Source organism: Xenopus tropicalis, chromosome 4, assembly GCF_000004195.4.
Source record: "Xenopus tropicalis strain Nigerian chromosome 4, UCB_Xtro_10.0, whole genome shotgun sequence".
NCBI classification, from domain to species: Eukaryota; Metazoa; Chordata; class Amphibia; order Anura; family Pipidae; genus Xenopus; species Xenopus tropicalis.
The window spans coordinates 12,160,252-12,296,778 of NC_030680.2; the positions used below are offsets into that span (position 1 = coordinate 12,160,252).

General features: G+C 46.3%; 3 protein-coding genes and 4 long non-coding RNA genes across 9 annotated transcripts; 4 read left to right on the forward strand and 3 right to left on the reverse strand.

The window, feature by feature from the left end:
* Nucleotides 1–9,296: 9,296 nt before the first annotated feature.
* LOC108644859 (synaptotagmin-13-like) lies at nucleotides 9,297–20,813 on the reverse strand. Of its 2 annotated transcripts, none has more exons than XR_004222209.1 (5): nucleotides 16,987–17,233; nucleotides 16,496–16,810; nucleotides 15,633–15,751; nucleotides 10,714–10,829; nucleotides 9,297–9,534 (listed from the first exon to the last, which is right to left on the reverse strand). XR_004222209.1 is itself a non-coding variant. In XM_031900467.1 (5 exons), the coding sequence occupies exons 1-3, from the start codon at nucleotides 20,658–20,660 to the stop codon at nucleotides 16,509–16,511; spliced, it is 474 nt and encodes a 157-aa protein (XP_031756327.1). In that variant the 5' UTR covers nucleotides 20,661–20,813; the 3' UTR covers nucleotides 10,773–10,829; nucleotides 15,633–15,751; nucleotides 16,496–16,508. The 2 variants fall into 2 exon arrangements, 1 of the variants encoding a protein (XP_031756327.1); XM_031900467.1 differs by lacking the exon at nucleotides 9,297–9,534 and adding an exon at nucleotides 20,646–20,813 and having other exon boundaries at nucleotides 10,773–10,829; nucleotides 16,987–17,143.
* LOC116410264 lies at nucleotides 9,495–10,492 on the forward strand. Its single transcript, XR_004222218.1, has 3 exons — nucleotides 9,495–9,693; nucleotides 10,201–10,236; nucleotides 10,391–10,492. It is a non-coding gene; the product is annotated as an uncharacterized LOC116410264 (long non-coding RNA).
* On the forward strand, nucleotides 11,420–12,276 carry LOC116410258. Its single transcript, XR_004222212.1, has 3 exons — nucleotides 11,420–11,461; nucleotides 11,549–11,627; nucleotides 12,165–12,276. It is a non-coding gene; the product is annotated as an uncharacterized LOC116410258 (long non-coding RNA).
* A 2,842-nt stretch (nucleotides 20,814–23,655) lies between the features above and the next one.
* LOC116410372 (synaptotagmin-13-like) lies at nucleotides 23,656–27,924 on the reverse strand. The gene is made up of 3 exons (XM_031900727.1): nucleotides 27,753–27,924; nucleotides 24,092–24,248; nucleotides 23,656–23,915 (listed from the first exon to the last, which is right to left on the reverse strand). Exons 1-3 carry the CDS (start codon nucleotides 27,765–27,767, stop codon nucleotides 23,656–23,658), a joined length of 432 nt encoding a protein of 143 aa, XP_031756587.1. The 5' UTR covers nucleotides 27,768–27,924.
* An 8,995-nt stretch (nucleotides 27,925–36,919) lies between these two features.
* LOC116410269 lies at nucleotides 36,920–38,528 on the forward strand. Its single transcript, XR_004222223.1, has 3 exons — nucleotides 36,920–37,512; nucleotides 38,183–38,218; nucleotides 38,355–38,528. It is a non-coding gene; the product is annotated as an uncharacterized LOC116410269 (long non-coding RNA).
* A 2,886-nt stretch (nucleotides 38,529–41,414) lies between these two features.
* LOC116410261 lies at nucleotides 41,415–42,200 on the forward strand. The gene is made up of 3 exons (XR_004222215.1): nucleotides 41,415–41,456; nucleotides 41,544–41,622; nucleotides 42,164–42,200. It is a non-coding gene; the product is annotated as an uncharacterized LOC116410261 (long non-coding RNA).
* Nucleotides 42,201–45,188: 2,988 nt separating this feature from the next.
* Nucleotides 45,189–78,110, reverse strand: LOC100496293 (embryonic protein UVS.2-like). Of its 2 annotated transcripts, XM_031900462.1 has the most exons (14): nucleotides 78,021–78,110; nucleotides 61,265–61,466; nucleotides 60,966–61,103; nucleotides 55,829–55,888; nucleotides 55,408–55,539; nucleotides 53,400–53,517; nucleotides 49,343–49,521; nucleotides 48,517–48,598; nucleotides 48,170–48,297; nucleotides 47,958–48,073; nucleotides 47,269–47,494; nucleotides 46,345–46,463; nucleotides 45,727–45,949; nucleotides 45,189–45,624 (listed from the first exon to the last, which is right to left on the reverse strand). In XM_031900462.1, the coding sequence occupies exons 2-14, from the start codon at nucleotides 61,464–61,466 to the stop codon at nucleotides 45,611–45,613; spliced, it is 1,737 nt and encodes a 578-aa protein (XP_031756322.1). In that variant the 5' UTR covers nucleotides 78,021–78,110; the 3' UTR covers nucleotides 45,189–45,610. The 2 variants fall into 2 exon arrangements, with proteins under 2 accessions (XP_031756322.1, XP_031756323.1); XM_031900463.1 differs by lacking the exons at nucleotides 60,966–61,103; nucleotides 61,265–61,466; nucleotides 78,021–78,110 and adding exons at nucleotides 57,211–57,238; nucleotides 58,240–58,967.
* Between the last annotated feature and the right edge of the window lie 58,417 nt (nucleotides 78,111–136,527).

Below are 136,527 nucleotides of genomic sequence, written 5' to 3' on the forward strand. Positions count from 1 at the left end.
CTCCTCACACGAAGAGAGGACCAAAACCTAATAAAACAAAACATAAACAAATAGTTTAAAAACAATAAATCAGAAGAGGTAGGAGCACAATACCTATGGCTCGCACATAAAGCGACCCTGAGAGGGGAATTTATAGCTATGGCTAAAGGAAACGTAGGGAAACTGAAAAACAACCAATCACTTTAGAACAAGAAATAAAACACCTAGAAATGCAATTCCACGATAACCCCACTAACAACTAGCCCAGGATATTCAAAACACTAAGAGAGAACTAAACCAAGCTCTACTGAATAAAACAGAAAACCGATTAAAGCTTCTAAAACAAACTTATTATACTAAAAGCAACAAGGCAGACAAACTACTAGCCCCACAGCTGAGAAACAAACAGGCCCTAACCAGGATCCCCTATATTGCAGAACAAAACAATAGCAGATCTTTTCGCAGCACTACTACACCCCCTTATATAATCTAACGTCAAATAACACCGAACCAAAACCTACAGCAGAAACTATTTCACAGTACCTTACATCAATGAATCTTCCACAACCCACACAAAACCAAAAAGAAACCCTTAACTCACCAATCACAATAGAGGAGGCACAACAAGCAATAAAACAACTCAAAATTGGGAAAGCCCCAGGTCCAGATGGATATACAAATATCTATTACAAAACATTTGCCAAAGAATTAGCCCCACGGCTTTTACAGTTATTTACAGACATCACGGACACAGGTGAAATTGTTCCAGAATTCCTACAGGCGCACATATCAACTATACCTTAACCAGGGAAACCAGCAGATATGTGTCAGCATTTTAGGCCAATAGCCTTATTAAACACTGACCTAAAGCTTTATTCTAAAATACTCGCACATAGACTTAATAAAATGTTACCCTCCTTGACAAACACAGACCAGGTCGGATTTGTGATGGAACGTCAGGCCCCAGATAACACTAGAAAGCTCCACACACTACTGCAAATAATAAAACAATGTAAAACACCAGCGTTATTGCTATCTCTAGATGCAGAAAAGGCCTTCGACAGGATCCACTGGGAATATATGGAACAAACTCAAAAAATGTAACCTAGGAACTCATTTCATAAAGGCAGTAATGACTCTTTACTCATTACCATCAGCTAGGGTAAACGCAGCAGGGATCCTGTCGGAGACTTTCTGCTTCACGAATGGCACGCGACAAGGCTGCCCCCTGTCCCCTTTAATATTTGCCCTAATGGTAGAACCAATAGCATGCAAAATAAGAGCGAACATCAACATCACAGGAACACAAACACAGGCTGCCCCCAGACCACAGGCCGCTTTGCAGAAGACATAATACTCTCACTCAGCAACCCTCACATATCAATCCCTAACTTACTGAAGGAACTAGAACAATTATATCAAATATCAGGGTATAAGATAAACGCAAGTAAGACACAAGCTCTCCCGATAAACATCCCAACATCAGAAATACAACTTATGAAAGAAAACTTGAATGGCGGAAGCACTCTATAAAATATTTAGGAGTAAAACTCTCAAAAGACCCTGAACTACTGTTTCAAGCTTACTACAAAGCACTACAAAAAGCCATTCAGAATGACTACCAGAAATGGAAAGCACAGTGTATCTCATGGCTAGGCAGAATAGTGGCCATTAAAATGAACGCCCTACCAAGAATTCTATACTTTTTCAGAACAATTCAGATACAACTCCCCCTACCATACCTTCAGACTCTGCAGTCACATATTAACAATTTTATATGGGCCAATAAAAAGCCAAGAATTGCAACTCAAATTCTTCAGTACTCAGTAACAAATGGCGGATTAGGGGTTCCCAGCCTGTTGCACTACTACAGGGCTACAATACCGGGCACAGCAGCCCAAATGCACAGCCCTCGACACAACAAAAAATGGCTTGACATTGAAAATATAGTTTCCTGCCCAATATGACAATACCCCAACTACTACGGATCCCAAAAACCCAGAGACCGGAAACACCACAGATATCACCAACCATCAGAATTGGACTTTCAAATTGGCACAACCAAAACAAGGGGAACTGGGAGAATTCCCCTCCCCAATAACACCAATAGCAGCTTTGGGCCCCTGACCCACAATCTCCCCGACTTGGACGGACAAAGGTATCAACAGAATAGCAGACTTATATCTAATTAACACCTACAGGACATTCAAAGAACTCCAGGAAAAATCCCAAATAAGGAGTATTATAAATACATGGGAATCACGCACCTATTAAGCACGAATATGCCCTCATATAAAACATTAAGACACAAAACCAGAATGAAACAATTATGTGCTTTAGAGGGGAGGAGAAAAGGATCCCTCTCAGAATGTTACCAATTCTTATTAGCAATCCCACAAGATCATAAACACCCACACATGACAAAATGGGAACAGGACCTAAAAATAACAATCAAACAGGAACAATGGCAAGAAATAATCAGCACAACTACAGGAGCAACGAGATGCACCAACCACATTGAAGCATATAAAAAGCTCCTACTCAGATGGCATATGGCACCAGAGAAATGAGAGCGAATAACAGGCACATACCCTGTAACGTGCTGGAGAAGATGCAATCAGAAAGGCACATTATTCCACATGTGGTGGGAATGCCGGCAAATAAAGGAACTGTGGGAACAAGTCTTTCATTGGATCAATACAGAGATAAACATCACAAAAACTCCTGAAACAGCATTACTACTATACTTCCCAAAACAAACATAACAGAAAACTTCTACTTCATGTGTTTAACGCCACAACTACGGAAATAGCAAGGCACTGGGAAACAGGCGGACAAAGCAGCTTACAACAAATCATACAAGCGATCGGTAGGAGAGCAACAATGGGAAAAATGTCGGCGAGAAAAGATAACAGACTCACCAACTACAAAAAGATATGGTCCCCGTGGAATGCATACAGTACTAACCCCCCCAAACAGGACTGCAGAACTTTCATAGTCCTATCAAACAAGTGCATTCAGACTGGGAACCAATAGCAAGCAGCACAAGGACAGACCCGGTGAGGTAGTTACTACTTATCGGTTATAAGCCGACAATGTTACACTATTTTCTAATACTGAGTTAATCTAATAGACACTGAATTGCTAAAAACCATTAAGGGAAAGGTAAAAATAACGCTACACCTTCTCTCCTGAGTTGAAGGAAAGAGGAGGCACTAGATGTGAATATTAACATGACTGGAACCTTTCTATGTCAACTCATAATAAAGAAGTTACAGAATCAGCAGGTTCCGGGGAGCGTATAGTTCTTGTTACAGGGGTTACAGGGTAGATGCGGGTTCTGATGCTGGGGTTGCCTCCCAGGAGCTGGAAGGCTGAAGAGGTGAGCGATTACAATGGGTCCAGTTAATGGCGCCCGTGAAATGTAACCATGACAGTGACGGGAGCAGCGCTTACCTGGGTCATCTCTGCAAAAAAGTCAGATTCTTTCTTCTCTGCCGGCTGAACGAGAGCGCAGTTCATCCCATCGATCCAGAGCTGGCAAGAGACAGAGGTTCCTCTTATAAACACTTCTCATGTGGCACAAGTACACTGGCTCATTCATCTGGGCCCCTGGTTGGAGGGCCCTGCCAACAAGTAAAATGGGGCCCCAATGAAAAAAAGGCCCCTTGCTTACACCCTAATCTACCCTGACCAAATCCTATGTCAAAACCCACACTTTCCCCACAAGTCCAACCCTTTCCTGACCCACTAACTGCGCCTTTCCAGCTCTTGCCCTCCCTCTGTCACGGAGCCCCTGACTGCAGTGCCCCTGATGGTGACCGTGCCCATTTATATACCAGGCAGGCCCAAACTAATGCTGTGATCAGCATCCAATAGGGTGAGGTGATGCACTGACAAATCTCGGTGACTGAGGGCTGCACCGGGCCATGGATACGGTACCAAGAGCACCAATACAAACACACAATGATATCCATCTTTGCCATTTGTGGGCACTGTTACCCAATGGCCTCCCTCGCTCACTCACATCAGTGCCAGGCTTAGACATGGCAGCATTCGCCAGCTGTCTGACCTTCTCCCGGTACATCTGGGCGCTGCGGCTGTTGTACTTTACTTTGGTGTCGCTGGTGGGGGCGCCGTGCTGATGGAAAAACCCATTCTAGTTAGAGACAAGAGGGAAGGTCCATTAGAAGCCAAGCAGGAAGGTGTTAGTGCTCACACAGAGATTTCAGCCCTCGCACACAGCCACACTAACACCGGGGACAATGGGGGCAGGAAAGACTTGGCACAGGCCGCTTAAGAGACCTGAGTGACAGGCGGCACCAATACAGACAAGCGGCTGCGACTCTCCAAACTTCTCACTGGCCAACGCAATTGGTCAGTGGGGTTCTCCCTGCAGTTCTGCTCAGGAAGCCCATTAACCCTTTAATACAATGGCCTCAGTGCCTTCCCTGCACAGAGAATACCCCTAGCTGAGGAGTGCATAGGGCTCAGTGCAACAAGACAACCCTGCCCCTATATACAACCCCCCTCCCATGTATCTGGGTCCCAGGGGCCTGATGAATGGAACTGCCCAATCTGGCCCATCAGTTACTATTGTATTACACACTTGTGTTTAAATTAGCATTAGAAAGGGAAAAGTGGAATCTATGCCTTATTCCCCAAACACTGTACTGCCCAGTCTGTGACCAATCAGGTCAGCGGCACAGTTTCTGTATCATTGGAGCTGCCCCCAGTGGTATATCCTGCACAATAATGTACCCGGGGGTACAAAGCAAAGCATGCTGGGAATCCCAGGCTTAGTTACCTGCCCAGTCTGTACCCTCTCATATAATAGCCCCATATGCCCCCAGTGGTATATCCTGCACAATAATGTATCCAGAGGTACAAAGCAAAGCATGCTGGGAATCCCAGGCTTATTTACCTGCCCAGTCTGTACTCTCTCATATAATAGCCCCATATGCCCCCAGTGGTATATCCTGCACAATAAAGTAAGTGGGGGTACAAAGCAAAGCCGAATAAGCCGCACAGATTGACACCTCATTCATGGGTCTACGACAAACGGTGGTTAATTGCCCCCTGCTGGGGAAATTAACCGCCCACCCCTCAGAAAAGTCATACCACCCCATTCAAGAATAAGCCGCACAGTTTGACACCTCATTCATGGGTCTACGACAAACGGTGGTTAATTGCCCCCTGCTGGGGCAATTAACCGCCCACCCCTCAGAAAAGTCATAGCACCCCATTCCCCAATAAGCCGCACGGTTTGACACCTCATTCATGGGTCTATGACTAACGGTGGTTAATTGCCCCCTGCTGGGGCAATTAACCCCCCACCCCTCAGAAAAGTCATAGCACCCCATTCCCGAATAAGCCGCACGGTTTGAAACCTCATTCATGGGTCTATGACAAACGGTGGTTAATTGCCCCCTGCTGGGGCAATTAACCCCCAACCCCTCAGAAAAGTCATAGCACCCCATTCCCGAATAAGCCGCACGGTTTGACACCTCATTCATGGGTCTATGACAAACGGTGGTTAATTGCCCCCTGCTGGGGCAATTAACCCCCCACCCCTCAGAAAAGTCATAGCACCCCAACCCGAATAAGCCGCACGGTTTGACACCTCATTCATGGGTCTACAACAAACGGTGGTTAATTGCCCCCTGCTGGGGCAATTAACCCCCCACCTCTCAGAAAAGTCATAGCACCCCATTCCCGAATAAGCCGCACGGTTTGACACCTCATTCATGGGTCTACGACAAACGGTGGTTAATTGCCCCCTGCTGGGGCAATTAACTGCCCACCCCTCAGAAAAGTCATACCACCCCATTCCTGAATAAGCCGCCCGGTTTGACACCTCATTCATGGGTCTACGACAAGCGGTGGTTAATTGCCCCCTGCTGGGGCAATTAACCCCCCACCCCTCAGAAAAGTCAAAGCACCCCATTCCTGAATAAGCCGCCCGGTTTGACACCTCATTCATGGGTCTACGACAAACGGTGGTTAATTGCCCCCTGCTGGGGCAATTAACTGCCCACCCCTCAGAAAAGTCATAGCACCCCATTCCCGAATAAGCAACACGGTTTGACACCTCATTCATGGGTCTACGACAAACGGTGGTTAATTGCCCCCTGCTGGGGCAATTAACAGCCCACCCCTCAGAAAAGTCATACCACCCCATTCCTGAATAAGCCGCCCGGTTTGACGCCTCATTCATGGGTCTACAACAAACAGTGGTTAATTGCCCCCTGCTGGGGCAATTAACTGCCAACCTCTCAGAAATGTCATAGCACCCCATTCCCGAATAAGCCGCACGGTTTGACACCTCATTCATGGGTCTACAACAAACGTGGTTAATTGCCCCCTGCTGGGGCAATTAACCTCCCACCCTCTAGAAAAGTCATAGCACCCCATTCCCGAATAAGCCGTGCGGTTTGACACCTCATTCATGGGTCTACGACAAACTTTGCGGTACTCAGTCAAAGTTGGTCTCAATGTTAAGTCTATGGGTGGAGAATTGCCCCCTGCTGGGGCTATTAACTGCCCACTCTTAAGAAATGTCATAGCACCCCATTCCCTGAATAAGCCGCACGGTTTGACACCTCATTCATGGGTCTACGACAAACTAGTTATTTGCCACAATCCCCATTATAAGTCAATGGGGCTAATTTGGGGACCACTCTTGCCCCAGGGGTAAAACTTATACCCTTGTGCGGGGTATCTTCTGACACAGGTTGCAAACCTCTTCAAATGTGGTAAATTTCACGTTTCTAACCAATTCCCTCTCTGCGCTACAATCCCTCACAGTCGGCCTCAATGTTAAGTCAATGGGATTTATTATACAGACATTAACCCATCGCTGCCTGTGCAGGAATACAGATCTGCCATTTCAACTGCCATCTGTAACATGACACCCATTCCCAGCTGGGGCTGGTCACGTGACATTGTTATTCCAACCCTATGTAACTATATGTGTGTAACCCACATTCCCAGGCCCCAGTTGCACGTGTGATGTCACAATGGTTTGAACCTCAGAAAGGTTGGAGTCAATGTAATTAGAGTTTGTTGTGAGTGATGTCGTTGTGATGTCACAATGTCACAGTCAAAGTGCCCAAGCAGCGGCCAAACTGGCTCATTCTTGATCAGGCGACTGAGGTAGGTGGAGCTCTAGGGGTGTTGGTGCCAACGTTAGCAGGAATAAGAGATAATAATAACGAATCAGTTTAATACTGGCGCTGTGGGGGCTTTGGTGTATTGTTTTTTCGAAATGGCACAAAAATTCGGAAACAATTTGTCAAAAAAAATTGACGGACATGAAAAGAAATGTTGCGCGTCGTGTTTCTGACCCACACAGCAATTTTTTTGACAGTTTCACTCATTTTTCACTCACTAATTACTGTAACTAAAGGGATATTTCTGTTTGTCTCCATAGAGAGAAAGTGAGAGAAAATGTTTCGGCGTTTACTTTCGTTTTTGCCTTGTGTGCCGAGGGTAAGTACTTTATTCTTTTTACTCTAATATCACTCATATAGTGCTATTCATAGCCTTGCTATATACAGGTATAGGACCCGTTATCCAGAATGCTCGGGACCTGAGGCTTTCCGGATAAGGAGTCTTTCCGTAATTGGGATCTCCACACCTTAAGTCTACTAAAAAGTTATTTAAACATCATTTAAACCCAATAGGGCTGTTCTGCCCCAATAAGGGGTAATTATTTCTTAGTTGGGATCAAGTACAGGTACTGTTTTATTATTACAGAGAAAAGGGAATCATTTAACCATTAAATAAACCCAATAGGGCTGTTCTGCCCCCAATAAGGGGTAATTATATCTTAGTTGGGATCAAGTACAGGTACTGTTTTATTATTAAAGAGAAAAGGGAATCATTTAACCATTAAATAAACCCAATAGGGCTGTTCTGCCCCAATAAGGGGTAATTATTTCTTAGTTGGGATCAAGTACAGGTACTGTTTCTTTCTGGATAACGGGTTTTCGTATAAGGGATCCTATACATATATATATATATATATTATTGTAGGGAGACCAGATCACTTGAAAATTCAGGGACACGTCTAATAAATCCATGTTGCAGGGCGGCACTGATTGCAGTTTCAGACGTGTCCCTGAATTCCCAAGGGATCTGCTCGCCCTATTGTATTGCTGAATTCATTCTACTTTGCCTATTTGCTCATTTCCTTTGATAATAAAACCTTTTTTTATTCATCACTAGAAAAAACGGAATAAACCCCCGAGAGAATTTCTTGCGGTAAGCAGAGAATAACTGGTTAACCCAATATAAAATTCCCACGTTACTGACTATTTGCCCTATTCCAGCCATTGCATTTACAATGTGTTTGCCTTTTTCTCATTAATTTTTGTAATAAAATGTGTTTTTATTCTTCCTAGATTGAAAAAGATGAAGCCGATGTGGTCGTCGTGGTAAGCAGGGAGGAACTGGTTAACACAATATAATGATCACACTTTGCTCACTATTTGTGCTTTTCCAGCCATTTCATTTACTATTATTTTTGGCCATTTTTGCTCGTTTATTCTTGTAATAAAACATGATTTTATCCTTCCTAGAACCACCAAGACGAACCCGCCGGCGACATCATTGTGGTAAGCAGCAATTTGGCCAAATGTAAAAAACACAACTTTCCTGGTTATTTGTGTTACTGAAACCTTATTATTTACTGACCTATAGATTTATATGTGACTTTGTCACAGGCCCTTAATAACGCTGAGAATTTACTGGTATATTCACTACTGACCCCATTCCCCCATCATTTCTACTTTCCCACTTTTATATCTAAATCTACAAAATCATTCATTACCACAAACCATATCTGGCACATTCTATAACATATCAATATATATAATAGATTATTATTGGCTGAAACCCTTTTCAATATGTTTGGTTCCCTGGCAAGAGACAGCCCCTTCCCCTTTGAATTCATATCAGAATAAATTCATGTACAGACTGCATTTATTTATACACATGAATGATATCTTCTCAAAAGCACTTTTTCCCCCAGTACTAAACATATCTTTAGTCATTTTGTGCCTTATATAGATCTTGATAGATGATAGGCCGTTAATTCTATAAAATAACATCACTTTGTTTATCTCATTCCCAGGCTCTTCCGGAGACCACCACCTGCCTGGTAAGCAGAAAAGGAGTTGACACCCTACATTATTGTTTGTTTTTATGAATCGCACCTTTTTAGCCCTAAAAATTGAGTATTTTACTAATTACACAATATTTCTGTGATTTACCAAGTGTAAAGACCCTAATAGAAAATGACGCAATCTAAAAGCTGTCAGTGGGAGCCGCGCTGGGCAAATTGTAGCCTTTATTGAATATTTGGCTCAAGGGGTTTCCATGATTTGTATTGTTTGTAAGCACATGGAAATTCTTGTGAAAATGATGATTGAGGTTTTTGGTGAAAAATCCAGAAATGTGTGAATCTGATTTATTTTCCTCTCTTAATCAGGTTCCGTCGGTTGGATGTGGCGTTGACATCTGCCCAGAGCCGCCGACCCCTGAGACCAACATCTGCCAGGTAAGTAGTAAAGGAACTATTTTATTTGCTGAAACTGAGTTAATTAATGATAATGAGCTACAGAACTATAGTAAGTTGATCCCATAACTAATCGTATCGCTCTTCATCAGGAGGAACCAGAGCAGATTGCTGAGCCTGGCGAGGAGATTGAGGTAAGCATAAAGGTGCCCATACACTATAAGATCCGCTCGCTTGGCGATGTCGCCAAGCAAGTGGATCTTCACCCGGTATCCCCACCTATGGGTGGGCGATGTCGGGTAGCAAGGAACTTAAAAAAAAATAATCCGATCGTTTGGCCCTGGGGCCAAACGATCAGATTACATTTGTGGTTATGGGGCAGTCGGTTCGGGGACCGCATCAACGAGCCGATACGGTCCCCGATCCGACTGGATTTTCTAACCTGGCCGATCGAGATCTGGCCAATTTCAGGCCAGATATCGGTCAGGCTGGCCGCTCTGTTCTGCCCATACACGGGCCGATTAGCTGCCAAATCAGTCCAAGGGACCCATATCGGCAACTATAGTCGGCCCGTGTATGGGGACCTTTAGGCTAATAGAGAGGGATAAGTACAAATCAAAGTCACTTATCAGCCAATCGGCTTATTTACAACAGAAATCATACAACCTCGCTCATCTTTTTCATTTCCCTTTCTTACCCAGGAGCGCCCAGAAACACCCGGGGCTCAGACTCGCCAGGTAAGAAGGAATAATTGTTTCTGCTCTCTTACACTTTAGCAGCCATATTAATGTCATTCCTACCGTGTCCCTTTGTCATATTTATACCCTGTCTCAAAATCCTCATTACTACATTGAATTGATCTGATCTGGGCCTTTTCTATTTCTTAACCAGGAGGAACCAGCTGAGACTCCCACTGACACTAACACCTGTCAGGTAAGTAAAAGGGAAGGGAGACATATTGTGAAAATGGCGCCACTCAGTATTATATTACTTTCCTTTATACAAGTTTTATCTTTTTTTCCCCAAAACTAGGAGGGAGCAGGCGACGCTCTGCCACAGGTAAGCAGCAATGGGCACAATATGTTATGTTTATATGTTGTGTTGCGCTGCAATAAGGAGTTTAACTGAACTGAGTTTAATCCCCTTTTTCTGTATTCCCATTAGGACTGTCAGGAGCCTGAAAAGAGCCAAGATGACGTAAGCAGAAAAAATACCTTTTACAAACTTTGCGTTCAGTTGCGCTGTGAAATATTTGTTTCTGATCTTCTCTCTGTTTTATCCAGGAAGAACATCATCATTCGTCGTCATTCCCCTTCCACCATTGCTATCACTGCAAGGTAAGCAGAAAATAATCAATGAACGGAAAAGTGCAATTAAAGACATTGTAAAGATTTGTTTTATCATATTCTGTACTGATCTGAGTTTTCTTATCTTAACCAGGAGAATCGAAGGGGCATGCCTCCGTGTCAGCCCATCAAACTCTTTGGGGTAAGCAGCAAAGACAATTATATTACAATTTCAATCCCGGCATCAGATCGCCCTACAGAACATTCACTTTAGCATCTTCTCTAGGGAACTGAGTTAATGTAGTTCTGTGGGGCTGAATTAATGGGAATAGTTTTATAGGTTGGGTTAGACTGCAAAACGCAGACTGTCGTCTAAAGATTGTAACTGACTTTATTTTTAATCCCCTTTTCCTGTCTTTTCAACAGCCAACATCATCGGAGGAATCCAGTGACAGTGACCATTCCTGTCACTGTGAGGTAAGCAGAAAATAATCAATGAACGGATGAAAGTGCAATTAATGAAATGTTAAAGATTTGTTTTATCATATTCTGTACTGATCGGAGTTGATCTCATAAAATAATGTTTTCTTATCTTAACCAGGAGAACCGAAGGGACATGCCCCCATTCGAGCCCTATTTTGATTCTGGGGAGTCATCAGGGGAGAGCAGTGACAGTGTAAGCAGAAAAAGAAAACTGTTACAAACTTTGTATTCATTTGCCCTGTGAAATATTCATTTTTCATCTTCTCTCTTTTATAACCAGGATGAACAACTGAGCGAGGAGGGAGCCCCCTCCGAGCTAATCTGGATGAGCTCTCTGAGCTCACTGTTCTTTGTGTGAGGTAGGGATAATATTACCTACTGTACCCATTATATATATTACTGGCTCATTTGTTGGGGAATTGGTTAGTTCTTCTACATTGAATAAACTCACATATCAAATTCTCTTCTTATTTATTAATATGGAAAACTCTTTCACATAAAAAAAACTCAAATACCTCGAATTAACTAATTTGTAAAAAATATGGCACGACTTTGCCCAGGGCAACTCCCATTTACTTCTATATAAACTCACTCGCATTTAGATGGTGAAGTTTTACATTGGAGTTTTAAGGTTTTTTGCACTTAATAACAGACATTTGAGTTTTCGAAGCATAATTCCAATTTGAGGTTCTTTGAGCGCAAAATATCTTAAATTGTGAAAAAAAAATCAAACTCGAACTATTTATAAATTCCCCATATATGTGAGAACCCGACTAAAATGTTACCTAAGATAATGGTACCCCAACAATGAATTATTCCTTGTCCTTTATATATTTATTTCAACATTTTATCTAATACACTGAATTCATATGATAAATCCTTTTTCTCTTCCTCAGGTGGCGCAAAAACATCTGCCGAGCTGTAACACCTGCTCTATCTAGTAGAATTAGGTCTGAAGCAACTGGACTTTTCCCAGTTCATCTTGGAAACGTTTCCCCAACACATCCGCGCGGCTTCTTCAGTTCAGATGGCAGGTAGGGAATTCCCCGGCACTTGAACCCTTGAGGGTAGTACACTCACAGACATCCAATCACAATGGTTCTATTGAACGTATTCAGTTAGGGGTTGGCTGAAACTGACAGGGGTAAGAAGGTGAGATCCAGTCACAGTGGTACCATGATTCTTATTGATGAGGGTGTTAATCCTTCAAAGTACATGCCTGGAGGTGTGAAATGCTGTGAAACCGCCGGGGTAAGGGTGTCAAAGCGCCATTGTATGTTGGTGACAAACAGAGTGAGGAAACGGCTGAAACAAGGCACCACCCTTCACAGCAGAACAAAGATAAATCCAGAACAAGTTTGTTCCTTACTGGGCCTGTGTCTCAATACCACCTACTTCAAGCACAATGGAGTTTTCTATGGACAAAAACATGGTGGTGTTATGGGTTTGCCGGTGTCTCCAGTTCTACTGAACTGGTTCATGGAAAAAGTGGAAAAGAAAGCCCTGGGCACCTTCAAGGGAACTGAAAGAGCAGTACTTGCTTTTTGATTCCCACCGCCCTTTGGAACATACAACTTGGCGTTATTAGGACTTGACACTATTGGGCTGATACAGCAGAACAAAGCTGAATCCAGAACAAGTTTGTTCCTTACTGGGCCTGTGTCTCAATACCACCTACTTCAAGCACAATGGAGTTTTCTATGGACAAAAACATGGTGGTGTTATGGGTTTGCCTGTGTCTCCAGTTCTACTGAACTGGTTCATGGAAAAAGTGGAAAAGAAAGCCCTGGGCACCTTCAAGGGAACTGAAAGAGCAGTACTTGCTTTTTGATTCCCACCGCCCTTTGGAACATACAACTTGGCGTTATTAGGACTTGACACCATTGGGCTGATACTGTGGCACGCAATGCTGAAGAGAAGGAATACAAACCTCTAAAAGGAGCTCTGAGAACTTGTGGGTCCCCAGACTGGGCCTTTATGGAAACTAAATGAGAGACAGGTAGCGATGAGCAAGTTTTGTCGGCAGGCATGGATTCACAGCCATTGGCTCATCAATAAAGACAGGCAAAGAGACCAGGCCAACACACTCCTAACCGAATAAGTTCAATGGAATCGCCGTGATTGGAAGTCTGTGACTGTTCTGTTCCAGTCGTACTTTGAAGGATTAAAACCCGCATCAATGGGAATCATGGTACCACTTTGACTGGATCTTACCTTCTTACCCCTGTCAGTTTCAGCCAACCCCTAACTGGATACGTTTAATGGAATCATTGGGATTGGATGTCTGTGACTGTTCTACCCTCAAGGGTTTAAGTGCCGGGGAATTCCCTACCTGCCATCTGAACTGAAGAAGCCGCTCGGATGAGTTGGGGAAACGTTTCCAAGATAGACTCGGAAAAATACAGTTGTTTTACACTTAATTCTGCTACAAGGCAGCCATTGGGGGGTGGGGTAGGGGCACAGGGGCCCATTTGTCATCGGGCCCCACAATAACATCTTAATAACATCTGGTCCCCGATGGCTAGCCTCCTCTGCAGCAAAGGAAAGAAATATGGAATTCAGAAAACACTTGCAAGCGTTTGTAAGTGCATCTGATGCTAAATCAAATAGAAGTCGCCCTTCAAACAGAAGGCTGACAACAATATTAAATCTTTTCTCTTTTTGTAAAGAGACAGATTTATACAATAAACCTTCCATTGTTGTGTGACATTGAGCGGCTCTGTTTGCTTATTAGAGAGACAGGGAAAGGTTGGGGGAACAGGGAGGGGGGACTGGAGTTTTGCTTTGCTGAGACACCCGAGAAACTATGGGGGGGGCATTTACTAACCGGTGTTTTTAGAAACTCACATAAACTCCTGAAAGTTATTTGATTAAAAAAACAAACAATCAATGATTTATTAAGAATCCTTAGTATTAATATCTAAGGAATAGCAGCAGTTTAAATGTAAACCAAATGAAAGTCTATAGGTGAAATCTGATTGGCTGTTGTTGGCTCTGCCCACTTTTCTAAACTTGGGACGCAGTCACCCAGTGACAAAATGTGCAAAGTTTGGGAACCCTGGCATTTCAATAGGTGAAATCTGATTGGCTGTTAGTGGCTCCACCCACTTTTTCAAAACTAAAACTGCAGTCCCCTAGTGACCAACTGTGAAAAGTTTGGGGACCCTGGGGTTAATACTGTGAGAATGGCAGCAGGTTGAATTTCCCCATTGAAAGTCATTAGGTAAAATCTGATTGGTTGTTCACAGCTCTGCCCACTTTTGGGCATCCAACAATCATCATATTTTTAATCAGACGGACCCCATGACTATGTGCTTCAAGTTTGGGGGGTGCAGCGTCAAAGCTGTAAGTGTGGCAGCAGTTTGAAATTCTTCCCTGTCAATGTCAATGGGATAATTGGGGGGTTCGGAGAGGCTCCCCAAGAAGACGGGGGGCGGGATCCCTTAGAAACACACAAGCAACCTGCTCCGCTATAGGGCGAAGAAGTGTGGGGAGTTTGAGTGTTGTACCCCTAAAACTGTAGGAGGAGTAGCGTTTAGAAAATGGGGGGTGCTAAGAATAAGAATCAGTGGAACAGTATTTGGGGGTTCCCAACCCAACACAATAAAAGGTACAGGAGACAGGAGTTGGGGGACTGAGTTTACTATTGGCCCAAACATGGAATTAAATGGGGATATTGGGAAATGGAACTCATCGGGCTGATATTATTGCTATGGGCCTTTGTATTCAGTTTCCCGGCCGACCCCCCATCTCAGAACTTCCCTCCTTCCAGTAGGGGGAGTAACGTTACACAGCCAGTAGGGGGAGTAACGTTACACAGCCAGTAGGGGGAGTAACGTTACACAGCCAGTAGGGGGAGTACCGTTACACAGCCAGTAGGGGGAGTAACGTTACACAGTCAGTAGGGGGAGTAACGTTACACAGTCAGTAGGGGGAGTAACGTTACACAGTCAGTAGGGGGAGTAACGTTACACAGTCAGTAGGGGGAGTAACGTTACACAGTCAGTAGGGGGAGTAACGTTACACAGTCAGTAGGGGGAGTAACGTTACACAGTTAGTAGGGGGAGTAACGTTACACAGTCAGTAGGGGGAGTAACGTTACACAGTCAGTAGGGGGAGTAACGTTACACAGTCAGTAGGGGGAGTAACGTTACACAGTCAGTAGGGGGAGTAATGTTACACAGTCAGTAGGGGGAGTAACGTTACACAGTCAGTAGGGGGGATTCCTGTTGGATCAAACCAAAGCAATACTGACGTAGATTATTGATCTACGTAATATTATTACCCCATTTATATACCCCAGTAAGTAGAGTAATGACCCCCACATACAGCTGCCAATATATATATCCATTAAGCTCCCCCACCTTGTACCCCACCGGGGCAATCATAGTCCAGGTACAGTCACTGAAAGGAGGGTAAGGCTTCTGTGTATCCGGGGCTGGAGAAATTCCCACCGGCACGGTCAGAGTTCCGCCGCAGCTCACTGATTGCAAAGAGGGGTTTGAGGGAAACATAAAATATTAATATTGGCATAAATATCAAAGCTTGGAACTATATAACTAATATAGTGCTCCTAGCTACAGGCTGAGTTATACAGGGAACTCTGAGTATCACTCATGTATTATAAGGGATAATGTACCCCCTACTGTAAATGATAAGGATATTAGCAGTCACTGAGGGGTTCTGTGCCCATATAAAGGCACAAGGCTGCAGGCTGAGTTATACAGGGAACTCTGAGTATCACTCATGTATTATAAGGGATAATGTACCCCCTACTGTAAATGATAAGGATATTAGCAGTCACTGAGGGGTTCTGTGCCCATATAAAGGCACAAGGCTGCAGGCTGAGTTATACAGGGAACTCTGAGTATCACTCATGTATTATAAGGGATAATGTACCCCCTACTGTAAATGATAAGGATATTAGCAGTCACTGAGGGGTTCTGTGCCCATATAAAGGCACAAGGCTGCAGGCTGAGTTATACAGGGAACTCTGAGTATCACTCATGTATTATAAGGGATAATGTACCCCCTACTGTAAATGATAAGGATATTAGCAGTCACTGAGGGGTTCTGTGACTAAAGCTTGACAAGGATTAGGCTGCACATATTTTTGAGCTTCTATACCAGCCCTTTAGTAGGGAATATCTGTGCCCCTGAAGATGCCCTTGCAGCTCCCCTTCTGCTTTTCTATTAGTTTACACCACATACACTGGGCAGTACTTACCTTCTCAGGAGGCCTAAAGTCCCACCCACCGAGCTGCTCCAAAGGGAACCCCTAGATTAGCCAGACTCAGGGTGATTTCCCCGGCTACCTGGTGCCTGGAGTAGCGGTCACAGTGCCTCAAGGTGAGTGTTAGCTCAGCCTCTACTCGTTCCTCCTCTGATAAGGGGAACAGCAGAGCCTCGTCCCAAACTGTATGTGGGGTCCTATTCATCAGCGAGGTCTGGGCTTCTGTTTGCCCACCATTGCTGGTGAGAGTGCCCCCAATGTAGCGGTGACTCCCAGGCTCCTCCTCCTTGGTAAGTGGGCAACCAACAGCTGAAGAACAACACAAACAGGGCGACTGAACATGATGTATCTGCTGCTGACCCACCAGAAGAGGACAGCCCGGACCTGGCAGGGCATCATTATGAGGAGAAGGGGCTTGAGGGAGATCTGCTGTACCTACTGACTCATAAAGCTGCCCTACCCTGAGACCCTCCTCACCAACCTACCTTCTAGGAGAGACACACACAGTTCTCTCTTCTGGTGGTCGTACCCCAGGGAGTAGCGCAGCTTTGGGATGTGGTTGAGGCTTTGGCTGAACTTCTCCACATATTCATTCTCAGGGGCCAGAGGGTGAACCAGCTCAGTGCGCTTGTATATACTCATCTGTTGGGGAGAGAAGAGCGGCCAAGAGCCCGTCAGAATCTAATCCCCCCCATTGTAAGCAGCAGTCCTGCCCTGCTTTATGGCTGAGATTCTAGCTATCTGTATAACAGAGCATTCTGTCACAGTGGCACAGATCCTATCTGATCGCCCCCATTGTAAGCAGCAGTCCTGCCCTGCTTTATGGCTGAGATTCTAGCTATCTGTATAACAGAGCATTCTGTCACAGTGGCACAGATCCTATCTGATCCCCCCATTGTAAGCAGCAGTCCTGCCCTGCTTTATGGCTGAGATTCTAGCTATCTGTATAACAGAGCATTCTGTCACAGTGGCACAGATCCTATCTGATCGCCCCCATTGTAAGCAGCAGTCCTGCCCTGCTTTATGGCTGAGATTCTAGCTATCTGTATAACAGAGCATTCTGTCACAGTGGCACAGATCCTATCTGATCCCCCCATTGTAAGCAGCAGTCCTGCCCTGCTTTATGGCTGAGATTCTAGCTATCTGTATAACAGATCATTCTGTCACAGTAGCACAGATCCTATCTGACCCCCCCCCCCCCCCCCCCCCCATTGTAAGCAGCAGTCCTGCCCTGCTTTATGGCTGAGATTCTAGCTATCTGTATAACAGAGCATTCTGTCACAGTGGCACAGATCCTATCTGATCCCCCCATTGTAAACAGCAGTCCTGCCCTGCTTTATGGCTGAGATTCTAGCTATCTGTATAACAGAGCATTCTGTCACAGTGGCACAGATCCTATCTGATCCCCCCCATTGTAAGCAGCAGTCCTGCCCTGCTTTATGGCTGAGATTCTAGCTATATGTATAACAGAGCATTCTGTCACAGTGGCACAGATCCTATCTGATCCCCCCCCCCCCCCCCCATTGTAAGCAGCAGTCCTGCCCTGCTTTATGGCTGAGATTCTGTCTGTGACATGCAAACACTGTAATGGGCACAAGTGCCCAACATTCTGCCCCACCTTTCACCGGGTGCAAATGACACTGGAATTATAGACAGAAAGTTCCACCGATCTCCCTATCTATGTCTCAGGAATGCTAATGCAAATGGGTGAGCAGTGAAAGGGTTAAAAAATGGCTGATCCAATGCTGAGGCTGAATGCCCAATGATCACAAGGACACTGTGTATGTGTTGACTATAGTACAGGAATGGGATCTATTTTCTGGAAACCCAGTTTCCACAAAGCTCCACATTTTAGGAAGGTTAATCTACAACAATTTGCATTTGGTCTTCATTTTTTATTATTTGTGGTTTTTGAATTATTTAGCACTTCTGCGCAGCGGCTCTCCAGTTGGCAATTTCAGGAGCTATCTAGTTGCTAGGGTCCATATAACCTTAGCAACCACGCATTGGTTTGAATGAGAGACTGACAAATGAATAGGAGAGGGGCCTGAATAGAATAGAAAGATAAGGAATATAAAGTAACAGTAACAAAAAAACTGGAGCCTCACAGAGCAATAGGCTTTTGCTGCCGGGGTCAGTGACCCCCATTTGAAGAGGCAGAAGGCGGCAAATGATTCCAAACCTATAAAAGTTTTAAATAGATACAATTGTGCATGTAGAACTTGGTTCTGTAGTCTCTCCCCCCCCCCCATTGAGTCTGCAGGGCAAATCTAAATTAACAGAACCCTTTACCCTCTATTTGCGCTTGAAAAACAAGAAGAAAACATCGCAAACCTATTTCAGCAGGATCGGCCTGAGCCTCAGCTTCTAATCCTATGGCAAGGAGTTGGGGTTCACTCCCAGAAGCCCTTTCTGAATCCATGTCCCCCGGTATCTTAATTGTATACCTTTAACATAAACTGCCCCCCTATATAGCTCAGCCATTGCACCCCCAAGCTCCCCGGTGTTGGCATCCTAAAATGGGTTAATTCCATAATGAGGGGAGCTACACGGAGGGTTTCACCATTCACGGAACATGTTGCTTGGAAACTGTTCTGTCTGAAGGGCCCGCAGTCTGATCGCCTTTTGAAGTGATGTTCTGGGGCCCCCGATTGCCAGCGGAGCTCAAGGGGCTTCTGGGTTTGCAAAAAAAGACCAATTGCAAATTGTCTTAGACTGTCACTGGCTACATCATAGGAGTTCATTTAAAGTGAACTATTCCGTAAAGTCATTTCAAAGGTCAAATGAGATTTTTGGCTAATTAGGCCACAGGGGCAACGGGTTTAATTGGGGGGATTCAATCACTTGGCTTCCAGGCCAAAAGCCCAGGAATAACAGGGGCCAATGAAGGATGATGATGGAAATGTCTATGGTGAGAGTCCCTAGCCAATGGGATTTAATAGAAATATCTCTGATCCCTGGCCAGATATGGTTGGGTAGGGTCTTTTGGAAATATCCACGGGGCAATAATCTACCTACTTGGACTGGAGTGGCTAATGTGGGCCCCTATATGGCCACTACCTGCCATTAGTGATGAGCGAATCTGTCCCGTTTCACGCGAAATGCGACTACTGCACAACAGAGCCACCAAGGTAAGACGTCTCCTTTCATTGGATAATTAATAAGGGATTTGCCAATTAAAGGTCAGATACTCCCAGGAGAATTCTAATCAATATACCCAAGTGCAGAAGAGATTCCTATAAGCCTTAGCGCAAAGCTATAGCTTCCTAGTATCTCTGTATAACGACTGGGAACACTAATTGCCCCGTTACATGTGTGCCAGGGGCGTGTCTCTCCATATAGACAAACCTATTAGCCTTTATTTCCCCAGCGTAGGGGCAGATTCTCAGCCTGTGTTTATCTATAAGCCTTAGAGACTCTCCCCCCCCATATGTATAGTCACAATTCTATCTGTACATAATAAGCTGTACCCCCATACTGTACTGTCTAAGGGAAACACTATGGCACCTCCTACCCATATGTATAAATACAAATATACAGAGAAGGAATGTTCTGGGAACACAATAAGCTGTACCCCCATACTGTACTGTCTAAGGGAAACACTATGGCACCTCCTACCCATATGTATAAATACAAATATACAGAGAAGGAATGTTCTGGGCACACAATAAGCTGTACCCCCATACTGTACTGTCTAAGGGAAACACTATGGCACCTCCTACCCATATGTATAAATACAAATATACAGAGAAGGAATGTTCTGGGCACACAATAAGCTGTACCCCCATACTGTACTGTCTAAGGGAAACACTATGGCACCTCCTACCCATATGTATAAATACAAATATACAGAGAAGGAATGTTCTGGGCACACAATAAGCTGTACCCCCATACTGTACTGTCTAAGGGAAACACTATGGCACCTCCTACCCATATGTATAAATACAAATATACAGAGAAGGAATGTTCTGGGCACACAATAAGCTGTACCCCCATACTGTACTGTCTAAGGGAAACACTATGGCACCTCCTACCCATATGTATAAATACAAATATACAGAGAAGGAATGTTCTGGGCACACAATAAGCTGTACCCCCATACTGAGAGGAGGTGTGTGAGCTCCAGACTGTGAGGAGAAAGTACCGGTACGGGCAGCATTCCATCTGTAATCGAGGTCCCCGAGCGAGTGAACACCCTGGATGACCAAGCCGAAGTTGCTGCAAAGAGTTACAGTTCTGCTGTGGAAAATGGCAGTTCTGTTGCTGGGAGCTGCAGTTCAGAGGCAAGCCAGGAAGCTGCTGCAAGGCACGCTGGGACCCAGGAAGGAAGTGCTGCAAGGCATGCTGGGACCCAGGAAGGAAGTGCTGCAAGGCACGCTGGGACCCAGGAAGGAAGCTGCTGCAAGGCACGCTGGGACCCAGGAAGGAAGCTGCTGCAAGGCACGCTGGGACCCAGGAAGGAAGCGCTGCAAGGCACGCTGGGACCCAGGAAGGAAGCGCTGCAAGGCACGCTGGGACCCAGGAAGGAAGCGCTGCAAGGCACGCTGGGACCCAGGAAGGAAGCGCTGCAAGGCACGCTGGGACCCAGGAAGGAAGTGCTGCAAGGCATGCTGGGACCCAGGAAGGAAGTGCTGCAAGGCACGCTGGGACCCAGGAAGGAAGTGCTGCAAGGCACGCTGGGACCCAGGAAGGAAGCGCTGCAAGGCACGCTGGGACCCAGGAAGGAAGTGCTGCAAGGCATGCTGGGACCCAGGAAGGAAGCGCTGCAAGGCACGCTGGGACCCAGGAAGGAAATGCTGCAAGGCACGCTGGGACCCAGGAAGGAAGTGCTGCAAGGCATGCTGGGACCCAGGAAGGAAGTGCTGCAGGCTGTGTTGCTATGGAGGAGGCTGAGGAGGCGCTGAGACTGCTGCAATGGCCCAGGTAGGAGCAATGCCCCTGTGTGATGGGGGAGAGACAGCTGCCAGCAATGGCGCTGGGAAGCCAGAGACTGTGGGCTCAGCTGGGCCCAATCAGAACCAGATAATCAGGGCCCTGAGAGACATTAATATTCTGGAGGAGAAAAGGAACATTTTGGAGGGGAGTATTGATAACATGGCGGCTGGACTGGGGGCCTTAGGGGGCACAGAGAGCTAAAGCAGTTCATAAACGTGATTATATGAGTAAGGACTTGGGGGACAGTGACAGTAACATTACCAGGGTTCTGGCAGTTATAGAGCCCCGGGGAGAGGGTTTTGATAATCACAAGTGATTCCAGGAAATGGAGAAAAGTGACCTGAGAAAGTGGTTCAAACGCTCTGCTTTTCCTAAAGGGACTGTGATTCCTGTGGGTGGGAATGTAGGTCCTTCATGTGCAGATTCCCGGGATCCATTAACTGTTTCATTGCCAGACACTAATGGCAACATCAATACTTTGTGTCGGGTGTGAGTGCAGTGTGGCAAGCCTGCTGGGAGTACTGACGTGGCTGCTGGGAGTACCGACGTGGCTGCTGGGAGTACCGACGTGGCTGCTGGGAGTACTGACGTGGCTGCGGGGAGTACTGGCGTGGCTGCGGGGAGTACTGGCGTGGCTGCTGGGAGTACCGACGTGGCTGCTGGGAGTACCGACGTGGCTGCGGGCAGTACTGGCGTGGCTGCGGGGAGTACTGGCGTGGCTGCTGGGAGTACTGACGTGGCTGCGGGCAGTACTGACATGGCTGCGGGGAGTACTGGCATGGCTGCGGGGAGTACTGGCATGGCTGCGGGCAGTACTGACATGGCTGCGGGCAGTACTGGCATGGCTGCGGGGAGTGCTGAAATGGCTGCAGGGAGTACTGACATGGCTGCGGGAGTACTGACATGGCTGCTGGGAGTACTGACATGGCTGCGGGGAGTACTGGCATGGCTGCGGGGAGTACTGGCATGGCTGCGGGAGTACTGAAGGCTGCGGGAGTACTGACATGGCTGCGGGGAGTACTGACATGGCTGCGGGGAGTACTGACATGGCTGCGGGGAGTACTGGCATGGCTGCGGGGAGTACTGACATGGCTGCTGGGAGTACTGACATGGCTGCGGGGAGTACTGGCATGGCTGCGGGGAGTACTGGCATGGCTGCGGGGAGTACTGACATGGCTGCTGGGAGTACTGGCATGGCTGCTGGGAGTACTGACATGGCTGCGGGGAGTACTGGCATGGCTGCGGGAGTCTGGCATGGCTGGGGGAGTACTGACATGGCTGCGGGGAGTACTGACATGGCTGCGGGGAGTACTGACATGGCTGCGGGGAGTACTGACATGGCTGCGGGGAGTACTGGCATGGCTGCGGGGAGTACTGACATGGCTGCTGGGAGTACTCCGCTTCAATTTGTTCTTAAAGTTAGGCCCCGCCCACAACTCTTACCCCGACGCCTAGCACAATATGGTTGCGGAATGTTCTTTGGAAGGACAGGAAGAAGAGAGAGAGAAAAGAGAGTGGGGAGGAGAGTCAGGGGGAGTCCCCAGGGGAGGAGGTGGTGGTTGACCTGGAGGGGGCAGAGAGTACCCCAAAAGAAGGGGTGACACAGGGGGTGGGGCAGAAGCAGAATAGGCTCTAAAGATGCGCAGTGGTGCGTGAGTGTGCGGCGCAGTAAATATGGCAGCTCTGTATATTGTTATGTCTGTCATGTGATTTTATTCTGGTGCTTTTTATTGGTTAATAATGTGATGCTTTTTTGCCCATATAAAGGCACAAGGCTGCAGGCTGAGTTATACAGGGAACTCTGAGTATCACTCATGTATTATAAGGGATAATGTACCCCCTACTGTAAATGATAAGGATATTAGCAGTCACTGAGGGGTTCTGTGCCCATATAAAGGCACAAGGCTGCAGGCTGAGTTATACAGGGAACTCTGAGTATCACTCATGTATTATAAGGGATAATGTACCCCCTACTGTAAATGATAAGGATATTAGCAGTCACTGAGGGGTTCTGTGACTAAAGCTTGACAAGGATTAGGCTGCACATATTTTTGAGCTTCTATACCAGCCCTTTAGTAGGAATATCTGTGCCCTGAAGATGCCCTTGCAGCTCCCCTTCTGCTTTTTCTATTAGTTACACCACATTACACTGGGCAGTACTTACCTTCTCAGGAGGCCTAAAGTCCCACCCACCGAGCTGCTCCAAAGGGAACCCTAGATTAGCCAGACTCAGGGTGATTTCCCCGGCTACCTGGTGCCTGGAGTAGCGGGTCACAGTGCCTCAAGGTGAGTGTTAGCTCAGCCTCTACTCGTTCCTCCTCTGATAAGGGGAACAGCAGAGCCTCGTCCCAAACTGTATGTGGGGTCCTATTCATCAGCGAGGTCTGGGCTTCTGTTTGCCCACCATTGCTGGTGAGAGTGCCCCCAATGTAGCGGTGACTCCCAGGCTCCTCCTCCTTGGTAAGTGGGCAACCAACAGCTGAAGAACAACACAAACAGGGCGACTGAACATGATGTATCTGCTGCTGACCCACCAGAAGAGGACAGCCCGGACCTGGCAGGGCATCATTATGAGGAGAAGGGGCTTGAGGGAGATCTGCTGTACCTACTGACTCATAAAGCTGCCCTACCCTGAGACCCTCCTCACCAACCTACCTTCTAGGAGAGACACACACAGTTCTCTCTTCTGGTGGTCGTACCCCAGGGAGTAGCGCAGCTTTGGGATGTGGTTGAGGCTTTGGCTGAACTTCTCCACATATTCATTCTCAGGGGCCAGAGGGTGAACCAGCTCAGTGCGCTTGTATATACTCATCTGTTGGGGAGAGAAGAGCGGCCAAGAGCCCGTCAGAATCTAATCCCCCCATTGTAAGCAGCAGTCCTGCCCTGCTTTATGGCTGAGATTCTAGCTATCTGTATAACAGAGCATTCTGTCACAGTGGCACAGATCCTATCTGATCGCCCCCATTGTAAGCAGCAGTCCTGCCCTGCTTTATGGCTGAGATTCTAGCTATCTGTATAACAGAGCATTCTGTCACAGTGGCACAGATCCTATCTGATCCCCCCATTGTAAGCAGCAGTCCTGCCCTGCTTTATGGCTGAGATTCTAGCTATCTGTATAACAGAGCATTCTGTCACAGTGGCACAGATCCTATCTGATCGCCCCCATTGTAAGCAGCAGTCCTGCCCCTGCTTTATGGCTGAGATTCTAGCTATCTGTATAACAGAGCATTCTGTCACAGTGGCACAGATCCTATCTGATCCCCCCATTGTAAGCAGCAGTCCTGCCCTGCTTTATGGCTGAGATTCTAGCTATCTGTATAACAGATCATTCTGTCACAGTAGCACAGATCCTATCTGACCCCCCCCCCCCCCCCCCCCCCCATTGTAAGCAGCAGTCCTGCCCTGCTTTATGGCTGAGATTCTAGCTATCTGTATAACAGAGCATTCTGTCACAGTGGCACAGATCCTATCTGATCCCCCCATTGTAAACAGCAGTCCTGCCCTGCTTTATGGCTGAGATTCTAGCTATCTGTATAACAGAGCATTCTGTCACAGTGGCACAGATCCTATCTGATCCCCCCCATTGTAAGCAGCAGTCCTGCCCTGCTTTATGGCTGAGATTCTAGCTATATGTATAACAGAGCATTCTGTCACAGTGGCACAGATCCTATCTGATCCCCCCCCCCCCCCCCCCATTGTAAGCAGCAGTCCTGCCCTGCTTTATGGCTGAGATTCTGTCTGTGACATGCAAACACTGTAATGGGCACAAGTGCCCAACATTCTGCCCCACCTTTCACCGGGTGCAAATGACACTGGAATTATAGACAGAAAGTTCCACCGATCTCCCTATCTATGTCTCAGGAATGCTAATGCAAATGGGTGAGCAGTGAAAGGGTTAAAAAATGGCTGATCCAATGCTGAGGCTGAATGCCCAATGATCACAAGGACACTGTGTATGTGTTGACTATAGTACAGGAATGGGATCTATTTTCTGGAAACCCAGTTTCCACAAAGCTCCACATTTTAGGAAGGTTAATCTACAACAATTTGCATTTGGTCTTCATTTTTTATTATTTGTGGTTTTTGAATTATTTAGCACTTCTGCGCAGCGGCTCTCCAGTTGGCAATTTCAGGAGCTATCTAGTTGCTAGGGTCCATATAACCTTAGCAACCACGCATTGGTTTGAATGAGAGACTGACAAATGAATAGGAGAGGGGCCTGAATAGAATAGAAAGATAAGGAATATAAAGTAACAGTAACAAAAAAACTGGAGCCTCACAGAGCAATAGGCTTTTGCTGCCGGGGTCAGTGACCCCCATTTGAAGAGGCAGAAGGCGGCAAATGATTCCAAACCTATAAAAGTTTTAAATAGATACAATTGTGCATGTAGAACTTGGTTCTGTAGTCTCTCCCCCCCCCCCATTGAGTCTGCAGGGCAAATCTAAATTAACAGAACCCTTTACCCTCTATTTGCGCTTGAAAAACAAGAAGAAAACATCGCAAACCTATTTCAGCAGGATCGGCCTGAGCCTCAGCTTCTAATCCTATGGCAAGGAGTTGGGGTTCACTCCCAGAAGCCCTTTCTGAATCCATGTCCCCCGGTATCTTAATTGTATACCTTTAACATAAACTGCCCCCCTATATAGCTCAGCCATTGCACCCCCAAGCTCCCCGGTGTTGGCATCCTAAAATGGGTTAATTCCATAATGAGGGGAGCTACACGGAGGGTTTCACCATTCACGGAACATGTTGCTTGGAAACTGTTCTGTCTGAAGGGCCCGCAGTCTGATCGCCTTTTGAAGTGATGTTCTGGGGCCCCCGATTGCCAGCGGAGCTCAAGGGGCTTCTGGGTTTGCAAAAAAAGACCAATTGCAAATTGTCTTAGACTGTCACTGGCTACATCATAGGAGTTCATTTAAAGTGAACTATTCCGTAAAGTCATTTCAAAGGTCAAATGAGATTTTTGGCTAATTAGGCCACAGGGGCAACGGGTTTAATTGGGGGGATTCAATCACTTGGCTTCCAGGCCAAAAGCCCAGGAATAACAGGGGCCAATGAAGGATGATGATGGAAATGTCTATGGTGAGAGTCCCTAGCCAATGGGATTTAATAGAAATATCTCTGATCCCTGGCCAGATATGGTTGGGTAGGGTCTTTTGGAAATATCCACGGGGCAATAATCTACCTACTTGGACTGGAGTGGCTAATGTGGGCCCCTATATGGCCACTACCTGCCATTAGTGATGAGCGAATCTGTCCCGTTTCACGCGAAATGCGACTACTGCACAACAGAGCCACCAAGGTAAGACGTCTCCTTTCATTGGATAATTAATAAGGGATTTGCCAATTAAAGGTCAGATACTCCCAGGAGAATTCTAATCAATATACCCAAGTGCAGAAGAGATTCCTATAAGCCTTAGCGCAAAGCTATAGCTTCCTAGTATCTCTGTATAACGACTGGGAACACTAATTGCCCCGTTACATGTGTGCCAGGGGCGTGTCTCTCCATATAGACAAACCTATTAGCCTTTATTTCCCCAGCGTAGGGGCAGATTCTCAGCCTGTGTTTATCTATAAGCCTTAGAGACTCTCCCCCCCCATATGTATAGTCACAATTCTATCTGTACATAATAAGCTGTACCCCCATACTGTACTGTCTAAGGGAAACACTATGGCACCTCCTACCCATATGTATAAATACAAATATACAGAGAAGGAATGTTCTGGGAACACAATAAGCTGTACCCCCATACTGTACTGTCTAAGGGAAACACTATGGCACCTCCTACCCATATGTATAAATACAAATATACAGAGAAGGAATGTTCTGGGCACACAATAAGCTGTACCCCCATACTGTACTGTCTAAGGGAAACACTATGGCACCTCCTACCCATATGTATAAATACAAATATACAGAGAAGGAATGTTCTGGGCACACAATAAGCTGTACCCCCATACTGTACTGTCTAAGGGAAACACTATGGCACCTCCTACCCATATGTATAAATACAAATATACAGAGAAGGAATGTTCTGGGCACACAATAAGCTGTACCCCCATACTGTACTGTCTAAGGGAAACACTATGGCACCTCCTACCCATATGTATAAATACAAATATACAGAGAAGGAATGTTCTGGGCACACAATAAGCTGTACCCCCATACTGTACTGTCTAAGGGAAACACTATGGCACCTCCTACCCATATGTATAAATACAAATATACAGAGAAGGAATGTTCTGGGCACACAATAAGCTGTACCCCCATACTGAGAGGAGGTGTGTGAGCTCCAGACTGTGAGGAGAAAGTACCGGTACGGGCAGCATTCCATCTGTAATCGAGGTCCCCGAGCGAGTGAACACCCTGGATGACCAAGCCGAAGTTGCTGCAAAGAGTTACAGTTCTGCTGTGGAAAATGGCAGTTCTGTTGCTGGGAGCTGCAGTTCAGAGGCAAGCCAGGAAGCTGCTGCAAGGCACGCTGGGACCCAGGAAGGAAGTGCTGCAAGGCATGCTGGGACCCAGGAAGGAAGTGCTGCAAGGCACGCTGGGACCCAGGAAGGAAGCTGCTGCAAGGCACGCTGGGACCCAGGAAGGAAGCTGCTGCAAGGCACGCTGGGACCCAGGAAGGAAGCGCTGCAAGGCACGCTGGGACCCAGGAAGGAAGCGCTGCAAGGCACGCTGGGACCCAGGAAGGAAGCGCTGCAAGGCACGCTGGGACCCAGGAAGGAAGCGCTGCAAGGCACGCTGGGACCCAGGAAGGAAGTGCTGCAAGGCATGCTGGGACCCAGGAAGGAAGTGCTGCAAGGCACGCTGGGACCCAGGAAGGAAGTGCTGCAAGGCACGCTGGGACCCAGGAAGGAAGCGCTGCAAGGCACGCTGGGACCCAGGAAGGAAGTGCTGCAAGGCATGCTGGGACCCAGGAAGGAAGCGCTGCAAGGCACGCTGGGACCCAGGAAGGAAATGCTGCAAGGCACGCTGGGACCCAGGAAGGAAGTGCTGCAAGGCATGCTGGGACCCAGGAAGGAAGTGCTGCAGGCTGTGTTGCTATGGAGGAGGCTGAGGAGGCGCTGAGACTGCTGCAATGGCCCAGGTAGGAGCAATGCCCCTGTGTGATGGGGGAGAGACAGCTGCCAGCAATGGCGCTGGGAAGCCAGAGACTGTGGGCTCAGCTGGGCCCAATCAGAACCAGATAATCAGGGCCCTGAGAGACATTAATATTCTGGAGGAGAAAAGGAACATTTTGGAGGGGAGTATTGATAACATGGCGGCTGGACTGGGGGCCTTAGGGGGCACAGAGAGCTAAAGCAGTTCATAAACGTGATTATATGAGTAAGGACTTGGGGGACAGTGACAGTAACATTACCAGGGTTCTGGCAGTTATAGAGCCCCGGGGAGAGGGTTTTGATAATCACAAGTGATTCCAGGAAATGGAGAAAAGTGACCTGAGAAAGTGGTTCAAACGCTCTGCTTTTCCTAAAGGGACTGTGATTCCTGTGGGTGGGAATGTAGGTCCTTCATGTGCAGATTCCCGGGATCCATTAACTGTTTCATTGCCAGACACTAATGGCAACATCAATACTTTGTGTCGGGTGTGAGTGCAGTGTGGCAAGCCTGCTGGGAGTACTGACGTGGCTGCTGGGAGTACCGACGTGGCTGCTGGGAGTACCGACGTGGCTGCTGGGAGTACTGACGTGGCTGCGGGGAGTACTGGCGTGGCTGCGGGGAGTACTGGCGTGGCTGCTGGGAGTACCGACGTGGCTGCTGGGAGTACCGACGTGGCTGCGGGCAGTACTGGCGTGGCTGCGGGGAGTACTGGCGTGGCTGCTGGGAGTACTGACGTGGCTGCGGGCAGTACTGACATGGCTGCGGGGAGTACTGGCATGGCTGCGGGGAGTACTGGCATGGCTGCGGGCAGTACTGACATGGCTGCGGGCAGTACTGGCATGGCTGCGGGGAGTGCTGAAATGGCTGCAGGGAGTACTGACATGGCTGCGGGGAGTACTGACATGGCTGCTGGGAGTACTGACATGGCTGCGGGGAGTACTGGCATGGCTGCGGGGAGTACTGGCATGGCTGCGGGGAGTACTGACATGGCTGCGGGGAGTACTGACATGGCTGCGGGGAGTACTGACATGGCTGCGGGGAGTACTGACATGGCTGCGGGGAGTACTGGCATGGCTGCGGGGAGTACTGACATGGCTGCTGGGAGTACTGACATGGCTGCGGGGAGTACTGGCATGGCTGCGGGGAGTACTGGCATGGCTGCGGGGAGTACTGACATGGCTGCTGGGAGTACTGGCATGGCTGCTGGGAGTACTGACATGGCTGCGGGGAGTACTGGCATGGCTGCGGGGAGTACTGACATGGCTGCGGGGAGTACTGACATGGCTGCGGGGAGTACTGACATGGCTGCGGGGAGTACTGACATGGCTGCGGGGAGTACTGGCATGGCTGCGGGGAGTACTGACATGGCTGCTGGGAGTACTCCGCTTCAATTTGTTCTTAAAGTTAGGCCCCGCCCACAACTCTTACCCCGACGCCTAGCACAATATGGTTGCGGAATGTTCTTTGGAAGGACAGGAAGAAGAGAGAGAGAAAAGAGAGTGGGGAGGAGAGTCAGGGGGAGTCCCCAGGGGAGGAGGTGGTGGTTGACCTGGAGGGGGCAGAGAGTACCCCAAAAGAAGGGGTGACACAGGGGGTGGGGGCAGAAGCAGAATAGGCTCTAAAGATGCGCAGTGGTGCGTGAGTGTGCGGCGCAGTAAATATGGCAGCTCTGTATATTGTTATGTCTGTCATGTGATTTTATTCTGGTGCTTTTTATTGGTTAATAATGTGATGCTTTTTTGCTTCTGAAATGTTTATGATTTGTAAAGTTTATACATGCAATAAAATACCTACCCATATGTATAAATACAAATATACAGAGAAGGAATGTTCTGGGCACACAATAAGCTGTACCCCCATACTGTACTGTCAAAGGGAAACACTATGGCACCTCCTACCCATATGTATAAATACAAATATACAGAGAAGGAATGTTCTGGGCACACAATAAGCTGTACCCCCATACTGTACTGTCTAAGGGAAACACTATGGCACCTCCTACCCATATGTATAAATACAAATATACAGAGAAGGAATGTTCTGGGCACACAATAAGCCATACTCTCAGACTGTACTTGTATTTATACATACAGGAGGGAGTTGCCATAGTGTTTTCATGAGACGGGACAGTATGAAGATAGAGCTTTTTATGCCCATAATATTCCTCTTCTGTATGTTTCTTTATATACATATGGTAGGTGGGAGCTGCCACCAATATTTAGAAATAATATCATATAAATGTTAAGTTTCCTCTGAACCCAACAGAGGGCAGACTGAATGGGCAGGGGTTTGTTTATACAGCAGATAAAAGACAAACAGCAGGGGGGGTAATTACAGGACGCAAATAAATGTGCTGCAGATTTAAGTGAATAATTCCCATTCTCTTCCAGTCTGTTTAAGATTTCCCATTCCCAGGAAAGAGATGTTACCCCCCAATACCCAGGGACACAAGCTGCACATACCGTCGATTTGCCATTGTCACCGGAGTGCCATCCCCACCTGCCCAGGTGTATTTCTTCCCCTTCAGGCAGCTGTATAGGAAAACCGAACTGCACAGAGCCAAGAAAATCCCAAGAACGGTCCCCACGGCTATTATGGGCAGCATTATAGGGGGGGGCAACAAAGTGCCAGGAACTTTATATTATTGCCCTAGTGTCTGTGCCAAGGTTCCAGGTAAGGTGCCCACTGCCCATGGCTGTACCTGCTCAGGTAGCCTGTCGGTTCCAATGGGAGATGCCAGATTCCTGGAATGCCAAGCCAGCCGGGCACAGATAGGCAAGGGAAGCTTATGTCTCGTCTGTACAGCGGCTTTCAGTGAATTGGGCTCTTGCTCCTTGCTCTTGGCTTCCACCCTCATACTCCGGGCTCCTTAGCGAATCCCAGCGGGACTGGAAATTCTGCTTCATTAGTCGGATCTGGAACGTCAGGGAGAAATGAATGATCCCTTACCCTATGGGATCTGTGCTGCACGGCTGCTCCCACTGTAGGGACATATTTATTCCATCGGAGATTCTGTAACAACATAAACATAAAGGGGAACTTTACACGATATGGGTCCCTTGGACCGATTCGGCAGCTAATCGGCCCGTGTATGGGCAGAACAGAGTGGCCTGGCCGACCGATATCTGGCCTGAAATTGGCCAGATCTCGATCGGCCAGGTTAGAAAATCCAGTCGGATCGGGGACCACATCGGCTCGTTGATGCGGTCCCCGAACCGACTGCCCCATTGCCGCCTTCATAATCCGGTCGTTTGGCCCCAGGGCCAAACAATCGGATTACTTTTTTTTTTTTAACTAAAAGCTCCCCGATATCGCCCACCCGTAGGTGGGGATATCGGGGGAAGATCCGCTCGCTTGGCGATCTCGCCAAGCGAGCGGATCTTACAGTGTATGGGGACCTTAAGCACCGTCCTAATATAAATGGCTTTAACGGTCTGTGTAATTGCCATTGAAGGCATTATCTGTGTTTGTCCATATCTTTCTTCTAGATCTGACTCTTGAAACAAAATAGCAGATGGCCGTTATCTTCCAGGTCTGTTAATCAGCTGGGGTCTGCTACATGTGTTTAGGAGTCAGAACCAGAAGTGAAGGGAATATAAAAGGGACCTAGATCTTCAAGAGTTGTATAGTTCCAATCAGAAATTGATGGACTGCAGCTTGCAATAAACGCCTATGCAGGTATGGGATCCCTTATCCGGAAACATGTTATCCAGAAAGCTCGGAATTATGGAAAGCCTGTCTCCCATAGACTCCATTTTAAAATCAGTTTTTAAATCACTTAAAACTTATTCCCTTTACTCTATAATAATAAGATATAATTACCCCTTATTGGGGGCAGAACAGCCCTATTGGGTTTATTTAATGGTTAAATGATTCCCTTTTCTCTGTAATAATAAAACAGTACCTGTACTTGATCCCAACTAAGATATAATTACCCCTTATTGGGGGCAGAACAATCCTATTACGTTTAATTAATGTTTTATTGATTTTTTTAGTAGAGATCCAAATTACGGAAAGATCCCTTATCCAGAATACTCTTGGTCCCAAGCATTCTGGATAATGGGTCCTATACCTGTATATTGAGGGCTGCTATTATAACAATGGGCCCTTGTCTACAGGGACCCCAGTCAGCTGGATGTTAAGTAGAACAATAAAAAAAAATTGCTGCACCCTGACAGTAATCCCCCTGATTCGCCCAAGAAATACCCCCAATTTTGAGTCTCCTTTGATCCCTCCTCTGCCATGGGGCCTCTGATTGGAGCACCTACTTAATGGTGTCCTGTGCATGCTGGGAACTGTAGTCTAGGAATATCAGGGGCAGTGAAAATCCTAACGCAATATCATCCAACAACACTATTTTTTCCCCAGCCTGCCCTATGGGCAATTGACTGTCTGCTCTTTGATCACGTGATCAGGCCTGGGGGGCATTTAGCCTTCTATCCACCCATATAATATTTGTTAACGTTTATGGCTCAACAAACAAATATGTCAAAGTATTGCCATTGCTTTATTGCAACAGAGAGATGACAGACTCTCTCATTGGAGAATTCTCTTGCATATTTAAGTTTGGGGGGCACACATGGGAGAGTATTAGGGAGGGTTTACATCCCCTTTAGTAATGCTGTATATATACCTGCACTCACAAATATCTATCCCACATACTAACTTATTCCACTGTACAAGCACCGTCTATAGCAGTGCTGCCCTGCTGGGGCAATTAACCTCCCACCCCTTAGAAAGGTCATAGCACCCCATTCCCAAATAAGCCGCACGGTTTGACACCTCATTCATGTGTCTACGACAAACGGTGGTTAATTGCCCCCTGCTGGGGTAATTAACCACCCACCCCTCAGGAAAGTCATAGCACCCCATTCCCCAATAAGCTGCACGGTTTGACACCTCATTAATGGGTCTTCTTCAAACGGTGGTTAATTGCCCCCCTGCTGGGGCAATTAACTGTCCACCCCTCAGAAAAGTCATAGCACTGCATTCCCGAATAAGCCGCACAGTTTGACACCTCATTCATGGGTCTACAACAAACGGTGGTTAATTGCCCCCTGCTGGGGCAATTAACCACCCACCCCTCGGAAAAGTCATAGCACCCCATTCCCGAATAAGCCCCACCCCTCAGAAAAGTCATAGCACCCCATTCCCGAATAAGCCGCACGGTTTGACACCTCATTCATGGGTCTACGACAAACGGTGCTTAATTGCCCCCTGCTGGGGCAATTATCCGCCCACCCCTCAAGCAAGTCATAGCACCCCATTCGCGAATAAGCTGCACGGTTTGACACCTCATTGATGGGTCTACGACAAACAGTGCTTAATTGCCCCCTGCTGGGGCAATTAACCGCCCACCCCTCAGAAAAGTCATAGCACCCCATTCCCGAATAAGCCCCACCCCTCAGAAAAGTCATAGCACCCCATTCGCGAATAAGCTGCATGGTTTGACACCTCATTCATGGGTCTACAACAAACGGTGGTTAATTGCCCCCTGCTGGGGCAATTAACCGCCCACCCCTAAGAAATGTCATAACACCCCATTCCCAAATAAGCCAACACGGTTTGACACCTCATTCATGGGTCTTCAACAAACGGTGGTTAATTGCCCCCCTGCAGGGGCAATTAACCGTCCACCCCTCAGAAAGGTCATAGCACCCCATTCCCGAATAAGCCACACGGTTTGACACCTCATTCATGGGTCTATGACAAACGGTGGTTAATTGCCCCCTGCTGGGGCAATTAACCGCCCACCCCTAAGAAATGTCATAACACCCCATTCCCAAATAAGCCAACACGGTTTGACACCTCATTCATGGGTCTTCAACAAACGGTGGTTAATTGCCCCCCTGCAGGGGCAATTAACCGTCCACCCCTCAGAAAGGTCATAGCACCCCATTCCCGAATAAGCCACACGGTTTGACACCTCATTCATGGGTCTATGACAAACGGTGGTTAATTGCCCCCTGCTGGGGCAATTAACCGCCCACCCCTAAGAAATGTCATAACACCCCATTCCCAAATAAGCCAACACGGTTTGACACCTCATTCATGGGTCTTCAACAAACGGTGGTTAATTGCCCCCCTGCAGGGGCAATTAACCGTCCACCCCTCAGAAAGGTCATAGCACCCCATTCCCGAATAAGCCACACGGTTTGACACCTCATTCATGGGTCTATGACAAACGGTGGTTAATTGCCCCCTGCTGGGGCAATTAACCGCCCACCCCTAAGAAATGTCATAACACCCCATTCCCAAATAAGCCAACATGGTTTGACACCTCATTCATGGGTCTTCAACAAACGGTGGTTAATTGCCCCCCTGCAGGGGCAATTAACCGTCCACCCCTCAGAAAGGTCATAGCACCCCATTCCCGAATAAGCCACACGGTTTGACACCTCATTCATGGGTCTTCAACAAACGGTGGTTAATTGCCCCCTGCTGGGGCAATTAACCGCCCACCCCTAAGAAATGTCATAACACCCCATTCCCAAATAAGCCAACACGGTTTGACACCTCATTCATGGGTCTTCAACAAACGGTGGTTAATTGCCCCCCTGCAGGGGCAATTAACCGTCCACCCCTCAGAAAGGTCATAGCACCCCATTCCCGAATAAGCCACACGGTTTGACACCTCATTCATGGGTCTATGACAAACGGTGGTTAATTGCCCCCTGCTGGGGAAATTAACCGCCCACCCCTAAGAAATGTCATAACACCCCATTCCCAAATAAGCCAACACGGTTTGACACCTCATTCATGGGTCTTCAACAAACGGTGGTTAATTGCCCCCCTGCAGGGGCAATTAACCGTCCACCCCTCAGAAATGTCATAGCACCCCATTCCTGAATAAGCCACACGGTTTGACACCTCATTCATGGGTCTATGACAAACGGTGGTTAATTGCCCCCTGCTGGGGCAATTAACCGCCCACCCCTCAGAAAAGTCATAGCACCCCATACCCGAATAAGCCGCATGGTTTGACACCTCATTCATGGGTCTACGACAAACGGTGCTTAATTGCCCCCTGCTGGGGCAATTAACAGCCCACCCCTCAGGAAAGTCATCGCACCCCATTCCCGAATAAGCCGCACGGTTTGACACCTCATACATGGGTCTACTTCAAACGGTGGTTAATTGCCCCCTGCAGGGGATATTAACCGTCCACCCCTCAGAAAAGTCATAGCACCCCATTCCTGAATAAGCCGCACGGTTTGACACCTAATTCATGGGTCTACAACAAACGGTGGTTAATTGCCCCCTGCTGGGGCAATTAACCGCCAACCTCTCAGAAATGTCATAGCACCCCATTCCCGAATAAGCCGCAAGGTTTGACACCTCATTCATGGGTCTACAACAAACAGTGGTTAATTGCCCCCTGCTGGGGCAATTAACCTCCCACCCTCTAGAAAAGTCATAGCACCCCATTCCCAAATAAGCCGTGCGGTTTGACACCTCATTCATGGGTCTACGACAAACTTTGCGGTACTCAGTCAAAGTTGGTCTCAATCTTAAGTCTATGGGTGGAGAATTGCCTCCTGCTGGGGCTATTAACCGCCCACCCTTCAGAAATGTCATAGCACCCCATTCCCGAATAAGCCGCACGGTTTGACACCTCATTCATGGGTCTACGACAAACGGTGGTTAATTGCCCCCTGCTGGGGCAATTAACCTCCCTCCCCTTAGAAAAGTCATAACACCCCATTCCCGAATAAGCCGCACGGTTTGACACCTCATTCATGGGTCTACGACAAACGGTGGTTAATTGCCCCCTGCTGGGGCAATTAACCTCCCTCCCCTTAGAAAAGTCATAACACCCCATTCCCAAATAAGCCGCACGGTTTGACACCTCATTCATGGGTCTACGACAAACGGTGGTTAATTGCCCCCTGCTGGGGCAATTAACCTCCCTCCCCTTAGAAAAGTCATAACACCCCATTCCCAAATAAGCCGCACGGTTTGACACCTCATTCATGGGTCTACGACAAACGGTGGTTAATTGCCCCCTGCTGGGGCAATTACCTCCCCTCAGAAATGTCATAGCACCCCATTCCCAAATAAGCCGCACGGTTTGACACCTCATTCATGGGTCTACAACAAACTAGTTATTTGCCACAATCCCCATTATAAGTCAATGGGGCTAATTTGGGGACCACTCTTGCCCCGGGGGTAAAACTTATACCCTTGTGCGGGGTATCTTCTGACACAGGTTGCAAACCTCTTCAAATGTGGTAAATTTCACGTTTCTAACCAATTCCCTCTCTGCGCTACAATCCCTCACAGTCGGCCTCAATGTTAAGTCAATGGGATTTATTATACAGACATTAACCCATCGCTGCCTGTGCAGGAATACAGATCTGCCATTTCAACTGCCATCTGTAACATGACACCCATTCCCAGCTGGGGCTGGTCACGTGACATTGTTATTCCAACCCTATGTAACTATATGTGTGTAACCCACATTCCCAGGCCCCAGTTGCACGTGTGATGTCACAATGGTTTGAACCTCAGAAAGGTTGGAGTCAATGTAATTAGAGTTTGTTGTGAGTGATGTCGTTGTGATGTCACAATGTCACAGTCAAAGTGCCCAAGCAGCGGCCAAACTGGCTCATTCTTGATCAGGTGACTGAGGTAGGTGGAGCTCTAGGGGTGTTGGTGCCAACGTTAGCAGGAATAAGAGATAATAATAACGAATCAGTTTAATACTGGCGCTGTGGGGGCTTTGGTGTATTGTTTTTTCGAAATGGCACAAAAATTCGGAAACAATTTGTCAAAAAAAATTGACGGACATGAAAAGAAATGTTGCGCGTCGTGTTTCTGACCCACACAGCAATTTTTTTGACAGTTTCACTCATTTTTCACTCACTAATTACTGTAACTAAAGGGATATTTCTGTTTGTCTCCATAGAGAGAAAGTGAGAGAAAATGTTTCGGCGTTTACTTTCGTTTTTGCCTTGCGTGCCGAGGGTAAGTACTTTATTCTTTTTACTCTAATATCACTCATATAGTGCTATTCATAGCCTTGCTATATACAGGTATAGGACCCGTTATCCAGAATGCTCGGGACCTGAGGCTTTAACCATGAAATAAACCCAATAGGGCTGTTCTGCCCCAATAAGGGGTAATTATATCTTACTTGGGATCAAGTACAGGTACTGTTTTATTATTACAGAGAAAAGGGAATCATTTAACCATGAAATAAACCCAATAGGGCTGTTCTGCCCCAATAAGGGGTAATTATTTCTTAGTTGGGATCAAGTACAGGTACTGTTTTATTATTACAGAGAAAAGGGAATCATTTAACCATTAAATAAACCCAATAGGGCTGTTCTGCCCCCAATAAGGGGTAATTATTTCTTAGTTGGGATCAAGTACAGGTACTGTTTCTTTCTGGATAACGGGTTTTCGTATAAGGGATCCTATACATATATATATATTATTGTAGGGAGACCAGATCACTTGAAAATTCAGGGACACGTCTAATAAATCCATGTTGCAGGGCGGCACTGATTGCAGTTTCAGACGTGTCCCTGAATTCCCAAGGGATCTGCTCGCCCTATTGTATTGCTGAATTCATTCTACTTTGCCTATTTGCTCATTTCCTTTGATAATAAAACCTTTTTTTATTCATCACTAGAAAAAACGGAATAAGCCCCCGAGAGAATTTCTTGCGGTAAGCAGAGAATAACTGGTTAACCCAATATAAAATTCCCACGTTACTATTTGCCCTATTCCAGCCATTGCATTTACAATCTGTTTGCCTTTTTCTCATTAATTTTTGTAATAAAATGTGTTTTTATTCTTCCTAGATTGAAAAAGATGAAGCCGATGTGGTCGTCGTGGTAAGCAGGGAGGAACTGGTTAACACAATATAATGATCACACTTTGCTCACTATTTGTGCTTTTCCAGCCATTTCATTTACTATTATTTTTGGCCATTTTTGCTCGTTTATTCTTGTAATAAAACATGATTTTATCCTTCCTAGAACCACCAAGACGAACCCGCCGGCGACATCATTGTGGTAAGCAGCAATTTGGCCAAATGTAAAAAACACAACTTTCCTGGTTATTTGTGTTACTGAAACCTTATTATTTACTGACCTATAGATTTATATGTGACTTTGTCACAGGCCCTTAATAACGCTGAGAATTTACTGGTATATTCACTACTGACCCCATTCCCCCATCATTTCTACTTTCCCACTTTTATATCTAAATCTACAAAATCATTCATTACCACAAACCATATCTGGCACATTCTATAACATATCAATATATATAATAGATTATTATTGGCTGAAACCCTTTTCAATATGTTTGGTTCCCTGGCAAGAGACAGCCCCTTCCCCTTTGAATTCATATCAGAATAAATTCATGTACAGACTGCATTTATTTATACACATGAATGATATCTTCTCAAAAGCACTTTTTCCCCCAGTACTAAACATATCTTTAGTCATTTTGTGCCTTATATAGATCTTGATAGATGATAGGCCGTTAATTCTATAAAATAACATCACTTTGTTTATCTCATTCCCAGGCTCTTCCGGAGACCACCACCTGCCTGGTAAGCAGAAAAGGAGTTGACACCCTACATTATTGTTTGTTTTTATGAATCGCACCTTTTTAGCCCTAAAAATTGAGTATTTTACTAATTACACAATATTTCTGTGATTTACCAAGTGTAAAGACCCTAATAGAAAATGACGCAATCTAAAAGCTGTCAGTGGGAGCCGCGCTGGGCAAATTGTAGCCTTTATTGAATATTTGGCTCAAGGGGTTTCCATGATTTGTATTGTTTGTAAGCACATGGAAATTCTTGTGAAAATGAGGATTGAGGTTTTTGGTGAAAAATCCAGAAATGTGTGAATCTGATTTATTTTCCTCTCTTAATCAGGTTCCGTCGGTTGGATGTGGCATTGACATCTGCCCAGAGCCGCCGACCCCTGAGACCAACATCTGCCAGGTAAGTAGTAAAGGAACTATTTTATTTGCTGAAACTGAGTTAATTAATGATAATGAGCTACAGAACTATAGTAAGTTGATCCCATAACTAATCGTATCGCTCTTCATCAGGAGGAACCAGAGCAGATTGCTGAGCCTGGCGAGGAGATTGAGGTAAGCATAAAGGTGCCCATACACTATAAGATCCGCTCGCTTGGCGATGTCGCCAAGCAAGTGGATCTTCACCCGGTATCCCCACCTATGGGTGGGCAATATCGGGTAGCAAGGAACTTAAAAAAAAATAATCCGATCCAAACGATCAGATTACATTTGTGGTTATGGGGCAGTCGGTTCGGGGACCGCATCAACGAGCCGATACGGTCCCCGATCCGACTGGATTTTCTAACCTGGCCGATCGAGATCTGGCCAATTTCAGGCCAGATATCGGTCAGGCTGGCCGCTCTGTTCTGCCCATACACGGGCCGATTAGCTGCCGAATCAGTCCAAGGGACCCATATCGGCAACTATAGTCGGCCCGTGTATGGGGACCTTTAGGCTAATAGAGAGGGATAAGTACAAATCAAAGTCACTTATCAGCCAATCGGCTTATTTACAACAGAAATCATACAACCTCGCTCATCTTTTTCATTTCCCTTTCTTACCCAGGAGCGCCCAGAAACACCCGGGGCTCAGACTCGCCAGGTAAGAAGGAATAATTGTTTCTGCTCTCTTACACTTTAGCAGCCATATTAATGTCATTCCTACCGTGTCCCTTTGTCATATTTATACCCTGTCTCAAAATCCTCATTACTACATTGAATTGATCTGATCTGGGCCTTTTCTATTTCTTAACCAGGAGGAACCAGCTGAGACTCCCACTGACATTAACACCTGTCAGGTAAGTAAAAGGGAAGGGAGACATATTGTGAAAATGGCGCCACTCAGTATTATATTACTTTCCTTTATACAAGTTTTATCTCAGAATGATTTATGGGGCTAAATTAACACAATATTATTCTTTTTTTCGCCAAAACTAGGAGGGAGCAGGCGACGCTCTGCCGCAGGTAAGCAGCAATGGGCACAATATGTTACGTTTATATGTTGTGTTGCGCTGCAATAAGGAGTTTAACTGAACTGAGTTTAATCCCCTTTTTCTGTATTCCCATTAGGACTGTCAGGAGCCTGAAAAGAGCCAAGATGACGTAAGCAGAAAAAATACCTTTTACAAACTTTGCGTTCAGTTGCGCTGTGAAATATTTGTTTCTGATCTTCTCTCTGTTTTATCCAGGAAGAACACCATCATTCGTCAACATTCCCCTTCCACCATTGCTATCACTGCAAGGTAAGCAGAAAATAATCAATGAACGGAAAAGTGCAATTAAAGACATTGTAAAGATTTGTTTTATCATATTCTGTACTGATCTGAGTTTTCTTATCTTAACCAGGAGAATCGAAGGGGCATGCCTCCGTGTCAGCCCATCAGACTCTTTGGGGTAAGCAGCAAAGACAATTATATTACAATTTCAATCCCGGCATCAGATCGCCCTACAGAACATTCACTTTAGCATCTTCTCTAGGGAACTGAGTTAATGTAGTTCTGTGGGGCTGAATTAATGGGAATAGTTTTATAGGTTGGGTTAGACTGCAACACGCAGACTGTCGTCTAAAGATTGTAACTGACTTTATTTTTAATCCCCTTTTCCTGTCTTTTCAACAGCCAACATCATCGGAGGAATCCAGTGACAGTGACCATTCCTGTCACTGTGAGGTAAGCAGAAAATAATCAATGAACGGATGAAAGTGCAATGAAAGAAATGTTAAAGATTTGTTTTATCATATTCTGTACTGATCGGAGTTGATCTCATAAAATAATGTTTTCTTATCTTAACCAGGAGAACCGAAGGGACATGCCCCCATTCGAGCCCTATTTTGATTCTGGGGAGTCATCAGGGGAGAGCAGTGACAGTGTAAGCAGAAAAAGAAAACTGTTACAAACTTTGTATTCATTTGCCCTGTGAAATATTCATTTTTCATCTTCTCTCTTTTATAACCAGGATGAACAACTGAGCGAGGAGGGAGCCCCCTCCGAGCTAATCTGGATGAGCTCTCTGAGCTCACTGTTCTTTGTGTGAGGTAGGGATAATATTACCTACTGTACCCATTATATATATTACTGGCTCATTTGTTGGGGAATTGGTTAGTTCTTCTACATTGAATAAACTCACATATCAAATTATCTTCTTATTTATTAATATGGAAAACTCTTTCACATAAAAAAAACTCAAATACCTCAAATTAACTAATTTGTAAAAAATATGGCACGACTTTGCCCAGGGCAACTCCCATTTACTTCTATATAAACTCACTCGCATTTAGATGGTGAAGTTTTACATTGGAGTTTTCAGGTTTTTTGCACTTAAATAACAGACATTTGAGTTTTCGAGGCATAATTCCAATTTGAGGTTCTTTGAGCGCAAAATATCTTAAATTGTGAAAAAAAAAAAATCAAACTCGAACTATTTATAAATTCCCCATATATGTGAGAACCCGACTAAAATGTTACCTAAGATAATGGTACCCCAACAATGAATTATTCCTTGTCCTTTATATATTTATTTCAACATTTTACCTAATACACTGAATTCATATGATAAATCCTTTTTCTCTTCCTCAGGTGGCGCAAAAACATCTGCCGAGCTGTAACACCTGCTCTATATAGTAGAATTAGGTCTGAAGCAACTGGACTTTTCCCAGTTCATCTTGGAAACATTTCCCCAACTCATCCGAGCGGCTTCTTCAGTTCAGATGGCAGGTAGGGAATTCCCCGGCACTTGAACCCTTGAGGGTAGTACACTCACAGACATCCAATCACAATGGTTCCACTGAACTTGTTCAGTTAGGGGTTGGCTGAAACTGACAGGGGTAAGAAGGTGAGATCCAGTCACAGTGGTACCATGATTCTTATTGATGAGGGTGTTAATCCTTCAAAGTACATGACTGGAAGTGTGAACTGCTGTGAAACTGCTGCATACCGCCCTGATGACTGATCCGCAAGCCAGAGGGAAAGAAAGAGGCAGCAGGAATCAACATCAGTGAAACTTGTAGAAATCAGTAAGAAGGTCCGAGCGGGACATAAAAAGAGACAGAGAGACAAATGGCTAACTAGCAAGTAACCTCTACCTTGGCTGCAGGGGAGAGAGAGGCATTGCAGGACATTCAAGTAACTGCCCGGGACAGCTGGCTGTGCTATAGAAAGCGGCACTGTAAAGCGCCATTGTATGTTGATGATAAGCAGAGTGAGGAAACGGCTGAAAAAAGACACCGCCCTCAACAGCAGAACAAAGCTGAATCCAGAACAAGTTTGTTCCTTACTGGGCCTGTGTCTCAATACCACCTACTTCAAGCACAATGGAGTTTTCTATGGACAAAAACATGGTGGTGTTATGGGTTTGCCTGTGTCTCCAGTTCTACTGAACTGGTTCATGGAAAAAGTGGAAAAGAAAGCCCTGGGCACCTTCAAGGGAACTGAAAGAGCAGTACTTGCTTTTTGATTCCCACCGCCCTTTGGAACATACAACTTGGCGTCATTAGGACTTGACACTATTGGGCTGATACAGCAGAACAAAGCTGAATCCAGAACAAGTTTGTTCCTTACTGGGCCTGTGTCTCAATACCACCTACTTCAAGCACAATGGAGTTTTCTATGGACAAAAACATGGTGGTGTTATGGGTTTTCCTGTGTCTCCAGTTCTACTGAACTGTTACATGGAAGAAGTGGAAAAGAAAGCCCTGGGCACCTTCAAGGGAACTGAAAGAGCAGTACTTGCTGTTTGGTTCCCACCGCCCTTTGGAACATAAACTTGGCGTTATTTGGACTTTATACCATTGGGCCGAAACTGTGGCACCCAATGCAGAGGCTGAAGAGAAGGAATACAAACCTCTAAAAGGAGCTCTGAGAACTTGTGGGTCCCCAGACTGGGCCTTTATGGAAACTGAATCAAAGACAAGTAGTGATGAGCAATGTTGTTCGGCAGACATGGATTTGCAGTGAATTTGTGCATTTCGCAATTACCAAATTGTTTTGCCACGGAAAAATTGGTCGCCTGGTAAAAAAAGTTGTGGTCGTGTCAAATTGGGCGCAGTCCCAGCGATTTCACAACAGTTCACACTTCCAGGCATGTACTTCGAAGGATTAACACCCGCATCAATGGGAATCATGGTACCACTGTGACTGGATGTCACCTTCTTACCCCTGTCAGTTTCAGCCAACCCCTAACTGGATACGTTTAATGGAATCATTGGGATTGGATGTCTGTGACTGTTCTACCCTCAAGGGTTTAAGTGCCGGGGAATTCCCTACCTGCCATCTGAACTGAAGAAGCCGCTCGGATGAGTTGGGGAAACGTTTCCAAGATAGACTCCGAAAAATACAGTTGTTTTACACTTAATTCTGCTACAAGGCAGCCATCGGGGGGTGGGGTAGGGGCACAGGGGCCCATTTGTCATCCTCGGGCCCCACAATAACATCTTAATAACATCTGGTCCCCGATGGCTAGCCTCCTCTGCAGCAAAGGAAAGAAATATGGAATTCAGAAAACACTTGCAAGCGTTGGTAAGTGCATCTGATGCTAAATCAAATAGAAGTCGCCCTTCAAACAGAAGGCTGACAACAATATTAAATCTTTTCTCTTTTTGTAAAGAGACAGATTTATACAATAAACGTTCCATTGTTGTGTGACATTGAGCGGCTCTGTTTGCTTATTAGAGAGACAGGGAAAGGTTGGGGGAACAGGGAGGGGGGACTGGAGTTTTGCTTTGCTGAGACACCTGAGAAACTATGGGGGGGGCATTTACTAACCGGCTTTTTGGGGTCAGACGCAAAAATGTCTCAAACCCATTAAAAGTTGTGGGGAAAAAGTTGCAACTTTGTTTTCAACGTTTTTCCGATTTGACTATGTAATTTCACTGCAGGATTCTGCTGGAGAAGCTCTATAAGAACTTTTACTTAATGTAACATTATGCACTCTAATAACCAAAAAAAACTATTTTATATTTGGTGTTAGTGTCCCTTGATCCAAAAAAAAGACCTTGGGTCTCACATTTTACTAACCATTTTCAGTTGTGTAGCAGCCCCCTATTGTTTAAATGGCCAAAATATGTTTGTGTGTTTTAATTGGGCACAAATCTAAGCACATAATCAGTTTAGTGGCAAAACGAGGTTTATTCACACAATTAAATAAAAACAATGTATATTATATAAAAAGAATGTGTACTGCTTTGTACTTATATTTATAACACATTTACTTACTGGCACAGATCCTATCTGATCCCCCCATTGTAAGCAGCAGTCCTGCCCTGCTTTATGGCTGAGATTCTAGCTATCTGTATAACAGAGCATTCTGTCACAGTGGCACAGATCCTATCTGATCCCCCCCCATTGTAAGCAGCAGTCCTGCCCTGCTTTATGGCTGAGATTCTAGCTATCTGTATAACAGAGCATTCTGTCACAGTGGCACAGATCCTATCTGATCCCCATTGTAAGCAGCAGTCCTGCCCTGCTTTATGGCTGAGATTCTAGCTATCTGTATAACAGAGCATTCTGTCACAGTGGCACAGATCCTATCTGATCCCCCCATTGTAAGCAGCAGTCCTGCCCTGCTTTATGGCTGAGATTCTAGCTATCTGTATAACAGAGCATTCTGTCACAGTGGCACAGATCCTATCTGATCCCCCCCATTGTAAGCAGCAGTCCTGCCCTGCTTTATGGCTGAGATTCTAGCTATATGTATAACAGAGCATTCTGTCACAGTGGCACAGATCCTATCTGATCCCCCCATTATAAGCAGCAGTCCTGCCCTGCTTTATGGCTGAGATTCTAGCTATCTGTATAACAGAGCATTCTGTCACAGTGGCACAGATCTGATCCCCATTGTAAGCAGCAGTCCTGCCCTTATATTTCTAAAGAGAAATAAGACATTCTGAACACATATTTCAAAATTGCTATGTTCTACTCGACCATCTAAGGACATAAATGCTTGCTAAGATATCCAAGATGTTTAGGATTCAATATGAATGACATCTGAATCACCAGGGGAATTGGATCCATATTCTAAGTTGCATTTCAGGATATAGGCACTGCAAATAGAAAATACATGATTGGGTGATGATCAGTAAAGTGGCAGAATGTTACATGGAGTTGGCCAGAGACTTATCATAACGTTGCTACTCAATACCCACCAAAACTGTATGTCAGCACAAAGCCAGGCGCTTGCTCTGTTTGATCACTGATGAACCTGAGGAACATGTTCTGACCAGTGGAGGTGGCCGAAAGGGTGAACAGGGGTCCACAGAATGTTTTCAGGAGGGGTGCGTTAGTGGAAGTCCCATCATACACAGACAGGTAATCATTGCTACATGTGTGGCTATTTTGTGTATAGAAACTGATCTTGCTCAGTGAGACCTAGAAGACAGAAGGAACAGTAGAAGTCTGAGCAGAGGCTGGTGCTTTTACATTCTGTAAACAGGTAGAGACCTGAAGGGATTTGTCCCTGGAGCAGTGCAACTTACACTATTGGTTTTTTTTTAGATTTCATGATATAAGCACTATTAAAAAATATGAATGTGTTTCAAGGGCGCCCCCTGCTGTTCCAGCCTCCATGAAGGCCAGGCAGAATGGCTAAAGCTTAATTCACTGAAACAGGATCCATCTTCTTATGTTTCCCTGCTCAGTTATACACTCCTGTAACCACAAAGCTGGGCCCTACTGGGATCTTGCCCTCCCTCTCCTGGCAGGATCATTGCATGTCTATCAAATCAGAGAATTAATTTATATATTGGATGAGAGTATCTCCTTACCTTATGGGAAGCCGGAGCAGTGATGATATAGGAACAGTTGCTATTAGGGGGGTAATTCTTGGGGTATCCAGGAGAAGTGATGTTCCTTGATGGGGTGTAATAAGTGCCTCCACATTTCACTGGTAGAAACAGAAAGAAAGCGCATTAACAGGATCCCTCATTTATCAGCTTCTCATCTAATATATATGGATTAGGGGACTCGAAGACGATTGACCAATAACAGAAATTCTAGCAAGTCAGTCGGACCCAGAAACCCATTTCCAGAACAGAGTTTCAGGCAATGGGCTTCTAACAGAGTTTCACATTGCAGCCAATAGAAAGGGGTCCTACGAAGCAATGAGAGAAGGCTTTTGTCGTTGGCTTTACTGGTGCCCCATATTTGATGCTTTAGGTGCCATTACTTTATTACGTGCTCCCTACTGAGCCAGTTTCCTTGTGTAACATACAATGAAATAACAACTATACTGTACCTTATTTCCCTTTTGTGTGTATCTACTCCCTAGATTCTATGAAGGTCTTCCTGCAGTTTCAGTCTTTCTTGCAATCCATTAGCCATTATTCACCTCCTATCACCTGCTTGTAGAGTTATAACACTCTAACAGAAAGCTGAAAAGTGATGCCTGGGGGGTGGCCGCGGATGTGGCACCACTTTGGTCAACTTAGGGTGGCAAATGGGCCTAAACCTCTCTGATTGTGGTTCTATGGCCCAAGAGTCGTGCAATATTGGGTTTGAGAACATGAATGGAATGCTACATTTATAGTATTATCAGGAACGAGTATGTTCATTGGTTGTACAGAGTAATACTATTGGCAGCATAGTTCAGTGGGGTGTAGTGGCCCTTTAAGAACCACCAGAGTATATATTTCCCCCCAGTATGATATGTATCTAATACAACGGCGGCACTGTAGCCAACCCATACTCACCTGTACTGTACGAGGCACTGAAACCAGTCGCTTTAAGGTTTTTACTACCGACAAACTCCACTAACATCATACTTGATGAGGCGATCAGTGCAGGAACGCGTTTAGACCCACAGGTTCTGTCCAGTAGAAGCGGGGAAGTTCTGGTGCGCCCATCATAAACTCTAATGTAGTCAGAGGCACAGTTTGGGGCAGATTGGAGATTAAAGGCAGCGAACGTCAGGGTTACCTGCAGGGGCAACGTTAATGTCAGCGTGTGTTAAAGGGAAACTATACCTTCCTGTATTTAATAATAGACTTACATATTTAATCCATTTTATATACTATGAAGTAAGCAATACTGATGGATGTTTTTGCCTTCCAATTTTGCCTTTTTCAAATGGGAGTCACGGACCCTGGCTAAGAAAAAGCTGTGGCCCTTTGAGGCTGTAGTTTGGTCATTTGTCTCTTGTTATTGTTCCTGTCTAATTCCTCTCCCATTCATTTTCCATTCTCTCATTCAAACCCCTGTGTGCTTGCTAGGGTAGGTTTGATCCTAACCTGATGTTCTTGGGGTGTCACTTTGTTTTGCCTCAATATAAGGAGCCCCTCACATATAGTATGCCTAGAATAAACAGTGATTTAGATTAAGCAACCCTGAACCAAGATAGAAATAGAAGAAAATGAAGTATATGAAGTAATAGATTGATCACCAAATCGGACGGTGCCTGGATGACCCACACACACTTGGCATTATTTGGGTAAGGAGATGGATAATTGGCTGAGGTGACAGTTCCCTTGGCATCAGTAAGGAGAGAACTACAGACATCTGAAAGGGAAAATATGTATTAGGAATCATTAGAATGGTCCATAAAATACAGAGATGGGTGTAAGCCATTTACTGAGCACTTGGCTCGGTGCTTACCACACTCATAGAGCCGGTTTATCTTTATAATATCCAAGCTGGTCATTGTGCTTCCCGCTCCAATTATTATATTGGGGTTAAGCTTGGCCACTATAGTGTTTTTTCCAGTTGTGTTGCTGAAAGCCCACCTACAATAAAGGCAAGAAGTAAGTCATATAGCCACAAGGCAGCAGGAGAGGTTGTATTATCTCCACAATATATATATATTCATGTGTGGATGCATTTTCCCCACCCCAAGCTTTTGTATAGTTATTATTAGATTTGAGGCATCATCTCAAACTTTCATTATTATCTCCCGTAACCCTTCTATACTCATATACTGTATATGTATATAATGATATACTCACGCTGGGTAATGCATGATAGAGCGGTAGTCATATATTGTGTTGAGGTTGTTGGTATTCATTATCTCAAAGTTGACGATGTCACCTATCATAAACAGCAGGTCAGAAGGGCTGGGGCGTCTTTGCACCTTTTATATAAAATCAGCAACTTCCATCAAGGGGTTGGTGAGCAACATGTTGCCCTGAGCCACTGGTTGATCATCACTGTTATAGAGCATAAGGGCCCTTTAGTTTCTGGTGGAGATGGTGGGGAAAAAACCCGGTGGGCCCCGGTGGCCCAGATCCGACCCTTGCCGGCGCTCCCCTGGCCGACTGTTCCTCCCCTGACGCATTAAACGCTCATGGGAAGGACGTCGGGTGCGGGACCCTGCAGGGGGCTAAGGGAGGCTCAGCGGGGGCCCCTGTGGGGGGAGTTAGGGGGTGCGGGTGACTCAGCCAGCGGGGGCCCAGTGGGCCCTGCACCCCCCAGTCCAACCCTGGGCATTTATGCACCTTTTATATGAATTCAACAACCTCCATCAATGAAACAATACAAAGCACTCTCACCCTTCTGAAAAAAGATCCATAATACAGATGCAGGAGCATAAATACAATATATTGTCTCATAGTCTATATAGAAACAGGTACATGTTCATTATACAGGTTCAGCATAGGAATTCCCATATACTAATCATTACACTGCAGGAACAGCCCCCCTGTGCCTATACAAAGACATACTATGAAACCAGGGCACCTTATGTATCCCCTGTACTAAGTACATCTCAGCTGGAACATTATAGAGCATGGGGGCCCTTTAGTTTCTGGTGGAGATGTTACTAACCCCACATACCTGGTGAGATGTACTGATACATTATATTAACATAGTTATCCCGGTCGCTCCTGGAGTGCTCATGTACAAAGCCCAGGGCATGGTTGAGTTCGTGCATGGTTGTCCCCTCGGAAGTACAGTAACCTTTCTCTACGGACACCACTTGGGCACCTCCTTGACGCCCCATGTAGGACCAACAGCTGGAATAAAACATAGGAAAGTTATTGACAAACTGGGTTAATAAACAGATCTTCAAACCACTTTTCACACCGATATATACAGTAGTTGCTGCAGTTGCCATTTGGCTGTACTTATTTTTGAAGTGTGAATCTTATATTGATCTGTATGGATGCAGGTTGGACTATCACTGTAAATATCTAAATACTTTGGCCTATTGCTGTAAGCATTCTAACGCAGGTTGGTCAACAACTGGGCGCATTCTAATGTCTGGTTAGCTATAGGCTGAAGCTACCACATGATCCTATTGGTTAGAGAATGGTCTATCACAGTTAGTATTCTAATGCTCCAGTTGGTTCCAGGTTGATCTAGCACTGTAAACATTCTAATGCTCTGATTGACGACAGATTGATCTAGCACTGTGATAATTTAATGCTCTGATTGGCTACAGGTTAGTCTACAACTCTAAAGGTGGCCATACACGGGCCGATTGTAGCTGCTGATATCAGTCCCTTGGACAGATTCAGCAGCTTATTGGCCCCTGTAGGGGAAACAATTACTGGCCTGCCCGACCGATATCTGGCCTGAAATCGTCCAGATATCGATGGGGCAGGTTAAAAAATTCAGTCAGATCAGGGAGCTGATGCGGTCCCCAAACCGATTGCGCCTATTTCAGTCATTATAATTCGATCGTTTGGCCCCAGGGCAGCCTACTATAGGGGCCCCACACACAGTGCCCCCAATTGCCCCCATAGACAATGCCCCATAGTAAGTGCCCCCAATAGCCCCCATAGATTGATTGAACTATCCGGGACAGCGGGATGCGCTATAAAAACCGGCGGGACAGTGTTGGGGGGTATGTTATAATATATAAAAATGTTTTTTTGGAGCAGCTGGGATGGTGCCCCCCTGGGAGTTGGTGCCCTATGCAGACTGAGTACTCTGCTTATAGGGAGCGGCGGCCCTGCCCCAGGGCCATACAACGGAATTAGCCTAAGTTCTCCCAATAACGCCCACCCGTAGGTGGGGATATCGGGAGAAGATCCCCTCGCTTGGCGACTTCGCCAGGTGAGCGGATCTTTACGTGTAGGGCCACCTTAAGCATTCTTACACTCCAATTGGCTGCAGGTTGGTTTACAACTAGGTGTATTCTAATGTTCTAGCTAACTACAGGCTGATGATCTATCACTGTAACTATTCTAATGCTCCTACTGGCTACAGGTTGATCTACCCCTGTAAGCATTCTAATACCCTAATTAGCCACAGTTACTATTTGGCTGTGCTAATTTTTGAAGTCTAAATGCTGTATTGATCCATATGGAAGCAAGTTGGTCTATCACTGTGATTATATCATTACTTTGGCTACACATTGATCCACCATTGTAAGTATATAATGCTTCAATTGGTTACAGGTTGGTCTATCACTGTCAGTATTCTAATGCTTCAATTGGTTACAGGTTGGTCTATCACTGTCAGTATTCTAATGCTCTAATTGGTTACAGGTTGGTCTATCACTGTCAGTATTCTAATGCTCTAATTGGTTACAGGTGGGTCTATCACTGTCAGTATTCTAATGCTCTAATTGGTTACAGGTTGGTCTATCACTGTCAGTATTCTAATGCTTCAATTGGTTACAGGTTGGTCTATCACTGTCAGTATTCTAATGCTTCAATTGGTTACAGGTTGGTCTATCACTGTCAGTATTCTAATGCTTCAATTGGTTACAGGTTGGTCTATCACTGTCAGTATTCTAATGCTCTAATTGGTTACAGGTTGGTCTATCACTGTCAGTATTCTAATGCTCTAATTGGTTACAGGTTGGTCTATCACTGTCAGTATTCTAATGCTCTAATTGGTTACAGGTTGGTCTATCACTGTCAGTATTCTAATGCCCTAATTGGTTACAGGTTGGTCTATCACTGTCAGTATTCTAATGCTCTAATTGGTTACAGGTTGGTCTATCACTGTCAGTATTCTAATGCTCTAATTGGTTACAGGTTGGTCTATCACTGTCAGTATTCTAATGCCCTAATTGGTTACAGGTTGGTCTATCACTGTCAGTATTCTAATGCTCTAATTGGTTACAGGTTGGTCTATCACTGTCAGTATTCTAATGCTCTAATTGGTTACAGGTTGGTCTATCACTGTCAGTATTCTAATGCTTCAATTGGTTACAGGTTGGTCTATCACTGTCAGTATTCTAATGCCCTAATTGGTTACAGGTTGGTCTATCACTGTCAGTATTCTAATGCCCTAATTGGTTACAGGTTGGTCTATCACTGTCAGTATTCTAATGCCCTAATTGGTTACAGGTTGGTCTATCACTGTCAGTATTCTAATGCCCTAATTGGTTACAGGTTGGTCTATCACTGTCAGTATTCTAATGCTTCAATTGGTTACAGGTTGGTCTATCACTGTCAGTATTCTAATGCCCTAATTGGTTACAGGTTGGTCTATCACTGTCAGTATTCTAATGCCCTAATTGGTTACAGGTTGGTCTATCACTGTCAGTATTCTAATGCCCTAATTGGTTACAGGTTGGTCTATCACTGTCAGTATTCTAATGCCCTAATTGGTTACAGGTTGGTCTATCACTGTCAGTATTCTAATGCCCTAATTGGTTACAGGTTGGTCTATCACTGTCAGTATTCTAATGCCCTAATTGGTTACAGGTTGGTCTATCACTGTCAGTATTCTAATGCTCTAATTGGTTACAGGTTGGTCTATCACTGTCAGTATTCTAATGCTTCAATTGGTTACAGGTTGGTCTATCACTGTCAGTATTCTAATGCTCTAATTGGTTACAGGTTGGTCTATCACTGTCAGTATTCTAATGCTCTAATTGGTTACAGGTTGGTCTATCACTGTCAGTATTCTAATGCCCTAATTGGTTACAGGTTGGTCTATCACTGTCAGTATTCTAATGCTCTAATTGGTTACAGGTTGGTCTATCACTGTCAGTATTCTAATACTCTAATTGGTTACAGGTTGGTCTATCACTGTCAGTATTCTAATGCTTCAATTGGTTACAGGTTGGTCTATCACTGTCAGTATTCTAATGCTTCAATTGGTTACAGGTTGGTCTATCACTGTCAGTATTCTAATGCTCTAATTGGTTACAGGTTGGTCTATCACTGTTAGTATTATAATGCTTCAATTGGATACAGGTTGGTCAACCACTGTGAGCATTTAATGCTTTGATTGGCTACCAGTTGGTCATAAGATTAAAATCATTTCTATAGTGTAAGTGAAGTTTATTTTGCCTGACAAACACAATAGAAAACAATTTGGAATTATTTCTTAGGGTGAAAGGGACCCTTTACCCGCCAGGCAATGGAACTCTTTATAGGCCCACCAGCCCCTTGTCTGATGTCACAAAGGGGCGGAGGCATGCACCTATAAATAGAGACTTCTGTTTTCTTGTGATATTTTTCATAATTTCCCCCCCCAAAATATATAAAATACTATGTGGTTGGTAGGGTAATTGGGAAAAGCCATAAAAAGTACAATTTCCCCAAGAGTTATATCTACTAATTATATCTATTGTGGCTCTTCCAGGACACACCCGATGTAAGTTTCCGTAAAGGTGGCCATACACGGGCCGATTCTAGCTGCTGAAATGGGTCCCTTAGACCGATTCACCAGCTTATCGGCCCATGTAGGGGCACAAACGACAGGCCTTCCTGACCGATATCTGACCTCGGGCAGGTTAAAAAATCTAGTCGGATCGGGGACCGCATCGGCTTGTTGGACCGACTTTGCCTCTACCCGTCGTTACAATTCGATCGTTTGGTCCCAGGGCCAAACGACCGAATTAGCCTGGATTCTCCCAATATCGCCCACCCGTAGGTGGGGGATATCGGGAGAAGATCTGTTCACTTGTTGGCGCTCGTAAACGTACCCATCGCCAGATGTTATATTGACATAATCATCTTCATCAGTGTAAGGGACAAACTGCACGCAGGTCAGGGTGGCGTACACTTCCATGGCCGACGTCATTGTGTTAACTTCACTGTTACCTGTGAGAAGCAAGAGGAAAAAAAAACGTGAATTTCTGTTTATTGCACATAAGGGTGTCTGTGCATTCCATTTTAAAGGGGAAGTAAGGCATCATTAAAATAAAAACAGAGGGCTTACAGATTCTCTAAAACGAAAGATTTTTTCATTTATCGTCGGACCAAGCTTATCCTGAAACAATCATTTAAAAGTACGATTTGTCCATCAACGAAAACGACCATTTCAAGCTATATCGTCTAGTTGAAGCTGGAAACTACCTGCTTTGTCCTGCAAACAACTAGACAATGGGCAAATGTAATTGTTAATGAGATAAAAATCTTAACCTGTATGGCCATCTTGATTCTTTTGCACAACATAGTTTTCCCTATCAGCCATCTTGGTGGTATCTAACATAGGGAGATTGATAAGCAATCAAACTAAAGCAGAGATACAGTGGCAATGAGGGTATAAAACCAAGAAGAGACAGTCAAGTCATTGGCATTTATTGGGCCACCAAAAAATGTTTTATTGTGCAGTGTTGCTTTAAGACTCAAACTCCCATCATCCTTTGCTACTTGTTGAGCATTGGGTGTCCCACTATCTCTTGTATGTCCTCTTTAAAGTAAATATGCAGAAGTGCCTACCATATTCCACACCATTCTGCAGAGCCCAGTGTGGTCACCTGACCTACTAGGGCCTAGTGGGTCTACTCGGGCTCCCCAGAAAACTTGACACCCTGGACCTACTATCACAGCCAACAGTTATATAGGTAGTATAGGCCCACAGTTAAAATAAGCAATGGCTGATGGGAATTCTCCTAGGCTGCAGCCCAGTAGGTCTTGGGTACAAGGGGTGAAGGTAGGCCAGTCCAACCCTCCACCTGAGGCACCCTTAAGGTCCCCATACACAGGCCGATTCTAGCTGCCGATATAGGTCCCTTAGACCGATTCGGCAGCTAATTGGCCCATGTATGGGCACTACCGACGGGTCTGCCCGACCGATATCTGGCCTGAAATCGGGCAGGTATCGATCGGGCAGGTTAAAAAATCTAGTCAGATTGGGGACCGCATCAGCTCGTTGATGCGGTCCCCGGACCGACTTTGCCTATACACGCCGTAATAATTAGATCCCCGGACCGACTTTGCCTATACATGCCGTAATAATTAGATCCCCGGACCGACTTTGCCTATACACGCCGTAATAATTAAATCGTTTGGCCTGGATTCTCCCAATATTACCCACCCATAGGTGGGGGATATCGGGAGAAGATCCGCTCACTTGGTGACATCGCCAAGCGAGCGGATCTTAAGGTGTATGGGCACCTTTACACAGGAGACTTCAGATTGGAAAGGTCGCCTACACAGTGAATTGACCCCATTGGCTCCCTGTAAGAGCTGGCAATAAAAACAGACCTTTCAGCATGACCATCATCAGAAATCATGGAGCCCTATGCAATTTACCTAACAGGGCCCACCCCAACCCACCATGCCCCTCATGCCCAGAAATTGCCCATTATCTACTTAAACCCTGTGGATCTTTACTTCTCTGGGGTCCTCTTTGGCATGATGTAGATTGACCTAGCTATTTGATTTTTCAAATGAACATACTAAGAGCAGGACTGCCATTGGTACCACTGTGACTGGATCTCACCTTCTTACACCTGTCAGTTTCAGCCAACCCCTAACTGAATACGATCAATGGAAGCATTGTGATTGGATGTCTGTAACTGTTCTACCCTCATGGGTTTAAATGCCGGGGAATTCCCTTCCAGTCATTTGAACTGAAGAAGCCGCTCGGATGAGTTGGGGAAACGTTTTCAAGAAAAACTCTTTTAGAATGAATTCTACTAGATACTGTATATCATGACCTGGATGAATGAGAATCTTCATAGAAATGTTGTTGGAAGAACTTACTGTATTTACTATCCAGTGTGTACGGCACATACACTGTCTCATTTGTTTTCTGCCATAAGCATTCTGTGGAGGTGATGGCACTACGTGAGACCCCAACAGCAATGTCTTCTTGAACCCGTGGGACTCCATTTCCTGATTCAAAAATAAACATAAAATGATGGCACTTGCCTTTCTTTGGAAGGACAACAGTCCTGTTCTGCTTTATGGCTATTTTTTACAATAAAGCACTGAGTCATAGATTTACATCTGAAAGACTTGGTCACTCCTAGGGTTGCTACTGGTTACCATCAGGGTTGCAACCCCAAGGATATTTTTACATGGGGCATTTGTTGACGATGTAAAATCACCTTTTGATCAGGAGACATTACCTTTCCATTGAAGGACATGGGAATCTCTGTGTGTACTCATTGCCCCAGTTTACCTTGGTTGGCTTTTAAGATCCTGCTGAAGACATCGCCCTGGCCGAAGGGATCACTTTTTCCTAGGGTGGGGGAAAAACAAATTTTGCTTTAATCTGAACATGATTGTGAGTCCATGAAAGCTCTATAGTGATATGGACATATTAAGTCATATATATTCAGGGCCGCCATCAGAAATCACAGGGCCCCTCACAACAAAATTTTCTGGGCCCCCCTCCTCCCACACCCCCAATAGCCCCTCCCCCAGTGACCCCTCCCATCAATACAAAGGACATACAGACATTGGTAGCCAGGGCCCCCTAAAACTTTGGTAGCCAGGGCCCCCTTAAAACATTGGTGGCCAGGGGTTACATTTTGCATTGGTGCCAGGGCAGGGACCCCTTAAAACATTGCTAGCCAGCCCAGGGCCCCCTAAAACATTGGTGGTCCTCCCCCAAATTACTCATACTATGGCCCGCTCCTTGCTGCTTCCTTCCGCATCCTTCAGCTCCCTACCCCCAGCATCCTCTGGCTCCCCCCCAGCATCCTCCTGTTTCTTCCCGGGCCACCCAAGAATCCTCCGGCTCTCCCCCCAGCATCCTCCTGCTTCCCCCAGGATCCTGCTGCTTCCCCCAGGGCCCCCCCAGCATCCTCCTGCTTCCCCCAGGGCCCCCCACAAGCATCCTCCAGATCCCCCTTCCCTCCCCCCAGTGGACTCCTGCTTCGTCTGGCTCCGCCTGCTTCCTCCGGCTCCGGTGGTGTCCTCCACTATGTCCCGCGGCTCCCCGCTACTTCTGTGCTTTTATAAGGTTGCGTCCTGTGCGCGTGATGTCAGTAAGCACGGGCGCAACCTTTTAAACGCGCTGATGTAGCGGGGAGCCGCGGGACATAGTGGAGGACACAACTAATGACAGGGCCTGGAGTTGATTAAAGGGGGCCCGAGCTAAGGAAACATGGCCGGGCCCCCTTTAAAGTTAAAAACGCCCGGGCCCGGGACGATTATCCCCCTGTGCCTCCCTGATGGCGGCCCTGTATATATATATATAGTATACATTGCATTGAAACAAATGGCTGGCATCATCTATTGGTGGCTGGCAGCACGAGTGCTCTACTGCCATCAGCCTATGTTGTATATCAATCCAAGCTGTCACCCTTTCCATTCCATTTCCCCGGCACTGTATTCCACTTCCATGCTGCACCCTATTCCCAGAACAGAGCTATAAAAGGCAACTTGTAAATAAATTTGTAAATAAATCTACAGCAAACCTGAACTCTGTAATTACCAGCTAAGCAAGTGATCTGGCATTCATCCTTACATTATTATTGTATACTGCAATAAGCAAGGGGCCACTTTTTAAGTTTCTGACTTATAGCAGTACATGAAATAATTAAGCAAAGCACTTACCAGTACTATTATTGGGTGACAAGGTGGCCTGAAATTAGACAAACAGCTTTAAGCATTCTGAGAATCCTCAGTAAGCAAAGCATGGGTATGGGGCAAAGGTAAGGGGCAAAGGTAAGAAGCAAAGCATGGGTATGGGGCAAAGGGAATGGTAAGAAGCAAAGCATGGGTATGGGGCAAAGGGAATGGTAAGAAGCAAAGCATGGGTATGGGGCAAAGGGAATGGAATGAAGCAAAGCATGGGTATGGGGCAAAGGTAAGAAGCAAAGCATGGGTATGGGGCAAAGGGAATGGAATGAAGCAAAGCATGGGTATGGGGCAAAGGGAATGGTAAGAAGCAAAGCATGGGTATGGGGCAAAGGGAATAATAAGAAGCAAAGCATGGGTATGGGGCAAAGGAAATGGTAAGAAGCAAAGCATGGGTATGGGGCAAAGGGAATGGTAAGAAGCAAAGCATGGGTATGGGGAAAAGGGAATGGTAAGAAGCAAAGCATGGGTATGGGGCAAAGGGAATGGTAAGAAGCAAAGCATGGGTATGGGGCAAAGGGAATAGAATGAAGAAAAGCATGGGTATGGGGCAAAGGGAATGGAATGAAGCAAAGCATGGGTATGGGGCAAAGGGAATGGTAAGAAGCAAAGCATGGGTATGGGGCAAAGGGAATGGTAAGAAGCAAAGCATGGGTATGGGGCAAAGGGAATGGGAAGAAGCAAAGCATGGGTATGGGGCAAAGGGAATGGTAAGAAGCAAAGCATGGGTATGGGGCAAAGGGAATGGAATGAAGCAAAGCATGGGTATGGGGCAAAGGGAACGGTAAGAAGCAAAGCATGGGTATGGGGCAAAGGGAATGGTAAGAAGCAAAGCATGGGTATGGGGCAAAGGGAATGGGAAGAAGCAAAGCATGGGTATGGGGCAAAGGGAACGGTAAGAAGCAAAGCATGGGTATGGGGCAAAGGGAATGGTAAGAAGCAAAGCGTGGGTATGGGGCAAAGGGAATAGCCAGAAGTGTTGGCAAAAGAGTCCATTTTACTTACCTGATACTTACTCAATGCTTGGCCAAAAAGACAGGAGATAAGGATGGCACAAATGGAGCAGACCATATTGTATTGTGCAAGCTGAGGAATTCTCCTGAACTCTCATACTGTAATTCCCAAGCCCTTATATTTAGAGCCCAGTAGCAGTGGATTGGGAGGGAAGGCAGCCGATTGGCCTCCAAGTTATACCATGTAAAAGTGCCCTCTTGTCTACAATCATAACAAATATTAATAATGGCAGCCCCCTTGGCTGAGCTGCTCTCCCTTCTCTTTGGTCGGAAACTCCTCGTCCTTGGTTATATAATATAATTTTTGTAGTTGGAGAATGATAAGTAGGTTTATCAAGGCCACAGGCCCAAACATGTAGTGTGTTATGGCTGCTCTAATAGATGACGTATAAATGCCTGCCTTGAGCTGCCTGGCTACTATTATTCCCTCGATAAAATACCAGGCACCTTCAACCAACGGCTTGAAAAAAAATGTCTTTAAATGGAATAGCCGAGACTTGGGTTCTCTTTTATTCTGGGCCTTTACATAATGCTTTCTGTTAGTCCTTCCAACCCTATTCCAACATTCTGATCCAACAGATAAATAAGGTACAAAGGAGAGGTAAATACCATTGCTTTATTACCCAGCACTTTACTTCTCACATATATTGGTGTATAGGCACCATCCCAGTGCATTGTGCCTGAGTCCGAGCTTTCAGCCAGCGCTACACATTAGAACTGCTTTCAGCTAACCTATTGTTTCTCCTACTCCCATGTAACAGGAGGAGTCCCAAGCCGGACTTGGATTTCTTACTATTGAGTGCAATTCTGATACCTACTGGGAGCTGCTATCTTGCCCCCTTCCCATTGTTCTGCTGATTGGCTGCTGGGGGTGAGGGGGTGGATATCACTCCAACTTGCAGTGCAGCAGTAAAGTGTGACTGAAGTTTATCAGAGCATACTCTATAGTTATATAACTACAGAATAGACTATGCAGACCCGCTGAGGTCACTGTGCAAAGTGCAGTAGAACTTTTAACACCCCTCCCATACCAAGCAATGGACCAGTCCCAGCACCCATGTGTATACTGGTAAATAGAACAGTGTATTTCATGGTCTAGGGCAGTTCTCTTTCCATGGGGCAGATGTGGGAGCTTGGGGACTTAGCCAGTTCATTAATTTCAAAATGTTTAATGGGCAAGAGTTCCAATTAAAAGCCACAGGGCCGCCATCAGAAATCACGGGGCTCCTTACAACAAAATTTTCAACAAAATTATACAGGGAACTCTGAGTATCACTCATGTATTATAAGGGATAATGTACCCCCTACTGTAAATGATAAGGATATTAGCAGTCACTGAGGGGTTCTGTGCCCATATAAAGGCACAAGGCTGCAGGGAGTTATACAGGGAACTCTGAGTATCACTCATGTATTATAAGGGATAATGTACCCCCTACTGTAAATGATAAGGATATTAGAAGTCACTGAGGGGTTCTGTGCCCATATAAAGGCACAAGGCTGCAGGGAGTTATACAGGGAACTCTGAGTATCACTCATGTATTATAAGGGATACTGTACCCCCTACTGTAAATGATAAGGATATTAGCAGTCACTGAGGGGTTCTGTGCCCATATAAAGGCACAAGGCTGCAGGCTGAGTTATACAGGGAACTCTGAGTATTACTCATGTATTATAAGGGATAATGTACCCCCTACTGTAAATGATAAGGATATTAGCAGTCACTGAGGGGTTCTGTGCCCATATAAAGGCACAAGGCTGCAGGCTGAGTTATACAGGGAACTCTGAGTATCACTCATGTATTATAAGGGATAATGTACCCCCTACTGTAAATGATAAGGATATTAGCAGTCACTGAGGGGTTCTGTGACTAAAGCTTGACAAGGATTAGGCTGCACATATTTTTGAGCTTCTATACCAGCCCTTTAGTAGGGAATATCTGTGCCCCTGAAGATGCCTTTGCAGCTCCCCTTCTGCCTTTCTATTAGTTTACACCACATACACTGGGCAGTTGTCATTTGAAAGTATTTACTTCCCCTTTATCCTTTCCTGTCTCTTCCACTGTGGCACTTAATCCCAGAATTCCATGACTCCCTTGGCTTGAGCCCCACATCAGCCCAACAGACAGTGACTGTGGCATCTTACAGAAGCCCTGGCCCATAACTTACTCCGTGCAAAAGTGACCCCTAAATAGCAATGATCCAGTGGTTAATTAAAAGGGGAATAAAACCAATGTACTGACCTTCTCAGGAGGCCTGAGGTCCCACCCACCGAGCTGCTCCAAAGGGAACCCCTAGATTAGCCAGACTCAGGGTGATTTCCCCGGCTACCTGGTGCCTGGAGTAGCGGTCACAGTGCCTCAAGCCTCTACTCGTTCCTCCTCTGATAAGGGGAACAGCAGAGCCTCGTCCCAAACTGTATGTGGGGTCCTATTCATCAGCGAGGTCTGGGCTTCTGTTTGCCCACCATTGCTGGTGAGAGTGCCCCCAATGTAGCTGTGACTCCCAGGCTCCTCCTCCTTGGTAAGTGGGCAACCAACAGCTGAAGAACAACACAAACAGGGCTACTGAACATGATGTATCTGCTGCTGACCCACCAGAAGAGGACAGCCCGGACCTGGAAGGGCATCAGTATGAAGAGAAGAGGCTTGAGGGAGTTGGATCTGCTGTACCTACTGACCCATAAAGCTGCCCTACCCTGAGACCCTCCTCACCAACCTACCTTCTAGGAAAGAAACACACAGTTCTCTCTTCTGGTGGTCGTACCCCAGGGAGTAGCGCAGCTTTGGGATGTGGTTGAGGCATTGGCTGAACTTCTCCACATATTCATTCTCAGGAGCCAGAGATTCCTCGTTCTTCTCTACAACAAATATACAGACACAAAAAGGCTTATGCAATGGTTACATGCCCCCCAGGCACCTCCCATAGGGGCTGCCCCCTCTATGGTTATGCCATATGAGATGCCAACCCTGGAGGCCTCAGATTAAGGGTTGGTTTGGGGATCATCTTATTATGTGATACCTGAATTTATCTTCTCTGAAATGGTTTCCACCTTTCCCTGTGGTTCCGTCTCCCCTGACTTTTCATCCTTGTTTTCCTTCGATGTTTCTTCTTTATCGCCCCCCCGCCCTATCTTGGGGCAGGGCTCCTTGCTTCTGTAGGTGTAGGGAAAGCGCAGTTTGGCTTGAGGGTGAACCAGCTCAGTGCGCTTGTATATACTCATCTGTAGGGGAGAGAAGAGCAGCAAAGAGCCCGTCAGAATCTGATCCCCCCATTGTAAGCAGCAGTCCTGCACTGCTTTATGGCTGAGATTCTAGCTATCTGTATAACAGAGCATTCTGTCACAGTGGCACAGATCCTATCTGATCCCCCCCATTGTAAGCAGCAGTCCTGCCCTGCTTTATGGCTGAGATTCTAGCTATCTGTATAACAGAGCATTCTGTCATAGTGGCACAGATCCTATCTGACCCCCCCCCCCCCATTGTAAGCAGCAGTCCTGCCCTGCTTTATGGCTGAGATTCTAGCTATCTGTATAACAGAGCATTCTGTCACAGTGGCACAGATCCTATCTGATCCCCCCATTGTAAGCAGCAGTCCTGCCCTGCTTTATGGCTGAGATTCTAGCTATCTGTATAACAGAGCATTCTGTCACAGTGGCACAGATCCTATCTGATCCCCCCATTGTAAGCAGCAGTCCTGCCCTGCTTTATGGCTGAGATTCTAGCTATCTGTATAACAGAGCATTCTGTCACAGTGGCACAGATCCTATCTGATCCCCCCCCATTGTAAGCAGCAGTCCTGCCCTGCTTTATGGCTGAGATTCTAGCTATCTGTATAACAGAGCATTCTGTCACAGTGGCACAGATCCTATCTGATCCCCCCATTGTAAGCAGCAGTCCTGCCCTGCTTTATGGCTGAGATTCTAGCTATCTGTATAACAGAGCATTCTGTCACAGTGGCACAGATCCTATCTGATCCCCCCCATTGTAAGCAGCAGTCCTGCCCTGCTTTATGGCTGAGATTCTAGCTATCTGTATAACAGAGCATTCTGTCACAGTGGCACAGATCCTATCTGATCCCCCCATTTTAAGCAGCAGTCCTGCCCTGCTTTATGGCTGAGATTCTAGCTATCTGTATAACAGAGCATTCTGTCACAGTGGCACAGATCCTATCTGATCCCCCCCCCCATTGTAAGCAGCAGTCCTGCCCTGCTTTATGGCTGAGATTCTAGCTATCTGTATAACAGAGCATTCTGTCACAGTGGCACAGATCCTATCTGATCCCCCCATTGTAAGCAGCAGTCCTGCCCTGCTTTATGGCTGAGATTCTAGCTATCTGTATAACAGAGCATTCTGTCACAGTGGCACAGATCCTATCTGATCCCCCCCATTGTAAGCAGCAGTCCTGCCCTGCTTTATGGCTGAGATTCTAGGAAAACAATATAGCAACTCCTACATTAAAATACAAATATAGAGAGAAGGCAGTCAGTTATAAGTGAGTTATAAATATGTACCAGTTTTGCCCCCCCATACACAGTACCCCCATACACAGTAGCCCCCCCACACACAGGGACATTCATGGAACTATCCAGGACAGCGGGATGCGCCATAAAAATCGGGACTGTCCCGCGAAAAGCGGGACAGTTGGGGGGTATGTTCTGGGCACACAATAAGCTGTACCCCCATACTGTACTCTCTATGGTAAACACTATGGCACCTCCTACCCATATGTATAAATACAAATATACAGAGAAGGAATGTTCTGGGCACACAGTAAGCTGTACCCCCATACTGTACTCTCTATGGTAAACACTATGGCACCTCCTACCCATATGTATATTCCTTTGGCTCCCAGGGACTGTAGGACGTCTGTGCTTGAGGAGAGCCTGCGCTATCTAAATAGTAAGAGAATGCCCAAGAAATTTTGGGATAATGCCTGGTTGGCCCTTCAAGGGAGGCTTTTTGTGAGAGGAAATTTAAAATATCTCAATATAGTTGATAGACACTGCCCATGGGGATGTAAAAAGGAGGAATCACAAGAACACTTTTTAGTTGATTGCCCCGTGTCTCGAAATCTGAGAAAATCTCTAGCTGTTTCTTTAAACTTGAAAGTTCTTGAAAATCTTAATTTTTCTGAGTTTTCTTATGGGATTGTAGGTGAGAGGGGAGTGCAAAATGTTAAGAGGGAATCCTTGTATATAGTCATCTCTGTGTTACGGTACCACCTCTGGCAGATGCGCTGTAAAATGACTCTGGGGCAAATAAGTGACTCTATTGAACGGGTTGTTAATGTGATTTTAAGAGAGATTTTTCTTATTAAAACAAGTGAAATGAGGAAATCAAATACAAATGAAACTTTTTGGCAAAATGTAACAGTTTCTTTTTGATTTTAAAGTTTTTCGTGTTGTTTGATGTTATTGTAATATGAAGTTATTTTTGCTTTTGTAATGTTTTTATTCTTCAATAAAATCCCTACCCATATGTATAAATACAAATATACAGAGAAAGAATGTTCTGGGCACACAATAAGCTGTACCCCCATACTGTACTGTCTAAGGGAAACACTATGGCACCTCCTACCCATATGTATAAATACAAATATACAGAGAAGGAATGTTCTGGGCACACAATAAGCTGTACCCCCATACTGTACTGTCTAAGGGAAACACTATGGCACCCCCTACCCATATGTATAAATACAAATATACAGAGAGGGAATGTTCTGGGCACACAATAAGCTGTACCCCCATACTGTACTGTCTAAGGGAAACACTATGGCACCTCCCTCCCATATGTATAAATACAAATATACAGAGAAGGAATGTTCTGGGTACACAATAAGCTGTACCCCCATACTGTACTGTCTAAGGGAAACACTATGGCACCTCCTACCCATATGTATAAATACAAATATACAGAGAGGGAATGTTCTGGGCACACAATAAGCTGTACCCCCATACTGTACTGTCTAAGGGAAACACTATGGCACCTCCCTCCCATATGTATAAATACAAATATACAGAGAAGGAATGTTCTGGGCACACAATAAGCTGTACCCCCATACTGAGAGGAGGTGTGTGAGCTCCAGACTGTGAGGAGAAAGTACCGGTACGGGCAGCATTCCATCTGTAATCGAGGTCCCCGAGCGAGCGAACACCCTGGACGACCAAGCCGAAGTTGCTGCAAAGAGTTACAGTTCTGCTGTGGAAAACGGCACTTCTGTTGCTGGGAGCTGCAGTTCAGAGGCAAGCCAGGAACCTGCTGCAAGGCACGCTGGGACCCAGGAAGGAAGCGCTGCAAGGCACGCTGGGACCCAGGAAGGAAGTGCTGCAAGGCACGCTGGGACCCAGGAAGGAAGCGCTGCAAGGCACGCTGGGACCCAGGAAGGAAGTGCTGCAAGGCATGCTGGGACCCAGGAAGGAAGTGCTGCAAGGCATGCTGGGACCCAGGAAGGAAGCGCTGCAAGGCACGCTGGGACACAGGAAGGAAGTGCTGCAAGGCATGCTGGGACCCAGGAAGGAAGTGCTGCAAGGCATGCTGGGACCCAGGAAGGAAGTGCTGCAAGGCATGCTGGGACCCAGGAAGGAAGTGCTGCAAGGCATGCTGGGACCCAGGAAAGAAGTGCTGCAAGGCATGCTGGGACCCAGGAAGGAAGTGCTGCAAGGCATGCTGGGACCCAGGAAAGAAGTGCTGCAAGGCATGCTGGGACCCAGGAAGGAAGTGCTGCAAGGCATGCTGGGACCCAGGAAAGAAGTGCTGCAAGGCATGCTGGGACCCAGGAAGGAAGTGCTGCAAGGCATGCTGGGACCCAGGAAAGAAGTGCTGCAAGGCACGCTGGGACCCAGGAAGGAAGTGCTGCAAGGCACGCTGGGACCCAGGAAGGAAGTGCCGCAAGGCACGCTGGGACCCAGGAAGGAAGTGCCGCAAGGCACGCTGGGACCAAGGAAGGAGGTGCCGCAAGGCACGCTGGGACCCAGGAAGGAAGTGCCGCAAGGCATGCTGGGACCCAGGAAGGAAGTGCCGCAAGGCACGCTGGGACCCAGGAAGGAAGTGCCGCAAGGCACGCTGGGACCCAGGAAGGAAGTGCCGCAAGGCACGCTGGGACCCAGGAAGGAAGTGCTGCAAGGCATGCTGGGACCAAGGAAGGAAGTGCTGCAGGCTGAGTGGCTATGGAGGTGGCTGAGGAGGCGCTGAGAGAGAGCCCTGAGGCTGATGCCACACGTGGCGTTTTTACGCTGCGTATTTTCGGCGGCTGAAAAACGCCTGATATCATCATCCATAGAAATAGCTTGAAAAGACGCGAAGCAAACCACACAAAGCGGAAATACGCTAGAAAACGCCTAAGCATGGATTTTTCAAGCGTAGGCCGAAATACGCCAGCACTTGCAAAGCAAGCTATTCCTTTGTGTACGCAAAGGCAGCTGGCAGACCTAGCGGAAATACGCGGCGTTTTTTGCTATTTTGCACTATTAGCACCATGGCAACAGGATTTGCTTACGTCACCAGTTCTAGGCTGAAAAACGCCATGTGTGGCTTGTGCGGTGTTTTTCGGCTGAGAAAAAACGCAGCGTAAAAACGCCACGTGTGGCATCAGCCTGAGACTGCTGCAATGGCCCAGGTAGGAGCAATGCCCCTGTGTGATGGGGGAGAGACAGCTGCCAGCAATGGCGCTGGGAAGCCAGAGACTGTGGGCTCAGCTGGGCCCAATCAGAACCAGATAATCAGGGCCCTGAGAGACATTAATATTCTGGAGGAGAAAAGGAACATTTTGGAGGGGAGTATTGATAACATGGCGGCTGGACTGGGGGCCTTAGGGGGCACAGAGAGCTAAAGCAGTTCATAAACGTGATTATATGAGTAAGGACTTGGGGGACAGTGACAGTAACATTACCAGGGTTCTGGCAGTTATAGAGCCCCGGGGAGAGGGTTTTGATAATCACAAGTGATTCCAGGAAATGGAGAAAAGTTACCTGAGAAAGTGGTTCAAACGCTCTGCTTTTCCTAAAGGGACTGTGATTCCTGCGGGTGGGAATGTGGGTCCTTCCTGTGCAGATTCCCGGGATCCATTAACTGTTTCATTGCCAGGCACTAATGTTAATATCAATACTTTGAGTGTGTCGGGTGTGAGTGCAGTGTGGCAAGCCTGCTGGGAGTACTGACATGGCTGCGGGCAGTACTGACATGGCTGCTGGGAGTACTGGCATGGCTGCTGGGAGTACTGACATGGCTGCTGGGAGTACTGACATGGCTGCGGGGAGTACTGGCATGGCTGCTGGGAGTACTGGCATGGCTGCGGGGAGTACTGGCATGGCTGCTGGGAGTACTGGCATGGCTGCGGGGAGTACTGGCATGGCTGCTGGGAGTACTGGCATGGCTGCTGGGAGTACTGACATGGCTGCGGGGAGTACTGGCATGGCTGCTGGGAGTACTGACATGGCTGCTGGGAGTACTGGCATGGCTGCGGGGAGTACTGGCATGGCTGCTGGGAGTACTGGCATGGCTGCGGGGATTACTGACATGACTGCTGGGAGTACTGGCATGGCTGCTGGGAGTACCGACATGGCTGCTGGGAGTACTGACATGACTGCTGGGAGTACCGACATGGCTGCTGGGAGTACTGACATGGCTGCACTGCTGACTGATAAAACTGTATGTGATGCTGCAGTAAGAGGGGGGGAAAGTGGTGCCACAGAGGGTGCAGGGAATCCCCCTGTAAATACCGAGAGTGAAGGGGCACAAGGGAGAAGAGGTGCTTGGGACGGTAAGAGACTGTTTGGGCAGAATGTCTCTATGGCGGGTGAGAGTGCTGCCAGTAGGAGGAAGAATGCAGTGATGATCAAGTGGGTGAAGGAGAGGGGTGAGTTCCCGGGGCAGGTTTGTAGCCAGGAATCAAACAACCCCTGGGTTTTACCCCTGCAGACGTGTTTGGGCTGATAAGTGTCACAGACACTGAGTTTGATCTCAGCTTCAAACTGTCTCAGGGGTTGGATGATTTCTGGCGCAGGTATGAGGGTAAGAGAGGCGCCCCAGAGTGGGAGGGGTTTAGGGTGACCCCAGTCTCCAGGCTGATCTGGCTAAAGAGACACCGTTCTGCCCCCCTTTACCCCACTGTATGATGGGGAGGATTTCTGGGTGGGGGGTTGGAAGGTGCAGGTCAAACTGCACAGGAATTTCCCCAAGCTCCTCCCTAATTCCTTCTTTATTGGGAAGGGGCGTTTGCTTCTACCCCGGCCAAGCCAGGGTGTGTTTCAAGTGCGGCTCAAACAGGCACTTTGCAGTTAAATGCCCAGTTGTAAAGTGCGCCCTCTGTGGTGAGACTGGGCACCCCAGTACGGAATGCCAGAAACTCCGCTGCAATTTGTGCTTAAAGTTAGGCCCCGCCCACAACTCTTTCCCCGATGCCTGGCACAATATGGTTGCGGAATGTTCTTTGGAAGGACAGGAAGAGAGAGAGAGAGAGAGAAAAGAGAGCGGGGAGGAGAGTCAGGGGGAGTCCCCAGGGGAGGAGGTGATGGTTGCCCTGGAGGGGGCAGAGAGTACCCCAAAAGAAGGAGTGATGCAGGGGGTGGGGGCAGAAGCAGAATAGGCTCTAAAGATGCGCAGTGGTGCGGCAGCTCTGTATATTGTTATATCTGTCATGTGATTTTATTCTGGTGCTTTTTATTGGTTAATAATGTGATGCTTTTTTGCTTCTGAAATGTTTATGATTTGCTTGTAATGTTTATACATTCAATAAAATACCTACCCATATGTATAAATACAAATAAATAAATACACAATAAGCTGTACCCCCATACTGTACTGTCTATGGTAAACACTATGGCACCTCCTACCCATATGTATAAATACAAATATACAGAGAAGGAATGTTCTGGGCACACAATAAGCTGTACCCCCATACTGTACTGTCTAAGGGAAACACTATGGCACCTCCTACCCATATGTATAAATACAAATATACAGAGAAGGAATGTTCTGGGCACACAATAAGCTGTACCCCCATACTGTACTGTCTAAGGGAAACACTATGGCACCCCCTACCCATATGTATAAATACAAATATACAGAGAAGGAATGTTCTGGGCACACAATAAGCTGTACCCCCATACTGTACTGTCTAAGGGAAACACTATGGCACCTCCTACCCATATGTATAAATACAAATATACAGAGAAGGAATGTTCTGGGCACACAATAAGCTGTACCCCCATACTGTACTGTCTAAGGGAAACACTATGGCACCTCCTACCCATATGTATAAATACAAATATACAGAGAAAGAATGTTCTGGGCACACAATAAGCTGTACCCCCATACTGTACTGTCTAAGGGAAACACTATGGCACCTCCTACCCATATGTATAAATACAAATATACAGAGAAGGAATGCTCTGGGCACACAATAAGCTGTACCCCCATACTGTACTGTCTAAGGGAAACACTATGGCACCTCCTACCCATATGTATAAATACAAATATACAGAGAAGGAATGTTCTGGGCACACAATAAGCTGTACCCCCATACTGTACTGTCTAAGGGAAACACTATGGCACCTCCTACCCATATGTATAAATACAAATATACAGAGAAAGAATGTTCTGGGCACACAATAAGCTGTACCCCCATACTGTACTGTCTAAGGGAAACACTATGGCACCTCCTACCCATATGTATAAATACAAATATACAGAGAAGGAATGTTCTGGGCACACAATAAGCTGTACCCCCATACTGTACTGTCTAAGGGAAACACTATGGCACCTCCTACCCATATGTATAAATACAAATATACAGAGAAAGAATGTTCTGGGCACACAATAAGCTGTACCCCCATACTGTACTGTCTAAGGGAAACACTATGGCACCTCCTACCCATATGTATAAATACAAATATACAGAGAAGGAATGTTCTGGGCACACAATAAGCTGTACCCCCATACTGTACTGTCTAAGGGAAACACTATGGCACCTCCTACCCATATGTACAGGCCCGGATTTGTGGCGAGGCCACAAAGGCCCGGGCCTAGGGCGGCACAAACTTAGGGGCGGCATGCCGGGGATTGGGGATCTCTCCCCAATGCTCCGTATGGGACCTTTACTGTTCACGCATGCATGCTCGGCAGCGAGGGGGTTTGCGCATGCGCGCGCGTGCGAGGGGGGTTGGGGGCCGAAGAATTGGGGAGTTTATCACTATTTGAAATGTTTACTATTTTTATAGTATAAGTAAACATTTTGTTTTAGTTTTTTTTGTCATACCATCTCAAGTTTAATGTTCATAGAAGGTTACAATTGTTTGGATCAGCTCCAGACGAAATAATGGAGATTAAGGAGCTGACTATTCAGTAGACGTGTGTTTGGGCTTGAGGGGAAGGGGTGGATCTATACATACGGGTGGTATCTGGAGTGATTGTCTAATTATTTTTAATTCTTCCCTATCAGCTATCAGTGGGTGAAATAACCCACTAATGAATGCTGCCATGGATAGCCAGGAAAAGAAAATTCCGGTAAGTTGGTATTGAATTTTCCCTTTTACCGGTCTGTGTAATTGCCACTGAAGGCAGTATCCGTGTTTGTCCTTATCTTTCCTCTAGATCTGACTCTTGACACAAAGTAGCAGGTGTCCGTTACCTTCCAGGTCAGCTGGTATCTGCTACATGTTTTTAGGAGTCAGAACTAGAAGTGCAGAGAATATAAAAGGGACCTAGATCTTCTAGAGCAGGATGGTTCCAATCAGAAATTGATGGGCTACAGCCTGCATTAAACACCGATATACTGAGGGCTGCTGTTATAATCATGGGCCCTCGCCTACAGGCGCCACAGTCAGCTGGATGTTAAGTAGACCAATGAAAAAAAAAATGTCTGCACCCTGATAGTTATCCCCCTGATTCGCCCCAGGAATACCCCCAATTTTGAGTCTCCGTTGACCCCTCCTCTGCCTTGGGGCCCCTGACTGGAGCACCTACTTAATGGTGTCCTGTGCATGCTGGGAACTGTAGTCTAGCATTATCAGGGGCAGAGATAATCCAAAAGCAATATCATCCAACAACATCATTTTTCCCCAGCCTGCCCTATGAGCTATTGACTCCCTGCTCTTTGATCACGTGATCAGCCCCGGGGGGAATTTAGCTTTATATCCACCCATATAATATTTGATAACATTTATGGTTCAACAAACAATCGTCTAAAGCAGTGCTGCCCAGTCTGAAGTCAACTGTTGCAACTACAACTCCCAGCAGACTTAGTAGTGTGCAGTGTTTTAGCAATATCTGTAAGGCCGCAGGCTGTAGAGCTACAAGATATTATTGCCAGAACTGGAAAAGAAAATTGCAGACTACTGAGTGTAGCAAATGATAGAAGCCATGCAGCGCCATCAGGTGGCTGAAAAGGGGTATTGCCACAGAGGCAGATAGGATGTGAGTCTTCCAGTAAAGGGGATATAAACCCAGCCATGATGCTGTCCCACTGTGCCCCCTAGTTTTACTTTACCCCTTTAAAGGGTTTTATATCCCCTTTAAATATATTTAGTTACAATACTGACCTACACAGGGCATTGCAGGGAATTATTCTCAAAATGTGACCTTGTCTGATGTGAGAGCAGCGCTCCCGTGTGGTTATCCTCTGTACAACAGCTCAGCCCTGCACAGCTGATCCACCCAAGAAACTTTTTATTCACATTTCCCCCAACATATGATGCCAATAGAATAAAAATATGCAATATTAAAGTATAAATAAGTACATTTGTCTGGAAGCCTATATTTGCTGGGGGTTGCAGGGAGTTGTTATTCAAGAGCTGCTGAATGGAGGGGCGTGCAGGTTGGACACCCTGGAATATATATTTATAAATACTGGGCAAATTTGCACCTGGGTAGTTACCCATGGCAACCAATCAGATGTTTGATTTCATTGTTCTACTTCCAGCTGGTTCAAAAAAGCGAATCACTGATTGGTTGCTATGGCTTACTGCCCAGGTGGAAATTTGCCCAGTGTTTATAAATGATCTGTTGTTGGCTCCGCCAACTTTTCTAAATTTGGGACACTATAGGGCGAAGAAATGTGGAGAGTTTGGGTGTTGTACCCCTACTGTAGGAGGAGTAGCGTTTAGAAAATGGGGGCGCTAAGAATAATAATAATAATAATAACTAGAGAGGTACATTTCCTTAAGAAAATGTGAGTGGTGCTTGCCGTGGCAAAACTCGTGCCCCAATATTACAATGTTTCACACTTCACAATGTTTCACACTTCAGTGTTGCTGAAACATTAAAATCATCATTGCCCCTGCAGGGGCAATTAACCGCCCACCCCTCAGAAAATTCATAACACCCTATTCCTGAATAAGCCGCACGGTTTGACACCTCATTCATGGGTCTACGACAAATGGTGGTTAATTGCCCCCTGCTGGGGCAATTAACCGCCCACCCCTCAGAAATGTCAGAGCACCGCATTCCCGAATAAGCCGCACGGTTTGACACCTCATTCATGGGTCTATGACAAACGGTGGTTAATTGCCCCTGCTGGGGCAATTAACCGCCCACCCCTCAGAAAAGTCATAACACCCTATTCCCGAATAAGCCGCACGGTTTGACACCTCATTCATGGGTCTATGACAAACGGTGGTTAATTGCCCCTGCTGGGGCAATTAACCGCCCACCCCTCAGAAAAGTTATAACACCCTATTCCCGAATAAGCCGCACGGTTTGACACCTCATTCATGGGTCTACGACAAATGGTGGTTAATTGCCCCCTGCTGGGGCAATTAACCGCCCACCCCTCAGAAAAGTCATAGCACCCCATTCCCGAATAAGCCGCACAGTTTGACACCTCATTCATGGGTCTATGACAAACGGTGGTTAATTGCCCCTGCTGGGGCAATTAACCGCCCACCCCTTAGAAAAGTCATAGCACCCCATTCCCGAATAAGCCGCACGGTTTGACACCTCATTCATGGGTCTACGACAAACGGTGGTTAATTGCCCCCTGCTGGGGCAATTAACCGCCCACCCCTCAGAAAAGTCAGAGCACCGCATTCCCGAATAAGCCGCACGGTTTGACACCTCATTCATGGGTCTACGACAAACGGTGGTTAATTGCCCCCTGCTGGAGCAATTAACCGCCCACCCCTCAGAAAAGTCATATCACCCCATTCCCGAATAAGCAGCACGGTTTGACACCTTATTCATGGGTCTACGACAAACGGTGGTTAATTGCCCCCTGCTGGGGGCAATTAACCAACCACCCCTTAGAAAAGTCATATCACCCCATTCCCGAATAAGCCGCACGGTTTGACACCCTATTCATGGGTCTACAACAAACGGTGGTTAATTGCCCCCTGCTGGGGCAATTAACCGCCCACCCCTCAGAAAAGTCAAAACACCCCATTCCCGAATAAGCCGCACAGTTTGACACCTCATTCATGGGTCTACGACAAACGGTGGTTAATTGCCCCCTGCTGGGGCAATTAACCACCTACCCCTCAGAAAAGTCAAAACACCCCATTCCCGAATAAGCCGCACGGTTTGACACCTCATTCATGGGTCTACGACAAACGGTGGTTAATTGCCCCCTGCTGGGGCAATTAACCGCCCACCCCTCAGAAAAGTCAAAACACCCCATTCCCGAATAAGCCGCATGGTTTGACACCTCATTCATGGGTCTACGAGAAACGGTAGTTAATTGCCCCCTGCTGGGGCAATTAACCGCCAACCCCTCAGAAAAGTCATAGCACCCCATTCCCGAATAAGCCGCATGGTTTGACACCTCATTCATGGGTCTACGACAAACGGTGGTTAATTGCCCCCTGCCGGGGCAATTAACTGCCCACCCCTCAGAAAAGTCATATCACCCCATTCCCGAATAAGCCGCACGGTTTGACACCTCACCCTGCTGGGGCAATTAACCGCCCACCCCTCAGAAAAGTCAGAGCACCGCATTCCCGAATAAGCCGCATGGTTTGACACCTCATTCATTGGTCTATGACAAACGGTGGTTAATTGCCCCTGCTGGGGCAATTAACCGCCCACCCCTCAGAAAAGTCATAACAACCAATTCCCGAATAAGCCGCATGGTTTGACACCTCATTCATGGGTCTACGACAAACGGTGGTTAATTGCCCCCTGCTGGGGCAATTAAACCGCCCACCCCTCAGAAAAGTCAGAGCACCGCATTCCCGAATAAGCCGCACGGTTTGACACCTCATTCATGGGTCTACGACAAACGGTGGTTAACTGCCCCCTGCTGGGGCAATTAACTGCCCACCCCTCAGAAAAGTCATAGCACCCCATCCCCGAGTAAGCCGCACGGTTTGACACCTCATTCATGGGTCTACGACAAACGGTGGTTAATTGCCCCCTGCTGGGCCAATTAACCTCCCACCCCTCAGAAAAGTCATATCACCCCATTCCCGAATAAGCCGCACGGTTTGACACCTCATTCATGGGTTACGACAAACTAGTTATTCGCCAAAATCCCCATTATAAGTCAATGGGGCAAATTTGGGGACCACTCTTGCCCCGGGGGTAAAACTTATACCCTTGTGCGGGGTATCTTCTGACACAGGTTGCAAACCTCTTCAAATGTGGTAAATTTCACGTTTCTAACCAATTCCCTCTCTGCGCTACAATCCCTCACAGTCGGCCTCAATGTTAAGTCAATGGGATTTATTATACAGACATTAACCCATCGCTGCCTGTGCAGGAATACAGATCTGCCATTTCAACTGCCATCTGTAACATGACACCCATTCCCAGCTGGGGCTGGTCACGTGACATTGTTATTCCAACCCTATGTAACTATATGTGTGTAACCCACATTCCCAGGCCCCAGTTGCACGTGTGATGTCACAATGGTTTGAACCTCAGAAAGGTTGGAGTCAATGTAATTAGTGTTTGTTGTGAGTGATGTCGTTGTGATGTCACAATGTCACAGTCAAAGTGCCCAAGCAGCGGCCAAACTGGCTCATTCTTGATCAGGTGACTGAGGTAGGTGGAGCTCTAGGGGTGTTGGTGCCAACGTTAGCAGGAATAAGAGATAATAATAACGAATCAGTTTAATACTGGCGCTGTGGGGGCTTTGGTGTATTTTATTTTCACAATGGCACAAAAGTTTGGCAACAATTTGTCAAAAAACTTGATGCACCTGTGAAAAGTAATGTTGCGCGTCGTGTTTCTGTGCGTCTTTTTTCATGTTTTGAAGATTTTTCGCTGTTTCACTTTTTTTGACAGTTTCACTCATTTATCTCTCACTAATTACTGTAACTAAAGGGATGTTTCTGTTTGTCTCCATAGAGAGAAATTGGTGCGAAAATGTTCCGAAGGTTGATTTCGTGGTTGCCTTGTGTGCCGAGGGTAACAACTGTATTCTTTTTACTCTAATATCCCACATTTAGTGCTATTCATAGCCTTGCTATATACAGGTATAGGATCTGTTATCCAGAATGGTCGGGATCTGGCGCTTTCCGGATAAGGGATCCTTCCGTAATTTGTATCTCCATACCTTAAGTCTACTAAAAAATTATTTAAACCCAATAGGGCTGTTCTGCCCCAATAAGGGGTAATTATATCTTAGTTGGGATCAAGTACAGGTACTGTATTATTATTACAGAGAAAAGGGAATCATTTAACCATTAAATAAACCCAATAGGGCTGTTCTGCCCCAATAAGGGGTAATTATATCTTAGTTGGGATCAAGTACAGGTACTGTTTTATTATTACAGAGAAAAGGGAGTCATTTTTAAAAATTAGAATTATTTGCTTATAATGGAGTCTATGGGAGATGGGCTTTCTGTCATTTGGAACGTTCTGGATAACGGGTTTCTGGATAAGGGATCCTATACCTGGAATATAATAAAGTATAACAGCAGCTCCACTGAAAACATAATAGGTTGTGTGCTTCTATGGCACGGCCTATTGAAAATTAATTTGATGCGACTGGGAAACAATTCGCCAATGGCAAAATGCAAAAATTCACTGCGAATCCATGCCTGGCGCAAAAAATTCGCTCATCATTAATCTATATATTTGGACATTTTATTTTAACTGAGGTCAGTTTGATCGTTATTGTAGGGAGACCAGATCACTTGAAAGTTCAGGGACACGTCTAATAAATACATGTTGCAGGGCAGCACTGATTGCGGTTTCAGACGTGAATTCCCAAGGGATCTGCTCGCCCTATTGTATTGCTGAATTCATTCTACTTTGCCCATTTGCTCATTTCTTTTTTTATTATTCTTTACTAGAAACGACGGAATAAACCAGCGAGCGAATTCGTTGCGGTAAGCAGAGAATAACCAATTCACTCAGTATAAAATTCCCACGTTACTGACTATTTGCCCTATTCCAGCCATTGCATTTACAATCTGTTTGCCTTTTTCTCATTTATTTTTGTAATAAAACGTGTTTTTATTCTTCCTAGATTGAAAAAGATGAAGCCGATGTGGTCGTCGTGGTAAGCAGGGAGGAACTGGTTAACACAATATAATGATCACACTTTGCTCACTATTTGTGCTTTTCCAGCCATTTCATTTACTATTATTTTTGGCCATTTTTGCTCGTTTATTCTTGTAATAAAACATGATTTTATCCTTCCTAGAACCACCAAGACGAACCCGCCGGCGACATCATTGTGGTAAGCAGCAATTTGGCCAAATGTAAAAAACACAACTTTCCGGGGTTATTTGTGTTATTGAAACCTTATTATTTACTGACCTATAGATTTATATGTGACTTTGTCACAGGCCCTTAATAACGCTGAGAATTTACTGGTATATTCACTACTGACCCCATTCCCCCATCATTTCTACTTTCCCACTTTTATATCTAAATCTACAAAATCATTCATTACCACAAACCATATCTGGCACATTCTATAACATATCAATATATATAATAGATTATTATTGGCTGAAACCCTTTTCAATATGTTTGGTTCCCTGGCAAGAGACAGCCCCTTCCCCTTTGAATTCATATCAGAATAAATTCATGTACAGACTGCATTTATTTATACACATGAATGATATCTTCTCAAAAGCACTTTTTCCCCCAGTACTAAACATATCTTTAGTCATTTTGTGCCTTATATAGATCTTGATAGATGATAGGCCGTTAATTCTATAAAATAACATCACTTTGTTTATCTCATTCCCAGGCTCTTCCGGAGACCACCACCTGCCTGGTAAGCAGAAAAGGAGTTGACACCCTACATTATTGTTTGTTTTTATGAATCGCACCTTTTTAGACCTAAAAATAGAGTATTTTACTAATTACACAATATTTCTGTAATTTACCAAGTGTAAAAACCCTAATAGAAAATGACGCAATCTAAAAGCTGTCAGTGGGAGCCGCGCTGGGCAAATTGTAGCCTTTATTGAATATTTGGCTCAAGGGGTTTCCATGATTTGTATTGTTTGTAAGCACATGGAAATTCTTGTGAAAATGAGGTTTGAAGTTTTTGGTGAAAAATCCAGAAATGTGTGAATCTGATTTATTTTCCTCTCTTAATCAGGTTCCGTCGGTTGGATGTGGCATTGACATCTGCCCAGAGCCGCCGACCCCTGAGACCAACATCTGCCAGGTAAGTAGTAGAGGAACTATTTTATTTGCTGAAACTGAGTTAATTAATGATAATGAGCTACAGAACTATAGTAAGTTGATCCCATAACTAATCGTATCGCTCTTCATCAGGAGGAACCAGAGCAGATTGCTGAGCCTGGCGAGGAGATTGAGGTAAGCATAAAGGTGCCCATACACTATAAGATCCGCTCGCTTGGCGATGTCGCCAAGCAAGTGGATCTTCACCCGGTATCCCCACCTACGGGTGGGCGATATCGGGTAGCAAGAAACTTAAAAAAAAAATAATCCGATCGTTTGGCCCTGGGGCCAAACGATCAGATTACATTTGTGGTTATGGGGCAGTCGGTTCGGGGACCGCATCAACGAGCCGATACGGTCCCCGATCCGACTGGATTTTCTAACCTGGCCGATCGAGATCTGGCCAATTTCAGGCCAGATATCGGTCAGGCAGGCCGCTCTGTTCTGCCCATACACGGGCCGATTAGCTGCCGAATCGGTCCAAGGGACCCATATCGGCAGCTATAGTTGGCCCGTGTATGGGGACCTTTAGGCTAATAGAGAGGGATAAATACAAATCAAAGTCCCTTATCAGCCAATCGGCTTATTTACAACAGAAATCATACAACCTCGCTCATCTCTTTCATTTCCCTTTCTTACCCAGGAGCGCCCAGAAACACCCGGGGCTCAGACTCGCCGGGTAAGAAGGAATAATTGTTTCTGCTCTCTTACACTTTAGCAGCCATATTAATGTCATTCCTACCGTGTCCCTTTGTGATATTTATACCCTGTCTTAGAATCCTCATTACTACATTGAATTGATCTGATCTGGGCCTTTTCTATTTCTTAACCAGGAGGAACCAGCAGACAATCCCACTGACAATAACACCTGTCAGGTAAGTAAAGGGAAGGGAGACATATTGTGAAAATGGCGCCACTCAGTATTGTATTACTTTCCTTTATACAAGTTTTATCTCAGAATGATTTATGGGGCTAAATTAATACAATATTATTCTTTCTTTCCCCCAAAACTAGGAGGGAGCAGGCGACGCTCTGCCGCAGGTAAGCAGCAATGGGCACAATATGTTACGTTTATATGTTGTGTTGCGCTGCAATAAGGAGTTTAACTGAACTGAGTTTAATCCCCTTTTTCTGTATTCCCATTAGGACTGTCAGGAGCCTGAAAAGAGCATTGGCGACGTAAGCAGAAAAAATACCTTTTACAAACTTTGCGTTCAGTTGCGCTGTGAAATAGTTGTTTCTGATCTTCTTTCTTTTTTATCCAGGAAGAACACCATCATTCGTCGTCATTCCCCTTCCACCATTGCTATCACTGCAAGGTAAGCAGAAAATAATCAATGAATGGAAAAGTGCAATTAAAGACATTGTAAAGATTTGTTTTATCATATTCTGTACTGATCTGAGTTTTCTTATCTTAACCAGGAGAATCGAAGGGGCATGCCTCCGTGTCAGCCCATCAGACTCTTTGGGGTAAGCAGCAAAGACAATTATATTACAATTTCAATCCCGGCATCAGATCGCCCTACAGAACATTCACTTTAGCATCTTCTCTAGGGAACTGAGTTAATGTAGTTCTGTGGGGCTGAATTAATGGGAATAGTTTTATAGGTTGGGTTAGACTGCAACACGCAGACTGTCGTCTAAAGATTGTAACTGACTTTATTTTTAATCCCCTTTTCCTGTCTTTTCAACAGCCAACATCATCGGAGGAATCCAGTGACAGTGACCATTCCTGTCACTGTGAGGTAAGCAGAAAATAATCAATGAACGGATGAAAGTGCAATTAATGAAATGTTAAAGATTTGTTTTATCATATTCTGTACTGATCGGAGTTGATCTCATAAAATAATGTTTTCTTATCTTAACCAGGAGAACCGAAGGGACATGCCCCCATTCGAGCCCTATTTTGATTCTGGGGAGTCATCAGGGGAGAGCAGTGACAGTGTAAGCAGAAAAAGAAAACTGTTACAAACTTTGTATTCATTTGCCCTGTGAAATATTCATTTTTCATCTTCTCTCTTTTATAACCAGGATGAACAACTGAGCGAGGAGGGAGCCCCCTCCGAGCTAATCTGGATGAGCTCTCTGAGCTCCTTGTTCTTTGTGTGAGGTAGGGATAATATTACCTACTGTACCCATTATATATATTACTGGCTCATTTGTTGGGGAATTGGTTAGTTCTTCTACATTGAATAAACTCACATATCAAATTCTCTTCTTATTTATTAATATGGAAAACTCTTTCACATAAAAAAAACTCAAATACCTCGAATTAACTAATTTGTAAAAAATATGGCACGACTTTGCCCAGGGCAACTCCCATTTACTTCTATATAAACTCACTCGCATTTAGATGGTGAAGTTTTACATTGGAGTTTTAAGGTTTTTTGCACTTAATAACAGACATTTGAGTTTTCGAAGCATAATTCCAATTTGAGGTTCTTTGAGCGCAAAATATCTTAAATTGTGAAAAAAAAATCAAACTCGAACTATTTATAAATTCCCCATATATGTGAGAACCCGACTAAAATGTTACCTAAGATAATGGTACCCCAACAATGAATTATTCCTTGTCCTTTATATATTTATTTCAACATTTTATCTAATACACTGAATTCATATGATAAATCCTTTTTCTCTTCCTCAGGTGGCGCAAAAACATCTGCCGAGCTGTAACACCTGCTCTATCTAGTAGAATTAGGTCTGAAGCAACTGGACTTTTCCCAGTTCATCTTGGAAACGTTTCCCCAACACATCCGCGCGGCTTCTTCAGTTCAGATGGCAGGTAGGGAATTCCCCGGCACTTGAACCCTTGAGGGTAGTACACTCACAGACATCCAATCACAATGGTTCTATTGAACGTATTCAGTTAGGGGTTGGCTGAAACTGACAGGGGTAAGAAGGTGAGATCCAGTCACAGTGGTACCATGATTCTTATTGATGAGGGTGTTAATCCTTCAAAGTACATGCCTGGAGGTGTGAAATGCTGTGAAACCGCCGGGGTAAGGGTGTCAAAGCGCCATTGTATGTTGGTGACAAACAGAGTGAGGAAACGGCTGAAACAAGGCACCACCCTTCACAGCAGAACAAAGATAAATCCAGAACAAGTTTGTTCCTTACTGGGCCTGTGTCTCAATACCACCTACTTCAAGCACAATGGAGTTTTCTATGGACAAAAACATGGTGGTGTTATGGGTTTGCCGGTGTCTCCAGTTCTACTGAACTGGTTCATGGAAAAAGTGGAAAAGAAAGCCCTGGGCACCTTCAAGGAACTGAAAGAGCAGTACTTGCTTTTTGATTCCCACCGCCCTTTGGAATATAAAACTTGGCGTTATTAGGACTTGACACTATTGGGCTGATACAGCAGAACAAAGCTGAATCCAGAACAAGTTTGTTCCTTACTGGGCCTGTGTCTCAATACCACCTACTTCAAGCACAATGGAGTTTTCTATGGACAAAAACATGGTGGTGTTATGGGTTTGCCTGTGTCTCCAGTTCTACTGAACTGGTTCATGGAAAAAGTGGAAAAGAAAGCCCTGGGCACCTTCAAGGGAACTGAAAGAGCAGTACTTGCTTTTTGATTCCCACCGCCCTTTGGAACATAAAACTTGGCGTTATTAGGACTTGACACTATTGGGCTGATACAGCAGAACAAAGCTGAATCCAGAACAAGTTTGTTCCTTACTGGGCCTGTGTCTCAATACCACCTACTTCAAGCACAATGGAGTTTTCTATGGACAAAAACATGGTGGTGTTATGGGTTTGCCGGTGTCTCCAGTTCTACTGAACTGGTTCATGGAAAAAGTGGAAAAGAAAGCCCTGGGCACCTTCAAGGGAACTGAAAGAGCAGTACTTGCTTTTTGATTCCCACTGCCCTTTGGAACATACAACTTGGCGTTATTAGGACTTGACACTATTGGGCTGATACAGCAGAACAAAGCTGAATCCAGAACAAGTTTGTTCCTTACTGGGCCTGTGTCTCAATACCACCTACTTCAAGCACAATGGAGTTTTCTATGGACAAAAACATGGTGGTGTTATGGGTTTGCCTGTGTCTTCAGTTCTACTGAACTGTTACATGGAAAAAGTGGAAAAGAAAGCCCTGGGCACCTTCAAGGGAACTGAAAGAGCAGTACTTGCTGTTTGATTCCCACCGCCCTTTGGAACATACAACTTGGCGTTATTAGGACTTGACACCATTGGGCTGATACTGTGGCACGCAATGCTGAAGAGAAGGAATACAAACCTCTAAAAGGAGCTCTGAGAACTTGTGGGTCCCCAGACTGGGCCTTTATGGAAACTAAATGAGAGACAGGTAGCGATGAGCAAGTTTTGTCGGCAGGCATGGATTCACAGCCATTGGCTCATCAATAAAGACAGGCAAAGAGACCAGGCCAACACACTCCTAACCGAATAAGTTCAATGGAATCGCCGTGATTGGAAGTCTGTGACTGTTCTGTTCCAGTCGTACTTTGAAGGATGAAAACCCGCATCAATGGGAATCATGGTACCACTTTGACTGGATCTTACCTTCTTACCCCTGTCAGTTTCAGCCAACCCCTAACTGGATACGTTTAATGGAATCATTGGGATTGGATGTCTGTGACTGTTCTACCCTCAAGGGTTTAAGTGCCGGGGAATTCCCTACCTGCCATCTGAACTGAAGAAGCCGCTCGGATGAGTTGGGGAAACGTTTCCAAGATAGACTCGGAAAAGTACAGTTGTTTTACACTTAATTCTGCTACAAGGCAGCCATCGGGGGGTGGGGTAGGGGCACAGGGGCCCATTTGTCATCCTCGGGCCCCACAATAACATCTTAATAACATCTGGTCCCCGATGGCTAGCCTCCTCTGCAGCAAAGGAAAGAAATATGGAATTCAGAAAACACTTGCAAGCGTTGGTAAGTGCATCTGATGCTAAATCAAATAGAAGTCGCCCTTCAAACAGAAGGCTGACAACAATATTAAATCTTTTCTCTTTTTGTAAAGAGACAGATTTATACAATAAACGTTCCATTGTTGTGTGACATTGAGCGGCTCTGTTTGCTTATTAGAGAGACAGGGAAAGGTTGGGGGAACAGGGAGGGGGGACTGGAGTTTTGCTTTGCTGAGACACCCGAGAAACTATGGGGGGGGCATTTACTAACCGGTGGTTTTAGAAACTCACATAAACTCCTGAAAGTTATTTGATTAAAAAAACAAACAATCAATGATTTATTAAGAATCCTTAGTATTAATATCTAAGGAATAGCAGCAGTTTAAATGTAAACCAAATGAAAGTCTATAAGTGAAATCTGATTGGCTGTTGTTGGCTCTGCCCACTTTTCTAAACTTGGGACGCAGTCACCCAGTGACAAAATGTGCAAAGTTTGGGAACCCTGGCATTTCAATAGGTGAAATCTGATTGGCTGTTAGTGGCCCCACCCACTTTTTCAAAACTAAAAGTGCAGTCCCCTAGTGACCAACTGTGAAAAGTTTGGGGACCCTGGGGTTAATACTGTGAGAATGGCAGCAGGTTGAATTTCCCCATTGAAAGTCATTAGGTAAAATCTGATTGGTTGTTCACAGCTCTGCCCACTTTTGGGCATCCAACAATCATCATATTTTTAATCAGACGGACCCCATGACTATGTGCTTCAAGTTTGGGGGGTGCAGCGTCAAAGCTGTAAGTGTGGCAGCAGTTTGAAATTCTTCCCTGTCAATGTCAATGGGATAATTGGGGGGTTCGGAGAGGCTCCCCAAGAAGACGGGGGGCGGGATCCCTTAGAAACACACAAACAACCAGCTCCGCTATATTGCGAAGAAGTGTGGGGAGTTTGAGTGTTGTACCCCTAAAACTGTAAGAGGAGTAGCGTTTAGAAAATGGGGGGCGCTAAGAATAAGTGGAACAGTATTTGGGGGTTCCCAACCCAACACAATAAAAGGTACAGGAGACAGGAGTTGGGGGACTGAGTTTACTATTGGCCCAAACATGGAATTAAATGAGGATATTGGGAAATGGAACTCATCGGGCTGATATTATTGCTATGGGCCTTTGTATTCAGTTTCCCGGCCGACCCCCCATCTCAGAACTTCCCTCCTTCCAGTAGGGGGAGTAACGTTACACAGTCAGTAGGGGGAGTAACGTTACACAGTCAGTAGGGGGAGTAACGTTACACAGTCAGTAGGGGGAGTAACATTACACAGTCAGTAGGGGGAGTAACGTTACACAGTCAGTAGGGGGAGTAACATTACACAGTCAGTAGGGGGAGTAACGTTACACAGTCAGTAGGGGAAGTAACGTTACACAGTCAGTAGGGGGAGTAACGTTACACAGTCAGTAGGGGGGAGTAACGTTACACAGTCAGTAGGGGGAGTAACGTTACACAGTCAGTAGGGGGAGTAACGTTACACAGTCAGTAGGGGGGATTCCTGCTGGATCAAACCAAAGCAATACTGACGTAGATTATTGATCCAGGTAATATTATTACCCCATTTATATACCCCAGTAAGTAGAGTAATAACCCCCACATACAGCTGCCAATATATATATCCATTAAGCTCCCCCACCTTGTACCCCACTGGGGCAATCATAGTCCAGGTACAGTCACTGAAAGGAGGGTAAGGCTTCTGTGTATCCGGGGCTGGAGAAATTCCCACCGGCACGGTCAGAGTTCCGCCGCAGCTCACTGATTGCAAAGAGGGGTTTGAGGGAAACATAAAATATTAATATTGGCATAAATATCAAAGCTTGGAACTAAATAACTAATATAGTGCTCCTAGCTACAGGCTGAGTTATACAGGGAACTCTGAGTATCACTCATGTATTATAAGGGATAATGTACCCCCTACTGTAAATGATAAGGATATTAGCAGTCACTGAGGGGTTCAGTAACCATATCAAGGCACAAGGCTGCAGGCTGAGTTATACAGGGAACTGTGAGTATCACTCATGTATTATAAGGGATAATGTACCCCCTACTGTAAATGATAAGGATATTAGCAGTCACTGAGGGGTTCTGTGCCCATATAAAGGCACAAGGCTGCAGGCTGAGTTATACAGGGAACTCTGAGTATCACTCATGTATTATAAGGGATAATGTACCCCCTACTGTAAATGATAAGGATATTAGCAGTCACTGAGGGGTTCAGTAACCATATCAAGGCACAAGGCTGCAGGCTGAGTTATACAGGGAACTGTGAGTATCACTCATGTATTATAAGGGATAATGTACCCCCTACTGTAAATGATAAGGATATTAGCAGTCACTGAGGGGTTCTGTGCCCATATAAAGGCACAAGGCTGCAGGCTGAGTTATACAGGGAACTCTGAGTATCACTCATGTATTATAAGGGATAATGTACCCCCTACTGTAAATGATAAGGATATTAGCAGTCACTGAGGGGTTCTGTGACCATATAAAGGCACAAGGCTGCAGGCTGAGTTATACAGGGAACTCTGAGTATCACCCATGTATTATAAGGGATAATGTACCCCCTACTGTAAATGATAAGGATATTAGCAGTCACTGAGGGGTTCTGTGCCCATATAAAGGCACAAGGCTGCAGGCTGAGTTATACAGGTCCCAGAACTGCGAGTTGACTTCTAATATCCTCACATTTTACTTCAGGGGTACACTATTTATTAAAATACGCATGTTTCAGTGAGTCATGTGACATTACATCACTAAGCACAATTTATAAGTATACAATTTAATATAAATTATATTTAATATATATACCGTATATACTCGAGTATAAGCCGAGTTTTCCAGCACTCAAAATGTGCTTAAAAAGGAATCCTCGGCTTATACTCGAGGCAAGCAGTAAGGGCACTTACATGTCAGCAGCGGCCGCTGAGCACCGAGCACAGAGCGATGAGGATGAACACACAGCCCGTCTCGCGCGCACCCCCGCCATTTGTTCCCATTCTCTAGGCAAGCGCTGATGGTGGCAGGCAGACTGTCTCAGACAACGGTGCAGCTCTCTCCCAAACACCCCGACTGTCTTCCCTAAGTAGCAGCTGCACTCCCTAGCCGTGGGGGCTTCTTGCTCGGGGGCCCCAGACAGTCCTACTGGGTGAGCCAGCTGTGTGTGACTGCCAGTTGGTCCAGTGGGGACGGTTTAGCTGAGACCCCCCCCATCGCACAGACGCCTCAGCGACGCGCCAATATGTGCCACGCCGAGCGTGCACACCGCGCACCCCACCCCCTTCCTCCTGGTCTGTGCACACCATCATGGTTCGACTGCACTGGTAATGGCCTGGCAGAGCTCGTCACTGACACAAACTTTAACAGGTAGGGGGGAGAAGTGCCATGTTATTTAAAGTTTATTGGATATGAAAATAGCTCGATAAATGTATGCTGTATTGCCCCCTTCATTTCCCAAAATGGTTGGTCCCTAGAAAGGTACCTCTGCTGTCTGCCCCCATTTGCAGCCATACATAATCAGCTAGCTGGCAGCACTGCCAGGTGGGCACAGGCCAGAGTCCCATACCTGAACATCAGTAGTTTGGACTACAATAGAGTATTGTTAGGTTGTTAGAGGATGCTGGTTGTAGTTCAGTAATGGCTGTAGGAAGGATAAAGGATTGCAAACACAGCCCTGATCTGCTGTATGGGGTGTGGGCAGGTCAGGTGGCAGTTCTGTCAGCGAGTAGATGTGAAATTCCTAATGTGAGATTTTATGGGCAGCAATCAAAGTACAAGGCACACAGTCATTAGCAGCAGCGGAAACAGCCCCCACCCGCTTTTTACTGCTAAAAGTGATTTCTAAAGTAACAGAAGCAGTGGACTTTGCCAACTAACAAGTATGGAGACCCTTTTAAAACAAATTGCTCATCTATATAGATCACTTGACCACCCCTCTTTTTTGTCTACATCTGTCCAGGTGATGATAGCCCCTGTGGCTCCATAAAGTAGAGTTAGTCCTGTACCAACTGGTCAGAGTTACATTAGCAGCTTAATGCTGTTAGATGGCCAGAAAATGTATCCATGTAACAAGCGCTGGTTTAGTGCTAGGCTTATACTCGAGTCAATAAGTTTTTCCAGTTTTCTTAGGTAAAATTAGGTACCTCGGCTTATATTCGGATCGGCTTATACTCGAGTATATACGGTAGTCTAATTATTATAATATATAATGTATATTATAATATTATTATAAATATATTAAATATTAGAAATCACCCAAGAGTTTCATGACCATGTAAAGGCACAAGGCAGAAGGATGAGTACTTACCGTATTTTTCACCGTATAAGACGCACTTTTTCTTCCCCAAAACTGGGGGGGGAAAGTTGGTGCGTCTTATACGGCAAATACACACAATACACAAGGGAAACACTATGGCACCTCCTACCCATATGTATAAATACAAATATACAGAGAAGGAATGTTCTGGGCACACAATAAGCTGTACCCCCATACTGTACTGTCTAAGGGAAACACTATGGCACCTCCTACCCATATGTATAAATACAAATATACAGAGAAGGAATGTTCTGGGCACACAATAAGCTGTACCCCCATACTGTACTGTCTAAGGGAAACACTATGGCACCTCCTACCTAGAGCTGGGCGGTATGACCAAAAATTTATATCACGGTATTTTTCAAAATTATATCGGTATCACGGTATTTGACGGTATATAAATAAAAAATAAATAATAAATATTGGTGGCCCCCAACAACCCCAGCGCCCCCCCAACAACCCCAACACCAACCCCAGTGCCCCCCAACCCCCCCAGCCACAACCCCAGCCCCCCCAACCCCAACCACAACCCCCCCAGCCCCAGCCACAACCCCCCCAACCCCAGCCACAACCCCCCCAGCCCCAGTCACAACCCCCCCAGCCCCAGCCCCAGCCACAACCCCCCCAGCCCCAGCCACAACCCCCCCAGCCCCAGCCACAACCCTCCCAACCCCAGCCACAACCCCCCCAACCCCAGCACCAGCCACAACCCCCCCAACCCCAGCACCAGCCACAACCCCCCCAGCCCAACTTACCCAACTTGTGGTTCCTCCAGCTCCAGCGATGCGTCCTAGCGACGTCGCGTGCGCGATGACGTCACATGCGCGCCGACGTCACATACGCACGGGCGCAATTCGGATGTAATTGGAGAAAGACTGCAGGAGGCGCGCATACCGGTATAGCGGTATGTTAAAAAATCATATCGTTTTTTTTTCAAAAACCGGTATACCGGTTAAACCGGTATACCGCCCAGCACTACTCCTACCCATATGTATAAATACAAATATACAGAAAAGGAATGTTCTGGGCACACAATAAGCTGTACCCCCATACTGTACTGTCTAAGGGAAACACTATGGCACCTCCTACCCATATGTATAAATACAAATATACAGAGAAGGAATGTTCTGGGCACACAATAAGCTGTACCCCCATACTGTACTGTCTAAGGGAAACACTATGGCACCTCCTACCTAGAGCTGGGCGGTATGACCAAAAATTTATATCACGGTATTTTTCAAAATTATATCGGTATCACGGTATTTGACGGTATATAAATAAAAAATAAATAATAAATATTGGTGGCCCCCAACAACCCCAGCGCCCCCCCAACAACCCCAACACCAACCCCAGTGCCCCCCAACCCCCCCAGCCACAACCCCCCCAACCCCAACCCCCCCAGCCACAACCCCAGCCCCCCCAACCCCAACCACAACCCCCCCAGCCCCAGCCACAACCCCCCCAACCCCAGCCACAACCCCCCAGCCCCAGTCACAACCCCCCCAGCCCCAGCCCCAGCCACAACCCCCCCAGCCCCAGCCACAACCCCCCCAGCCCCAGCCACAACCCTCCCAACCCCAGCCACAACCCCCCCAACCCCAGCACCAGCCACAACCCCCCCAGCCCAACTTACCCAACTTGTGGTTCCTCCAGCTCCAGCGATGCGTCCTAGCGACGTCGCGTGCGCGATGACGTCACATGCGCGCCAACGTCACATACGCACGGGCGCAATTCGGATGTAATTGGAGAAAGACTGCAGGAGGCGCGCATACCGGTATAGCGGTATGTTAAAAAATCATATCGTTTTTTTTTCAAAAACCGGTATACCGGTTAAACCGGTATACCGCCCAGCACTACTCCTACCCATATGTATAAATACAAATATACAGAGAAGGAATGTTCTGGGCACACAATAAGCTGTACCCCCATACTGTACTGTCTAAGGGAAACACTATGGCACCTCCTACCCATATGTATAAATACAAATATACAGAGAAGGAATGTTCTGGGCACACAATAAGCTGTACCCCCATACTGTACTGTCTAAGGGAAACACTATGGCACCTCCTACCTAGAGCTGGGCGGTATGACCAAAAATTTATATCACGGTATTTTTCAAAATTATATCGGTATCACGGTATTTGACGGTATATAAATAAAAAATAAATAATAAATATTGGTGGCCCCCCCCACCCCACCCCAACCCCCCAACAACCCCAGCGCCCCCCCAACAACCCCAACACCAACCCCAATGCCCCCCAACCCCCCCAGCCACAACCCCCCCAACCCCAACCCCCCAGCCACAACCCCAGCCCCCCCAACCCCAAGCACAACCCCCCCAGCCCCAGCCACAACCCCCCCAACCCCAGCCACAACCCCCCCAGCCCCAGTCACAACCCCCCCAGCCCCAGCCCCAGCCACAACCCCCCCAGCCCCAGCCCAACTTACCCAACTTGTGGTTCCTCCAGCTCCAGCGATGCGTCCTAGCGACGTCGCGTGCGCGATGACGTCACATGCGCGCCGACGTCACATACGCACAGGCGCAATTCGGATGTAATTGGAGAAAGACTGCAGGAGGCGCGCATACCGGTATAGCGGTATGTTAAAAAATCATATCGTTTTTTTTTCAAAAACCGGTATACCGGTTAAACCGGTATACCGCCCAGCACTACTCCTACCCATATGTATAAATACAAATATACAGAGAAGGAATGTTCTGGGCACACAATAAGCTGTACCCCCATACTGTACTGTCTAAGGGAAACACTATGGCACCTCCTACCCATATGTATAAATACAAATATACAGAGAAGGAATGTTCTGGGCACACAATAAGCTGTACCCCCATACTGTACTGTCTAAGGGAAACACTATGGAACCCCCTACCCATATGTATAAATACAAATATACAGAGAAGGAATGTTCTGGGCACACAATAAGCTGTACCCCCATACTGTACTGTCTAAGGAAAACACTATGGCACCTCCTACCCATATGTATAAATACAAATATACAGAGAAGGAATGTTCTGGGCACACAATAAGCTGTACCCCCATACTGTACTGTCTAAGGGAAACACTATGGCACCTCCTACCCATATGTATAAATACAAATATACAGAGAAGGAATGTTCTGGGCACACAATAAGCTGTACCCCCATACTGTACTGTCTAAGGGAAACACTATGGCACCTCCTACCCATATGTATAAATACAAATATACAGAGAAGGAATGTTCTGGGCACACAATAAGCTGTACCCCCATACTGTACTGTCTAAGGGAAACACTATGGCACCTCCTACCTAGAGCTGGGCGGTATGACCAAAAATTTATATCACGGTATTTTTCAAAATTATATCGGTATCACGGTATTTGACGGTATATAAATAAAAAATAAATAATAAATATTGGTGGCCCCCCCCACCCCACCCCCCCAACAACCCCAGCGCCCCCCCAACAACCCCAACACCAACCCCAGTGCCCCCCAACCCCCCCAGCCACAACCCCCCCAACCCCCCCAGCCACAACCCCAGCCCCCCCAACCCCAGCCACAACCCCCCCAGCCCCAGCCACAACCCCCCCAACCCCAGCCACAACCCCCCCAGCCCCAGCCACAACCCCCCCAGCCCCAGCCACAACCCCCCCAACCCCAGCCCCAGCCACAACCCCCCGAACCCCAGCCACAACCCCCCCAACCCCAGCACCAGCCACAACCCCCCCAGCCCCAGCCCAACTTACCCAACTTGTGGTTCCTCCAGCTCCAGCGATGCGTCCTAGCGACGTCGCGTGCGCGATGACGTCACATGCGCGCCGACGTCACATACGCACGGGCGCAATTCGGATGTAATTGGAGAAAAACTGCAGGAGGCCCGCATACCGGTATGTTCAAAAATCATATCGGTTTTTTTTCAAAAACCGGTATACCGGTTAAACCGGTATACCGCCCAGCACTACTCCTACCCATATGTATAAATACAAATATACAGAGAAGGAATGTTCTGGGCACACAATAAGCTGTACCCCCATACTGTACTGTCTAAGGGAAACACTATGGCACCTCCTACCCATATGTATAAATACAAATATACAGAGAAGGAATGTTCTGGGCAGCAGGCAGGGCACAGGGGATAAGAGGTAGGGTACAGGGGGTAAGAGGCAGGGCACAGGGGGTAAGAGGCAGGGCACAGGGGGTAAGAGGAAGAGAACAGGGGGTAAGAGGCAGGGCACAGGGGGTAGCTGGCAGGGCACAGGGGGTAAGAGGCAGGGCACAGGGAGTAGGAGGCAGGGCACAGGGGGTAAGAAGCAGGGCACAGAGGGTAGCAGGCAGGGCACAGGGGGTAGCTGGCAGGGCACAGGGGGTAAGAGGCAGGGCACAGGGGGTAGCTGGCAGGGCACAGGGGGTAAGAGGCAGGGCACAGGGGGTAGCTGGCAGGGCACAGGGGGTAAGAGGCAGGGCACAGGGGGTAAGAGGCGGGGCACAGAGGGTAAGAGGCGGGGCACAGGGGTAAGAGGCGAGGCACAGGGGGTAAGAGGCGGGGCACAGGGGGAAGAGGCAGGGCACAGGGGGTAGCTGGCAGGGCACAGGGGGTAGCTGGCAGGGCACAGGGGGTAAGAGGCAGGGAACAGGGGGTAGCTGGAAGGGCACAGGGGGTAAGAGGCAGGGCACAGGGGGTAGCTGGCAGGGCACAGGGGGTAAGAGGCAGGGCACAGGGGGTAAGAGGCAGGGCAAAGGGGGTAGCTGGCAGGGCACAGGGGGTAGCTGGCAGGGCACAGGGGGTAGCTGGCAGGGCACAGGGGGTAAGAGGCAGGGCACAGGGGGTAGCTGGCAGAGCACAGGGGGTAAGAGGCGGGGCACAGGGGGTAAGAGGCGGGGCACAGGGGGTAGCTGGCAGGGCACAGGGGGTAAGAGGCAGGGCACAGGGAGGGCAAAGGGGGTAAGAGGCAGGGCACAGGGGTAACAGGCAGGGCACAGGGGGTAAGAGGCAGGGCACAGGGGGTAGCTGGCAGGGCACAGGGGGTAAGAGGCAGGGTACAGGGGGTAAGAGGCAGGGCACAGGGGGTAGCTGGCAGGGCACAGGGGGTAAGAGGCAGGGCACAGGGGGTAAGAGGCAGGGCACAGGGGGTAAGAGGCAGGGCACAGGGGGTAAGAGTCAGGGCACAGGGGGTAGCTGGCAGGGCACAGGGGGTAAGAGGCAGGGCAAAGGGGGTAAGAGGCAGGGAACAGGGGGTAGCTGGCAGGGCACAGGGGGTAAGAGGCAGGGCACAGGGGGTAGCTGGCAGGGTACAGGGGGTAAGAGGCGGGGCACAGGGGGTAGCTGGCAGGGCACAGGGGGTAAGAGGCAGGGCACAGGGAGGGCACAGGGGGTAAGAGGCAGGGCACAGGGGTAACAGGCAGGGCACAGGGGGTAAGAGGCAGGGCACAGGGGGTAGCTGGCAGGGCACAGGGGGAAAGAGGCAGGGCACAGGGGGTAGCTGGAAGGGCACAGGGGGTAAGAGGCAGGGCACAGGGGGTAAGAGGCAGGGCACAGGGGGTAAGAGGCAGGGCACAGGGGGTAAGAGTCAGGGAACAGGGGGTAAGAGGCAGGGCAAAGGGGGTAAGAGGCAGGGCACAGGGGGTAACTGGCAGGGCACAGGGGGTAAGAGGCGGGGCACAGGGGGTAAGAGGCGGGGCACAGGGGGTAAGAGGCGGGGCACAGGGGGTAAGAGGCGGGGCACAGGGGGTAAGAGGCGGGGCACAGGGGGTAGCTGGCAGGGCACAGGGGGTAAGAGGCAGGGCACAGGGGGTAAGAGGCAGGGCACAGGGGGTAAGAGGCAGGGCACAGGGGGTAGCTGGCAGGGCACAGGGGGTAAGAGGCGGGGCACAGGGGGTAAGAGGCGGGGCACAGGGGGTAAGAGGCGGGGCACAGGGGGTAAGAGGCAGAGCACAGGAGGTAAGAGGCAGGGCACAGGGGGTAGCTGGCAGGGCAAAGGGGGTAAGAGGCAGGGCACAGGGGGTAGGAGGCAGGGCAAAGGGGGTAGCTGGCAGGGCAAAGGGGGTAAGAGGCGGGGCACAGGGGGTAGCTGGCAGGGCACAGGGGGTAAGAGGCAGGGCACAGGGGGTAGCTGGCAGGGCACAGGGGGTAGGAGACGGGGCACAGGGGGTAGCTGGCAGGGCACAGGGGGTAAGAGGCGGGGCACAGGGGGTAAGAGGCGGGGCACAGGGGGTAAGAGGCGGGGCACAGGGGGTAAGAGCCAGGGCACAGGGGGTAGCTGGCAGGGCACAGGGGGTAAGAGGCGGGGCACAGGGGGTAAGAGGCGGGGCACAGGGGGTAAGAGGCGGGGCACAGGGGGTAAGAGGCGGGGCACATCCCAACACCGCACTGTATATAATGTATTTCAGGCCCAGATGCAGATCCCGGGCAGGAATAGGCAGGACTGGCAGCTGGGTGGGTCGGTGACTAAAGCTCTAGGGACACAGTCCGGCCTGGGCCCTGCGGTACATTTGGGCCCCTGGGGGCCGCCTATACTATGTGGGCGGAGCTACAGAGAGCGCTAAGGAATGCAGCGCAAAACGTGTTGCCCCGGGGAGGGTAAAATGATTGCTCAGTGCCCCCACCCACTGCCCCAATAGCCCCACCCAGTCACTTACCCTCTTTGGCCTTCTTTCTCCGGGCCAGGGTGCCCCCCAACTTGCCCAGGAACGAGTCATCTTTCTTCCGGGAGGGGGGAGACTTTGGGGTGGGGGATTTCGGGCTGGAAGGAGACTTTTGGGGGGACGTTGCCATGGCTGGGAAAGGCGCAGAGCTGAACAGCGGGGCGGGGCTTGGGCGTCACAGCGGGGCGGGGCTGAGGCGTCAAAGCAGGGCGGGGCTGAGGCGTGACAGCGGGGCGGGGCTGGGACTGGGGCGGCACCGGAACCTCTCAGGCGGGATCCGCCCCTTTTTGTTACCCCAGCCTCGCCCACTTACCCCGGGCTGGCACTGTTACCTCAGCCTCGCCCACTTACCCCGGGCTGGCACTGTTACCCCAGCCTCGCCCACTTACCCCGGGCTGGCACTGTTACCCCAGCCTCGCCCACTTACCCCGGGCTGGCACTGTTACCCCAGCCTCGCCCACTTACCCCGGGCTGGCACTGTTACCCCAGCCTCGCCCACTTACCCCGGGCTGGCACTGTTACCCCAGCCTCGCCCACTTACCCCGGGCTGGCACTGTTACCCCAGCCTCGCCCACTTACCCCGGGCTGGCACTGTTACCCCAGCCTCGCCCACTTACCCCGGGCTGGCACTGTTACCCCAGCCTTGCCCAGTTACCCCGGGCTGGCACTGTTACCCCAGCCTCGCCCAGTTACCCCGGGCTGGCACTGTTACCCCAGCCTCGCCCAGTTACCCCGGGCTGGAAGTTTCCCTGTTACTTTCCAAACTTGACACAAAGTCTCGTATTTACTAACAACCGTCCCTTGTTTGCGACCTCTGCCGTAAGTCATCCCCTTACTGTGCGTCTCCATGCAGTGATTCTGTAATAACACACAATTGGGCACACTCTGGGGCAGATTCATTAAAAGTCCTGTACAAGTGAATAGAGAGATGCGAATTGCCCCTGTGGCAGACTGTGCCCCATTCTGCCCTCCCCGTTGCCCCCCCTGTGCAGCCAGGCACATGATACATAATACAGACCCATAAAACTTTCTCCTGTTCCATTGACCCCCAACACTTCATGTCATAATGTGGCCCCCAAGCACTGGGCACTGACACACTTACAGGTATATACAGTGTAAGACAGTAATTATTGGGCCCCCAAGGATACCAGCGCCGGACTGGGCTGCTGGGGTACCGGGAAAAAACCTGAAACCCCCCAGGGCGATACCGTGATGCAACGTCTCCCTCCCCGCGCCACAAGTAAGTCAAGGGGTATTATAGGGGCACTGATTCCCCCCAGGGCTGAGGGTGCTGGTTGCTGGCACCGTCGGGGTATTAGGGGCACTGATTCCCACTGGGGCTGAGGGTGCTGGGTGCTGGCACTGTCAGGGGGTATTAGGGGCACTGATACACCCTGACAGTGCCAGCACCATCAGCCCCAGTGGGAATCAGTGCCCCTAATACCCCCTGACAGTGCCAGCACCCTCAGCCCCAGTGGGAATCAGTGCTCCTAATACCCCGACGGTGCCAGCAACCAGCACCCTAAATCCTCAGCCCTGGGGGGAATCCGTGCCCCTAATACCCCCTGACAGTGCCAGCACCCTCAGCCCCAGTGGGAATTAGGGGCACGGATTCCCCCCAAGGTTTAGGGTGCTGGCACTGTCCGGGGGTATTAGGGGCACTGATTCCCACTGGGGCTGAGGGTGCTGGGTGCTGGCACTGTCGGGGTATTAGGGGCACTGATTCCCACTGGGGCTGAGGGTGCTGGCACTGTCAGGGGGTATTAGGGGCACGGATTCCCCCCAAGGTTTAGGGTGCTGGGTGCTGGCACTGTCCGGGGGTATTAGGGGCACTGATTCCCACTGGGGCTGAGGGTGCTGGGTGCTTGCACTGTCAGGGGGTATTAGGGGCACTGATTCCCACTGGGGCTGAGGGTGCTGGGTGCTGGCACTGTCAGGGGGTATTAGGGGCACTGATTCCCACTGGGGCTGAGGGTGCTGGCACTGTCAGGGGGTATTACAGGGGCACTGATTCCCCTCAGGGCTGAGGGTGCTGGCACTGTCAGGGGGTATTAGGGGCACTGATTCCCACTGGGACTGAGGGTGCTGGCACTGTCAGGGGGTATTAGGGTCACTGATTCCCACCGGTGCTGAGGGTGCTGGCACTGTCAGGGGGTATTAGGGGCACGGATTCCCCCCAGGGCTAAGGGTGCTGGCACTTTCAGTGGGTATTAGGGGCACTGATTCCCACTGGGGCTGAGGGTGCTGGTTGCTGGCACTGCCAGGGGGTATTAGGGCACTGATTCCCCCCCAGGGCTGAGGGTGCTGGTTGGTGGCACCGTCAGGGGGTATTAGGGGCACTGATTCCCCCCAGGGCTGAGGGTGCTGGCACTGTCAGGGGGTATTAGGGGCACTGATTCCCACCGGTGCTGAGGGTGCTAGCACTGTCAGGGGGTATTAGGGGCACTGATTCCCACTGGGGCTGAGGGTGCTGGGTGCTGGCACTGTCGGGGTATTAGGGGCACTGATTCCCACTGGGGCTGAGGGTGCTGGCACTTTCAGTGGGTATTAGGGGCACTGATTCCCACTGGGGCTGAGGGTGCTGGCACTGTCGGGGTATTAGGGGCACTGATTCCCACTGGGGCTGAGGGTGCTGGCACTTTCAGTGGGTATTAGGGGCACTGATTCCCACTGGGGCTGAGGGTGCTGGCACTGTCGGGGTATTAGGGGCACTGATTCCCCCCAGGGCTGAGGGTGCTGGCACTGTCAGGGGGTATTAGGGGCACGGATTCCCCCCAGGGCTGAGGATTTAGGGTGCTGGGTGCTGGCACTGTCAGGGGGTATTAGGGGCACTGATTCCCACTGGGACTGAGGGTGCTGGCACTGTCAGGGGGTATTACAGGGGCACTGATTCCCACTGGGGCTGAGGGTGCTGGCACTGTCGGGGTATTAGGGGCACTGATTCCCCCCAGGGCTGAGGGTGCTGGCACTGTCAGGGGGTATTAGGGGCACGGATTCCCCCCAGGGCTGAGGATTTAGGGTGCTGGGTGCTGGCACTGTCAGGGGGTATTAGGGGTACTGATTCCCAGTGGGGCTGAGGGTGCTGGCTCTGTCAGGGGGTATTACAGGGGCACTGATTCCCACTGGGGCTGAGGGTGCTGGCACTGTCAGTGGGTATTACAGGGGCACTGATTCCCCTCAGGGCTGAGGGTGCTGGCACTGTCAGGGGGTATTAGGGGCACTGATTCCCACTAGGGCTGAGGGTGCTGGCACTGTCAGGGGGTATTACAGGGGCACTGATTCCCCTCAGGGCTGAGGGTGCTGGCACTGTCAGGGGGTATCTGGGGCACTGATTCTCACTGGGGCTGAGGGTGCTGGTACTGTCAGGGGGTATTACAGGGGCACTGATTCCCCCCAGGGCTGAGGGTGCTGGGTGCTGGCACTGCCAGAGGGTATTAGGGGCACTGATTCCCACCGGGGCTGAGCTAGATAGACACGTGAGATGATACAGATAGATGATATATATGATAGCTAGGTAGATAGATAAAGCACTTAGATTGATAGATAGATGGATGATAGATAGATAGATAGATAGATAGATAGATAGAGCACTTCGATAGATATTTGATTGATAGAGCACTTAGATTGATATATGGATAGATAAACGATAGATAGATGATAGATACAGGGGCGGGCCAAGTTTTTGGGTTAGGCAGGACACTGGCCCAGTTGCTGGTTCCGCCCGGGTACTGATGGCTTTCAGCTTCTGTACAAACTCATTCTGTGTCGGAAGCTCAAATTCATTTTTACTTTCACTCCCTTCTTGCTGCGCCGGAGTTCTGTAAATGACAGGGACAAAGGGCGTTCTGCAGCTGGAACTGTGTGTATCTGTTTGGCTGCACTGATTCCTGGGGGTAGGAGCTGCCATGATGCTTCCCCTGCCAAGGCACGCCAGAGGGGCCCCCGCCATAGGCTGCAGTTCAACTGTGCCCAGACTCTCATAGCATGGGGCTAAGTGGTTTGGGCAGAAAAGTACATTTTCCCTAGAGAAAGCTCTTGGTTTCCCAGGTTATTTTGGACTACAGCTCCCAGCAGCCTCCAAAATATTATTAAACGGTGAAGCATTCTGGGAGCTTTAGTCACGCAACAACGGAAAAGGGTTCGAAAAGTGACGCAGCTCAAAGAAGCCTTTCCTCCAATGAGAATCCTGCCTGCTTTGTGTACACCCCTCTTTAAATATATGAGCATTGCTGGAGCTTTAAAGGGGTTGTTCAACTTTGCATTAACTTTTAGTATGATGTAAAGAGTAATATTCTAAGACAGTTTGCAATTGGTCTTCATTTTTTATTTGTAGTTTTTATTAGTTATTTCATGTTCAGTTCAGAAGCAGCAGTCTGGAGTTTCAGTAGTTTTATGGTTGCTAGGGTCCAACTTACCTTAGCAACCAGGGAGTAGTTTGGATGAGAGATCGTAATATATAAAAGAGAGGGCTATTTGTAGTTTTTTTAGTTATTTCATTTTCTGTTCTGGAACTCTCCGGTCTGGAGTTTCAGCAGTTTTTTTAGTTGCTAGGGTCCAACTTACCTTAGCAACCAGGGAGTAGTTTGGATGAAAGACCATAATATATAAAAGAGAGGGCTATTTGTAGTTTTTTAGTTATTTCATTTTCTGTTCTGGAACTCTCCGGTCTGGAGTTTCAGCTGTTCTTTGGTTGCTAGGGTCCAAGTTACCTTAGCAACCAGGGAGTAGTTTGGATGAGAGATCGTAATATATAAAAGAGAGGGCTATTTGTAGTTTTTTAGTTATTTCATTTTCTGTTCTGGAACTCTCCGGTCTGGAGTTTCAGCTGTTCTTTGGTTGCTAGGGTCCAAGTTACCTTAGCAACCAGGGAGTAGTTTGGATGAAAGACCATAATATATAAAAGAGAGGGCTATTTGTAGTTATTTAATTTTCAGTTCAGGAGCTCTCCAGTCTGGAGTTTCAGCAGTTTTTTGGTTGCTAGAGTCCAAGTTACCTTAGCAACCAGGGAGTGGTTTGGATGAGAGACAGTTATATATATAAAAGAGAGAGCCTGGATAAAAAAGAAAGTTACAAAAGGTAACAATAAAACTGGAGCCTCGCAGAGCAATAGTTTCTGGCTGCCGGGGTCACTGACCCCCATTTAAAAACTGCAAACAGAAGAAGAAGGCAAATAATTCAAAACTATAAGAAATAAATAATGAAGACCAATTGAAAATGTGCCTAGAACAGGTCACTCTATAACATACTAGTTAGCTTAAAAGTGGACCTACCCCTTTAATAGCCAACAGGCAAGTATCACACAGTAGAATGCACGAGCCCCCCAAATTCTTGGGGCTGATATAAAACCTACAATCACCTGTATGTCCTGTACCTGTTTAATCAAACAAGTGAAACCTGTAGGCGCGGGGCTCGCACTCTGGCAGGGCAGTATTAATTACCTGATCAGCTTAGTCCTTGTATCAACTTGCCCTTTAATCTGTAAATGTGGCTAATTGCGCTGCACTGACTGATGCCGGCTTTGGATACCTGTTGCCATAATACAAGTACAAGCCATTCATGAATAATCCCTTTTCAGTTTCGGGGGGCTGCGGGGTGCGCTCGGCCAATAAGCTTATTTACTTACAAACGAGTGACGTCACTCGCTCCCCCTTCCAGGAATTTCAGGTTTGGGCTCTGTAAGCCTATGCGTTATGTGATTGGCTTATGGTGCACAGCAATGCTAGGGTTAACTAATCTCTGTGTGCCCAGGGACCTATTTTTCGGCATTTGCCATTGGCTCATTTATTTCCGATAGACCCCCTGACTGCTGTTCTGTGAGAGACACTGCCTGGTGGGGAACTGATTTAAAGGCACAGTTTCACTCTGTACCCATAATGCACCTTCCCCTGAGGGGTCTGGTGTAGCCGGGGTTATGTCTCACAGCAGCCATAGCCACCAGCACTTGGAGGGTTAATACTGCAACCACTGCTAAAGGTAGAATCACAGTTAAGGTAAGTATAGGTAATGCACAGGTAAGTACTAAAGGTAGAATCATAGCGGCCACTGTACAGGTAAGTACTAAAGGTAGAATCATAGTGGCCACTGTACAGATAAGTACTAAAGGTAGAATCATAGCGGCCACTGTACAGGTAAGTACTAAAGGTAGAATCATAGTGGCCACTGTACAGATAAGTACTAAAGGTAGAATCATAGCGGCCACTGTACAGGTAAGTACTAAAGGTAGAATCATAGCGGCCACTGTACAGGTAAGTACTAAAAGTAGAATCATAGTGGCCACTGTACAGATAAGTACTAAAGGTAGAATCATAGTGGCCACTGTACAGGTAAGTACTAAAGGTAGAATCATAGCGGCCACTGTACAGGTAAGTACTAAAGGTAGAATCATAGTGGCCACTGTACAGGTAAGTACTAAAGGTAGAATCATAGTGGCCACTGTACAGGTAAGTACTAAAGGTAGAATCATAGTGGCCACTGTACAGGTAAGTACTAAAGGTAGAATCATAGCGGCCACTGTACAGGTAAGTACTAAAGGTAGAATCATAGTGGCCACTGTACAGGTAAGTACTAAAGGTAGAATCATATGGCCACTGTACAGGTAAGTACTAAAAGTAGAATCATAGCGGCCACTGTACAGGTAAGTACTAAAGGTAGAATCATATGGCCACTGTACAGGTAAGTACTAAAGGTAGAATCATATGGCCACTGTACAGGTAAGTACTAAAGGTAGAATCATAGCGGCCACTGTACAGGTAAGTACTAAAGGTAGAATCATATGGCCACTGTACAGGTAAGTACTACAAGTAGAATCATAGCGGCCACTGTACAGGTAAGTACTAAAGGTAGAATCATAGGGGCCACTGTACAGGTAAGTACTAAAGGTAGAATCATAGCGGCCACTGTACAGGTAAGTACTAAAGGTAGAATCATATGGCCACTGTACAGGTAAGTACTAAAGGTAGAATCATATGGCCACTGTACAGGTAAGTACTAAAGGTAGAATCATATGGCCACTGTACAGGTAAGTACTAAAGGTAGAATCATATGGCCACTGTACAGGTAAGTACTAAAGGTAGAATCATAGCGACCACTGTACAGGTAAGTACTAAAGGTAGAATCATATGGCCACTGTACAGGTAAGTACTAAAGGTAGAATCATATGGCCACTGTACAGGTAAGTACTAAAGGTAGAATCATATGGCCACTGTACAGGTAAGTACTAAAGGTAGAATCATAGTGGCCACTTTACAGGTAAGTACTAAAGGTAGAATCATAGCGGCCACTGTACAGGTAAGTACTAAAGGTAGAATCATATGGCCACTGTACAGGTAAGTACTAAAGGTAGAATCATATGGCCACTGTACAGGTAAGTACTAAAGGTAGAATCATAGCGGCCACTGTACAGGTAAGTACTAAAGGTAGAATCATATGGCCACTGTACAGGTAAGTACTAAAGGTAGAATCATAGCGGCCACTGTACAGGTAAGTACTAAAGGTAGAATCATATGGCCACTGTACAGGTAAGTACTAAAGGTAGAATCATAGTGGCCACTTTACAGGTAAGTACTAAAGGTAGAATCATATGGCCACTGTACAGGTAAGTACTAAAGGTAGAATCATAGTGGCCACTTTACAGGTAAGTACTAAAGGTAGAATCATATGGCCACTGTACAGGTAAGTACTAAAGGTAGAATCATAGTGGCCACTTTACAGGTAAGTACTAAAGGTAGAATCATATGGCCACTGTACAGGTAAGTACTAAAAGTAGAATCATAGCGGCCACTGTACAGGTAAGTACTAAAGGTAGAATCATATGGCCACTGTACAGGTAAGTACTAAAGGTAGAATCATATGGCCACTGTACATCTAAGTACTAAAGGTAGAATCATAGTGGCCACTGTACAGGTAAGTACTAAAGGTAGAATCATATGGCCACTGTACAGGTAAGTACTAAAGGTAGAATCATATGGCCACTGTACAGGTAAGTACTAAAGGTAGAATCATATGGCCACTGTACAGGTAAGTACTAAAGGTAGAATCATATGGCCACTGTACAGGTAAGTACTAAAGGTAGAATCATAGGGGCCACTGTACAGGTAAGTACTAAAGGTAGAATCATAGCGGCCACTGTACAGGTAAGTACTAAAGGTAGAATCATATGGCCACTGTACAGGTAAGTACTAAAGGTAGAATCATATGGCCACTGTACAGGTAAGTACTAAAGGTAGAATCATATGGCCACTGTACAGGTAAGTACTAAAGGTAGAATCATATGGCCACTGTACAGGTAAGTACTAAAGGTAGAATCATAGCGACCACTGTACAGGTAAGTACTAAAGGTAGAATCATATGGCCACTGTACAGGTAAGTACTAAAAGTAGAATCATAGCGGCCACTGTACAGGTAAGTACTAAAGGTAGAATCATATGGCCACTGTACAGGTAAGTACTAAAGGTAGAATCATATGGCCACTGTACAGGTAAGTACTAAAGGTAGAATCATAGTGGCCACTTTACAGGTAAGTACTAAAGGTAGAATCATATGGCCACTGTACAGGTAAGTACTAAAAGTAGAATCATAGCGGCCACTGTACAGGTAAGTACTAAAGGTAGAATCATATGGCCACTGTACAGGTAAGTACTAAAGGTAGAATCATATGGCCACTGTACAGGTAAGTACTAAAGGTAGAATCATATGGCCACTGTACAGGTAAGTACTAAAGGTAGAATCATAGCGGCCACTGTACAGGTAAGTACTAAAGGTAGAATCATATGGCCACTGTACAGGTAAGTACTACAAGTAGAATCATAGCGGCCACTGTACAGGTAAGTACTAAAGGTAGAATCATAGGGGCCACTGTACAGGTAAGTACTAAAGGTAGAATCATAGCGGCCACTGTACAGGTAAGTACTAAAGGTAGAATCATATGGCCACTGTACAGGTAAGTACTAAAGGTAGAATCATATGGCCACTGTACAGGTAAGTACTAAAGGTAGAATCATATGGCCACTGTACAGGTAAGTACTAAAGGTAGAATCATAGCGACCACTGTACAGGTAAGTACTAAAGGTAGAATCATATGGCCACTGTACAGGTAAGTACTAAAAGTAGAATCATAGCGGCCACTGTACAGGTAAGTACTAAAGGTAGAATCATATGGCCACTGTACAGGTAAGTACTAAAGGTAGAATCATATGGCCACTGTACAGGTAAGTACTAAAGGTAGAATCATAGTGGCCACTTTACAGGTAAGTACTAAAGGTAGAATCATATGGCCACTGTACAGGTAAGTACTAAAAGTAGAATCATAGCGGCCACTGTACAGGTAAGTACTAAAGGTAGAATCATATGGCCACTGTACAGGTAAGTACTAAAGGTAGAATCATATGGCCACTGTACATCTAAGTACTAAAGGTAGAATCATAGTGGCCACTGTACAGGTAAGTACTAAAGGTAGAATCATATGGCCACTGTACAGGTAAGTACTAAAAGTAGAATCATAGCGGCCACTGTACAGGTAAGTACTAAAGGTAGAATCATATGGCCACTGTACAGGTAAGTACTAAAGGTAGAATCATATGGCCACTGTACAGGTAAGTACTAAAGGTAGAATCATATGGCCACTGTACAGGTAAGTACTAAAGGTAGAATCATAGCGACCACTGTACAGGTAAGTACTAAAGGTAGAATCATATGGCCACTGTACAGGTAAGTACTAAAAGTAGAATCATAGCGGCCACTGTACAGGTAAGTACTAAAGGTAGAATCATAGGGGCCACTGTACAGGTAAGTACTAAAGGTAGAATCATAGCGGCCACTGTACAGGTAAGTACTAAAGGTAGAATCATATGGCCACTGTACAGGTAAGTACTAAAGGTAGAATCATAGCGACCACTGTACAGGTAAGTACTAAAGGTAGAATCATATGGCCACTGTACAGGTAAGTACTAAAAGTAGAATCATAGCGGCCACTGTACAGGTAAGTACTAAAGGTAGAATCATATGGCCACTGTACAGGTAAGTACTAAAGGTAGAATCATATGGCCACTGTACAGGTAAGTACTAAAGGTAGAATCATAGTGGCCACTTTACAGGTAAGTACTAAAGGTAGAATCATATGGCCACTGTACAGGTAAGTACTAAAAGTAGAATCATAGCGGCCACTGTACAGGTAAGTACTAAAGGTAGAATCATATGGCCACTGTACATCTAAGTACTAAAGGTAGAATCATAGTGGCCACTGTACAGGTAAGTACTAAAGGTAGAATCATATGGCCACTGTACAGGTAAGTACTAAAAGTAGAATCATAGCGGCCACTGTACAGGTAAGTACTAAAGGTAGAATCATAGTGGCCACTGTACAGGTAAGTACTAAAGGTAGAATCATATGGCCACTGTACAGGTAAGTACTAAAGGTAGAATCATAGTGGCCACTGTACAGGTAAGTACTAAAAGTAGAATCATAGTGGCCACTGTACAGATAAGTACTAAAGGTAGAATCATAGTGGCCACTGTACAGGTAAGTACTAAAGGTAGAATCATAGCGGCCACTGTACAGGTAAGTACTAAAGGTAGAATCATAGTGGCCACTGTACAGGTAAGTACTAAAGGTAGAATCATAGCGGCCACTGTACAGGTAAGTACTAAAGGTAGAATCATAGTGGCCACTGTACAGGTAAGTACTAAAGGTAGAATCATAGTGGCCACTGTACAGGTAAGTACTAAAGGTAGAATCATAGCGGCCACTGTACAGGTAAGTACTAAAGGTAGAATCATAGTGGCCACTGTACAGCTAAGTACTAAAGGTAGAATCATATGGCCACTGTACAGGTAAGTACTAAAGGTAGAATCATAGCGGCCACTGTACAGGTAAGTACTAAAGGTAGAATCATATGGCCACTGTACAGGTAAGTACTAAAGGTAGAATCATAGTGGCCACTGTACAGGTAAGTACTAAAGGTAGAATCATAGCGGCCACTGTACAGGTAAGTACTAAAGGTAGAATCATATGGCCACTGTACAGGTAAGTACTAAAAGTAGAATCATAGCGGCCACTGTACAGGTAAGTACTAAAGGTAGAATCATATGGCCACTGTACAGGTAAGTACTAAAGGTAGAATCATATGGCCACTGTACAGGTAAGTACTAAAGGTAGAATCATAGCGGCCACTGTACAGGTAAGTACTAAAGGTAGAATCATATGGCCACTGTACAGGTAAGTACTAAAAGTAGAATCATAGCGGCCACTGTACAGGTAAGTACTAAAGGTAGAATCATAGGGGCCACTGTACAGGTAAGTACTAAAGGTTGAATCATAGCGGCCACTGTACAGGTAAGTACTAAAGGTAGAATCATATGGCCACTGTACAGGTAAGTACTAAAGGTAGAATCATATGGCCACTGTACAGGTAAGTACTAAAGGTAGAATCATATGGCCACTGTACAGGTAAGTACTAAAGGTAGAATCATAGCGACCACTGTACAGGTAAGTACTAAAGGTAGAATCATATGGCCACTGTACAGGTAAGTACTAAAAGTAGAATCATAGCGGCCACTGTACAGGTAAGTACTAAAGGTAGAATCATATGGCCACTGTACAGGTAAGTACTAAAGGTAGAATCATATGGCCACTGTACAGGTAAGTACTAAAGGTAGAATCATAGTGGCCACTTTACAGGTAAGTACTAAAGGTAGAATCATATGGCCACTGTACAGGTAAGTACTAAAAGTAGAATCATAGCGGCCACTGTACAGGTAAGTACTAAAGGTAGAATCATATGGCCACTGTACAGGTAAGTACTAAAGGTAGAATCATATGGCCACTGTACATCTAAGTACTAAAGGTAGAATCATAGTGGCCACTGTACAGGTAAGTACTAAAGGTAGAATCATATGGCCACTGTACAGGTAAGTACTAAAGGTAGAATCATAGCGACCACTGTACAGGTAAGTACTAAAGGTAGAATCATATGGCCACTGTACAGGTAAGTACTAAAAGTAGAATCATAGCGGCCACTGTACAGGTAAGTACTAAAGGTAGAATCATAGGGGCCACTGTATAGGTAAGTACTAAAGGTAGAATCATAGCGGCCACTGTACAGGTAAGTACTAAAGGTAGAATCATATGGCCACTGTACAGGTAAGTACTAAAGGTAGAATCATATGGCCACTGTACAGGTAAGTACTAAAGGTAGAATCACATGGCCACTGTACAGGTAAGTACTAAAAGTAGAATCATAGCGACCACTGTACAGGTAAGTACTAAAGGTAGAATCATATGGCCACTGTACAGGTAAGTACTAAAGGTAAATTCATATGGCCACTGTACAGGTAAGTACTAAAAGTAGAATCATAGCGACCACTGTACAGGTAAGTACTAAAGGGAGAATCATAGCGGCCACTGTACAGGTAAGTACTAAAGGTAGAATCATATGGCCACTGTACAGGTAAGTACTAAAGGTAGAATCATATGGCCACTGTACAGGTAAGTACTAAAGGTAGAATCATATGGCCACTGTACAGGTAAGTACTAAAGGTAGAATCACATGGCCACTGTACAGGTAAGTACTAAAAGTAGAATCATAGCGACCACTGTACAGGTAAGTACTAAAGGTAGAATCATATGGCCACTGTACAGGTAAGTACTAAAGGTAAATTCATATGGCCACTGTACAGGTAAGTACTAAAAGTAGAATCATAGCGACCACTGTACAGGTAAGTACTAAAGGGAGAATCATAGCGGCCACTGTACAGGTAAGTACTAAAGGTAGAATCATATGGCCACTGTACAGGTAAGTACTAAAGGTAGAATCATAGTGGCCACTGTACAGTTAAGTACTAAAGGTAGAATCATATGGCCACTGTACAGGTAAGTACTAAAGGTAGAATCATATGGCCACTGTACAGGTAAGTACTAAAGGTAGAATCATATGGCCACTGTACAGGTAAGTACTAAAGGTAGAATCATATGGCCACTGTACAGGTAAGTACTAAAAGTAGAATCATAGCGGCCACTGTACAGGTAAGTACTAAAGGTAGAATCATATGGCCACTGTACAGGTAAGTACTAAAGGTAGAATCATAGCGGCCACTGTACAGGTAAATACTAAAGGTAGAATCATAGTGGCCACTGTACAGGTAAGTACTAAAGGTAGAATCATATGGCCACTGTACAGGTAAGTACTAAAAGTAGAATCATAGCGGCCACTGTACAGGTAAGTACTAAAGGTAGAATCATATGGCCACTGTACAGGTAAGTACTAAAGGTAGAATCATAGCGACCACTGTACAGGTAAGTACTAAAGGTAGAATCATAGCGGCCACTGTACAGGTAAGTACTAAAGGTAGAATCATAGTGGCCACTGTACAGATAAGTACTAAAGGTAGAATCATAGCGGCCACTGTACAGGTAAGTACTAAAGGTAGAATCATAGTGGCCACTGTACAGATAAGTACTAAAGGTAGAATCATAGCGGCCACTGTACAGGTAAGTACTAAAGGTAGAATCATAGCGGCCACTGTACAGGTAAGTACTAAAAGTAGAATCATAGTGGCCACTGTACAGATAAGTACTAAAGGTAGAATCATAGTGGCCACTGTACAGGTAAGTACTAAAGGTAGAATCATAGCGGCCACTGTACAGGTAAGTACTAAAGGTAGAATCATAGTGGCCACTGTACAGGTAAGTACTAAAGGTAGAATCATAGTGGCCACTGTACAGGTAAGTACTAAAGGTAGAATCATAGTGGCCACTGTACAGGTAAGTACTAAAGGTAGAATCATAGCGGCCACTGTACAGGTAAGTACTAAAGGTAGAATCATAGTGGCCACTGTACAGGTAAGTACTAAAGGTAGAATCATATGGCCACTGTACAGGTAAGTACTAAAAGTAGAATCATAGCGGCCACTGTACAGGTAAGTACTAAAGGTAGAATCATATGGCCACTGTACAGGTAAGTACTAAAGGTAGAATCATATGGCCACTGTACAGGTAAGTACTAAAGGTAGAATCATAGCGGCCACTGTACAGGTAAGTACTAAAGGTAGAATCATATGGCCACTGTACAGGTAAGTACTACAAGTAGAATCATAGCGGCCACTGTACAGGTAAGTACTAAAGGTAGAATCATAGGGGCCACTGTACAGGTAAGTACTAAAGGTAGAATCATAGCGGCCACTGTACAGGTAAGTACTAAAGGTAGAATCATATGGCCACTGTACAGGTAAGTACTAAAGGTAGAATCATATGGCCACTGTACAGGTAAGTACTAAAGGTAGAATCATATGGCCACTGTACAGGTAAGTACTAAAGGTAGAATCATATGGCCACTGTACAGGTAAGTACTAAAGGTAGAATCATAGCGACCACTGTACAGGTAAGTACTAAAGGTAGAATCATATGGCCACTGTACAGGTAAGTACTAAAGGTAGAATCATATGGCCACTGTACAGGTAAGTACTAAAGGTAGAATCATATGGCCACTGTACAGGTAAGTACTAAAGGTAGAATCATAGTGGCCACTTTACAGGTAAGTACTAAAGGTAGAATCATAGCGGCCACTGTACAGGTAAGTACTAAAGGTAGAATCATATGGCCACTGTACAGGTAAGTACTAAAGGTAGAATCATATGGCCACTGTACAGGTAAGTACTAAAGGTAGAATCATAGCGGCCACTGTACAGGTAAGTACTAAAGGTAGAATCATATGGCCACTGTACAGGTAAGTACTAAAGGTAGAATCATAGCGGCCACTGTACAGGTAAGTACTAAAGGTAGAATCATATGGCCACTGTACAGGTAAGTACTAAAGGTAGAATCATAGTGGCCACTTTACAGGTAAGTACTAAAGGTAGAATCATATGGCCACTGTACAGGTAAGTACTAAAGGTAGAATCATAGTGGCCACTTTACAGGTAAGTACTAAAGGTAGAATCATATGGCCACTGTACAGGTAAGTACTAAAGGTAGAATCATAGTGGCCACTTTACAGGTAAGTACTAAAGGTAGAATCATATGGCCACTGTACAGGTAAGTACTAAAAGTAGAATCATAGCGGCCACTGTACAGGTAAGTACTAAAGGTAGAATCATATGGCCACTGTACAGGTAAGTACTAAAGGTAGAATCATATGGCCACTGTACATCTAAGTACTAAAGGTAGAATCATAGTGGCCACTGTACAGGTAAGTACTAAAGGTAGAATCATATGGCCACTGTACAGGTAAGTACTAAAGGTAGAATCATATGGCCACTGTACAGGTAAGTACTAAAGGTAGAATCATATGGCCACTGTACAGGTAAGTACTAAAGGTAGAATCATATGGCCACTGTACAGGTAAGTACTAAAGGTAGAATCATAGGGGCCACTGTACAGGTAAGTACTAAAGGTAGAATCATAGCGGCCACTGTACAGGTAAGTACTAAAGGTAGAATCATATGGCCACTGTACAGGTAAGTACTAAAGGTAGAATCATATGGCCACTGTACAGGTAAGTACTAAAGGTAGAATCATATGGCCACTGTACAGGTAAGTACTAAAGGTAGAATCATATGGCCACTGTACAGGTAAGTACTAAAGGTAGAATCATAGCGACCACTGTACAGGTAAGTACTAAAGGTAGAATCATATGGCCACTGTACAGGTAAGTACTAAAAGTAGAATCATAGCGGCCACTGTACAGGTAAGTACTAAAGGTAGAATCATATGGCCACTGTACAGGTAAGTACTAAAGGTAGAATCATATGGCCACTGTACAGGTAAGTACTAAAGGTAGAATCATAGTGGCCACTTTACAGGTAAGTACTAAAGGTAGAATCATATGGCCACTGTACAGGTAAGTACTAAAAGTAGAATCATAGCGGCCACTGTACAGGTAAGTACTAAAGGTAGAATCATATGGCCACTGTACAGGTAAGTACTAAAGGTAGAATCATATGGCCACTGTACAGGTAAGTACTAAAGGTAGAATCATATGGCCACTGTACAGGTAAGTACTAAAGGTAGAATCATAGCGGCCACTGTACAGGTAAGTACTAAAGGTAGAATCATATGGCCACTGTACAGGTAAGTACTACAAGTAGAATCATAGCGGCCACTGTACAGGTAAGTACTAAAGGTAGAATCATAGGGGCCACTGTACAGGTAAGTACTAAAGGTAGAATCATAGCGGCCACTGTACAGGTAAGTACTAAAGGTAGAATCATATGGCCACTGTACAGGTAAGTACTAAAGGTAGAATCATATGGCCACTGTACAGGTAAGTACTAAAGGTAGAATCATATGGCCACTGTACAGGTAAGTACTAAAGGTAGAATCATAGCGACCACTGTACAGGTAAGTACTAAAGGTAGAATCATATGGCCACTGTACAGGTAAGTACTAAAAGTAGAATCATAGCGGCCACTGTACAGGTAAGTACTAAAGGTAGAATCATATGGCCACTGTACAGGTAAGTACTAAAGGTAGAATCATATGGCCACTGTACAGGTAAGTACTAAAGGTAGAATCATAGTGGCCACTTTACAGGTAAGTACTAAAGGTAGAATCATATGGCCACTGTACAGGTAAGTACTAAAAGTAGAATCATAGCGGCCACTGTACAGGTAAGTACTAAAGGTAGAATCATATGGCCACTGTACAGGTAAGTACTAAAGGTAGAATCATATGGCCACTGTACATCTAAGTACTAAAGGTAGAATCATAGTGGCCACTGTACAGGTAAGTACTAAAGGTAGAATCATATGGCCACTGTACAGGTAAGTACTAAAAGTAGAATCATAGCGGCCACTGTACAGGTAAGTACTAAAGGTAGAATCATATGGCCACTGTACAGGTAAGTACTAAAGGTAGAATCATATGGCCACTGTACAGGTAAGTACTAAAGGTAGAATCATATGGCCACTGTACAGGTAAGTACTAAAGGTAGAATCATAGCGACCACTGTACAGGTAAGTACTAAAGGTAGAATCATATGGCCACTGTACAGGTAAGTACTAAAAGTAGAATCATAGCGGCCACTGTACAGGTAAGTACTAAAGGTAGAATCATAGGGGCCACTGTACAGGTAAGTACTAAAGGTAGAATCATAGCGGCCACTGTACAGGTAAGTACTAAAGGTAGAATCATATGGCCACTGTACAGGTAAGTACTAAAGGTAGAATCATAGCGACCACTGTACAGGTAAGTACTAAAGGTAGAATCATATGGCCACTGTACAGGTAAGTACTAAAAGTAGAATCATAGCGGCCACTGTACAGGTAAGTACTAAAGGTAGAATCATATGGCCACTGTACAGGTAAGTACTAAAGGTAGAATCATATGGCCACTGTACAGGTAAGTACTAAAGGTAGAATCATAGTGGCCACTTTACAGGTAAGTACTAAAGGTAGAATCATATGGCCACTGTACAGGTAAGTACTAAAAGTAGAATCATAGCGGCCACTGTACAGGTAAGTACTAAAGGTAGAATCATATGGCCACTGTACATCTAAGTACTAAAGGTAGAATCATAGTGGCCACTGTACAGGTAAGTACTAAAGGTAGAATCATATGGCCACTGTACAGGTAAGTACTAAAAGTAGAATCATAGCGGCCACTGTACAGGTAAGTACTAAAGGTAGAATCATAGTGGCCACTGTACAGGTAAGTACTAAAGGTAGAATCATATGGCCACTGTACAGGTAAGTACTAAAGGTAGAATCATAGTGGCCACTGTACAGGTAAGTACTAAAAGTAGAATCATAGTGGCCACTGTACAGATAAGTACTAAAGGTAGAATCATAGTGGCCACTGTACAGGTAAGTACTAAAGGTAGAATCATAGCGGCCACTGTACAGGTAAGTACTAAAGGTAGAATCATAGTGGCCACTGTACAGGTAAGTACTAAAGGTAGAATCATAGCGGCCACTGTACAGGTAAGTACTAAAGGTAGAATCATAGTGGCCACTGTACAGGTAAGTACTAAAGGTAGAATCATAGTGGCCACTGTACAGGTAAGTACTAAAGGTAGAATCATAGCGGCCACTGTACAGGTAAGTACTAAAGGTAGAATCATAGTGGCCACTGTACAGCTAAGTACTAAAGGTAGAATCATATGGCCACTGTACAGGTAAGTACTAAAGGTAGAATCATAGCGGCCACTGTACAGGTAAGTACTAAAGGTAGAATCATATGGCCACTGTACAGGTAAGTACTAAAGGTAGAATCATAGTGGCCACTGTACAGGTAAGTACTAAAGGTAGAATCATAGCGGCCACTGTACAGGTAAGTACTAAAGGTAGAATCATATGGCCACTGTACAGGTAAGTACTAAAAGTAGAATCATAGCGGCCACTGTACAGGTAAGTACTAAAGGTAGAATCATATGGCCACTGTACAGGTAAGTACTAAAGGTAGAATCATATGGCCACTGTACAGGTAAGTACTAAAGGTAGAATCATAGCGGCCACTGTACAGGTAAGTACTAAAGGTAGAATCATATGGCCACTGTACAGGTAAGTACTAAAAGTAGAATCATAGCGGCCACTGTACAGGTAAGTACTAAAGGTAGAATCATAGGGGCCACTGTACAGGTAAGTACTAAAGGTTGAATCATAGCGGCCACTGTACAGGTAAGTACTAAAGGTAGAATCATATGGCCACTGTACAGGTAAGTACTAAAGGTAGAATCATATGGCCACTGTACAGGTAAGTACTAAAGGTAGAATCATATGGCCACTGTACAGGTAAGTACTAAAGGTAGAATCATAGCGACCACTGTACAGGTAAGTACTAAAGGTAGAATCATATGGCCACTGTACAGGTAAGTACTAAAAGTAGAATCATAGCGGCCACTGTACAGGTAAGTACTAAAGGTAGAATCATATGGCCACTGTACAGGTAAGTACTAAAGGTAGAATCATATGGCCACTGTACAGGTAAGTACTAAAGGTAGAATCATAGTGGCCACTTTACAGGTAAGTACTAAAGGTAGAATCATATGGCCACTGTACAGGTAAGTACTAAAAGTAGAATCATAGCGGCCACTGTACAGGTAAGTACTAAAGGTAGAATCATATGGCCACTGTACAGGTAAGTACTAAAGGTAGAATCATATGGCCACTGTACATCTAAGTACTAAAGGTAGAATCATAGTGGCCACTGTACAGGTAAGTACTAAAGGTAGAATCATATGGCCACTGTACAGGTAAGTACTAAAGGTAGAATCATAGCGACCACTGTACAGGTAAGTACTAAAGGTAGAATCATATGGCCACTGTACAGGTAAGTACTAAAAGTAGAATCATAGCGGCCACTGTACAGGTAAGTACTAAAGGTAGAATCATAGGGGCCACTGTATAGGTAAGTACTAAAGGTAGAATCATAGCGGCCACTGTACAGGTAAGTACTAAAGGTAGAATCATATGGCCACTGTACAGGTAAGTACTAAAGGTAGAATCATATGGCCACTGTACAGGTAAGTACTAAAGGTAGAATCACATGGCCACTGTACAGGTAAGTACTAAAAGTAGAATCATAGCGACCACTGTACAGGTAAGTACTAAAGGTAGAATCATATGGCCACTGTACAGGTAAGTACTAAAGGTAAATTCATATGGCCACTGTACAGGTAAGTACTAAAAGTAGAATCATAGCGACCACTGTACAGGTAAGTACTAAAGGGAGAATCATAGCGGCCACTGTACAGGTAAGTACTAAAGGTAGAATCATATGGCCACTGTACAGGTAAGTACTAAAGGTAGAATCATATGGCCACTGTACAGGTAAGTACTAAAGGTAGAATCATATGGCCACTGTACAGGTAAGTACTAAAGGTAGAATCACATGGCCACTGTACAGGTAAGTACTAAAAGTAGAATCATAGCGACCACTGTACAGGTAAGTACTAAAGGTAGAATCATATGGCCACTGTACAGGTAAGTACTAAAGGTAAATTCATATGGCCACTGTACAGGTAAGTACTAAAAGTAGAATCATAGCGACCACTGTACAGGTAAGTACTAAAGGGAGAATCATAGCGGCCACTGTACAGGTAAGTACTAAAGGTAGAATCATATGGCCACTGTACAGGTAAGTACTAAAGGTAGAATCATAGTGGCCACTGTACAGTTAAGTACTAAAGGTAGAATCATATGGCCACTGTACAGGTAAGTACTAAAGGTAGAATCATATGGCCACTGTACAGGTAAGTACTAAAGGTAGAATCATATGGCCACTGTACAGGTAAGTACTAAAGGTAGAATCATATGGCCACTGTACAGGTAAGTACTAAAAGTAGAATCATAGCGGCCACTGTACAGGTAAGTACTAAAGGTAGAATCATATGGCCACTGTACAGGTAAGTACTAAAGGTAGAATCATAGCGGCCACTGTACAGGTAAATACTAAAGGTAGAATCATAGTGGCCACTGTACAGGTAAGTACTAAAGGTAGAATCATATGGCCACTGTACAGGTAAGTACTAAAAGTAGAATCATAGCGGCCACTGTACAGGTAAGTACTAAAGGTAGAATCATATGGCCACTGTACAGGTAAGTACTAAAGGTAGAATCATAGCGACCACTGTACAGGTAAGTACTAAAGGTAGAATCATATGGCCACTGTACAGGTAAGTACTAAAGGTAGAATCATAGCGACCACTGTACAGGTAAGTACTAAAGGTAGAATCATATGGCCACTGTACAGGTAAGTACTAAAAGTAGAATCATAGCGGCCACTGTACAGGTAAGTACTAAAGGTAGAATCATATGGCCACTGTACAGGTAAGTACTAAAGGTAGAATCATATGGCCACTGTACAGGTAAGTACTAAAGGTAGAATCATAGTGGCCACTTTACAGGTAAGTACTAAAGGTAGAATCATATGGCCACTGTACAGGTAAGTACTAAAAGTAGAATCATAGCGGCCACTGTACAGGTAAGTACTAAAGGTAGAATCATATGGCCACTGTACAGGTAAGTACTAAAGGTAGAATCATATGGCCACTGTACATCTAAGTACTAAAGGTAGAATCATAGTGGCCACTGTACAGGTAAGTACTAAAGGTAGAATCATATGGCCACTGTACAGGTAAGTACTAAAGGTAGAATCATAGCGACCACTGTACAGGTAAGTACTAAAGGTAGAATCATATGGCCACTGTACAGGTAAGTACTAAAAGTAGAATCATAGCGGCCACTGTACAGGTAAGTACTAAAGGTAGAATCATAGGGGCCACTGTATAGGTAAGTACTAAAGGTAGAATCATAGCGGCCACTGTACAGGTAAGTACTAAAGGTAGAATCATATGGCCACTGTACAGGTAAGTACTAAAGGTAGAATCATATGGCCACTGTACAGGTAAGTACTAAAGGTAGAATCACATGGCCACTGTACAGGTAAGTACTAAAGGTAGAATCATACGGCCACTGTACAGGTAAGTACTAAAGGTAGAATCATAGCGACCACTGTACAGGTAAGTACTAAAGGTAGAATCATATGGCCACTGTACAGGTAAGTACTAAAGGTAGAATCATATGGCCACTGTACAGGTAAGTACTAAAGGTAGAATCATATGGCCACTGTACAGGTAAGTACTAAAGGTAGAATCATATGGCCACTGTACAAGTAAGTACTAAAGGTAGAATCATAGTGGCCACTTTACAGGTAAGTACTAAAGGTAGAATCATATGGCCACTGTACAGGTAAGTACTAAAAGTAGAATCATAGCGGCCACTGTACAGGTAAGTACTAAAGGTAGAATCATATGGCCACTGTACAGGTAAGTACTAAAGGTAGAATCATAGGGGCCACTGTACAGGTAAGTACTAAAGGTAGAATCATAGCGGCCACTGTACAGGTAAGTACTAAAGGTAGAATCATATGGCCACTGTACAGGTAAGTACTACAAGTAGAATCATATGGCCACTGTACAGGTAAGTACTAAAGGTAGAATCATATGGCCACTGTACAGGTAAGTACTAAAGGTAGAATCATATGGCCACTGTACAGGTAAGTACTAAAGGTAGAATCATAGTGGCCACTTTACAGGTAAGTACTAAAGGTAGAATCATATGGCCACTGTACAGGTAAGTACTAAAAGTAGAATCATAGCGGCCACTGTACAGGTAAGTACTAAAGGTAGAATCATATGGCCACTGTACAGGTAAGTACTAAAGGTAGAATCATAGGGGCCACTGTACAGGTAAGTACTAAAGGTAGAATCATAGCGGCCACTGTACAGGTAAGTACTAAAGGTAGAATCATATGGCCACTGTACAGGTAAGTACTAAAGGTAGAATCATATGGCCACTGTACAGGTAAGTACTAAAGGTAGAATCATAGTGGCCACTTTACAGGTAAGTACTAAAGGTAGAATCATATGGCCACTGTACAGGTAAGTACTAAAAGTAGAATCATAGCGGCCACTGTACAGGTAAGTACTAAAGGTAGAATCATATGGCCACTGTACAGGTAAGTACTAAAGGTAGAATCATATGGCCACTGTACAGGTAAGTACTAAAGGTAGAATCATATGGCCACTGTACAGGTAAGTACTAAAGGTAGAATCATATGGCCACTGTACAGGTAAGTACTAAAAGTAGAATCATAGCGGCCGCTGTACAGGTAAGTACTAAAGGTAGAATCATAGTGGCCACTGTACAGGTAAGTACTAAAGGTAGAATCATATGGCCACTGTACAGGTAAGTACTAAAGGTAGAATCATATGGCCACTGTACAGGTAAGTACTAAAAGTAGAATCATAGCGGCCACTGTACAGGTAAGTACTAAAGGTAGAATCATATGGCCACTGTACAGGTAAGTACTAAAGGTAGAATCATAGCGGCCACTGTACAGGTAAATACTAAAGGTAGAATCATAGCAGCCACTGTACAGGTAAGTACTAAAGGTAGAATCATATGGCCACTGTACAGGTAAGTACTAAAAGTAGAATCATAGCGGCCACTGTACAGGTAAGTACTAAAGGTAGAATCATATGGCCACTGTACAGGTAAGTACTAAAGGTAGAATCATATGGCCACTGTACAGGTAAGTACTAAAGGTAAATTCATATGGCCACTGTACAGGTAAGTACTAAAAGTAGAATCATAGCGACCACTGTACAGGTAAGTACTAAAGGGAGAATCATAGCGGCCACTGTACAGGTAAGTACTAAAGGTAGAATCATATGGCCACTGTACAGGTAAGTACTAAAGGTAGAATCATAGTGGCCACTGTACAGTTAAGTACTAAAGGTAGAATCATATGGCCACTGTACAGGTAAGTACTAAAGGTAGAATCATATGGCCACTGTACAGGTAAGTACTAAAGGTAGAATCATATGGCCACTGTACAGGTAAGTACTAAAGGTAGAATCATATGGCCACTGTACAGGTAAGTACTAAAAGTAGAATCATAGCGGCCACTGTACAGGTAAGTACTAAAGGTAGAATCATATGGCCACTGTACAGGTAAGTACTAAAGGTAGAATCATATGGCCACTGTACAGGTAAGTACTAAAGGTAGAATCATAGCGGCCACTGTACAGGTAAATACTAAAGGTAGAATCATAGTGGCCACTGTACAGGTAAGTACTAAAGGTAGAATCATATGGCCACTGTACAGGTAAGTACTAAAAGTAGAATCATAGCGGCCACTGTACAGGTAAGTACTAAAGGTAGAATCATATGGCCACTGTACAGGTAAGTACTAAAGGTAGAATCATATGGCCACTGTACAGGTAAGTACTAAAGGTAAATTCATATGGCCATTGTACAGGTAAGTACTAAAAGTAGAATCATAGCGACCACTGTACAGGTAAGTACTAAAGGGAGAATCATAGCGGCCACTGTACAGGTAAGTACTAAAGGTAGAATCATATGGCCACTGTACAGGTAAGTACTAAAAGTAGAATCATAGCGGCCACTGTACAGGTAAGTACTAAAGGTAGAATCATATGGCCACTGTACAGGTAAGTACTAAAGGTAGAATCATAGTGGCCACTGTACAGTTAAGTACTAAAGGTAGAATCATATGGCCACTGTACAGGTAAGTACTAAAGGTAGAATCATATGGCCACTGTACAGGTAAGTACTAAAGGTAGAATCATATGGCCACTGTACAGGTAAGTACTAAAGGTAGAATCATAGCGGCCACTGTACAGGTAAGTACTAAAGGTAGAATCACAGTGCTACCTGCCCAGGTAAGTAGTATCATCATGACAAGTGAACAGGTAAGTACTACAGCTAGAGTCACAGGGCTACCTGTGCAGGTAAGTACTACAGATAGAGTCACAGGGCTACCTGTGCAGGTAAGTACTACAGCTAGAGTCACAGGGCTACCTGTGCAGGTAAGTACTACAGCTAGAGTCACAGGGCTACCTGTGCAGGTAAGTACTACAGCTAAAGTCACAGGGCTACCTGTGCAGGTAAGTACTACAGCTAGAGTCACAGGGCTACCTGTGCAGGTAAGTACTACAGCTAGAGTCACAGGGCTACCTGTGCAGGTAAGTACTACAGCTAGAGTCACAGGGCTACCTGTGCAGGTAAGTACTACAGCTAGAGTCACAGGGCTACCTGTGCAGGTAAGTACTACAGCTAGAGTCACAGGGCTACCTGTGCAGGTAAGTACTAAAGGTAGAATCATAGCGGCCACTGTACAGGTAAGTACTAAAGGTAGAATCATATGGCCACTGTACAGGTAAGTACTAAAAGTAGAATCATAGCGGCCACTGTACAGGTAAGTACTAAAGGTAGAATCATATGGCCACTGTACAGGTAAGTACTAAAGGTAGAATCATATGGCCACTGTACAGGTAAGTACTAAAGGTAAATTCATATGGCCACTGTACAGGTAAGTACTAAAAGTAGAATCATAGCGGCCACTGTACAGGTAAGTACTAAAGGTAGAATCATAGCGGCCACTGTACAGGTAAGTACTAAAGGTAGAATCATATGGCCACTGTACAGGTAAGTACTAAAAGTAGAATCATAGCGGCCACTGTACAGGTAAGTACTAAAGGTAGAATCATAGTGGCCACTGTACAGGTAAGTACTAAAGGTAGAATCATAGTGGCCACTGTACAGGTAAGTACTAAAGGTAGAATCATAGTGGCCACTGTACAGGTAAGTACTAAAGGTAGAATCATAGTGGCCACTGTACAGTTAAGTACTAAAGGTAGAATCATATGGCCACTGTACAGGTAAGTACTAAAGGTAGAATAATATGGCCACTGTACAGGTAAGTACTAAAGGTAGAATCATAGCGGCCACTGTACAGGTAAGTACTAAAGGTAGAATCACAGTGCTACCTGGCCAGGTAAGTAGTATCATCATGACAAGTGAACAGGTAAGTACTACAGCTAGAGTCACAGGGCTCCCTGTGCAGGTAAGTACTACAGCTAGAGTCACAGGGCTACCTGTGCAGGTAAGTACTACAGCTAGAGTCACAGGGCTACCTGTGCAGGTAAGTACTACAGCTAGAGTCACAGGGCTACCTGTGCAGGTAAGTACTACAGCTAAAGTCACAGGGCTACCTGTGCAGGTAAGTACTACAGCTAGAGTCACAGGGCTACCTGTGCAGGTAAGTACTACAGCTAGAGTCACAGGGCTACCTGTGCAGGTAAGTACTACAGCTAGAGTCACAGGGCTACCTGTGCAGGTAAGTACTACAGCTAGAGTCACAGGGCTACCTGTGCAGGTAAGTACTACAGCTAGAGTCACAGGGCTACCTGTGCAGGTAAGTACTACAGCTAAAGTCACAGGGCTACCTGTGCAGGTAAGTACTACAGCTAGAGTCACAGGGCTACTTGTGCAGGTAAGTACTACAGCTAGAGTCACAGGGCTACCTTTGCAGGTAAGTACTACAGCTAAAGTCACAGGGCTACCTGTGCAGGTAAGTACTACAACTAGAATCACAGGGTTGCCTGTGCAGGTAAGTACTACAGCTAGAGTCACAGGGCTTCCTGTGCAGGTAAGTGCTACAGCTAGAGTCACAGGGCTACCTGTGCAGGTAAGTACTACAGCTAAAGTCACAGGGCTACCTGTGCAGGTAAGTACTACAACTAGAGTCACAGGGTTACCTGTGCAGGTAAGTAATACAGCTAGAGTCACAGGGCTACCTGTGCAGGTAAATACTACAGCTAGGGTCACAGGGCTACCTGTGCAGGTAAGTACTACAGCTAGAGTCACAGGGCTACCTGTGCAGGTAAGTACTACAGCTAGAGTCACAGGGTTACCTGTGCAGGTAAGTACTACAGCTAGAGTCACAGGGCTACCTGTGCAGGTAAGTACTATAGCTAGAGTCACAGGGCTACCTGTGCAGGTAAGTACTACAGCTAGAGTCACAGGGCTACCTGTGCAGGTAAGTACTACAGCTAGAGTAACAGGGCTACCTGTGCAGGTAAGTACTACAGCTAGGGTCACAGGGCTACCTGTGCAGGTAAGTACTACAGCTAGGGTCACAGGGCTACCTGTGCAGGTAAGTACTACAGCTAGATTCACAGGGCTACCTGTGCAGGTAAGTACTACAGCTAGAGTCACAGGGCTACCTGTGCAGGTAAGTACTACAGCTAGAGTCACAGGGTTACCTGTGCAGGTAAGTACTACAGCTAGAGTCACAGGGTTACCTGTGCAGGTAAGTACTACAGCTAGAGTAACAGGGCTACCTGTGCAGGTAAGTACTACAGCTAGAGTCACAGGGCTACCTGTGCAGGTAAGTACTACAGCTAGAGTCACAGGGCTACCTGTGCAGGTAAGTACTACAGCTAGAGTCACAGGGCTACCTGTGCAGGTAAGTACTACAGCTAGAGTCACAGGGCTACCTGTGCAGGTAAGTACTACAGCTAGAGTCACAGGGCTACTTGTGCAGGTAAGTACTACAGCTAGAGTCACAGGGCTACTTGTGCAGGTAAGTACTACAGCTAGAGTCACAGGGCTACCTGTGCAGGTAAGTACTACAGCTAGAGTCACAGGGCTACTTGTGCAGGTAAGTAGCCGTGACACCCGTTTGGGTGCAGTCACACTCACGGGTGATGTCACTAGGGAGCCCGGGTGCTGCTCTATATATGGTGCTGTGTATGTTTGGGTGCCTTAGTCGGGGTGGGAATGGTATTTCCCGGCTAATTACACAACGAAAGCCAAATATGGGGCTAATTAGTGCCGCATTGTGCAACATAGCTCAGTACCACGGGGAATAGGGGGTGCACCTACTGATGCCAGGAATAGGGGGTGCACCTACTGATGACAGGAATAGGGGGTGCACCTACTGATGACAGGAATAGGGGGTGCACCTACTAATGACAGGAATAGGGGGTGCACCTACTGATGACAGGAATAGGGGGTGCACCTACTGATGACAGGAATAGGGGGTGCACCTACTGATGACAGGAATAGGGAGTGCACCCTACTAATGACAGAAATAGGGGGTGCACCTACTGATGACAGGAATAGGGGGTGCACCTACTGATGACAGGAATAGGGGGTGCACCTACTGATGACAGGAATAGGGAGTGCACCCTACTAATGACAGAAATAGGGGGTGCACCTACTGATGACAGGAATAGGGGGTGCACCCTACTAATGACAGAAATAGGGAGCGCACCCTACTAATGACAGAAATAGGGGGTGCACCTACTGATGACAGGAATAGGGGTTGCACCCTACTGATGACAGGAATAGGGGGTGCACCCTACTAATGACAGAAATAGGGAGCGCACCCTACTGATGACAGGAATAGGGAGTGCACCCTACTAATGACAGGAATAGGGAGTGCACCCTACTAATGACAGGAATAGGGAGTGCACCCTAATAATGACAGAAATAGGGGGCGCACCCTACTGATGACAGGAATAGGGGGTGCTGCTACTAATGACAGGAATAGGGGGTGCACCCTACTAATGACAGAAATAGGGGATGCACCCTACTGATGACAGGAATACAGGGTGCACCCTACTAATGACAGGAATAGGGGGTGCTGCTACTAATGACAGGAATAGGGGGTGCTGCTACTAATGACAGGAATAGGGGGTGCACCCTACTAATGACAGAAAGAGGGGATGCACCCTGCTGATGACAGGAATACGGGGTGCACCCTACTAATGACAGAAATAGGGGGTGCACCCTACCGATGACAGGAATACGGGGTGCACCCTACTAATGACAGAAATAGGGGGTGCACCCTACTAATGAGAGGAATACGGGGTGCACCCTACTGACAGAAATAGGGGGTGCACCCTACTAATGACAGGAATAGGGAGTGCACCCTACTAATGACAGGAATACGGGGTGCACCCTACTAATGACAGAAATAGGGGGTGCACCCTACTGATGACAGGAATAGGGAGTGCACCCTACTAATGACAGGTATACGGGGTGCACCCTACTAATGACAGGAATAGGGAGTGCACCCTACTAATGACAGAAATTGGGAGTGCACCCTACTAATGACAGGAATAGGGGGTGCTGCTACTAATGACAGGAATAGGGGGTGCACCCTACTGATGACAGGAATAGGGGGTGCACCCTACTAATGACAGAAATAGGGGGTGCACCCTACTGATGACAGGAATAGGGGGTGCACCCTACTGATGACATGAATAGGGGGTGCACCCTACTAATGACAGGAATAGGGGGTGCACCCTACTGATGACAGGAATAGGGGGTGCACCCTACTAATGACAGGAATAGGGGGTGCACCCTACTGATGACAGGAATAGGGGGCGCACCCTACTAATGACAGGAATAGGGAGCGCACCCTACTGATGACAGAAATAGGGGGTGCACCCTACTGATGACAGAAATAGGGGGTGCACCCTACTGATGACAGGAATACGATGTGCACCCTACTGATGACAGGAATAGGGGGTGCACCCTACTAATGACAGGAATACGAGGTGCACCCTACTGATGACAGGAATAGGGAGTGCACCCTACTAATGACAGGAATACGGGGTGCACCCTACTAATGACAGGAATACGGGGTGCACCCTACTAATGACAGAAATAGGGGGTGCACCCTACTAATGACAGGAATACGGGGTGCACCCTACTGATGACAGAAATAGGGGGTGCACCCTACTGATGACAGAAATAGGGGATGCACCCTACTGATGACAGGAATAGGGAGTGCACCCTACTAATGACAGGAATAGGGGGTGCTGCTACTAATGACAGGAATAGGGGGTGCTGCTACTAATGACAGGAATAGGGAGTGCACCCTACTAATGACAGGAATAGGGGGTGCACCCTACTAATGACAGAAATAGGGGGTGCACCCTACTGATGACAGGAATAGGGGGTGCACCCTACTGATGACAGGAATAGGGGGTGCACCCTACTGATGACAGGAATAGGGGGTGCACCCTACTGATGACAGGAATAGGGGGTGCACCCTACTAATGACAGGAATAGGGGGTGCACCCTACTGATGACAGGAATAGGGGGCGCACCCTACTGATGACAGAAATAGGGGGTGCACCCTACTGATGACAGGAATACGATGTGCACCCTACTGATGACAGGAATAGGGAGTGCACCCTACTGATGACAGGAATAGGGAGTGCACCCTACTGATGACAGGAATAGGGAGTGCACCCTACTAATGACAGGAATAGGGGGTGCACCCTACTGACAGGAATACGGGGTGCACCCTACTCATGACAGGAATAGGGGGTGCTCCTGCTGATGCCAGGAAGACGGGGTGCTCCTGCTATAACAAATAAATAATGAAGACCAATTGCAAAGTTGCTAGGAATAGGCCATTCTATAACATAGTAACAGTTAACTTAAAGGTAAACCGCCCCTTGGCAATATCAGTTATGTTATTGGCCATGGGACTGGGGCACCAAGGAACCCACCCCCGGCCCATTATACACTAAGGCCCACTGACTTGCCGGTACCAACAAGACTCCATTGCCCTTTAAACTGGGCCGGCCTAAAGCTGGGCATAAGCCGCAAACTGGGATGATCTCTATTTGGCATCCAGGCGACCGACTGGATGATAATGGGGGCCAATGGAGCCCTGGTGGGGGAGGGGCACATTGGCGTTTGGCCAGGCACCATACATAGGCCAATAAGCTTCCGACTTTGTGCTTTGTTTCCTGCAACACAGCGGTATTCTTCCAATAAATGATATTTACTTTCATTCCTGAAAAATCCTTTATTTTGGGTTTACATTGCCTTTAGCTTTGCTCATAGCCTCAACAGTGAGGGTGATTCACTTTATTTGTTATACAGCTCTGCCACCCAGTGGCCAATGAGAGTATTGCAGCTGATTATTGATTCCTATACAAATACATTTTATAGACAGGGATGGGGGAAAATAGCTTTCTATCCCCTTCCCTCACCCCCTGTTATGTAGTGTGTGTATATAACACTATTTAGCCCCCCCAGCACTGCTTTCTGCACCTTAAACATAAAAATAGCCACAGCCGAATCCGCACAGGCGATTGGTTTATTGAGTTTAGTAGGTACAGTTCAGCACCCATTTGGGGTGGGGTAACTTTAGTAGGGGAACCCTTCACTTTATGTTGAATTTCCCCTTTAAACACAGGACGCTGTTATTATTTATGTTTGGGAATTAGGATCATAGGGGGTCAGTTCTGTATGGGAATTCTTGTTTGGGGGGCTGGGGGGGGGGCATGTAGGCAGCACCCCTACCCATCATTCAGACGGGCAAATTAGAGGCTGCTGGGGGTGCATAACGGAGCCTGGTACTTACTGTAAGGCAAATGCGCATACAGTTAAAGGAGAACTAAACCTAAAATGCTAGAAATGCTGTATTTTATATCCTGTACTTACTGTACCAGCCCAGAGGGGCAGCAGCCCTATAGCAGTAATGATCCCGGCCTTCACAGTTACCCCCGGCAGCCCCCCATATTGGATCTTGTTAGGCCGTCTTTTGTGTGTCAGTGGCACTGCACGTGCTCAGTGGGCTCTGGGCTCACTTACCATAAAAGTCACACCGGCCCGGGGTATGTTATTACCAGAGAGCTGCGCCACCATGGGTTTTCTTCTTGCCAATCATCCCCTGCCCCACAAGTACCATACTGTGCATTTGCCCCACCCAGGGCAGTTACATGGCGGCCCAGTAGTGCTGTAGAAGAAAGTACCCTCGGCACCAACCAAATATTTTAGCTTTTCCTTCCCCTGTATCAGCAGCCGGGGGGGTTGCAGCTTTGACATCGCAGATCCACAAAACAGCAACTGTCGCTGCCGGTGATGCAACTGTCGCTCTGTTCTGGGTCGGCTTCTGATTTAGGAAACGGGGGGGGGGGGGGGAATAATTAGCGGCGCCGGACTCACATGAGATGCCAATACCCCATTATCCCCCCTCGTTACCGGCGTTGGCAGCCGCCAGATCTCTCCTGTTGCACATTAATCACTTCCATAGAGAGAGAGTAATTAGCAGTCTAATTAGGGTCATCATGGGCTTCGACTGCGTGACTGCCCACAGCCAATGGGATGCGAGGGAACCATTATCTTTATTGGACTCACCCCCCCACTCTAATTAACTACCCACCAACCTACCTACCCATAAACCTACCCACAACTTACCTACCTAACTACCTACCCACCCATCTACCTACCTACCCACCCACCAACCTACCTACCCATAAACCTACCCACAACTTACCTACCTAACTACCGATCCTCCCATCTACCAACCAATCTACCTACCCATAAACCTACCCACAACTTACCTACCTACCCACCCATCTACCTACCAACTCACCTACAAACCTACCTACACACCAACCTAACTACCTACCTGCCCATAAACCTACCCACAACTTACCAACCTACCTAACTACCCACCAACCTACATACCCACCTACTCACCAACCAACTACCCACCTAAGGAAACTCTGACTCGGCGTTACATTTCCAGTTAAATGCGACTGTATTTCCCCCCATTTCTTCTCTCTTTGTATTTTGCCCATAAAAGGGAACAGACAGTTTAATTTTGCCTTTAATTTCTCCCTCTGACAAGTACAGATATGAATTGAGTAAGAGCCTTTCCCAGCTGGGCGCCCCCCAGTGGCAGCATCGGCCTCCCCATCACTCATGTTCCCTGGGATTGGGAAAGCTTTGGGGGGCTCAGTAAGATATTTAATACATTTATATACGCAATAGCGCAAGTCACACAGGCTGGACGTATCCGCGCGGCCATTTGTCTGAGTGCGAGTGTCCGGCCCAATACAAACAATTCACCGCAGGAACAAGGGAAGAAGTAATGGATATTTGTGCGATTCCATCTGCGTCTTGGCCCCGACTGTACTCAGGGGGCTCATAACTCAGTATATAAACCGTTTCTGGCACGGAAAGAAACTCCACTTATTTACCTTTCAGTCAACTGTTAGTGTGATGTAGCCGATCTGAGACAATTTGCAATTGGTCTTTTTTTTTTAATATTTGTAGTTTTTGTTAGTTATTCCATTTTCAGTTCAGCAGCCTGGAATTTCAGCAGCTATTTGGTTGCTAGGGTCGCTAGCAACCAGGGAGTGGTTTGGATGGAGACTGGTATATGAATAGGAGGGGGCTGAATAGACATGAAAGTTACAAAAAGTAACAATAACAATAAAACTGGAGCCTCACAGAGCAATAGGGTTTGGCTGCCGGGGTCACTGACCCCCATTTTAAAGTTGCAAAGAGTTGGAAGAAAGGAAATAATTCAAAAACTATAAGAAATAAATAATGAAGACCAATTGAAAAGGTGCTATTAATAGGTAATTCGATAACATAGTTAGATTAAAGGTAAACCATCCCTTTGATAGCAATAATATATCAGTTATGTTATTGGCCATGGGACTGGGGCACCAAGGAACCCACCCCCGGCCCATTATACACTAAGGCCCACTGACTTGCCGGTACCAACAGGACTCCATTGCCCTTTAAACTGGGCCGGCCTAAAGCTGGGCATAAGCCGCAATCTCTGAGTCAAACTGGGATGGTCTGATTATTTGGCTCCCAGGCTGCCGACTAGATCATAATGGGGGGCCGATGGAGCCCTGGGGGGAGGGGCACATTGGCGTTTGGGCAGGCACCATACATAGGCCAATACATTTCTGTTATAGTTCTACGCTCTGTTGTGCTTTGTTTCCTGCAACACAGCGGTATTCTTCCAATAAATGATATTTACTTTTATTCCTGAAAAATCCTTTATTTTGGGTTTACATTGCCTTTAGCTTTGCTCATAGCCTCAACAGTGAGGGTGATTCACTTTATTTGTTATACAGCTCTGCCACCCAGTGGCCAATGAGAGTATTGCAGCTGATTATTGATTCCTATACAAATACATTTTATAGACAGGGATGGGGGAAAATAGCTTTCTATCCCCTTCCCTCACCCCCTGTTATGTAGTGTGTGTATATAACACTATTTAGCCCCCCCAGCACTGCTTTCTGCACCTTAAACATAAAAATAGCCACAGCCGAATCCGCACAGGCGATTGGTTTATTGAGTTTAGTAGGTACAGTTCAGCACCCATTTGGGGTGGGGTAACTTTAGTAGGGGAACCCTTCACTTTATGTTGAATTTCCCCTTTAAACACAGGACGCTGTTATTATTTCTGTTTGGGAATTAGGATCATAGGGGGTCAGTTCTGTATGGGAATTCTTGTTTGGGGGGCTGGGGGGGGGCATGTAGGCAGCACCCCTACCCATCATTCAGACGGGCAAATTAGAGGCTGCTGGGGGTGCATAACGGAGCCTGGTACTTACTGTAAGGCAGATGCGCATACAGTTAAAGGAGAACTAAACCTAAAATGCTAGAAATGCTGTATTTTATATCCTGTACTTACTGTACCAGCCCAGAGGGGCAGCAGCCCTATAGCAGTAATGATCCCGGCCTTCACAGTTACCCCCGGCAGCCCCCCCTCTTGGATCTTGTTAGGCCGTCTTTTGTGTGTCAGTGGCACTGCACGTGCTCAGTGGGCTCTGGGCTCACTTACCATAAAAGTCACACCGGCCCGGGGTATGTTATTACCAGAGAGCTGCGCCACCATGGGTTTTCTTCTTGCCAATCATCCCCTGCCCCACAAGTACCATACTGTGCATTTGCCCCACCCAGGGCAGTTACATGGCGGCCCAGTAGTGCTGTAGAAGAAAGTACCCTCGGCACCAACCAAATATTTTAGCGTTTCCTTCCCCTGTATCAGCAGCCGGGGGGGTTGCAGCTTTGACATCCCAGATCCACAAAACAGCAACTGTCGCTGCCGGTGATGCAACTGTCGCTCTGTTCTGGGTCGGCTTCTGATTTAGGAAACGGGGGGGGGGGGAATAATTAGCGGCGCCGGACTCACATGAGATGCCAATACCCCATTATCCCCCCTCGTTACCGGCGTTGGCAGCCGCCAGATCTCTCCTGTTGCACATTAATCACTTCCATAGAGAGAGAGTAATTAGCAGTCTAATTAGGGTCATCATGGGCTTCGACTGCGTGACTGCCCACAGCCAATGGGATGCGAGGGAACCATTATCTTTATTGGACTCACCCCCCACTCTACCTACCTACCAACCTATCCACCCACCTAGCAACCTACCCACCCATCCACCTACCAACCTACCTACCCACAACTTATCTACCTAACTACCTACCCACCCATCTACCTACCAACTCACCTACAAACCTACCTACCTACCCACCAACCTATCTAACTACCTACCTGCCCATAAACCTACCCACAACTTACCAACCTACCTAACTACCCACCAACCTACATACTCACCTGCTCACCAACCAACTTACCCACCTACCAACCAACCTACTCACCAACCAACTACCCACCTACCAACCAACCTACTCACCAACCAACTTACCCACCTACCAACCAACCTACTCACCAACCAACTACCCACCTACCAACCAACCTACATACTCACCTGCTCACCAACCAACTTACCCACCTACCAACCAACCTACTCACCAACCAACTACCCACCTACCAACCAACCTACATACCCACCTGCTCACCAACCAACCTACCCACCTACCAACCAACCTACCAACCAACCTACATACCCACCTGCTCACCAACCAACCAACCTACCCACCCACCTACTCACCAACCAACTACCCACCTAAGGAAACTCTGACTCGGCGTTACATTTCCAGTTAAATGCGACTGTATTTCCCCCCATTTCTTCTCTCTTTGTATTTTGCCCATAAAAGGGAACAGACAGTTTAATTTTGCCTTTAATTTCTCCCTCTGACAAGTACAGATATGAATTGAGTAAGAGCCTTTCCCAGCTGGGCGCCCCCCAGTGGCAGCATCGGCCTCCCCATCACTCATGTTCCCTGGGATTGGGAAAGCTTTGGGGGGCTCAGTAAGATATTTAATACATTTATATACGCAATAGCGCAAGTCACACAGGCTGGACGTATCCGCGCGGCCATTTGTCTGAGTGCGAGTGTCCGGCCCAATACAAACAATTCACCGCAGGAACAAGGGAAGAAGTAATGGATATTTGTGCGATTCCATCTGCGTCTTGGCCCCGACTGTACTCAGGGGGCTCATAACTCAGTATAAAAACCGTTTCTGGCACGGAAAGAAACTCCACTTATTTACCTTTCAGTCAACTGTTAGTGTGATGTAGCCAATCCGAGACAATTTGCAATTGGTCTTTTTTTTTTTAATATTTGTAGTTTTTGTTAGTTATTCCATTTTCAGTTCAGCAGCCTGGAATTTCAGCAGCTATTTGGTTGCTAGGGTCGCTAGCAACCAAGGAGTGGTTTGGATGGAGACTGGTATATGAATAGGAGGAGGCTGAATAGACATGAAAGTTACAAAAAGTAACAATAACAATAAAACTGGGGCCTCACAGAGCAATAGGGTTTGGCTGCCGGGGTCACTGACCCCCATTTTAAAGTTGCAAAGAGTTGGAAGAAAGGAAATAATTCAAAAACTATAAGAAATAAATAATGAAGACCAATTGAAAAGGTGCTATTAATAGGTAATTCGATAACATAGTTAGATTAAAGGTAAACCATCCCTTTGATAGCAATAATATATCAGTTATGTTATTGGCCATGGGACTGGGGCACCAAGGAACCCACCCCCGGCCCATTATACACTAAGGCCCACTGACTTGCCGGTACCAACAGGACTCCATTGCCCTTTAAACTGGGCCGGCCTAAAGCTGGGCATAAGCCGCAATCTCTGAGTCAAACTGGGATGGTCTGATTATTTGGCTCCCAGGCTGCCGACTAGATCATAATGGGGGGCCGATGGAGCCCTGGGGGGAGGGGCACATTGGCGTTTGGGCAGGCACCATACATAGGCCAATACATTTCTGTTATAGTTCTACGCTCTGTTGTGCTTTGTTTCCTGCAACACAGCGGTATTCTTCCAATAAATGATATTTACTTTCATTCCTGAAAAATCCTTTATTTTGGGTTTACATTGCCTTTAGCTTTGCTCATAGCCTCAACAGTGAGGGTGATTCACTTTATTTGTTATACAGCTCTGCCACCCAGTGGCCAATGAGAGTATTTCAGCTGATTATTGATTCCTATACAAATACATTTTATAGACAGGGATGGGGGAAAATAGCTTTCTATCCCCTTCCCTCACCCCCTGTTATGTAGTGTGTGTATATAACACTATTTAGCCCCCCCAGCACTGCTTTCTGCACCTTATGCATAAAAATAGCCACAGCCGAATCCGCACAGGCGATTGGTTTATTGAGTTTAGTAGGTACAGTTCAGCACCCATTTGGGGTGGGGTAACTTTAGTAGGGGAACCCTTCACTTTATGTTGAATTTCCCATTTAAACACAGGACGCTGTTATTATTTCTGTTTGGGAATTAGGATCATAGGGGGTCAGTTCTGTATGGGAATTCTTGTTTGGGGGGCTGGGGGGGGCATGTAGGCAGCACCCCTACCCATCATTCAGACGGGCAAATTAGAGGCTGCTGGGGGTGCATAACGGAGCCTGGTACTTACTGTAAGGCAAATGCGCATACAGTTAAAGGAGAACTAAACCTAAAATGCTAGAAATGCTGTATTTTATATCCTGTACTTACTGTACCAGCCCAGAGGGGCAGCAGCCCTATAGCAGTAATGATCCCGGCCTTCACAGTTACCCCCGGCAGCCCCCCCTCTTGGATCTTGTTAGGCCGTCTTTTGTGTGTCAGTGGCACTGCACGTGCTCAGTGGGCTCTGGGCTCACTTACCATAAAAGTCACACTGGCCCGGGGTATGTTATTACCAGAGAGCAGCGCCACCATGGGTTTTCTTCTTGCCAATCATCCCCTGCCCCACAAGTACCATACTGTGCATTTGCCCCACCCAGGGCAGTTACATGGCGGCCCAGTAGTGGGTACCCAGTAGTAGTACCCTCGGCACCAACCAAATATTTTAGCTTTTCCTTCCCCTGTATCAGCAGCCGGGGGGGTTGCAGCTTTGACATCCCAGATCCACAAAACAGCAACTGTCGCTGCCGGTGATGCAACTGTCGCTCTGTTCTGGGTCGGCTTCTGATTTAGGAAACGGGGGGGGGGGAATAATTAGCGGCGCCGGACTCACATGAGATGCCAATACCCCATTATCCCCCCTCGTTACCGGCGTTGGCAGCCGCCAGATCTCTCCTGTTGCACATTAATCACTTCCATAGAGAGAGAGTAATTAGCAGTCTAATTAGGGTCATCATGGGCTTCGACTGCGTGAGTGCCCACAGCCAATGGGATGCGAGGGAACCATTATCTTTATTGGACTCACCCCCCCACTCTACCTACCTACCCACCCACCAACCTACCTACCCATAAACCTACCCACAACTTACCTACCTACCTACCCACCCATCTACCTACCAACTCACCTACAAACCTACCTACCTACCCACCAACCTATCTAACTACCTACCTGCCCATAAACCTACCCACAACTTACCAACCTACCCACCAACCAACCTACATACTCACCTGCTCACCAACCAACCTACCCACCTACCAACCAACCTACTCATCAACCAACTACCCACCTACAACCAACCTACATACCCACCTGCTCACCAACCAACCTACATACCCACCTGCTCACCAACCAACCTACCCACCTACCAACCAACTACCCACCTACCAACCAACCTACATACCCACCTACTCACCAACCAACTACCCACCTAAGGAAACTCTGACTCGGCGTTACATTTCCAGTTAAATGCGACTGTATTTCCCCCCATTTCTTCTCTCTTTGTATTTTGCCCATAAAAGGGAACAGACAGTTTAATTTTGCCTTTAATTTCTCCCTCTGACAAGTACAGATATGAATTGAGTAAGAGCCTTTCCCAGCTGGGCGCCCCCCAGTGGCAGCATCGGCCTCCCCATCACTCATGTTCCCTGGGATTGGGAAAGCTTTGGGGGGCTCAGTAAGATATTTAATACATTTATATACGCAATAGCGCAAGTCACACAGGCTGGACGTATCCGCGCGGCCATTTGTCTGAGTGCGAGTGTCCGGCCCAATTTTGGCTTGGCTTGGGTCAGTGACCCCCATTTGAAAGCTGCAAAGAGTTGGAAGAAAGGAAATAATTCAAAAACTATAACAAATATATAATGAAGACCAATTGAAAAGTTGCTAGGAATAGGTCATTCTATAACATGCTAAAAGTTAGAATAAAGGTACCCTGAGAGCTCAGTTTGGGGCGCCACGTTTCCCCCGGTAACCAAGGAAACGCAGGATCATAATGCGCTCACTTTTGTGCATCGCTGCTCCTTATCAGAGTCAGAGCCGGAAACCAGATAAGCGCTAATACTGTGCAGCCCGAGCCAACTAAATCCTATTTGCTGTAAGTACAACAGTGTAACTAAAGCCTGTGAGAGTGTGAGCAGGGGGCCATTTACTACATTGGCTGCATGTGGGGATCTGGGGAAATGCACTGGGGGGGGGGGGCAGGTATGTGGGTTCCAGCAATAGCCACAACTTTGTCTGTCCCTGGGCCCCTGAGTGTTACACTTATCATTGGGGTTAGGGCCACAAGTAGGGGAAGCGGAATAAAGTTACGGCGGCCATACATTGGCAACGCTGCCAAATAAACAGATCTTTACCTGCGTTAGCCACCACGTTTGGCCCAATCAGCACGATCTGATCATTTGGGCCAACATTTGGATCATAATGATAATAAAGAAAGTAACCCCGGCATCTCCTCATTCAACCCCGGCATCTCCTCATTTCATCAGAAAGATCCCTTAGGAACAACTGACCCAACAGAAAGCTAAAGTAAATAAAACAAGACATAAAGATGTACAGGAGTATTTACTGGGTAAGGGGGGTCAGTTCCAGGTTCTGTTGGGTTCTGCTCAGCACCAATATTTTGCACCTACAGTATGAGATGATTCCAGATCCATAGAGGAGAGAGGCGCTATAGCTGCTATGTGCATCATGATAAGGACTTGTATGCCCGTGTTTTATAATGTGGAAGGCTCCCGAGCTGTTTGAGGTTCCCCATAATAACAGAGGGAGACCCTAAAGAAGGAGATTTGTTGTTAAAAAGGATCCCTGTATGAAGTACAAGAGTTCTCCTCAGGCAGAAGCAAAGACCTGGTTAGGCAGGCAGTACCAGAAGAATGGAGTAGGGCAGGGGTCCCCAACCTTTCTTACTCCTGAGCCACAGTCAAATATAAAAAGACTTGGGGAGCAACACAAGCACCATAAAAGTCCATGGAGGAGCCAAATAAGGGCTGTGATTGGCTATTAGGGGCCTCTATGCACCCTATCAGCTTACAGGGGGCTTTATTTGGTCTTGTTTTTATTCAACCAAAACTTGCCCCCAAGTCAGGAATTCAAAAATAACTCCCTGGTTTGGGGGCACTGAGAGCAACATCCAAGGGGTTGGGGAGCAACATGTTGCCCCCGAGTCACTGGCTGGGGATCAGTGGAGTAGAGGGAACTGTCGGTCCATGTTAAGATGTTTGAGGTGTTTCCCTTTGGTCTGTGTTATGCAGGTTCCTAGCACTGTGGAACTAGGGGCAGATCCATTACACGCCTTGGGCCTCAACCCATCAAGAGAAAGAAACTGGAAAAGTCGTGTCAGCTTTTTCACTTTGGGTGCAAGCACCACTCTCTCCCCCTTACCATAGAGCAGGGATCCCCAACCAATGGCTCAGGGGCAACATGTTGCTCACCGACCCCTTGGAGGTTGCTCCCAGTGGCCCCAATGTAGGTGCCCAGTATTAAATGTCTGGCTTGGGGCAAGTTTTGTAAGCGCAAAGTTACAGTTTTATTCCAAGTATAGCTTCCTGCAGAGTCTACATGGGGCTACCAAATAGCCACAGCCCTTATTTGTCATCCCCAAAAGACTATTTTTTATGCTTGTGTGGCTCCCCAACACTTGTTACATGTGAGTAATAAAAGGTTGGGGATCCCTGCCATAGAGAGGAGCCCACACACAATCCCAGCTCTTTACATTGAGCATCAGCAGATACGAGGCCGGGCTTATTTTATTCTGCAAGTATCTGAAACCCGATTCAAACAAAGTCCCTGGCAATGCCCAGGCGGGACAGTAGCCTTAGGGCTTTATCTTGTAAACTTTGTGCCTGTTCCCTCCCAGATTCACTGCCGAGGATGGATCTCATGCTGCCGGCCTCATTACATGCAAAGCAGAGTTTTGGAAACAATTACGTTGCCATTAATATACGTCTTTGGGTGAGAGATGCGCAATTTAATATGTGGAATTATACATTTTATTGACCTTTAACAGGGAAATAAATCTCAAAAAAGAAGTAGGGTAGAAATGCTGCAATTACATTTTGGGGTTCTGTACCAGCCCAAGGCCCCCACGGCCCTTTAGCAGATCTGTGCCCCTGAAGATGCCCCCAGTAGCCCCCCATCTTCTTTCTGCTGATTCCCGGCACATACTCTGGGCTGCTGGCACTGACCCCCCTGTGCCCACGGGTGAGTGACCGGATCATTACTGGTATAGAGGTTCTGGTACTTTAGCCTGCTGCATTATGTTCAGTGCATGAAATACAGCATTTCTACCCAGATTTGTTTTGGGGGTTTATTTCTCCTTTACAAGATGTTGGGGATCTATATGTGCATATGGAGAGGGAACCTTTCCAGTCACTGTTGGAGCAATGGAGCCGTGTGGCTGAGACATGGGGCTAGTAGCAGGCAATAGGCATACAGCAAATAATAAATACACAGGGCACAAGGGCATTGGTGGGGAAAGGCCGCAGCCGCTTTATTTGGAACAGCACATAACATGTCATAACCTTTAATACTTGAATAGCTCAGAACTTCCAACCCCAGGGAATGAGCCCGGCTCTGCTCAAACCCCACAGGCTGCCTTAAATGAAATCTCCTATAACCCCCCCACAACAGCCCAGGGGTTACCCCCTTACAGCTGCAACAATGTACCTTTTTCTTTTCCTTTTTATAACTTTTTTTCTTTGGGTTTGGGGGACATTGTAGACTTAAGGTGCCCATACACGTTCAGATCCGCTGGCTACGGGTGGGGGATATCGGGAGAATCCAGGCTAATTCGGTTGTTGTTTAGCCCTGGGGCCAAACGATCGAATTATAACGACGGGTATAGGCAAAGTCGGTTTGGGGACCGCATCAACGAGCCGATGTGGTCCCCGATCCAACTAAATTTTTTTAACCTGCCCAATCGATATCTGGCCAATTTCAGGCCAGATTCCCAGAATTTTGAATCAAACCAATAAAGAGAACAATATATCTGGCAGTAGGTAAAAGCTGGAGAAGATCCCACTAAGAAGTAGATTAGATCTGTAGAAGAACATACCTGGACTTTAGGTGGCCATTCACGGTAAGATCTGCCGTTTGTTGAGGTTGCCAAACGAGAGGATCTTCCTGAGATGCCCACCTAAGGAGAGAGATACCGGGCTGAATGACCGAATTACAACAGCGGGCATAGGCACCATGGGACCGAGGTCCTTGTTTGGCGAGGTCTCCCGATATTCCCACCTACAGTATATTATCCCAATGGTTGAATTAAAATGGCAGGTATTTGGGCCGTCAGACTGAGGATTGCATTAACGAGCTGATGCAGTCCCCGATCCGATGGGAAATTCAAACCTGCCTGATCATGACCTGGACAATTTTAGGCCAGATACAAGTCGGGTAGGCCCATTGGGGGACCCCATATACAGCAGATAAGCTGTTGAATCAGTCTAAAGGACCAGAATCAGCAGCGGAAATCTGCCCACGTATGGCCACCTTTATTCTCTATTCCCAGCTCCTGTGCTGCCCTCTAGTGGCCAAACCTCAATCTGCAGCTGGGATTGTTCTGGATCCTGCTGAAAGTTGCAGTTAGACTAGCCCTGGGTTAACAGATACCTGACTTCAGGACGCTCGCTAAGGTCCTACATACGCTTCTCCTGGTGCAATTAGCTTTACCCTTTCCAACCTACATGTGAGCAAATCTACAGAATGGAAATGGACTCACCCACGGCAGCTTTTGGGGATGTGCTTAGATTGTCCACACTGGGCCCACTCTCTGCATCTGTAGGAACACAATAATATCTGTATTACACAGAGCGCCATGGAGACTGAGGTGGGGGCGGCATATCAGATACACACTCACTTGGGGAGGGAGGAGCTACCCAGCAAACCTGACGGATGTAACTCCGGCGAGCTCCGACAATCTGAGCTAAAAAAGCGATAAATTAGCACTAAAAAGCCAACCCATACACCATACCTGGGACAAGAAAGCACTGCTGAATGGACACGGGTCCTAAAAATCCCAACAAAAAAGCATCGAAGCAGATAACTGCATTTTTTACGCCACAACCCTACACTCACGCGTCGCGAGACGCCATTTTAGATCAGCAGCATGAAACTGCAGAGGGAGAAATAGGCACCAGCGGAAGATATAAAACGCATACTGCTAGACCTCAAAAAAACCCTACAAGCCGACCTAAAACAGCTCAGAGAGCGCACGGCACATATTGAAACCAAAATGGGAGAATACGCAGAGGCCCATAACGAGCTAGCGGACCAACAGAACAAACTAGAGAAGGAGGTTGAGCGTCTCACAAACAAGGTAGCGGACCTAGAGGGTCGCTCCCGCAGAAATAACCTGAAACTGCGGGGCATCCCAGAATCAGTTCCCCCACGCCAACTGGAGAGCTAACGGAACTATTACAGGCAATTCTACCAAATGCACCTCCAATAGACTTGACAATAGATAGAATCCACCGGGTTCCAAAGCCGAGATCCGCTCCAGAAGCAGCCCCCAGAGATGTGCTGACGAAGATCCACTTAGTAAAAGAGAGACTCTTACAAGCAGCACGCAAGAAAGAAAATTGGCCGGCTAAATACGCAGACCGGCAAATCTACACAGACCTCTCGCAAACCACCTTAATGAAAAGGAAAGCATACGCCAAAGTCACCACACAGCTCCGGCAGAACAAGATCCCGTACAGATGGGGATTCCCGGTTAAGCTTATAGCGCTTAGAAATGGCTCACCGACTGTCTTCAACTCCCCAGAGGCCAAAGCAACACTGGAACCTCCCACTCCCAACATCTCCATCCAAACGCACCCCTCCGCAAACACCATCACCTCGTAAGCTTCCCAGGGAATGGCACACTCCATAACTATGCACAAGGTGAACCTCACAATCTACCACTAAAATAGACATTAGGCAACTGAAAGCAGCTCAGAGAATGCGGAGCAAATTGAAGTCCATCGCGCATTCCCCCCTCCCCACTCCAACGGCAAAAGCCTTGGAAAATAAAAGGGCACAGTATCAACAAATAAATACTGTGCCACAGGAAGGCAACTAACCTATAGACTAATGATAATACACTACCTACCTGAAATCCAGCAACAGAAGCTGGGAAAATTACACTCTTTACAGTTACCAGTTAAATGTTATTTGTTTACTCACCGGGTCAAAGTCCTAATGGA

Coding starts and splice junctions, on each gene's coding strand:
- LOC100496293 (XM_031900462.1), bottom strand. CDS start 61,466: ATGAGTATATACAAGCGCACTGAGCTGGTTCACCCTCAAGCCAAACTG. Junction 55,540..55,828: donor GATCTTAAAAGCCAACCAAG/GTAAACTGGGGC, acceptor TTTTTGAATCAG/GAAATGGAGTCCCACGGGTT. Junction 48,298..48,516: donor TCTATCATGCATTACCCAGC/GTGAGTATATCA, acceptor CCTTTATTGTAG/GTGGGCTTTCAGCAACACAA.
- LOC108644859 (XM_031900467.1), bottom strand. Junction 16,811..16,986: donor GTGTGTGTCTCTCCTAGAAG/GTAGGTTGGTGA, acceptor GTTGTTCTTCAG/CTGTTGGTTGCCCACTTACC.
- LOC116410372 (XM_031900727.1), bottom strand. Junction 23,916..24,091: donor GTGTGTGTCTCTCCTAGAAG/GTAGGTTGGTGA, acceptor GTTGTTCTTCAG/CTGTTGGTTGCCCACTTACC.